The sequence below is a fragment of the Balaenoptera acutorostrata genome, chromosome 6 (assembly GCF_949987535.1).
Source record: "Balaenoptera acutorostrata chromosome 6, mBalAcu1.1, whole genome shotgun sequence".
Taxonomy (NCBI): domain Eukaryota; kingdom Metazoa; phylum Chordata; class Mammalia; order Artiodactyla; family Balaenopteridae; genus Balaenoptera; species Balaenoptera acutorostrata.
In genome coordinates, this window is record NC_080069.1 from 71649720 (window position 1) to 71782624 (window position 132905).

The 132905-nt window shown below is 41.9% G+C and overlaps 2 protein-coding genes across 6 annotated transcripts; one reads left to right on the forward strand and one right to left on the reverse strand.

Moving 5' to 3' along the window:
* Positions 1-17306: 17306 nt before the first annotated feature.
* VLDLR (very low density lipoprotein receptor) lies at positions 17307-49131 on the reverse strand. Of its 5 annotated transcripts, none has more exons than XM_057547658.1 (20): positions 48988-49131; positions 48516-48655; positions 35575-35694; positions 31919-32041; positions 30413-30535; positions 28376-28747; positions 28151-28273; positions 27939-28061; positions 27378-27497; positions 27148-27273; positions 26479-26650; positions 25657-25875; positions 23786-23904; positions 23036-23175; positions 22572-22713; positions 21578-21724; positions 20271-20354; positions 19805-19885; positions 18811-18980; positions 17307-17962 (listed from the first exon to the last, which is right to left on the reverse strand). In XM_057547658.1, the coding sequence occupies exons 2-20, from the start codon at positions 48595-48597 to the stop codon at positions 17927-17929; spliced, it is 2622 nt and encodes an 873-aa protein (XP_057403641.1). In that variant the 5' UTR covers positions 48598-48655; positions 48988-49131; the 3' UTR covers positions 17307-17926. The 5 variants fall into 5 exon arrangements, with proteins under 5 accessions (XP_057403641.1, XP_057403640.1, XP_057403644.1 ...); XM_057547657.1 differs by having other exon boundaries at positions 48828-49043; XM_057547661.1 differs by lacking the exon at positions 27939-28061 and having other exon boundaries at positions 48828-49043.
* On the forward strand, positions 48596-119682 carry LOC130708495 (uncharacterized). Its single transcript, XM_057549148.1, has 6 exons — positions 48596-48675; positions 48799-48866; positions 49016-49590; positions 83420-83577; positions 116226-116378; positions 119435-119682. Exons 1-5 carry the CDS (start codon positions 48596-48598, stop codon positions 116236-116238), a joined length of 894 nt encoding a protein of 297 aa, XP_057405131.1. The 3' UTR covers positions 116239-116378; positions 119435-119682.
* Positions 119683-132905: the final 13223 nt, after the last annotated feature.

Here is a 132905-nt window from a genome sequence, read left to right on the forward strand (position 1 = left end):
GGGAATTCAGAGTCTGACCTGTTTCTTGGATCATCTTACCTTCCTTACACCAAAGCGTAAAAGAACTTCCTCAATCCTATGGGTTGAGGCCATTGGAGCCCTTGCTTCATTCTCTCTCTTACAGTTATTTTTATTTTAAAAATTATGTAGGTATAGTTTTGAGAGTCAAAAAGTTCTACAGTGATTATGATGAAAAATAGTCTCCTCCCTCACCTCTGATCCCAGCCACTCAGAAGCAGGTGCTATTAACTATTACTGCTGTTATTGCTAATCTTGCACTCCACTTTCTAAATAAGACTTTATTGCTATACCCTGTTTTTTCCCTCAAGTTAGATATTTTCAATTGACTTCTTAGAATAAAAGATGAAGATTTTACTCACTTAAAAATCTTTCCCAATTTTCTACCTCCACTTTCTCCCTCCCTACATCTTTCCATTATACAATTTTGGATTATATTAACATTTAAAGTTTAGATTTTTAGAGTGATGTAAATCTTATTCCCAACGGTAGTATTTTTATTATTTTACTTGTACAACTTATAGTATTTTTATTATTCTTCTTCTGCAACTACTTTTAATTTCCTTGGAAATAATAATCACTTAACTTTTTATTTGTTTGGTAAATCTTTTTAAGACCTTAAATGTCTGAAAATGTTTTAACTTCACCGCCACGTTTGACTAGTAGCTCGAGTAGAGAATTCTAAATAAAACTAATCTTTCTTCAGCATGTTAAAGCCATTATTACATTTCTTCTAGTTTTGGCATTGCTGTTGAGAAGTTCAGTGACATTGTGATGGCTGATCTTTTATTTCTGACCTACTTTTTTTTCTGGAAGTAATTATGATCTTCACTTTGTCCTCAGTTTTCTGAAGTGTTGTGGTGCTATATCATGGTGGGTGTGTGTGTGTGTTTGTGTGTGTGTGTGTGTGTGTACTGTGCTGGACCTTCAATGGGCCCTTTCAACCTAGCAACTCATGTCTTTCTTTTAGTCAATACTCATAAATTATTTCTTTGATAATATTCTTTATTTCATTTTCTCCAAACTCTTTCTGAAACTCTCTCTTTGAGTGTTGGATCTCCTAAACGCATCCTCTAGTTCGCATATATTTTGTCTCCTATTTTCTCCTTTGTCTTTTGTTCTACTTTTGGGAAATATTTTTCACCTTTATCTTTGAGTCCTTCTACGGACCTTTTAATTTTGGTTCCAGTGTTTAACTTCCAAGAGCTTTTTCTTATTCTCTGAATGTTCTTTTTTACAGCATCCTGGCTTTATTTTATGCATGCAATAGCTTTTGTCTTAAAGTTATGAATTCTAGAGATATTTTTGGACAGTTTCCTCTGTTTTCTCCATTGACACTCTTTCTTCTGAAGTTCTTTTTTTCCTGTTTGTCTAATTTAGTTCATTTTTCATTGTGGGAGATTTTCCAAAAATTTTTGTGACCCTTGGTTGTTTATTCATATGTAAGAGTAAGGGGATCAAATGCTGATTAAAGCTCTGTGAGCACTAGGTAGGCTTGCTGGCTGGTGGTTTTCCCCATCCGTGACTGGGTCCAGGACCTGGCCATTTTTAGAGGGAATTCAACCATTGGCAACTAAAGATACTTTTCCTCGGTCAAATTAAAACCTTCAAATTTTTGTGGTGTGTGTGTGTGTACAGGAGTATAAATCTGCCTGAATCATTCTGGGAACTAACACAGTTGGGGCTCTTAAGATGGACAATGTTGACTCCCAACTTGATTACCCTGTTTTCATCCAGAGTCTTTCTGGTTTATTCATTCCAGAGTGTAAGCTTGCAGATTTCTATCAGGATTAGGGAGTAAGTCATCTGGGCTATGAGAAAAATCTAAGGGGTTTCTTATTTATTGTATAGGTGGGAAGTAATGGAAATACTCTTTAAAATGGCAAATTTAGAAAAACTGGATACAAAATGAATGCTCATCAACAGGGACAAGGTTAAGTAAATTGCGGCACAGCCATATCATGACATACTATATAGCCTATAAAACATGCTTTAGACAAGATATATTACATAGGAAAATTGTCATCTTGTATGGCTAAGTGAAAAAAGATGAAGGCTATAAGAGATGTGTAAAATGTGACTGTGTTTTTATTAAAACAAAACTAAAAACTGCCTTACTGTAAACTTTCTATCTCTATAAATATTTTAGTAGTAAGACAAGGGATGTGTTCATAAAATAATCCAGAGGATAGAGCTCTTTAAAAATAAGATGAAAAAGTTTCCAAAAATTTTTTGTCCCATCTGATAAATACAGCTGTAAGGAAATAGTTTTTCCAATTACTCTGGCTATTTATTTTCTACTTCTAATCTTTTCATCTCTATGGCTCACACATGCTTCTGCATGATTTTTTAGCCAAATTAGGAAGTGGGGTGCAAGCTCTCTGATACCAAGTTATCCAGGACCCTGCAGCAAACTTTTGTGGCATGAACTCAGGAAACCAAAAAACCCTGAGGCCAGGAGGCGTATAAAATGAAGAATGAAAGCGAGCAAGTTGCAAACATCTTTGGAAAAAAACAGCATTTAGGGGGAAAGCATTCAGTCTTTTATTATTAAGATGTTAGCAATAAGCATTTTGACAATGCTCTTTGTGAGGCTGAGGAAGTTCTATTCCTAGTTTGCCTAGAGTATTTATCAGGAGTAGATGTTATATTTTCTCAAATGCTATATCTGCATCTATTGAGACAATCATATTTAAAAAAAAATCTATTAATAGTGTAAGTACATTGATTTACTTTCAAATTGTAAACCAGCTCTGCATCCTTAGAATAAATCCCATGTGGTCATGATGTATTAACTTTTTAACATATTGTTGGGTTTGATTTGCTAATACTTTGCTAAGAATTTTTACATCAGTGTTCATGAGGGTTATTGATGTTTTCTTATACTGTTTGCCTGGTTTTGGTATTAGAATCTTTTGAAATGACTTGGGAAATATACCTTCCTCTTCAATTTTCTGGAAGAGATCAGGTAGAAATGGTATTTTTCTTTCTTGAACGTTTGGTTGAATTCACTAGAAAAGCCATTTAGAGGACCTTGAATGCTAGGCTCAAGAGCTTGGCCTTCGCTCTGAAACCTTCACTGGTCTCTATGGTAAAGAGATGATGTCTTAAAAGTGTGTTTTGGGAAGATGGATCTGGAAGCTGTGGGCAGGAGATATGTTGGCAGTGAGGGCCTAGACAGAAGCAGCAGGGAAAACGTTATAATTTCCAAAATTTCTGCAGATAAAGCTTTGCTCAATTTTTCACAGGCTTGAGGGAACTCCCCACATAAAAAGGAAAGTGACTCCATTTGATGAAAACTGCAAACAGGCTGGAAGGTGGCTTTTCTTCACGGAGAGGCTCTAAGGGTGGTGCAACTGTTGTCACTGAAAAATTAATCTTGGTGCCCAAAGTTTCTAGTTCAGCTAAATAAGTCCAGTCTGGCTTTACGCCTGCTTTATGAAGTCCCCAAACCAGAGTTAGATTTCAGCATTTTTAAGTGATTGAAAGTTTTTTTAAAGGAAACTGATTATTGTGGTCTGAACGCGGGTTGGAAAAGAATTTCTAGACACAAGGCAGAATGTAAAGGAGATAGAATTTATTAGAGGGAAGGGTCACTGCCAGAACAGCGAGCTGACTTCCTAGTAGTCTGGGAGAGTCGAGCCCGAACATGTGCTATTGATCAGTTTTTATAGCCAGAAAACAAAGGAATGGTCCGAGGTGAAAATTTCGTTTACTGATTGGTCGAGGCACATATACCTTCCTTCTGTAGGGTGGGAGTGGGACAGGCAAGATGCCTTTCCTTATTTGGGACAGGTCCCATGGCCCAGGTGGGCGTCGCCCAGGTGGTCTCAGGAATTTCGTAACCATCGCAACATGGTGAGTAGGGGGTGTAACGCTGAAACTTTTCAGGCAGGGTCGTCCTTTGTCCTTGAAGGACCATTGTCCTTGGAGCGCCACAATTATTTCAGATTTTCTTTTCTTTACAGGTTTAAAGAGTCATAAAGGAAACACACATCTTAAGGACTCGTTCACAACACAACTCTGTAAATTTGCTGCCTGCCCTCAACACTGGAGATTTGTCATTTTGAATAAGCACGGTCTTCTGTTCTGGGCATAATATTCTACATATTTCCTTCTACACTGTTAATTATTTTAAGAACAATATTGCAATTTGATCATCTGATTGCAGTAGCCACTCACAATGAGTTTCACTTTATTGCATCAGCTCTAGGGATAGGATAGGCCAATGCCAACCAAGGAGCTCAGTAACTCAAACTGCAAAAATAACAATATGTTATTTGTTTTAAGACTGAAGCCATCATATTTTACAAGCTCTTTTCAACTCATGAGTGAAAATACTTCCCCAAATATAAGTTTCATGAGAACATTTTTCAGCATTTTCTTCTGCACCGCAACTCAATGCCTATATATTAGTAAAGCAGGCACACCTTTCTAATATAATGCAATGCTGTTGGGAGGGAGACACAAGTGACATCAATGGAAAATTCAATGTATTAGGGAATGACTTTCATTTGGCATCAGTGTGAATGACTTGGCATTGTCAATATGGGTGGTGTTATTTTAAACACAGAACATCGTGCACAGTGATTTTCATTGTAAACAAGAAGTCCGTGATGTCAAGCTTCAGTAAAATGCCCTTCTGGGAAGTGAACCTACAAAATGTACACAAGGCGAAGGTCTTTTTTTCAAGCATCCCTGAAAAAAAAAGCTCACATTTGGATAATGCACATTTGTTAATCTCATCTGGCCCTTATAACAACTATGTGAAGTGACTTAGTCAAATTTTATCGTTGACTCATTTTTCAGATGAAAAATTGGAGGCTTGGAGGTGAAAGAGAATTTACCAGGATTATAAAGCAAGCAAGTGGCAAAACTAAGATGGGAACTCAAATCCCTTAACACTGCCTCCCTGGCGTGAAAACACGGACATGATGATGAAGCGATTCCTAGCTTGCAGAGCTCAAAATACGCACACCTGGTATGTAACAAAGGGCGAGCTAATATTACACCCCTGGTGTTGAATAGTTTGTAAGTCAACTCCCAAATGTTATAGTTCCACAGAGAAAAAACTGTTAGGTTTTTGTTATTAAATAAGATTAATTCTGTCCATTAATATACTGTTTTGATGATATCTCAGACAGCGTATGTGTAGAATCTTAGGGAAAAAGGAGACAGTCATGGAAAATGTGAATGTATTTAAATGTATAAACCGGGGTTTAAAGGACATTTTTAGAATCCATAGATAGGTACCAGGAGATACAGGGATCCCTGAAATTAAATGTACATTTTTGTATGTTTTTAAAATTTTGTTGTTTTGTTTTTTTCTGGGCAGATCCTTTGGTTTCATCAAACTTTAAAAAGGGATGTGATTATTCTTGAAGAACAATTACTCTACTAGACACAAAAACAATTCCCCCTTTCCCACACCAAGGCAACCCCCAAAGATTTCCCCATCTCCTAAGCAATCAGAGAGCTTATTGTCTGTTTGCCACGTTTATTGGGTACCCATTGAGCACAGCTTTGCCTTGTTACCTAACTGTATCTATAAATAAGAGAGAGTTCATCTTAATCATCTGTGTTTGTTTCAGAGTACCCAGAATCCTCCTGTGTGTGTAGTAGTGCTTAGTAAATCACGGATTCATGAGTGTTGACTTTCAACTCTCTGATAACTAAGTCGGATTTTATCATTGACTCATTTTACAGATGAAGAAATGGAGGCTTGGAGCTGGAAGAGAATTTACCACGATTGTAAGGCAAGTGGCAAAACTAAGATTGGAACTCAAATCTTTTTTTTTTTTTTTATAGCAGAATAACAATTCTTTACTCTTTTTTTGAAGATAAGGGATAGAAATGCTTTTCAGCTTTGTGTTTTGTGTCGCTGATTACATTTTCTACAGTTTTTTTTTTAAATTAATTTATTTATTTATTTTTGGCTGTGTTGGGTCTTCGTTTCTGTGCGAGGGCTTTCTCTAGTTGCGGCGAGTGGGGGCCACTCTTCATCGCGGTGCGCGGGCCTCTCGTTATCGCGGCCTCTCTTGTTGCGGAGCACAGGCTCCAGACGCGCGGGCTCAGTCGTTGTGGCTCACGGGCCTAGTCGCTCCGCGGCATGTGGGATCTTCCCAGACCAGGGCTCGAACCCGTGTCCCCTGCATTGGCAGGCAGATTCTCAACCACTGCGCCACCAGGGAAGCCCTGGAACTCAAATCTTGTAACACTTTTCCCGGAATACACAAAGGCGTGTGGGATCAAGCTTTTTGTAGCCATGCCATGTAAGGTACTTCATTAGCAAATTAATTCTAAACACTAAAATGAAGTAACAGTTGTGATTATCAAGTTACAGGATAACTTTTTAAATTGTCTCAGCAGTATATAGAAACCTAGATGAGTGTTACCCTAGTCAGTGTAATTCCCTTGGCTGGTTATGTGTTTATTTCAAAGATGGTGCTGTTGGCTGGAAGTATATTCTGTTAGAGTTCCTCATTAGGACGGCCAGGGAGGGTGTCAAAATGGTTTTAACCAACATGACAAATTACTATGGTCCCTGACAGAACGCTCAGTGATTTTTGCTGTTTCAGAATATTCAGTCTACCCTCAAGGATATAAGTTTTGCTATAACAATATGTGAGCAAAAGACAGCCTTGTGCCCCCTGAACCTAAGTCCACAAAAGGACCTCCAACTTGTGTGGGGTGTAGGATATGTTGGAATAGGTAAATAACCTCTCAAGGGTACTTCTTTAATGAGATTATGCTCACCTGAAGGCGTCGTGCTGGTATGCTTGTTTATAAAAATTGCTTGCATTTGTGGGGTTAAGCTTAACGAACGGTATTCGAGCATTAAAAAGTGCCCAACTTTGTGCTATACATGGGGGTGGGGAGGGTGAGGGTAGGGGGACAAAGATAACCAAGACCGAATTCTTACATTAGAGAAGCTTTTATTTCATTCAATCAAGAAGGTATACACATAAAAATAGATAATCTCTATATAACGGGGTAGATAAGAGACACGTGAGCCAAATTGGGTCAACAGGGAAGGCTGCCTGGAGGAGGTGACATGTGAACTGAGTCTTGAAAGAAGAGTGAGAGCCAAGTGAGGAGAGATGAGAAGAGCACACAAAGCAGAGGGAAGAGCATGAGCAAAGGCACAGCTTTGTCTGGGAAGCAGCAGTTTGTCGAGTGGGGTGGAGATTACAGTCAAGTGTTACCAGAGCGTGGAGTTTGGGCTGAGGAATTGCAGGATAGAGGAGAATTGAGTAGCAGGAGTCGGGTCATGGTGGTCTCGAGCCTGAGCCTAAGAATGCCGGCTTTCATTCTGTCGGCAGGCAGCAAGAAGTCATCTAAGACAGGGAATGCCACAGTCATATTTGCACTTTGGAAAGATGACTCCATGGTTTGAATTACTCCCAGCCCCTACAGGCCATTGCTATGATAAGTTCTGTACACTGACTAACTAGCAAAACACTGAGCATGCATCATCTAAAGCCACCTGACCCCACCTAATACATGTCATAATTTGTGGCATCATCTGGAGTGACTCTGTCCCTTAAGCTCCAGATAATATGGGCTTGAACTTCCATCTCACATTCTGTAGAAAGTCCATGGTCCCCGTTCTAAGCGTCCCTGGGGGGCTTCTGCTCTCTAAGCTCTTGCTACTGAGTTCAGTTCAGTTCCTGGATTGTTCTGTTAAGTCCGTTCCCCATCCTGCTACCACGTCTACCCAGATCTGGGACTGGGCTCCTTTCCAGGACGTTCATCAAAAGCCACTCACACAAGGTGTGAAGCCACACACTTTCCTGAAGGGCTGAAGAGGTGGAAGGGTTCACAGTGCAGAAAATGTCAGCGGTCCCAAATTGCCTGTTAGACGTTCCTGCTGTCCGGCAGCTGGAGCCCCAGAGGTCCGTGCACACCACGTAGCTCCACCCTCTTCTCCACCTTACTGCTTCCCAGCGCTTCCCCACCCCCCTCCTGAGGCCTCTTTTCTAGAATGCAGAGCAATTCAGCAGTCTGTCGCTCACTCCCCAAACCCAGCCCAGGACTTCCTTTGGCAACTCCAAAGATTTTTCCTTCTCTCACAGCAGTATAGAAATTTCCTTTCCCAGGACATTCCCAGCCCTCCTGCCAAGGCAAAAGGAGCTACAGTTAGTTTGGGTTTTAAATCGTCTTTTTTTTCACCTTCACGTCACTGGATTTCTAAGAGAACTAGAGATTCCGTGAAACCGGGGTGCCACTTTTGGCGAATTGGCACTATTAATGAGGTCCGTGGAAATCTTATCTGTTTCCTAGAGGAGACAGTGCGCAGGGCGCTGGGCACACAGTGCCTGCTGCAGGGGAGGGAGAAGCCGGGGGGAACGGCACGTAGCCTCTAGTCCCAGCCTCGTCCTCTCCGGAGGTGACCGGATCCTGAGATAGGAAAGGTTGCTTCTCTTGTCTGAATGGAAGCAGGTACCGGGGCTGACGTCTGGGAAGAGGCTGTTTTCTGTTTCTAAGCTGTTTGTTAATATTTGGCTTCTGTTCTGTGACACGCATGGGTGCCCTTCAGAGACTCACCTCGCTTAAAGAGCCTTTCCTCTAAAAGAGGAAAGAAAAAAAAATTCCTTTCCTCAGATTTTGGGTCCTAGGAGGCACTTGTCTTTCAAAACAATGTTCTTCTTTTTGTTTTTTTGGTGTTTTTTTTTTAATATTAAGGCTCATGAGCTCTTGTTGAATTTCTAGGCACATTAGGAGAGTAACTGTTACTCTGTGGGTCATTGTCTGATGAATGGGGTCTCCTTGCTGGGTAGATATAGGCAGACATTATCTGCTTCCCCACCTGGGACCTGTTACCAACGGTATCAGACAAGTACCTGACTCAGTGACCTTGGGATCCCTTTCAACTGAGAAATACCAGGATTCTGAGATTTGTTGGGGGAAATAGTTTCGATAATCTGCCAATGCCTTTAGAGACCAGGTGGGTAACAGGGAACATATCAATACATAGCAATTGGATAGATGGAAAATGCTGGATCCTGTCTAAAGCCATTACACTGAAAAAAATATTGTGCGACCTATAGAAAACATGCCTGTAGAGGACATTGCTCAAGAGCTAGCACAGAACTCTGTACAAAAAGGACCCTGTCAGATAGGAGGACTCCCTTTGAATGGGTGCAAAGCTTGTACTTCTGTGCACTGGGATTTAAGCTCCAGGCTCTTCTCTTCTTCTAGATGCAGACTTCCTTTGTTAGGGAGGAGAAGCATGACTTTCCCTCCAGCTACCATGCAGCCTCATTGAGTTTCTCCACCGATGCTGCGGTCATGCCTGTCATCCCTGCCCAGTCAGGGGGCAGCCAAACTGATACCCGCAGGTAGAGAGCACAGCTGAGATAGCAACCAGCTAGCTTTTCCTGGAGGAGGGGACCAACTATCACGACACACTCTACACTCCAGAGACACGGCTTGTACACGTACTGTGCCCTCACCATCCCCATGACTGCTGCATGTGGAGTAGAGATTTCTTCCATCCCCCCCAGCCCAGCCCAAGCCATGGCCATCTACCTGCCCTACTGCCATAGTCTCCTAACTTATCTCCCTGTTTCCACCCCTGCTTCCCTGCAGCCTATTCTCAGACAAAGCAGTCAGCACGATCCTTTTAAAATGAGACGTCCCTCTACTGCCCCCAAACCCTCTTAAGTTGTCCCATCACTTAAAATCCCAAATCCCAACCACAGCCCTGGAAGTCTACATCACTTGGTCTTTGCTGCTCCCTTCTCCCCTCCCTCTCGGCCTTGGTCACCTCCACCTACATGGCCACCTTGCTTTATCATAGATGAAACAAGCATGCTCCTGCCTCAGGACTTCTGCTTCTGCTGTGTCCTCAGTAGGCCACTTCCACACTTCTACCAGGTTCTCTGCCCAAGTCACCTCCTTGGAGGGCTTCCTTGACAGCTGTTTCTAAAATAGCTCATTCTATCATTCTCTGCCCTCTACTCTGTTTGTTTTTCTTTGGAGTTCTTATCACTACCTGACATATTAAATGTCTGTTCCACTCCTGACTCCCAACTAGAATGAGCACCATGAAGGATGGGGCTTTGGCCTGTTTTGTCCTCCACTGGTTCCCCAGAATCCAGAACAATGTACAGCACATAGGTGGTATTGAACAAATGCATGAAATAAGGACAAATGAAGTGTGTGTGTCTGTGTGTGTGTGTGTGTAGAGGCGGTACCTTTTGAAGGGGTTGGTTCATATATATCCTTCCTCAATTTCATTAAAAGTTCAAGAGCTTTTTGAGTTCCCTCCTAACTGATGATCAATTTAGGATATGCCAATTATAAAACTGTCCTAGAACCTTTCAGAAACTCTCACTGTAAGTCCACTGAAGCCAGAGAAGGAATGCCAGTTCTTATCTAGTTATCTAAAATCATCCTCCAGCATTTATAAGCCCTTCTCAGGAAATCACAGGGCTATTTGTTTGGGGTCAGGTAAAAAGGCAAATTTGCTTTTAGCTTTAGAGAACTAGTCCTCTAAATGGACGAATTTAAGAAAACATACATGACTATGGGTTTAAACCATACTCTCTGCCCTCAATCAACCAGTAGGCAAGAGATACCTCTAAATAAGAGACTAGAGCATTAGTTAAATGTTCAGACCCAATACTTATCATTCTTCCACATCTCTTAGGTTATGGGCCCATCACATTTGCTGAGCATGATAAATCCAAAGATCATGCTAACCTCACCTTCTGGAGTGGTACAAAGTTTAACATCTTTTCCCCCCACTGATTAAACAGACCTCTCTGTATAACCGGTGAACTTAAACCAGTCACCTGGGCTCTTTAATCAGCAGAGGGTCACACATACAAGGATTTCTGCAGAGCTCTTAGGGTACAGCACGATTAATCTTGATTTCTTGGAGTGAAAAAAGATCTCCAAATGCTAGCATTTCGAGGGGAGACCTAAGAGGGAACACTTGCAAATGGGATTGAGTATGAGTGCAGACCAAAATCAGATCTCCAAATGGACACAAGTAAAGAATTTTAACTTTAAAAAAAAATGAATTATGATTTTTTTGGCACTGGAGAAGAAATAGCAGCTGTTACTTGAGTAAAGCACTTTATAAGTGTTGCCTCTCTGTCGTAGGAGGACCCTATGCAAGTAGGTGTTATGATTTTCAGAGGACAGAAGTTTGGATGATAAGCAACCTACCCGTGGCCACAGCTCGTCAGGTGGAGGAGGGAACACCCAAACTTACATTTCTGTCACTGCAAAGCTGGTATTCACTCAACATTTCACTCATTAAGTGAATCTTAAATTCATTAAGGACTCTCTGTTGAGCTTTTTTTTTTTTTTAAGATTACTCTTTTTTTAAAAAATTATTTATTTATTTATTTATTTATTTATTTATTTATGGCTGTGTTGGGTCTTCGTTTCTGTGCGAGGGCTTTCTCTAGTTGTGGCAAGCGGGGACCTCTCTTCATCGCGGTGCGCGGGCCTCTCACCATCGCGGCCTCTCTCGTTGCGGAGCACAGGCTCCAGATGCGCGGGCTCAGTAGTTGTGGCGCACGGGCCTAGTTGCTCCGCGGCATGTGGGATCCTCCCAGACCAGGGCTCGAACCCGTGTCCCCTGCATTGGCAGGCAGACTCTCAACCACTGCGCCACCAGGGAAGCCCTCTGTTGAGCTTTTAAAGATTTTTTTTTTTTTTTTAAGATTTTTTTTTTGACAGTTTATCTTTCCCTCAATTTCCTTATTTTCTTCCCACTACTCCCTGAGCCAATTCCAAGGTTTAGCACCCCATATCACTCAAACATTTGGGAGCCATTGCTTGGAAAAAGTTTCGGATGGAATATCTATATCTAAAGGCTCACAAAAATTTAGCCTTATCATAAATGAATTTCAACACAGACCACTTAAGAGCTGATGAAGGGAAAGTATCAAAATGATTTTTCTTGCTTGTCAAGGCCTGTCTTGTCCCTTCACCCTGGGGCTTCCTACCTTTAGGGCCTGTTCTCCGTCATCCACAGGGAGGAAGGTCTGACCTAACATTCTTTGGTAATAGTGGCTTTGATTTTCGTTTCTCTCATGGGAGGGGTGGAAAGGGGGAGTTTGAGAGGGTGACACATTGGCTGTCTATGGTGAGGCACTAACTATACATCTAAGGATGGCAAGAGAAGGGACATCTCTCATTCTTCCAACTTGATGGGTCCAGATCTGGTGGTCCTGGTTGGTTCCCAGAAAGGGGTGACTGAGCCATATTCAGTTGAGAAAAGGAGAAAGATTTGGGTAAAAACTTTTGGAAAAGTTCTCTAGAAAAAGGAAAGGCTCACAACAATTCTCTCAAAAATAAACTTTATTTAGGTTAAACGTACAGTTCATTAATAAAACAATGTTTATCTACAGGTCAGCAGGATGGGATGTGTCCCAACATGTGCCTCTAGAATTCTGAAGATTCTGAGCGTGGTAACTGGTTGTACGCTCTGGACTCCTGAGGCCTTACATGCTCTTAAATCACATTTTGGTATCAAGTGACATTTTTAAAAGGGCAAGAGAGTTTTGTCCAAGCCAGTCATTTCGTTCAAAGAATTCTTTCCCCTCCTTGCGCATGTGTGAAATGTGAGCAATGCCCAGGTCTCGGGGTAGATTCCAGAATACCTAAGATCCAGTCATAGTTACAGCGTCATCACTCCGTGGACGCAAGTTCCAGTTCCTTCTGTCTTCTTGGGCATGTATCTCCTTATAATAACCTTAAAATTTAGGATTTGTGTGTTACAGCTTGTTTTCCCCAGTGTCTTCATACACAGGAATGATGTTGCATGTCTATAAATTCCTTTAGGGACTCTTTATCTTTCACTTTGCAATCCAATAATCTACTCCTGCTTCTTTGATGGCCAAGGAAAATAATTCTGGAACTTCTAGCATCTTGTAGGCATGGCACAGAACTAATACACTTATTCTGTGCCAACCTGATGTGGAGGTGCTAGCGTTCCACCCCTGCGTGCCGCCATATTGGAAGTCAGCCATTGTGGGCATCTGAGAAACTGTGGAAGCATCCTAAGGTCATTAGTAAAGGGAACTCAGCAAACATACAACGTGACATTCACCTTAACCTTTACACAGCACTGCCTCCTTTCCTGAGAGGAGATGCCAGTAAGCACGTAGGGTTTGGAATCATGTTATTTGTAGCCTCAGTTTTCACATCTATAAAATGGAGGTAATACTTACCTATTCAGTTTGTTGTGAAGATCAAATAAAATACATGAGAGCATTTATATAGCACATTATTAAACGTATGGTGAGAAGTTAAGGGAGATTCAAAGTGCTTTAGCTGCCATCCAAAGCCTGTGCAGGCCCCCAAATATTTATTTCCACGTCTTAGACAGTGAAGTCAAAAGGTTGAGGCAGAAACACACCCGCTCTGTTTCTAGGGTTCAAAGCATGTAATCCTTTAAGCCTTTTAATCTATATAAAGGTACTGTGTCTACCTGAATTTCAGACTTAGATCTCATCAGATAGGTATAGTGGAAAACAGTTGGGACAAGGTCTAATGCGTGTTACACTCAATGAGTTAAGTTACCTGTAATTCTCACTGGGCAAGTCGCTTACCAGTTTCTAGACCATGCCACCATAAATACAATTAGAGGCATACCTTTGAGAGTGACATAGAGCAGTGACGTGTGCCTTGCACCCTCTAAATGCCGGATGCAGGGCTGAGCTTTCGTGTGCCTTCTCACTGAATCCTTACCGTGTCATAGCAAGACAGTCCCCAGCACCTCTGCGTACAGAGTGGCTTAGTGACTTGCCCAAAAGTACCACATGCAAGGCTGACGCAGCAGCCAGCGCTCTTAACCTCCTTACTGCCAATCTGACTTTGCCCTTGAGCACAGTGAAGAAGAAAACTGTTTATGATGTGTCATAGGGTCGCCCGCAGAGCCTGTACCTCCACCCTCAGCCTGCCTTCCGCCTGCCTCAGTGGCTGTGGATGCAAGCAGACTGACAGCGGGGCTGTTTGTCAGTGGTCCCGCTTCGTTCCTGTCTCTCAGATGAGCCGGGCTCAAAAACACTAAATGCATTTGGGAGACAGGACAGAGAGATGGGCCACTCCTGTGGGCTGTTTCTTAGTAGCTTATCCCTGGACCCCGACATTTCACATATAGGACCTCACCACTATCTCGCATTCAGCTTTTCATGTAAAAAGAAGGCTGATCACCCTTCCCATGAAGTTATTTTGAGCTGGAAAGCTTCTATGCTTGATTTGAGAGAAATAAGTCCCCAAAATGCCATTGTTTAATCTTCAAATTCGTTCCCGCTGCATTTGGAAGTAAGATACCTTTGAAGCCTTTTTTGACTTTTATGTATTCCTGAACTTCCACAGTTTAGGTCCACGATATGGCTGAAACATGGACATACAATTCTCAATTTTCCCAAAGAGTCAGGCTGAACACTTGATTATGAAACTGAGAGCCCAAAAATCAATGATAAAGACTAGTAGGTTGTATTCTTCATTCTCAGACCTAAGTTGTCGCAGCAAAAGTGTAGATGCTTTTTGAGAGTTTCCCCACCATTAAAAGCAAGGAGTCCAGCTTCTACTGGGTTCAAAATAATAAACTGCTTCCCAAGGTAAGAATTCTAGGAAATTACTCGTTAGGCTGCACGACATGGGAGTACACCCCATCAGAATCTTCTGGTTGGGTGTGAGGATAGTTAAAAGGCAAACTTCTGTGGGGGGGAGACGCAAGAGGGAGGGGATATGGGGATATATGTATGTGTATAGCTGATTCACTTTGATATACAGCAGAAACTAACCATTGTAAAACAATTATACTCCAATAAAGAGGTTAAAAAAAAACCCAACAACTTCTATTTAGGTCTCCCGTTTCTAAGTGTTAACTGAAGAGTTAGTCCTTCAAATGCCCTATAGTTTTGCTATTGAAAGCCTGTCTTCTCATTTTTTGAGAAGGGCTATCAGACTTCCAAAGATATAAGGAACAGAAGCAAGTGCCAAAGTTGAAGTCTCCATTTTTTTGCCTTGTGTTCATCAAGAATTGAATACCATAGGTTCGGAAATGATGCCAAGGCTTTAAAATAGCTATGAGAATGTTTTAAGAGAGCTGGTTGATCAACTAGGACTATTTCTTGCCAAATAGATAGCTTGCAAAGGCCACTTAAAAATTTGGACTCTAAGACTCGACTGGATTTCTTTACCAGAGGCCACAAACCTGTTTATTCATCTCTCAATATCAGTCTTTCTAGCAGTTGGTAAAGCCTCTGGAGGACTTCCTTTCTGTGACTTGTATGACAGGCTCATTTAACTTCAAACAGCCGCCTTTAGCGTTTGCTAAGCTTCATATTTTATCTCTTAATTCATTCTCATTTCCCACATTAAACTCTAGAGACACAGCAAACTTACAGCAAAAGGTTTCACATAGGATCCTTAAAGTTCTTGTGTGAATACTGATGCACAGGCTCTAGTCTCCCATGAACTCTTACGTCATGCTGAATTGGCTAGCCATGCAACTATGCTAATTTCCATAGAAATATCTAGATACTTCATTTCTGCAAGTGAGTTTGTACCTTTTAAGTCAGAGTTTCTGTCCTTGGCTACTTCCTGTGGAGAGCAAGGTAAAAGAATGAGATGCTTTAGACTCTTTGAAGGTTGGAAATTGGGACCTAGAACCTGGAGGAACACACTAGGGACTGGAATCCAGGAGATGATGGAGAATCTGCTTGATTTTCTTCTGAAAAACTATGACTTTGGGGCGTTAGAGTTGATTAATACTGTATAATCCTTGTAATGGGGGAAAACACTGGTGTCTTTAAGCTTCCTAGGAGGGAATTCTGTATTGCTCCAAATGAATAAACCAATCAGTGTGTTTTGTACCACAGCAGGGTCAAAGTCCCAGTCAACCAAATGGCCTTTAGAGTTTACATAAGATGAATGGTCACCTACTTATCAAATAGGCACTCCAGACACCTCACATCAGCAGGCCACATCCTTTTTAGTGTTATGACTACCTGAAGATGAAGCAACAGGTGGCCACAAGAGAGTCCTACCTTCACAACTACGTCCTTTCGCTCTACATGTTTGACCTCCACATCTCCCATAAAAAAAGGTTCACGCCCATTCTTTCTTTCACTTTCATCCATTTGACCAAAATCTCAAGAGGGTATCTATTAAACAAGACGACAGAAGCACCTTCTTCATCCAGGATTACTGATCTCTTTGCCTAAGCCACAAGCCACGTGTCCACTGTCTTATTGATATTCCATATGAAGGTGGACTTTGATTCATCCACTGATCCATTTAGCTACTCAAAATATCTTCTCTTCCTCCTTTGGCTACTGCACTGATCATTCAATCCATGAAGACTGCTGCACCTTGTGCAGCGGACTCTCACCTAGAGCATCTTCCCAGGGTTAAAGCCTTGTATCTTCCCTTGCTTGTTGGCTTCCTGTGGCTTTAGAGGAAGAAATGGCCAATCTGATGGAAAACTTATGCAAGCTCTGTGCTACTTTTTCTTCTACCCAAAGTTCTTATCTACTCTTCATATTACACGTTTCAAAAACTGTCCATGGAGTCCATCCTATGCCAGCCAGCCTGACAAATTAGATCATCTTACAGATTCTCCATGAAGTCACTTTAGAACAGTGGTTTTCAAATTTTAGTTCACATCAGAATCACCTGAAGGGCTTCTGAAAACACATCCCTGGACCTTACCCTCAGAGTTTCTGATTCAGCAGGTCTGGGGTGGGGCCTGAGAATGTGCACGTTTAACAGGTTCCCAGATGATGCAGATGCTAACCTTAACCTCACTGAGAGCCACTGCTTTAGACTGTTCAAGAACGGCATTTCTGCCTGTTACCTCCTCCCTAGGAGCCTAGCTCTCTCCTCAGGGTCGACTGTCTAGGCGTGTAAAAGGAGGAAGTCCTTACCCATGCCTTGCCAGGCACTTGCCCTTGAACAATATATAATGATAGGACATGTAAAACAGAGACTTAAGTACAGAGAAGCAGAATTGACAGAAATCTTGGCATATGTTTCTGGATCAGGCAACAAATGAATGAGAATAGGAACTTTCCTCAAAGAAGAAGAATTCCAGGTGCAGGTTAAGCTAGCTTCTTTTACAAAATAAATATTTGGGGAGGCAAGTATTAAGTGGTACCTCATCCTTTTAGCACTTGATTGTAAGAGAAACAAGCCAAATTGTAGGCTTCCTTATATAATACAATATCAAGATCTATAGCTCATATATTTAGTTAGAACACCTGATACTACTCAGCTTGTTTATAGAAGTTCATCCTAGAGGAATAGGCACAAACCATGGTTAAGCTGCTTGGTTTAATTTTTTTAGCACTTGGAAAAAAAAATGTACAGTAGTTTGAATACTTAGTCTTTGCAAACCTCCATTGAGGCCAAAGATTTCATTCATACGTACAAAATTAGTTTACAAATTTTTTGGCAATTTCATCTTAGTAACCCGTTTTATCCTATTGCCATTGTCCCAACCATTGAAAAAGTTTACAATAATTTACATAGAAATATTTTCAAAGTGCTTAAGAATAGTGATTGTTCTCTGGGATATTTACAGATGGCCTATACAATGTATGTACAGGTGGTATACGCTATAGCACAAGTTTCATTGCTGGAATATGGCTTTCTAGGGAAAGTGCATATTTGGCCAGAGGTGGCAATACTGTCTAGAAATTCAAGGGTTACAGATACTTTTGGTAACCACATCCAAAGCTGAAGTAGAATGTGGACAGGAATATTTACAAAAGTAATATAAAAATGGTTAAGTATACAAGCTTGATCCACGCAAAGATATTTCGATGTTCTTCCAAACTGGAGGAAGAAAGAGGCTTCAGCTGCTGGCTCGGTTACCATTCCGAAGTGGGTTATTACTGGTTTAGACCTCAAAGGTCACGACTTGTCTCAGAAGTCAAGCTAGATCATCGTCTGTGCTTACAACGGATATCTGTAGAAGAGAAAAAGCATGGAATGTGTCTGGTGATTCCCTCACTTGTAGCAACTTCAGTCTCTAAAATGAACCTTGCTTTTGCGTTGGTCATTCAGAGACCAAAGGTGCATAGAAGGGAAGCCAGATCCCAAACAGTATTGAGTTGCATCACTAACGCATTTTAACTTGAATTCAACTCTGTCTACTTGGGAGAGAGAGAAAACAGTGTGACTAATTCTGCCTGTTCTACTTAATGATCTTAGAACCTGGAGAAAAATGTGAAAAGACACACGTGTGCCGTGAACTGACCACACTCTTGTTTCACCAGAGCTTGAGGGAGTGCTCAGCACTTGTTCTGTTCAGAGTTCTGTAAGTGAAGGCCAAATACTCCACGTGAGTTTCAACTGAAGAACAAGTGACCGACTCTACTGTTGAAAGGAAAGCTAGCTCTACGAGGTGTAATAGGTCATTTTCAAATATTTGGTCATTTTGGCTAAATGAATCTTGCTCAATACACTGACTTTAAGTCAACCCCCCTATATACGATATGCTAATTTACTTTTAAGTATCCAGCAGGCAACTGATGGAACAGTTCGGAAAGGAGATACTTGGCTCATGCTAATGTTTACATGTAGTTTCTATAACCCAAAATATCTCAAATTGTAGAGTGATGTCCTTAATTGACTCGTCATTCTGTTTGGGGCAGATACTTGTCAACTGACTTACTTAAGTTCTAACAGCCTAGACTGTCTAATCTCCAGGTAGCAGATGAAGTATTTGGCAGGCAGCCATAGCTTGAGTTGTGGTCTCCTTTCCAAAAAGTCCTACCGCGAGTCATGGTACATAAAGACACAAAGCTGACTTACTGCTGGGTACGTGTGTCCGACAGAAGCACTGTGTCTACCGATGTCTATTGACAGGTCCTCTTCAGTGGTCTTCAAGTACACAGGATTGTCAAAGTTCATGCTTTTCATGTTCTTGTGTTGCCAATTCCGCCACATCAAGTAGCCACCTACTGCTGCCATTGCTAAGAGCACTGAAAAAAAAGTTAGAAGGTGACTAAACAAGGTCCAGATTCAAAACATACAAAAATGATCATGCTAAAGAATCCATGATAATTGACATTAATCAAAGCTTCAAGTTTTAGGACGCTGGGATGACTAGAAGTTAGAATATAAATGGGCTGGGAGCTTAAAACAAGTTCAGACCAGAGGTTGTGTTATTCTATAGACTCTGGTGCTCAGCACATCCATCTGGGCAAGTGTAGAGTCCTGGGCCCCTCCCCAGGCTGACTGAATTCGAATTGCGGAAGCTTCTGGAGGGCTCTTCAAGTGGTCCTCCTGGTTTGTTAGCCAAGTTTGGAATCCCATAATTTAGGATAAAGAGGCCATTTGGCATCGTGCTTTAGAATTCACATGCCCCAGAATAGCTTTAGAGGGTTTGAAAATTCTTAACTGTTTTTAATTTACCCTCTACAAGTTCTATAACTCCTCAAGAACTCATTTTAGCATTTGTGTATCTCCTCTGTATGAAGTGTTGTACATATTTCGAAGGGGAAAAGAACAGTGCGCTTCACTGGAAAGGACTTATTATGAAAGGGGATAGAGCCAGACGAACAGCTCCGAAGTAGAAAGCAGTAAGCACCATTCATCACTGCCGGTTGCTGTGCTAAGGATACCACTGTAGAGAAGGCCGTGGACTCTGAAATCAGTGTGCCGGGCTGGTGAGGGGAGCAAGGGTAATTCAGTGTCACGAGGGCTATGACAGGGGCCATGGGAAGGGCATCTCTAGATGAACTAGAAATACCCATCGGGTATTTAAGAAGTTCCTTGGATCCAGATACATGGGGAATCTACTTACAGAGGGGAAGGATGGCCCAGGCAGCAGAAGTCCCTTTTGGGGGAACACTGACCTCCGATACTGCTGTGGTCACGTTGATCTCTACAGGGGAATAAAAGGAATCAGTTTAGAAGGATCTGCATTCAGACTTAGAAATTCAACCACCTGGTAGACAGCCTCATGCCCTTTTGCATCCATCACTGATGTTCAATATCTACTACAATCATGTACCAAGAATAACCGGTCTAGAAGTATTTGCGAGTCTCATGCTATAATAGCCATTTCATTAACAGCTGTCTCAGAGAAATCTTAATGAGTCAGGTCAGGCTAAGAGTTGCAGGTTTTAAGTCTTTGGAGTTTAAATATAGGTTACCAATTAGGGGCAGAACGAGTAGTTAAAGGCTGCATTAATGATTTAAGGAACAGGTAGGTACAAAGAGTGTGGCTGTTAGCTGAGATGAACAGTTTGCAGAACGGAACCCAATACCTCCAGGAGCTAGTCCACTAGTTGGTGACATTTCTGTTGTGTTGGTATCTTTTGTCTCACTGTAAGTCACAGTAGTTGCAGTACCTGAATTATAAAACCAAGAACCGGGTCAATGCCAAGGTTCCAGAGTGGCTAGCCGTTTAGCCCAGACAAGCCATGTGATGGGTTATTTGAACGCTGCGGGAAATGGCCAAACCACTGCCAAACCAAGTTGCAGGGTGGGTGTGCCACAACCAAGGGAAACAGCAGCAAAACCAGAGAGACACTGGGGTCTTCGGGCAGAATCGCAAGCATCTGCAATTGGACAATTCAAAAGGACCGACGGCCTCACTTAAGGACCCCTCTAAGCAAAGTCCCAGGCTCCTGGAAGCTGCAAGAAATGCTCTCAAAACCAGACCACCAGGCATACCAGTCTTCCTGCCTGTCTGATAACTGCTTTCTCAGTAAACGGAGCTAGTCCCCATAGGGACTCAGTATCACGCTAATAAAAACCTCACAATATGAGATCCTTGCTCACAACCCGCGAGTTTAATTTGCCAGTTAATCAAAAGCTAAGAACAGGAGACTAAAATGCATGTTTCATTTAAGTAGCAGTTTAAGATAATGTCACCCACTGGGGCCAGAAGGTTTCCTGTAACCACGGCCTTTTTTTTTTTTTTTTTTTTTTTTTGGCTGCGATGGGTCTTCCTGCTCTTTAGTTGCGGCGAGCGGGGGCCGCTCTTCGTTGCGGTGCGCGGGCTTCTTATTGCGGTGGCTTCTCTTGTTGCGGAGCACCGGCAGTAGGCACTCAGGCTTCAGTAGTTGCGGCATGCGGGCTCAGTACTTGTGGCTCGTGGGTTCTAGAGCCCAGGCTCAGTAGTTGTGGCGCACAGGCTTAGTTGCTCCGTGGCATGTGGGATCTTCCCGGACCAGGGATCGAACCCATGTATCCTGCGTTGGCAGGCGGATTCTTAACCACTGAGCCACCAGGGAAGTCCCCCAAGGCCTTTTTTAAGCCTAATTTCAGGCCTCTCTCTTTGGAGGACAATGTTAAGACTTTGTTTAATTATCTGCAAGTTGGCTGGCTCAGTGCTGTAATTGGTATAAATCAGCATAGTCACCTATAGACTCATCTAATGTTGAAATGAGTTAGTCCTGAAGTAGTGATGTGAACTCCTGGCATGCAACAGTAGCAGATATGTTCTCCAATCTATTCCAAGAGTGAGTTAAAACAGAATTCTTAAAATCCAGGCTAGTTTTTGTAGCTAGTGTTTTACTCTAATGCCTGTTGTATGTCCTGCTTGTGTTTGAAAAGTAAAAAGCCTTACTTTGGCACTCTCGGCCATTGTCCTCTAGATTGTATCCATTGGGACAGGAACAGGTATATTTTGGAGAGTGGTCATTAATCTGTGGGGCTGGCAGGCAGAGGTATTCACATCCTCCATTCTCCATGTCTTCTTCGCACCAATTTTTACCTGTTCAGAAAGAAAAGTCCTTTAAAATGGGTCTTCCAGTGCCTGCTATACATAAAGCTTGGTTCTAGATGCTGAAGACATGACTCCTTGTCTCCAAGGAGCCTAAACTTGTATACTCTGTCAAACCCTAAAGTTAAACCAATACCAATGAGGGATAAACTTAAGGGTACAGGCAGCATGCTCTAAGGACAGCAAAGAGCCAAAGAAACTTCTTGGAAGTAGGATAAGAGTTACGCCGTAAACAGATGGGTGGTGAGGGAAGAGGTGGGGAAAGGAGATGGGTGACCGGACCTGGCCTCACTATTGGTCCAAAGCTTACAAACTGGCTAGTCTGAGGCTCAGAGGAAGGAGAGAAGCATGCTCTGTGGCTTTGCCTCGCTCCCACAAAACGGAAGGAACCCAGCTATGGGGAGGTTTAAGGGTTTCATTTGGATAGAACCAGTCAAGTATTCTGAGCAGGAGACCATAGTGTTTGAGGAAGCACACAATTCCATACTAGACGTGCCATGGTGGGGAGGGAGGAAAAGGCTGTGGCATAAAAGCTACTTTGGAGGCCAGCGCAATAGTCCTAGCAAGGAGGAATGAATGCCAAGGAGATATGGAAGGGACTGAAATAAAAGACAGAACACTGATGGTTGGGAGGGCAGCTAAGAGATGAAGTACTCAAGCTCTTTGACTTGGGAGTCAGAATAAAATATACCCAGCACCAGGTTTGAGGGAGGGTCCAGGAGGGGAAAGTTCCATTGTAGGGCAAGCTGAGTTGCTAGGGAGCTACAGATACCCAGGGGCACTGTGTCATGCTGCTACCCTGAAAGTAGCCACGAGGGGCTCTGCTTCCCCACAATACCTGATGGCTGTACAAGTGCATGATAGATGATGATGTCTTGGGCATCGTTAAGGTTGTTAACTAGAGTGGCCAGCTCCGATCCAGTGAATTTATTGGCGCCGTAGACGGCTTCATTTTCCCCATCTATCCAGTAGACACGATCCTAAAACAGAACCCCCATATTAGTATGTACGTGTAGGATTAACACGAGTCAGTCTCTAAGGTCATTATTATTTACTGGTAATTTAATGGACCAAGTTTATTTAAAGCTGGTCTGGGACATCGGATGTAAACCTCTAAGAGAAGCATGAGTTCAGGTTTCTTAAAATGCTATGAGGAATCAGTATGTCATTTGTCCCAGGTTTTAGGTGAAAGCAGTTTCTCAAGTCATGCCCCTCTGTCCTTCCCTCCTTCCCCTGTTCTTTCTCCCCAAGGTGCTACAGTAACTCAGAGGTACACACTTAGATGTGAGACACACGTCTTACCTCAAATATTGTGAGTGCGAGGGGATGAGCTAGGAATTCCAGAGACTTTAGGACTATCCTGCGATCTTGGCCGTTCAAGTCCACACTGGATAACATGTGCAATTTGGAATCCAGCCAATAGAGACGGCCCTTTATGAGGTCTGGGTAGGGGAAGAATGGTCACTGTATAAGAAGTCAGTACTGCTCCGCTTCCATTTAAAATAGCTAAGGAATCCAATACTCTACTTTCACGGTTCCTTCTCCAGCAGGGGTTGTTAACAGGGTCCCACCAACCTTGTGAAGCAGCATTCAGAATCTGTACCCACACTCATTTGGGGGGACTCAAGGGGTACCTGAGATTGTCAAAGTAACTGACTTAAGAAGTGTTAGTGACATTATAGAAGTATTAAAAGAGGTGAGCATTTTGTTGCTCTCCCCTTAGGAGCCAGAAGAAAACCGTTATGAGCCTGCAATTCAGGAAATGCTAGGGCACCTAGGCCAGGAGTATGTAGGATGAGAGTTCACAAGGCCCAAGATTCACCTAATTCATGTCACATATTAGCTCCAAATGGATAGAAAGGCTAGTAATTATGGAGCATGTCATCTGTTAAGTCCACCATTCCACTTGTACTGTTCGGTTCCTCTCATCCTAAGTCCCTGCTAAAGAAGGCACCATGAGAGTTGTCTGCTGTAGTCCAGAATTAACTATGGAGATTAGTTAAAACTCTGCAGACACTCGAATTGTGATCAAGGAAGGAAGAACATACATACCGAGTGTAATTCCGTTAGGCCACTGAATGTCTGCTGTCACCAGCGCCCGTCTATCAAATCCATTCATTCCTGCTTTTTCGATTTTAGCTGGTTCACCCCAATCTGACCAGTAAACAAAGCTGGGAAGAATTAAATTAGAAATAAGCCTTGGTGGTTTAGAAGGAATAAAGTTGCAGCTTGAGACAGACATTTTCAAAGAGTGAGCAGAAAACTCTAGGGTACAAATTGTGCCACTTGAGGGTCTAAATTATGTTCTGGGTAAACAAAAGTTAACACTGAATCTACAAGCTCATTATTAACTATATTAAACTATATAAGTCTGATATTTAAATTTCAGCCCAAAGTCACAGGTTATATATTTCCTGTATAAAAGGCCAATTCTTTCAGTGGAGTAAAAGATGAATATCTGTTAAGTTTTATAGTAGGGGTGGGCTGACTGGGTTCTAGTGAGGTTTCATGGGGGCCAATTGTGATTACTATAGCCTTAGTCAAATACCTTTTTTTTTTTAATTATTAATTTTTATTGGAGTATAGTTGCCTTACAATGTTGTGTTAGTTTCTGCTATACTGCAAAGTGAATCAGCTCTATGTATACATATATCCCCTCTTTTTTGGATTTCCTTCCCATTTAGGTCACCACAGAGCACTGAGTAGAGTTCCCTGTGCTATTCAGTAGGTTCTCCTTAGTTATCTATTTTATACACAGTAGTGTATATATGTCAATCCCAATCTCCCAATTCATCCCACCCCCTTTTCCCCCCTTGGTAGCCATATGTTTGTTCCCTACATCTGTGTCTCTATTTCTGCTTTGCAAATAAGTTCATCTGTACCATTTTTCTAGATTCCACATATAAGCGATATTATATGATATTTGTTTTTCTCTTTCTGGCTTACTTCACTCTGTATGACAGTCTCTAGGTCCATCCACGTCTCTGCAAATGGCACTATTTCATTCCTTTTTATGGCTGAGTAATATTCCATTGTATATATGTACCACATCTTCTTTATAGTCAAATTCCTAACAGCTGCTTTTCTATATTATTTAGGGGCAATTTGGGGGAAGTCCTCAGTGAAATGTTTCTAGAGAGGTCTGTTTATTTCCATTGGACTTTCAGACAACTTGCACATTTAGATGAAAGCCTAGAGGTAATGTGGTTACCAAAATCCTTACAACTCATGCTACTACTTAGGTTGGATCATCCAGAGCTGACCTGATAAAGTGTTCAGACAAAAATTAAAAATCATTTGCATAGCGATACGAACTTATCTATGAAAGAGAAACAGACTCACAGACATAAGAGTACAGACTTGTGGTTGCCAAGGGGAAGCAGGGGTGAGGGAAAGATAGATTGGGAGTTCGGGGTTATCAGATGCAAACTATTATACATAGAATGGATAAACAACAAGGTCCTACTGTATAGCACAGGGAACTATATTCAATATCCTGTGATAAACCATAATGGAAAAGAATATGAAAAAGAATGTATATATGTATAACTGAATCACTTTGCTGTGCAGCAGAAATTAACACAACATTGTAAATCAACTATACTTCAATTTAAAAAAATCACTTGCATAGAAGCTGGGTGGGCATAAGGGTTTAGATACAGCTTTTGGTGTACCTCAAATCAGAAATGTTGTTTCACTAATGTGAACCAGCAGTCATCTGCTCAGGGAGGGCCTGTCGTATAGATGAGGCCATTCCCGGGTTGCTCAACCGTGGCACCACTGACATCTTGTACTGGATGATTCTTTGTTGTGGGGAGCTGCTAAGTCTTGGGATTTCAGTACTGCTTTAGGCATGAGGAAAGCTCCTGACCTATGCACATAGCATCCGAAAGGCTACATGATGAAAAGCACAGAATACAAACCCAGACAACGGGTCCACAGCTATGGAGGCAGGCTCTCGCAAGTCAGAGTTAAACAGGAACTTCCTCTTGGTTCCATCTAGGGTAGCTACTGAAATAGTCTTAGAAGCCGCATCAGTCCAGTAGATGGTCTTGTACACCCAATCAACAGCAATGGCTGCAGGATTATAGACATTGTCGATCATTTTAACATGTCTACCAACCTTGTCATCAATTGAGGCACTGAAACAGAATAGGTCACAAGAAATTTAAGAGTTTGACACCATCGGAGCCTGGAGAATGGACTTTCTGCTCACAAAATGGTCAACAACTTTGTTCAGAAAGAACTCTAGTAAACCCCATAGCTCAGCTCACCACTCAAATTATGTAACCATGCTGCTTACTGATTCTAAACAATACTGTAGGTTATCTCGTTGTTGGTCTGTATTCTACACGCAAGAACACCACACTTCTAAGTGAAGCTATTTGTTTCAGTAACCATCACCTGAGTCTCTATAGCTGCCATTAAGAAAAAGCTATCACTACCATTTCTATTTGTAGCAACTATGAACAGTTCTCAACTAACTGGAGAGAAAGGGGGGAAAATTGGAAAAATCAAGATGTTGTCTGTTATAATCTTATAGTTGTAGCCATCTTTTATTTTATAGGCGATTGTTACTTTCTAATGAGGAACTGACAGTAATTTAATAAAGAATCAGTGTTTAGAATTATTATTCCCAACTAGTTAGATGCTAGATTGGAGCAAGACACAAGAGAAATTCCTCCAAACCTTCCCAAAGGCCAGTGACAACGACTTAGGCGAAGACACCAAGAACTGAGAGTTACCTGAAGATGGCCTTTTGGCTTAGATCAGCCCAGAATAGTTTCTGAGCAGCAATGTCAGCATCGAGAGCCACAGTGTTTCTTAGCTGTTCAACTAGTTGGATATATTCTTTTCTCTCCAAGCCAATCTTCCTGATGTCTCGTCTATTAGTGAAGATCAGACTTGGCTCTTTGCCTGCAAGACAGGAGTCAGGTTAATTTAGTTTTGCTGTAAGAAGGCAAGGTCCTTCCAAGTCCCCTCCTCCCAACAGAGGAGCACTTAAAAAGTGAGGGCACTGCTGAACACCTCAGGAGTACTCTTGCTGAAGTCCATGCCCTGGGACCTGCAGGCACTTCAGCACTTCCTATGGTTTAAGAAGGCAGTCCTGGAGTCACAGCATTCAATAAGAGGGTGGCTGATGATAAGTTACTTATTTGAATTGCACTCAAGTTTTGGAAGCAGAGAGTAAGCAGATATTCAAGGTACCATATGCAAAAGGAACTGACCAAGGCAGGAGTCTGGGGCAACAATTTGCTATTTAACCTATGATATTGCACTGTGAGTTTAGTATCATTGCTCTTAAGTACTTTTTAAATTTTATATTTCGTTTGACTGTTGTAGTCACTGGCTGTACCTTTCATAATCACGTACTCATAAAGGTACCAGAGCAACACCAGTCCAAGTCCATTTACCTACTGCCTTGCACACGCCAGTGGCAAGATCCATTTGATAGCCACGACTACATTCACACTTGTAACCGCCTTTTAAGTTGATACAAATTTGACTGCAGATTCCCGGATTTTGGCATTCGTCAATATCTAGGAGGGAAATTAGAATTAGTCTTGCTGTTCCTAGATAACCTACGGAGATCTACTGACCTTTCCCATCACCCCCGGGTCTTGGGCTCTGTTCTTTGACTCACCTCCACAGGTTTTCCTATCTATCAGTTCAAACCCAGCTGCACAGTCACATTCGTAGCCTATAACTAGGTCTTTGCAGATATGGGAGCATCCGCCATTATTAACCAAGCATTCATTTACATCTGAAATCAAAAGGTAGTAGAGTATAACTCAACACTCAAATTGATATTTGTCCTATTAACATTTAAAATCCAGGCTGTTTGAGATAACTTATCTAGATGGTCTGGTCAAGCCCATGATTTTTCTAAGATCTAATAATCCGTCTTATAGATATGCATCTCAGCGTGTATTGGGGGAATAGTAAACCCAATCTCCTTGGCACGTTACCAGTTAGTTAAGCAGTATTTAGTCAAGTTTCTCTATTGCTGATTGGTTATCTTAAAGGGGGTGAAACTAGGAACTACTCTGTCACTACTTCTAAGTCATAAAATTTCACTTTTAAGCCCCACAATTGAACCTAGTTCATTAGTTTACCCAGGCATTAGGCAGGCTCCAAACCACATTAGCTCTGCCGGGTCTAATTAACCTTCCCGAATCTGTCCTCAAGCAACCCCTTCACTTACGACATTCTTTCAGGGGCTCATCACTCCAGTCCCTGCAGTCCTGCTCCTGGTTACACACTTTACTGACATCTATGCACTCCCCGCTTCTGCACTTGAATTTCCCAGGGCCCAAGCACTGATTGACTACAAAGAGAAACACAGAAGAGAGATTCCATTCGTGGGTCTGATCAGAGCAGTCCTTTGACTCACAACCCACAACTAGGGACCCTTACCATTTTTGCAGTTGACTTCATCAGAACCGTCGACACAGTCTCGGATGCCGTTACACTGCCTGCTGCCGTGGATGCAGCTACCATCCTCGCACTCAAACTGGTCAGGTTGGCAGGTTCGGGAAGCTACAGCGGGAGGGAACGGCAGGGGATGAGGCCAGCCAAAGCGTCCCTGGTTGATACGTGGGAGAGAACTGAACGTGCCATACTGATAGGAAAGCTACTTACGACAGTTGACCTCATCGCTGCCATCCTTGCAATCAGGATCCCCGTCACATCGCCACTTCTTGTGGATGCACTCGCCGGAGCCGCACTGGATCTCGCTGGCTGGGCACTTGGTGTGGATCACTGGCTGGCGGCCACACTGCTCGAGGGACTCATCTGACTGGTCCGAGCAGTCTGCGTCGTCATCGCACACCCAGCTGATGGGGATGCAGGAGGAGGTGCTGCACTGGAACTCGTGGGCCCCGCAGGTGGGTGGGGTGCAGTCAAGCTCGTCGCTGCCGTCGCTACAGTCATCCTGGCCATTGCACACGAAATTCCTGGAGATGCAGCGGCCGCTGGAGCAAGTGAACTCATCAGGGCTGCATGTTATGTTGCCTATGGAGAGAGAGGATGCCCCACTGAAAATGCATCCAGACCCGTCCTTTCAAGCATCTTGTCCCAAAATCTAACATGCAGATCATGGATCATGAATCCCAGCTTTCTTGCCTAACTTAAAAGCTAAAGTCAGATTATATCAATAGGCAGTTCCCAGAATACTAGGAAACAGTCTTACCATGTAAAAGATGCTAGGACATTTGAATAAGAACAGAAATGAAGGACTGAGAAAATAGTTGAAGACTAGAAATTAATTTGAGATGAGATGCATCTTAAAGGGACAGTGATTAATAACATAAACTGTCACAAGAGACTTCACTGGGGAAGGCAGACATGAGTTATCTTTAAATGGATATACTGCTCATCAGGCCAGGCCACATATCATGAGCTGAGATTATCATGCATCAGGTATATAAGCAAACATTCACTCATAATAAGCATTATGACACCATCACCAAAAAGTAGCCCCCGTGTATTATAACACCATACACGGTTCCTTCTCTTTTGGTCCTTCCAACAAGAATCAGGAATAACAGGTCTTCAATACTTTCAAGTTTTAGAAAGTCACTTCTGGGGCTAGAACCGCAATCTAGCAGCCAGGTGCACTAATAATGATAAGCTAGTCAGACTAGCCAGTTTGTACTTTGACTCAAATTCCTGCCAAATTAATTAAGGTCAAAAATTGGTGGTAATTGGGGTGGAGACCACGACTCTCTTGGGAAGCAAAGTCTGGATTTAAGAGGGAAACACATGGCAGTGCCACAGCTTACCAATCCGTAAAGCTCAGTTCTAGGATTAATGCCAAAACTCATTGGACTAGGTGCAGTGGTAATGACCTCAGGAGGTGACTTCTACGCGCAAGACTGGTGTTTCAACTACAAGTACCCTCAGCTCGCTGTACACTTATTGCATCAAGAGGCCTGTGCTTGTCAGTCTCAGGAGGCCCTATAAAAAGGGCGGTAGCTTGAAAGAACATTCAATGCAATGTTTGTTTAACCTAGAGATTTTCCCAGGGCCTCACCTTTAACATCGAGCATTTTATTACATATTTTCCAAGAGCAGAAACATGAAAGGCTAGGAAACAGAGTTAGCATTTACAGGCAGGAACTGTGATAGGAGACAAAGGTACCATCAGTTGGGTAGAGTTATCTTTGGGTATCTGCCAGCAAGATGTTAATTCCTACTTCTGTGCCAGTTTAACTTTTAGAAAGGTTAAAAGAAAAACTAGTTTGGGGGCTGAGAAATGCTTGTGTGAGACTCAAGTAGTTTATTCCACTAAGCAGATCCAATTTTCGACCTAGGGATGTGTTTGCTGCCCCTCGTCCCTTTCTAGCTTGATTGAGCCCAAGTGAGGAAGGCCCACGAGTTACTGCCCTGACTGAGACAAGAGTCCACACAATTGCAGCTTCACTGAGCTACTTCTACATGGAAGTGCCTTGGATGACTTACCTTCTTATTTCTATTTGCCTAGAAGAAACACCCAAGCAAGCCATGGTCAATTACCATGCGAACTTCTCTCAGAGTTTGAGGGCAGTTAGGAAGGACAACTAGTACAGCAGAGAGTGAAGTCATTAAAAGGCAAGTCAAGTCAACTGCACCTTCATGCCCACCCTTCTTTGAGCAAAAGGGTCTTTGGGATAAGCCACTCAACACTGATCTTCTTACCACAGTTTTCTTCATCTTCTCCACTGTCACAATCATTTTCACCATCACATCTCCAGGACACTGGGATACACTGAGTGGAACGGGCACCACAGCTGATTTCATTTATGCGGCATGTTCTCATATCTGTTGATGATATACAGTCTCAAAAGAGCCTCCAAACTCATGAGTGCAAAGCTGCTGCTCCTGTGCTGCCTGGAAGTGGTGACATCTGTAACTCAGTGGCCGGGCACACGGGTGAAATTCGACTTACTAGCTGAAGCCTGGGCAGATCCTTCGACAGCTCCATGGCTTGGGAGCCATGCCAACCTAGGCTACCTGGCAGTCCACCTGAGAGCCTTGACCGTGCTATTCCGTCAAGGTTCCGCGGTGTGCGCAGTCCTGGCTTTTGTTTTACTTGGCGTGGTTATGTTCACTGGCTGGCCTGCTCCTTGACCATTATTTATCTGTTGGGTATCAAGTGACAGACCCAGATACTGGCAACCTAATCCCAACTTCATTAAAAGCCAGATGGTCTATCACCTATGAAGTCTTCCTTTGCCTGGATTCCTTCACAGGCCTCCTTCACAACCTCCTTTCCACTGACATCTTGCAAAGTAGGGACACCCCCTAATTCTTGACTTTACGGGGTCATCCCCCACTAGGGGCTGAATCTTTATGGAACCCGTCTTCACCTATGGTAACTCACCTCCCTTGGCCAATGCTCATATAACTTCCCTTACTTCTTGCCTGGAAAACTGAAATTAACACACGTCTCTTCCTTTCTGCTTGATTCCGGACCTAAACTTTGTTCATGTTAGATTTCCACTTTTAGTGCTTTAACAGGTCTCTACTGCCTTAAAAGGAACACTGAGACTTTCTTCACCAGGACATGCAAATGATTCTAATTTAACTGTCCCAAATCATCTTCCTCTATGATCTCATAGACTTTTTCCTGAATATCAGCCTAAGGACACACACGTATGTGCATACCTATGAAGTTTCTCTTATTTAAGAACAAGCTGTAAGCTCCCTACTTTAATAACTTTACGTTACATGTTTCTTAAAAATTGCTCTATCATCCTATTTCTAGTCACCTTACCCCTTCCGTAATAGATTTTTTTTTCATAACATGAGATGCTGTGCATCTAAAAGCTTATACTTGGCCCACGGGGGGACCCTCACATCTTGACTTAGCTTCCAGGACCAGAGTACCATCCACTCAGAGTCATTATCATCAAACATTTGAAATCTATGCACCTAGTCAAGGAGTTCTTGAATCTTCTGGCTTCAGTCTTAAATGTTCAATAGTGAAGCTACCCAAGAGAACGTCAGTCTTGTTAGACTAGGAAGAACATTCTTTATGTTTTTAAAGATTGGCTGTTAATGATTTGACTGACCTTGGAGTCAACTGGCCTAACTTTAAGGGAGGCCAAGGAAAACTAACCAAGTTTTAGATTATACAATACTTAGAGCTATGAGACACGGAACAGCTTGGAAAAGTTCAAGTCCAAAGCAAGTCACACTCACGGCACTGCTCTGGGCTTTCATCAGAACCATCTTCACAGTCGGGATCCCCATCACACTGCCATCGGTTGGGAACACACTGGCCATTGTTGCACACAAAGTCAGACTCGGCACACGTCTTCTTCACTACGAAAGTTGATTTGCAGGGTTAAAGTTGAAGTCACTCACCCAAGAGCCCTACATTCCCACTGGGGATACAACTGCATTTTGATATGTTTTACTCTAAAAAATAAATCTGAGTCAGTTAGCACACAACTGCCAATATCCAGGAGAATCTTAGAAAAATCTTTTTTTTTTCCCCCCCTTTTTCCCCAGAGGAGGAAGGTGATCATTTGAGAGACTTAGAGGACACTGAGGTCAAGGGATCCCTTATAATGAACTTCTTGCCTGCTTGATAACGTTGAGATTCAGTAATAATTTTGTTCTTTTCATGCACTTCTTCCAAGTCATTCAAGTTTAACAGTCAAACGACTGGATCACAGTACAACTGTTCTAGCGGCATCTTGTAACAACACATGGGTTTAGTGCAGAGGCAGAAGACCCAGCTCCAGTACTGAATACTGTCACCCCTACAGGTCTATTGGGGCAGAGGTAAGAAATAAAGCTCAAACCTGAGTATAAGAGAGGTTGTATTTAGCATCCGAAGGGTGGGCTCACATCAACCAGCTAAAAGTCACTGAGCCTGCTATGGAAGCTGCCAGCACCCGTAACTGACTACTAGAGTTAAATAGCCTAAGACAAGGTATCAGTTCTGCTACTAATTCTTACTAGGGCAGCCTTTTCTCCTTAATTAGGGTGACCATGCAATTTGTTGTCCAAATTGACGCAATCTCAGTAGAAGGGGGACAGTGTTAATTTTCCCAGGAAGATAAGCATTGACCAGGACCGTGCTAAGCAAAGCAGGCAGCTTGGTCATCCTACCTGGGAGGAAGTCAGGGAGTCAGAAGAGTCTTGACAAGGAACCACATTGGGTATTCTAGGGTCATCCTTCTCAGATTATATTCTTCTTTGCCCGTGTGCCTATACTTTCTACTTGAATTTCCAGTTTAAAACATTCTTCTCTAACGAATATTCTGTAATGGGAAATCAGCTAAAAGCCAACAATTTGCTGAAAAGATGAAAGGGACCACCTCAAGTCAGGGGTTTAAGCCAGGTACAACACTCAGAGTTCAGAGTGTAGTAAACCAGAGAGCCGCTCTGGGTTAGCCTCAGATATTGTTAATGGGGAGACAGTGATTATAGTCAATTTCTAGAACTCAAGATGGGATGATCAATTATGATGATCTGAAAAGGATTCTTTATCTCCTAAAATTGTGTAGCCAAGGGAACATGAAAGGCCATATTACTTTTTAGATTCATACCTGCTTCTAAAATCACTGAAATACTCAAACACCAGTGTTAACAGTTTAAGTGATATCCAAGGCCCATCTTCTCCTGAGCATGCAGGAAGGTGCCAGAGGGTCTCAGAGTCAGTAATTGTAATTCACCCTGTGATACTCTTCAGAAGTTGCAAAAGAGAGAGTAGGGAATGGTTGTAAAGAGACCTCATGAATTTAAGAAGTATAAGATGTTACAGGGATAGAAAAGACTCGTTATACTGCAAAGTGAACAAGATACACAGGGTCAGCTGAATGGCTAGGGTTCCTCTCTCTCCATTCTGAGCACAGACTGGGAGGGTAAAGACAGGCTGTTTGAACTGGGCCTTGAGAGATGGATAGAAATTTAGACGTGCCACAGGGGAAGAGAACTACCAGTTCCATTCTTGGGGTATCCGAGTTACTGATGTATCAGTTCAGCCTAACACTTGTAGAAGAATGAGTTGCTAGGAGTGATAGAACATGGCTTGCAGAATCCAAGCTGAAGTTGACTAAATATGCTAGTTGACATGCTTGAAAGAAAAGGCCCTGCTGAAATTGTAACCAAGTTCAACATCAAGAGGTTGGATGGGAAAAATAGGAATTGGCTTTGGAAGTTTTAAGTAATTGTGTAGCTTTTCCCTTCCATGGAGGAACATCTTAAAATAAGCATTCGGAACTTCCACGAGCAAAGCTCCCACTTTCCTTCTCTACCTTCATATCTGAGAGGCAGAGACGAATTCTGGCCAAGAATATATTTACTTTTTCCCACTTTGCATGATCTTGATTGTAGGTACGTCTACCTCCTTACCTCTTCCAAACCTTCCTGTTACGTAGCTAGAATTGATTTATGCAGAGACCATTTTAGGAAAAGCCAGCGATGACCCCTACAATGACTCAGGTTAGTTTCTACTGAGGTAGTCAAATGGTAAAGTAAGACTTCACACCATGGAGAGAATAATTACTCTTAAAAAAAAAAAAAAAAGCGTTTTGCCAAATGTAGTTTAGCACAGAAGAAGAATGGCTACTTACACCAAGAGAACAGTGGACAAGAGTGAGGTCCTTTAGTGAGAAAATTAGGGAGAGAATTATATCACCCAGGTAACCCAGAAAGAGCACAGAACTCAATAATATCTTGTAGAATAGATTAAAATCTTAGTGTTAGAATGCAAATGATATAAATGTGTCACATTGGAGAACTATTCTTGGTCCTGAGACTGGAGATAAGCTTCTTTTCTGATATTGCAGCATGGGTTTACTCTGCTTCCAAATGAGCTGCTAATTTACATATTGGCATGCAGACATCCATGATACTGCTCTGAGAGCTCAAGCACAGGACTGTCTGCCAGTATGTTTATACTATAGCATTTTAGTAATGATGCATGAAGAAGTAGGTAAGGGCATAACAAGATGGCAGTTGATGAAATCTACATTTAGCTTCTATTTTTCTTCTGGATTTTTAGTTTGTAAAGTGGACATCTTTATGTAACGTCTTTTAAAAGGCAAATGACAATGTTATCACCGACAAGAGTTTTACAACACAGAACAAAGGGATCATAAAGCAAACTTCAGCATGTATTCAAGGTACCTAAATGCCATCTTGACAGGTAGTTCTCAGCTGTCCTGGCTTAATGAGAGGTTACATAGGTTGCAAAAACAGGCATTTCTCATAATGATCTTTTAATAGATGCTAATCGATGGGTATGATGGCGTATCCCTATTTTCTTGGGGGAGAGAATGTCTTCCATCTTGCCTAGTGCTTTAAAATCAGCATCTCTGTAGACAGGGAATTAAAAAAAGAATCCTTATCTGATCTTTGATCTGGGCTGGCTTATAGTTTCTATACCAGGAGTAAATTAATTCCTGAAACTGCAGGGGATTTCCTACCGTCCACGGCTTGCTTTTTGGGGATCGGAACCATTTGAGAATTAAAAACAGAAAGTCTGTTCTAAGCAATCTTCTGTCTGTCTCTCTTCCTGGTCCTCCCCTTCCTTCCTCTAGCTTCCTATACCAAAATTTTGTCTGATCTAAGATCAACCGGGTCTATCATTTGAAAGGAACTCCACTGTATCTTCAAAATTCCATACTCAAGTCACTAACTTCACATCAAACACTCAATCATATCCCTCCAGACCAGGAAGTATAGAATCTTTGGACTCGAGTTCAAAGCAATTCTTAGGAGTGGATTCTATTTTTCAGAGTCTTGATACATTTGTAGAAACTAAGATATAACATCATCATCTGTCAATACAATGCATAAGTCCTAGTGGGGTGGCAGGTGCGACTGTCCAGCTCTTTACTCACCACAGTTCTTTTCGTCACTGCCATCAGCACAGTCTTCGTCCCCGTCGCATTTCCACAGCAGCGTAATACAGCGGCCATTTGTGCACTGGAATTGGGAGGGTTCACATTTGGCTTTTCTTCCTAAAATCAGGAGGGAACACTTAGCTAAGCTGGGACACAAGGATGATAAGTTAGAGATGCCAGTTACCTGAAACCCATGGATAGGAGTCCTCTTGGAGGGACAGCTGCAGACTCAGAGGCTATAACACTGTAGGGGCCAGAGCTGGATGGGCCTTGGGGCAGTGACTGACAGTAACTGAGTTCTTAGCTGGGCACACACCCTCTGGATAAGACTATAGATTCCCAGCCTCTCTTGCAGGAGGCATAGCCATGGGACTAAGTTCCGGCTAATGGGATGGAAGCAGAAATGGTATATACAACTTCTGGGAAATATCCTCAAAGGCACAGGGGATCCAGTTTCCTTAATTTTATTCCTTTCTGGTTCCTGAAAACTAGGCATGGTGGCTGGAATGGTAATCTTGGGTCAATGGAGCCAGACCGAGATAGAAGGAATGTAGATTGCCCAGAGACTGCAGGTGGCAGGGCAGGGGATTCACCTGTGGACTCATTTCTCCCATTCATTTAACTCAATTGTGTCGTTATGATCATGCCACCAAATCCTAATCCTTTAATGGCATTTCTTGTCCACATTCTATACTGTTACTCATCAATGATGTTTCTATTACGAGCAAAGTAAAGGATATTTAGAAAAGGCGAGAGGTTTAATACATGGTTCCTTGTCTCAGAATTTGAGGTCTAATTGGAAAAAGACATGTTTACAAAATGACTCTAAGATAAGATAAAAAGCACGAAGAAGGTATGGTTAAGAGGTGAAGGGAGATCATTTTTTTAATTTAATTTTTATTTTATATTATAGTTGAGTTACAATGTGCTAGTTTCAGGTGTACAGCAAAGTGATTCAGCTATACATATATATATATATCTCCATTCTTTTTCAGATTCTTTTCCCGATTCTTTTCCCACATAGGTTATTACAGAATATTGAGTAGAGTTCCCTGTGCTATACAGTGGGTCCTTGTTGATTATCTATTTTATACCTAGTAGTGTGTATATGTTAATCCCAAACTCCTAATTTATCCCTCACCCGCTGCACCTTTCCCCTTTGGTAACCATAAGTTTATTTTTGAAGTCTGTGAATCTGTTTCTGTTTTGTAAATAAGTTCATTTGTATCATTTTTTTAGATTCTACATATAAGTGACATCATATGATATTTGTCTTTCTCTGTCTGGCTTACTTCACTTAGTATGATAATCTCTAGGTCCATCCATGTTGCTGCAAATGGCATTATTTCATTCATTTTATGGCAGAATAATATTCCATTGTATATTTGTACCACATCTTTTTTACTTTTTATTTATTTATTTATTTTTGGCTGTGTTGGGTCTTCGTTTCTGTGCAAGGGCTTTCTCTAGTTGCGGCGAGCGGGGGCCACTCTTCATCGCGGTGCGCGGGCCTCTCACCGTCGCGGCCTCTCTTGTTGTGGAGCACAAGCTCCAGACGCGCAGGCTCAGTAGTTGTGGCTCACGGGCCTAGCTGCTCCACGGCATGTGGGATCCTCCCAGACCAGGGCTCGAACCCGTGTCCCCTGCATTGGCAGGCAGATTCTCAACCACTGCGTCACCAGGGAAGCCCCCACATCTTTCTTATCCATTCCTCTGTCGATGGACATTTAGGTTGCCTCCGTGTCCTGGCTATTGTAAACAGTGCTGCAATGAACATTGGGGTGCATGTGTCTTTTTGAATTATGGTTTTCTCTGGTATGTGCCCAGGAGTGGGATTGCTGGATCATACGGTAGATCTATTTTTAGTTTTTTTAAGGAATCGCCATACTGTTCTCCATAGTGGCTATACCAATTTACATTCCCACCAACAGTGTAGGAGGGTTTCCTTTTCTCCACACCCAAAGGGAGATCATTTTGAACTTAGTGATGTGAGAGAAGCAAAGCAAGGTGGGAGCCACAGACCTGGATTCTATTTTTCTGAAACTCAGTTTTCCTATGCTCAATGTATGAATATAATTCACATAATGGCATGAATGAATACTTGGAAGTAGGGCACTTAGTTGTTTTTGCTTGGAATGGGACAGCTGACATTCAGGTGTTTCCTATCATTAGCAGGTCTATCCTTCTGGAGGATGTAATTTCTTCGAGATAAAAGGCAAAGATCTGGTTGCTTACAGCAAATACACCGCAAATATTCGAGAAAACCAGTGGAGCCATATAGTTCATGCAGATTCCTTAGGGAGGTCTTCCCAGCGGAAAGCCTTGCGACTTCCTGTACCTTTCAGCATCTGCAGCTGTGGCGTGTGGGCATAAGAACAGATGCTACAGTGACAAGCACAGACTGGAACTCTTGTGTCATGTACACAATGCTCTAGTTGGCATCCCTACTATCAGCTGCTCCCTACTGTCTGGGAGCATGCTATACTTTGTGGCTAATTCCCAGGGAGATGAAAATTTGGTCCTAGTTTACCATATGGGTGTGTGGTTACTTAGGTACTAAATGTACGCGTTTAAAAACTATGTGTACCACTCTGCCCGCAAGAGTGTAGTTAAGCTAGGACCCAGATACAAAGCAGGATGAATCAGTGGCACTTCCTATCTGCAGTTCATTTTTTATTTTATTTTATTTTTTAATAATTATTATTAGTTTTTTGGCCACACCACGTGGCTTGCAGGATCTTAGTTCCCCGACCAGGGATTGAACCCAGGCTCCAGCAGTGAAAGTGCTGAGTCCTAACCATTGGACCACCAGGAAAATCCACCCCTCCCCCAACCCCCGGCATTTTTAAAAATTTACCATGTTAACCATTTTTATTTATTTATTTATTTGGTCGTGCTGCGTGCCTTGAGGGATGTTCCCCAACCAGGGATTGAACCCGGGCCATGGCAGTGAAAGCCTGGAATCCTAACCACTAGGCCACCAGGGAACTCCTCTTCCTACCTGTATTTCATACTATTCATTCAATCCACAATATTTTATTGGGCACAAGAAGGGGGAACAAGGAGAAGGGTAGAGGCCGTCAGGAAGCATCGCACGCTAGTTTTTATACCGCGAAACCAAGTATGAAGTACCTGCCTGCCTCTCACCGTCCCCCTTTTATCACTGGAGTCTCGATACAGTCTTAATATTCTCAATGCTGAGGTTATCTGTTCCAGGGCCCACTGGCTGTAGTTCTTTATCCCCACGGCCTCTGACTGTTGTGGGAGTGGTAAGAATCTACTTAGAGTACTTTACTTGAAAAGTAAAAAAAGAACAATTTATAGTCAGAGAACAGAAATATACATATACTTGGAAAGAAAAGTCAGGTTGCAACTAGAATACCTTTTGAAAAGGTGTTAGTTACCAAAGCTTTTAGTTGTTTGGTCAAAATGAGACAAAAACATCGATGTTGATATCTATGCTGTCAAAAAGGTAACCATATAATCCGACTTGGACAGGGACTTAAAAGTAGGCGTCAGATGATGGTTTTCCATCTTGGGGTTAGGTAGCTGGCAGATCTCTTTAAAAATGAGCCTTGATTGTAACTACAGATTTTATAGACACTCAAGCTGGCCTGGGATTAAATATGGGCGCACAATAGCCTAAGGCTGGTGTTTAGTCCACTGTCACCTTAAGGAGGCTCTCTGAATGTAACTGTAATATACAGGCAATCAACAGCAATAAATGCTGGGTTAAAATCCCAGCAATGCTGCTTTAAGTGTCGCTGTTGAGCGGGCTCAGGACAGACACAGGCATTTTCTTAGTGTTTATTCCAATATCTCAAGACAAAAAGGAGTTTAATTTCTACCTCTTATCTCAGACGTTTCCCCTTCACCCAAGCTTCTGCCCGACGGTCATAAAGCTGTGTTTTACCATGACACACACGGCTCTCCATTAAGAAAGAACAATGGCGTTAGGAATGGAGTACGCTACTAACCTACCATCCCTGCTTCTTTAAAAGAGGAGAGGGGTGGGAGTGGGGGTGGGTGAAGCTAGCTGGCTTTATAAAGGGCTCTTTCTTTAAAGAGAAGAGATGTCCTAAGCTCTATGGCCGTGCGTCGGTTTCTTAAGTTTCCTAAGCACCTTGTTCTGAAAGATTGCTCCTGGGTAGAAAGGACTCCCTAGTTCTGTTTAATTCCCTGCATCGTGCAGAGCGGGGAGAGCTCAGACACCTGATTGCAGCGTGGTGGGTTTTCTGCCCAAGTTTCAGGAAGATTCTCCCTTTACACCTGTGGTGCCTACCTGGGAATGCTGCCGTACAGAGCTCCAAAAGAATCGAAAACACCAAACGAGTTAAGCTTTGGGTTTGCAAAGCTTTGGGGGATTACAGGATTGTGGGCCTGTAGTCTATTTCCATCCATGACAGTTAAGTCTCAAGTTCAGCATTATACTTTCATAAAGGGAACAGGGTGAGCTTGAAATTATCGACACCCAAGGTCCTTTCAATGCTTAGGCTAAGCTAAAGCCAATGATGCCTCAAAAAATAAATTACAAGTAGAAGCGCTCGGCATCCTACAACCCAGGGTCTATCTGCTCAGAAAGGTGAAAAGTCGGAGTAAATGTGATTTTTAGCGGGTTCCTCAAAGTCACGGGGTTCACAGGAATGCCTTGGCAGCATCGGGGTGGCTGCAGTCAGGGGAAAGGCTATGACAGCAGGGAACCTGGGCATTCTGCCTCTGTTTCAACCAGTATTTCTTTTCAACGTTGGAGTTTTGTGTAAGAATTTGAAAAGGGTTCCATAACTTTAAGAAATCAAACGGTTGGACTAGATCTGGGTTTCCTTTCAGCTCTAATACTTAGGATGAATATCCCTACCCCTTTGGGCCAGGGGGTTGGAAGTCACTTGTACCTAGTCGTCTACACGGTTGTTTACACTTGTAACGAATGACTGAATGCCCAGAAGAGTTGAAGATTTCCTCACTAATTCTGCGCTTACACAGTTGATATCAGACTCTGCAAACTTACTTCAAGGCGCCCATGTCCCAGGAGCCTTGCTTACCTAAATAGTTAACGTTGCTACCCAGACATGTTGGCAGTTCACTGGCTCCAAGCAACTCAGGGGTTTTAATGCATTTAGAAGTCAGCCTGCCGTTGTTGTCTAATTGTCCCTGCAAGGGTTAACATGGAAGAACAGTACGTAAGCTTCGGTAAAAAAACAAAACAAAACTGCATAGACCTTAACAGTAAATACCAAGCCTTCCAAGTGGGCTACGAAGTTCCCCGTAGGGCTCCGAGTGGCACCTTTGCAGGAGTGCTCCAAAAGGGATGCCCACAGTAAGGAGATGTTTCTGCGTGTCAGGCTCAGACTTGAACTTCAACCTGCACAGAGGGGCTGCGGCTGCCACACTGCTGGGACGAGCAAGGCCAAGTGTTCTCATCTCCCACAGCCCTCCCATTTGCTTGAGTGTACGGGTGTTATCATCTCCTGGAATTTTTCGTCAGTCCATTTGTTTTGGCACTTCTGGGGCTGCCAAGGGCATTTATTTTTAGTCCAGCTCGCTCCTACTGCTTACCACTTGAACGCCAATCTTTCTATTCATAGGCTAAAACTCCTTTTAGGACAAGCAGCTTTTCAAGTCTGCAAAGAAGTTTTCCTACAAGGGAAGAAGGTTAGTAAGAGGAACTGAGGATGAGAGACTGAGCTGTGTTCTGGCCTTACTGTCAGCCTCTGAAGCCTTGTGAGAACCAGGCGGGGGGCCAGCTAAATGCTGTGAAATACTTGGGTTAATCCTTCTGATTCACTCAATCCTATAGTTCAATTGTCAGTTTTCCCATTTACATCAGATTGAGATGATCTTGAGAATCATGGATAAATAACTTAATTTTTATTGTTAGCCAAACACTGTTCTAAGACCTCAGTCTCTTAATTGATTTAATTCTCAATCCTACACAGTCAGCGCTACTGTTCCCCTTTTACATATCAGGAAACCTGTTTGGGGAAGAGAGGACAGTACTTGCCCAAGATCACCTTGGGCAGAACTAGAATTTGAACTCAGGCAGTCTGGCTCCAGATACCATGTGATTGAGCACGCATACCAACTATAGCACCTGACTCAGGACCACTTCCTTCCAGAATATTCTGCTGACTTGTGATATGGGTAGTAGTGTCAGTTTAAATTAATCCAGAATTAGGTACTATCACTTATCAGGAAGTCACTATCCTAACACAGCCTTATTGTTGAGATAGAGCCCACCCTCCCGTCCCCATTTTGATTTTTAAAAAATGCTGCCTCAGTATCCTTAGCAGGTCTTTTCCTAGAAGGACTACAGTGCTTGGTTTTCTTGTATAGAAAGAGCTAAGGCCCTCCTGATATATTTGGGAAGTTATTAGTTTTGTGGATGGTAAAAGTCAGTGGTTCTCAAGATCAAGTTTGTTATCAGGAGCCCCTGAAGGACTTATTAAAACACAGTGCTGCCCCCTCACCAGAGATTCTGACTTTGTAGGTCTAGCATGGGGCCCAAGTTTGCATTTCCATTGACTTCCCGGAGGCTGTTGACCCTGCTGGTCCCTGACCACACTTTGAAACCACTGCGGGAAGGTTAGGAGGCTGAGATTCTACCCACAGTGCAGGTGACTACTTCATTCTCAGGGTTGGACTCTATAGTAGTCACCCCATAAGTCCTTGTGTGCGTCGCTGGATGGACATAGGTGACAACTGCCAATCTAACAACGGAGATTATGATGACGACCTTTGTGCCATTACGTAAAATCTACTTGGATATCTTAATAGGCATACACGGTAAAGAGGTTCTTCTAAAATCTGTCTTCCCATCCCCATGTGCCTGATCTTTTTTTAAAAATAATTTTATTTATTTATTTATTTATTTTATGGCTGTGTTGGGTCTTCGTTTCTGTGCGAGGGCTTTCTCTAGTTGCGGCGAGCGGGGGCCACTCTTCATTGCGGTGCGCAGGCCTCTCACTATCGTGGCCTCTCTTGTTGCGGAGCACAGGCTCCAGACGCGCAGGCTCAGTAGGTGTGGCTCACGGGCCTAGTTGCCCCGTGGCTTGTGGGATCTTCCCAGACCAGGGCTCGAACCCGTGTCCCCTGCATTGGCAGGCAGATTCTCAACCACTGCGCCACCAGGGAAGCCCCACCTGACCTTTGACTGACCCACCACTTACTCTAAATCAGTAGTCCAACAGTGAGCCCAGATTCTTCTCCCCCGACATTTTGCCATCAAGTCCTGGGCATGTCCAAGCACTCATCTCTCACTTGATCTAAATTTGTCTCTTGTTCCTCTGCCTCCAGGCTGCCATGTTCTCTATCCACATCAAGATGGTGAATCAGGCAGCCAAGAATGGCCCAGAGTGCCAGGGATGGGATCACTTGCAGGCTTCTCACGGGCTCTAGGATTGTCTAGTTTCCTACCCATTTCCCCTGGCTTCTCCCTATCGCTTACCACTCGTTCAAATGTCATCCTTGAACGAGGCCCTCAGTTGCTTTCTTGACCAATTAGGTGTGGTCTGACTGCTTTCTCACTGTCTCCTGTGCCTGTCACATAGCTGTCACATACTGCGATGTGCTCACCTACCTGCTTCCATCTCTACAAACGGAGATCCCCTATGGCAGGGCCTGGAATGTGTCTTTGTAAGTTGGGACCAGGTGCCTGACATTTAAAAATTTTTTTAGGCACTAGCGAGTATTCCCCAATGCATCCGTTGATTTGTTAGTTCGCTAATAAAGTTGGTCTGAACTACAGATTTTTTCCCCAAAGCATTCTTCCCAGGTTTTCTGAACTTGAAACCAAGTATGAGCAGTTGTTTCACTAGTTAGCATACTTTGAAAGACTCTTAGGTTACAAAGGGCACAGTTCCCAATGCCTACGAGGGTACTTTCACCTCATCTTCAGAAACTTTATCAGTTAAAAACAGAGCACTTTCCTGCACTTATATATCAGAATGAGTGTGTCAGTGTGGGTACGTTAGCCTCGTTTCCACGTGAGGAGAGAGGTTCCGGCACGCAGGGAAAGTTAGCAGTGGCTCACTGGTAAAGTTAGAAATTTCAGGGCTTTTACCTCTGACAGATTTTAGCGCTCTTTGGTAATGTTCGCAGCCATCCATTGTTGACTGAGTGCTATCACCTTTGTAGGATCGTCTGCAGAGATGGAATAGTTCCTGGCTTTGTCACATGAGAGTCTAAGTTCTCTGTGATTTTTGAGAAACCTTCATAAGCTCTAACCCACGTGGCGTGTGGGACCTCCAGCAATCTTCAGCTGCTACCTGCCTCTTTTATGATTAAGTCTTGACCACTGTGTCTGCTCGCTCCCATCCAGAGCTTCTATTCCAGGCTGTCTTTGGATCACTGATTTCCTGGTTTGACTTCCCCACTACACTAAATGCCATGAAGGAAGAGCCCAACTTCTTGGTCACTGTGTCGCCTATGCCTGGTGCTAAATGGCATGTGGTGGGCACTCAGTAAATGGAAGTCAAGTGGTTTTGAGCAGAGGTACAAAGGAGGCTGGCATCAAACTACCACCTACTTAGGGAACCTACAGATCAGTTAGTAGCTCAGACCTCGGGAAGGTATCTTAAGAAAACTAAAGATTAGAGACAGTCTATAAAAGAACCTTATTTACTCATAGTATCTGGGGGAAGAATTATGTTATAACACACGAAGTAACTTGCAAATGTTGTCTATCACCATGGGTTTTATCGCCTCCCTTGTTTGGCAAATTACAAGCCCGACCTGATAGCCCACCCCTCCCCCTCCCACAACCACGTCTAGACACATAAAGGCAACTAGGCAGCAGAGCCAACTTGGATGACCCAGGTCGGGGGCAAGGTCGACCACTCTAGCCAGTGGTCCTATCTTATAGTTTCTGCCGCCAAAGTTCTCTCTAAAATACAGGGCCATGAATGCCCTTTCCCTGCTCCGCCCACCCATGCAGCATCTTTAAAATACAAAGTGGGCAAAGGATCTCTAAGGAGATATTAAGCCACTTCTAGCAGAATCGCTGTATTTATTCTCACAGCACCTGGCAGGCATTCCCTTGTTAATTTAGAGCCCCCACAGAGCCATCAGGCCCAAACTTTTCTAGGCAACTTCACATGAAGGGAACCGTGTGCTAAATTTAAGGTTATCACCTGCCATCTCATTCAGTCCCTGCACTGCATCTAGTGTCTCTAACTAGGCAGTGTTAACAATGTTTAGAATTTTTACTGAAAACCAACAGAAAAGCTTAGCGGAGACACCAATTCGGACTGAAAAAACGCACAGAGTGAAACTGAGGTAATTGTCATTTACAAAGCCAGATTCTCCTAGAGCTAAGTCATTCCTCTGTCTTTAAGTCTTATGAAAAGCTATCGGTCTTCAGATTTCCTAGCCAACAACTCTTTAGGTGGGCCAAAAAACTGCCCCTGGACCACTTACTTCTGCTCAGCAGGTGCATCTCATCCATCTCTGCCCAAGGTATGCTTGGACCCTTTCTCTTGAAAGCAGTCTCCGTGCTGTGGCCTAAGCACAGACGGGAACAAACTAAGCAATTTTGAGTCTATCACCTAACCACCTGGAGAGCAGCCGTATTAGCCCACCCTGAGAAACGCTTCTAAGGCAGGAACTTTTATCATAAGCTTCATTATAGACTTTATCATAGTCCTTTGAGGGATTTAATTTTTTATAGACTAGTAATGTGAAGGTGGCTTTCCAAAGAAAGGTCAGTATCCAAAGTAAATTTAATTATGACTTGAAATTGTATAGATGACTGCCTAAATTGGATCACTATTCCCTCTAGAGAGGGACAACTTTACTCACATTCTGTAAGAACTAGAAAATGGTCTAAATAGCTGATATCCATTATCTGTATTTCTATGCGGTGCTCCACGTCTTCTGGTCTCTGGACCAAAACCTGAAGCCATAAGGCTGGGGGCTATCTGTTCCCTTGATCTTATGGTTGTGCTCTACTCTAGGAGTTCTTGCTAAGTCTGATCAGTTTGACATTCCTCCTGGAACAGAAGGGGCTTGTGACTATTTTTCACCTCTTCTAGAATTGTAACAAAACTACTCAAGTGAGATTGAGTTTATGGGTATCCAGTTTTATAAAAGGCAGAAGCACTTCTTTTGAGCATGGAGGCTGCTATAATTAAAATATACAGTATGGTTATATTGAAGTCCTAACGTTTGGCAGCTCTACTGAACTTGGCCTTTATACATGCTTTAGGTATCTAGGGACTCCAAACAATTCGAGCAAAGAACCAAAATGAGCCAGGGCAGGTACATAGCTAAATGTCACGTGAATCGGGCAAAGGGGCGATCTGGGGAGCATTGCTGCTTCAGACCACAGGCAGCTGTCATTGCCAGTGAAGGCCTGACTGGTGACCCTCCTTTAAAGAGTCCCTGCTCACATGCTCATTCTTTGATCTAGATGAGGATTATGATTATTGTCATATCTCCTCTTGGTGCTATCTGGATAAGTCAGGTTTATTTTCCCCCTGCCCTCTGGTCTCCTATCCCTCCAGGTACTGCCAATTTCACCAACCCACTCCCCACAAGAGGAGAAGTTCCGTTGACTCTTTTGTTGGTGGTTAGCCGTATCTGAATAGCTCTCACAAAACCCTGGTTCTTCTAGGCTCTGGCCTTAATGAATATATGGTACCCCAGATCCTAATCTTGACTACCTAGGCTGGAGGAAAATGTCCTAGAACTCCCAGGGTTTTTTTTTTTTCCATCAGGTATGCTCCACTACTGAATTTTAATTTCTCTTGTTAGCCTGACTTAAGTTCCTTGGCAGAGTCTTAAAGCACACATGCCCTGTCCTAGAGTATTTTAGACCAGCATCATGCGTGTGTATGGGCAGAGTGCAGAAGACCAGGGCCAGAAAGTCAGTCCATATGCCTTGGGGCTTTGAACTTCAGACAGGAGCCAGCCAGCCTGGGTTAGCTTAGGGTCAATACCTGCCTCAGCCAACCCCAAATCTCCTCCAGCTCAGAAAGGATGTGTCTCCTTTCCTTCGAAGAATTTAAGTCTTACATGGGCTTCTATTTTCCACTGTCCGTGGCATGTCACATATTTCACATGTGACCTAGGGGAGCAAAAGGGAGGCTGATACAAGTTGAACATATGGCTTCAACTAACTCATTTCGACAATTTAGGTGCATTCATAGCGTTCTATAGGATAAAGTTAACCTCTAATGGAAAGTTATTATACATTAAATTAAAAGAATATGAAAAGAACGCAGCAAAAACGAATCTTCTCTCCCACCTTCCTGGACAGTCATCAGTGTCTTAGTCTTTTGAAATGATATGAAAGGTGTAATGTAAGTCATGGCACTACTCTGAAAAATCGTTTAATAAGTTAGTATTGCTCAACCATTAATGATTAATGTTAGAGTCTGAAAACTTTTCAGGGCTTTTCCAATCTCTTAGCTTGGTTACACATCAGGGGCCATCTTCACTAGACACTCGCCTTTTTTCAAGGAGTCCAGGCAGGGGAAAGCATTTGAAAGAACAGTCCATTGGAGCCTGTCCGTTTTTCACGTTCCCTTAAAGATAACATTTCTCAGGCTGCTAAATTACGAGCCCGCGGAGCCACGTGACCAACCTAAACGTGATCGGGCGGCCAGCCAATCGCAGAGCGCAGAAAAGCCCGTCCCAGCTTCTCACGCTCGGGACAGTCAAAACCTAAGGGCAGGGGGCATTCGGAGACTCAACGCCCCCCACCCCAAGTATTGCTTGAGGGGCTGCTTGACCACACACTAAAGTTCGCTCTCACTTCAGGAGACACATGCCTGCAGGCAGGCGGGTCTCCCAAGCCACCGGGCGACAGGAGCTAGGGACTCTGGAGTGGGTACTTGGACGGGGGCAGTTTTCCGTCCCATTTTCCCAGAGCTGGCGAGCCAGCCCCTTGGTGTCATGTCGAGATCACTTCAGGGACCTGCCAGGATTCTCACCGAATCCTCTTAGAAGGGCTTCTTGTCGCCTGCCTGAGAAAGTTGTGCGGCCCCAAGTGAGAGAGTGGCTGAGGACAGGGCTCCCAGGCCCAGTGCGGCAGACCCTGGGGACCCGACAGTAGTCCCCACCGCCCTCCCCAACAAGCCACAGTCACACACCAGCTCTCCCAGCTCTCGTGCTACTCCCTTTGATCTACTGGTTAGAATGAAGGCTAATTACAGTCACCAGATTAGGACCCAATTCCTCTCGAGGAAATCTCACCGGGAACGAGGCTCAGCAAACTAACCTGATTAAGTCTTCGTTCCACTCCCCTCCCCCGTTCAGCTATCCTGGAGACCCGAGAGGGAGAGTCCTATTTCAAGCCTCACTCTTCCTCTAACCCGCACTACACAGAGACGGCCCGGCGCCCGGGGAGTCGCAGTCCGGGTGCGCAGGCTGCGCACTTCTAGTCGCTTGGCGGAGACTCCCGGCGGCAGCCCACCGAACGTGCGGGCTCCTCACCGCCGCGGGGAACCCCAGTCCCGGTCGGCACCCGGCGCCCTTCCTCATCCACCGCCCGCTCCCGCCCTCCGTGAAGTCCGAGGAGCGCTCCGGGGGCTGCCGCGCACGTCCCGGCCCACCCGGCCCTCTGCCTCCTTCCTAACACTCCGCCTGGCAGAGGAGACACAACCATTGTTCAACGGCTCAGAAGCCCATATTCCCCATCCCCGGCCAAGCGGAGTGAAAAACGAGGCGAAGCACAGGTTTTAGGGGAGGGAGTGTAAGGGAATGACGACTAGTTCGGGCAAGGCTTTAGGACACCCCAAATCCCACTATCCCCCCAGCCTGGCTCCCGGGAGCCGCGGTGCTGACAGCTCAGAGGCGCCACCAGGGTGGGGAGGGAGAGAAGGCGACGAGAGTGGAGAGGCGCCTCCTAGGAGGGGGGTGGGCAAAAGGAGACCCGCGCCTCGGGGCCCCCTGGCGCGCCGGCTGGGTCCGGGCAGGCCGCGGAGGGGCGCGTCCTCACTCACCCGCTCCGGTGGTGCCGCTCTCCCGGGGCGCCCAGCACAGCGCGAGCAGCAGCCAGAGCGCCCAGCGCGCGGACGTGCCCATGGTGCCCGTCTGGATGGTGCCGCCGCCGCCGCTCGCTCCGCACAACAAGTTACCAGCCCTTCGGAAAGGAGGAAGGAGGTGGGGGCGGGGAGGGAGGAGGGGGAAGGGGAGGAGGGGAAGGAGTTCGAAGGGGGGGAAAGGGAGCAGGGAAGAAGAGGCGCACCCCCTCCCCTACAACTTGCACAATCTACCCCCCACCAGCCAACCCACCCACCCACCCACCCACCTACCTCCCCGGGCTGCAGCGGTAGTGCAAGCCGAGCCCGCGGGCAGAAAATAATGCAGGCGCTGCAGAGGAGGGGAGGGAAGAGGAGGGGAGAAAGGGAGAGGGGGTGGGGAGCCGAGAGCGGAGAAGACAGAAGAGAGAGGAGCCGGCCGCGGAGCACCCACCCTGGCGGCCGCTGGAGCGCGGGGTGAGGAGCGAGGAGGGGGCAGGAGGGGGAGTGGTCAGCGGGGGGTGGGGGCGGGCGCGGCGGCTTCAGCCCTCCTTCCCCACCCTCGACGCGCTCCTCTTATAAGCTCGGGGCAGCCAGGTTCCTGCGCCGGGGGTGTGTGAGTGTGCGTGCGAGTGTGAGCGTGAGTGGCCGTGGCCGTGGCCGTGGCCGCCGCTGCCACCCGGACTGCTCCCGGGGCCCGGCTGCTCCGCGCGTCCGCCCGGGGCTCACGGGGGCCCGGGGCGGCCGCTGGTTGGCTCGCGCGCCGCCCTCGCCTCCAATCCCCGGTGCCTGCCCTAATTTCCTGATCCAGGGAACCTGCCGCCGCAGCAGCTGTGCGCTCCCTACAGTCATTACTGTACCTTCCCGGCAGCCGCCAGCAGTAGATGCAGCAGAAGCAGCAGTAGCAGTTAGCACTGATGCAACTACTGAGGCTATTGCCACCGCCTTCCCACTAACGCGGCTTACAGCCCGGGGGGGACTTGCAGTTTCCAGGGGCAACAAGCGTCTCTCTACCACCCTCTCCTGCGCCTCAAAGGAGGCCGGTCCTGTGAGGCTGGTAGGTAGCTTCTTCCTTGGGCCTCCTCTCTCTGCTTAAAAGTGCTGAAGAGGAGTGGGTCTAAACGTTTGGGCTACTTTGATGTGGGGTTGGGGATGCCTGTCTCAGTCAAACGCTGAGATGCCATTTTTGCTAAAAATTAAATGTGTCTTTAAGTGAGAGCGTGTGTGTAAGGAGAGTGCGCGCGGTTGTGGTTTGTCCTCTGTAATAGAATGGGACGAAAGTAACCCAGTCTGGGATGAGGAGGAGGAGGATATCGCTAGCGCAGCTCTGCATTCTCTCATCAACGATTATAGTTAATTGCTAATTGCACAAATGATAGTCGGAGGGCCTGTAATTAAAAGCTTAACCTTTTCTTGCTTGGGGGAGGGGAAACCCGTAGGTTTATTCTTCTTGATATAGTTTGCAACATTCAATTACAAGGCTCAAGGAAAGAAAAAAGGAAGCAAAGGCAAGATTCCTGTAAAGGATTGATTCCTGTTTTGTGTCTGGCAATACTGAGCCTGTAATTTGCTTTTGTATACTTCAGTTTTCTTGCACAATTTCCCCTGGTTGTCCCCATTTAACCAGACTGGGAGGACACACCGAGCTATTTCACCTTCTTAAATAAAGGGTTTATATATTTTTTAAAAGTTGTTTTGATCTTGAATGACTCAAACTCCACCGATTTCAATAGGACCAGCTCTGACGCTATTCTATTGATGATGTGAGAAGTAGAGGGCTCCTGCCTAGCTGTATTCCTCTTGTCTTGGTGCTCCAGGGCATTTGTCAAGGCTAACCATCAGATGGGATGTTTATTAGGAACTTACTGGATCCAGGAGATGGAGAGGAGAGGAAAATTCCAGGTCAGGATACACTTTCGTGGGGTCAGAGGATACCCAGATTGTGAATGGTCTACACGAAGGGGCTTAACTCTGTCAATATGTATTGGTGGAGACTTGCACTGTAGTTCATTTTGAACTCTATTTTGCTCGCTCTGTGGTTGCACGTTTGATATAAACTGCAGCAGCTGCACATGTGTTGCATGTGAAACTGAGTTGAACTCTGCTTTATGCCATTAGTAGTGAAGAGGCATGCAGGTGTTGCTCACCTAACAGGCATTAAGGGATGGTGGTAAAACAGGTGTGTGGCATTTTCAATATTCTTGGGGTTCTGAAAGAGAGGCTGATAATGAGCTGTGTCACTGACGGAAGAGAAAATGTGGTAGAGGGGATGAGTGGAAGCAATATGAAAAGGCACATTAATATAGTCATGTGGTTTGTTTTTAATATTTTACTCGGAGATAAATATGTATACTGTAAGCCGAACACTGATATGGTATAATAAGATTTACCTTTGACAAACACGTTATGCTTTCTGTCTCTCCAAAGGATATAAATAAACTGTTGGTGAACTTAGCTGCGGCTCTGTGTTCAATCCTGTAGCTCTCTTGTTGGATCAAAAGGAAGCATAACTTTTGGCTCCACCTCTCATTTGGCTGTGTAACTTGGGAAAATCTCAGTGCCTCTCTGTGCCTGCCTTCTGACCTACAAACTGAACACAAAACCAATTCACATAAAGTCAAAGTGCTCTGTGGCCTCCAGGACCAGCTCTCTGCAAAGTGTTGATTATTAGAAGGAAAGGTTGTAAGGAAGAGTGAATTTGATTAATATAGGAAGTAACCGAATAACCAAAATGATACATTTATCATGAGTGGAGATGGGTGTGGTTGAACTAGGCTCAGAGAGGCCGACACTGCTGCATACAGAGCCTTCAGGGAAATGCACAGGCAACCCCGCTCCCACAATCTACCACATTCGTCAATTTGTTGAAGCAACACACACTGAGCATCCCTGGGTAGCAGGCGCTGTGCTAGGCAGTAGGTATATGGAGATGCTTGTCTAAGGAAGCTCAGGATCCGGTGGGGGAGGCGGAGAAGTTGCCGATTGTGGTACCCTATGCACAGCACACGCTTAGGCTTCAAGGTGCTATAAGGTGACAGGGAGAGAGTAGCTAATCTGACTGGGGGACCAGAGGGTCAGAAAAGGCTTTCCAGAGCACTTGTCTCTGAGCTGAAGTCATCATTTTTACCAAGCAATTCCAATTCTCTTTACTGCTGGACACATGGTAGGCTTGCACTTCCTGGCTCCATTATAGTTAGGTGGGGCTGAAAGACCAGTTTTGTGAGCAGACCAGTTTTGTGAGCAGAAGTTCTAGGGTGTCACTTCTGGACTGGGGCATTTAGTGGGACTTGCATGAGACCCTCTCTTTTGGTCTGCATGGTGACTAGACATGCTCAAGTGATGGCTGCCCCATTAGCCTGGTCTGAATGACTAGACTGAGTAGTTCTCTGCTGTCTACGTGTCTCTGGCAATGATCACGTAGAGTAGAGGTCAGCAGATGGCCAGTGACCTGTTTCTGTATGACCTATGAAAAAGAGTGGTTTTTACATTTTTTAAAGAGTTATACAAAAAAGTGAAGGAGAAGAAAATGCAACAGAAATTGTATGTTGCTCACCAAGTGTGTAATATTTACCATCTGGGTCTTTAGAGAAAAAACTTACCACCTCCTGACATTGAGTGAGAAATGAACCTTTGCTGTCTTTATCTACTGAGCTTTTGTTACCTCAGCATGACCTCTCGTTAACTTGACTGATACTCTGGGTGAAGGGGGAAGGAAGACCCTGGTGAACAGAGGGAACAAAGGCAAAGAGAACATCAAGTGTTGAAGGAAATGCAGGGGCTTCAGGATGGGTCCATAATGGTGTTCCAATGGGCTGACAGCGGGAGGTAAGGCTAAGAAAGAAAGGCAGGGCCTGGATTATATGGAAATGTGTATGAAATGCCAACACTTTTTTTTTGCATTTAAAAAAAATTTGTTTTAAATTAAAGTATAGTTGATTTACAATGTTGTGTTAGTTTCAGTTGTATAGCAAAGTGATTCAGTTATACATATACATATATGTGAGAATATGTATATGTTCTTTTTCAGATGCTTTTCCATTATAGGTTATTACAAGATATTGAATATAGTTCCCTGTGCTGTATAGTAGGTCCTTGTTGTTCATTTATTTTATATATAACATTGCATATCTGTTAATCCTAGACTCCTAATTTATCTCCCACCCTTTCATGCCAACACTTCGGACTTGATCCTGTTGGCCATGGTGAGGACTTGTGATGGATTTCTACCGTGATAGATTGTGATCAGAGGCCTGACATTCAGTGTGTTTTAGAAAGTTCACTCTGATGTGAAGTGGTCTGTAGGGTGACTTCTTTGGGAAGCAGTGTAGGATAAGACTAGAGGAAGAACAGTTAGAGGCCCTGGTAGTGAGGGAAGGCACCAAGAAAGGACAGGAAGAAGCTATTATTTGCAGTCAGAAATATTCGTGTAATTCTTTCATGAGATTTTTCTCCCCAGTCCTCTGCATATAGCTTTTAGAACAGTGTTTTCCAACCATGGTCAATCCGTAAGAATCCCTTGGGGGCTTCCCTGGTGGCGCAGTGGTTAAGAATCTGCCTGCCAATGCGGGGGACACGGGTTTGAGCCCTGGTCCGGGAAGATCCCACATGCTGCAGAGCAACTAAGCCCGCGAGCCACAACTACTGAAGCCCGCATGCCTGGAGCCCATGCACTGCAACAAGAGAGACCACCGCAATGAGAGGCCCAAGCACCACAACGAAGAGTAGCCCCCGCTCGCTGCAACTAGAGAAAGCCCACGCCCAGCAACAAAGACCCAATGCAGCCAAAAATAAATAAATAAATTTATTTTAAAAAAAGAATCCCTGGAAATGTGTGTTAAAAACACAAGATTCCCAGGTCCCTCCCTTGGAGATCCTGACTCTGTGGGTCTAGTCCAGCCCAAGAGGCTAGACTTGTACCCTTACTCCAGGCGACTCTTAGGATTAGCCATGATTAAGAAAACTTCGTAGAGAATGTCTTCTTCAATGCAGTCTTAACTGCCAAGTAGCTTTACTTCTCTCAAACCTGTATGTATATATTTGTCCAATTTCCCCAGGGAGAGTGGGTTAGGGCCCACAGAGAATGGGAAGGTTAATGTTGGGCATTTCGTTTTCTTCAAGCCCTGGAAACTAATAAATATGGGCAGCAGAAGTCATCTTCAAACCATGTTGCTAGGCTGAAGCACTCATTACTGTGTTTTCTACTTCATAGCCTTACCATAGGAAGTAAGAAGTGAAATGAACTGTCCCCTTCTCGAGCCTTCTCCTTCTAAAGTATTTTGACGGTAATTTCTCAGGCCTCCACTCCACCATTTTCTAATTGTGTGGCGGCCAGTGAAATAAACGGGATTCACCCCACTCTAGGCTCTACAGGTAGGATCTGATGGTTTAAACCAGTGGCTCACGAACTTTAGCTTCCATGAGAATCACCTGCAGAACTGGTTAAAACACGGATTGCTAGGCACCATCCCAGAGTTTCTGGTTCAGCTGGTCTGGGGTGGAGCCAGAGTATTTGCATTTCTAACAAGTTCCCAGGTGATGCTGATGTAACTGGTCAGGGAACACATTTTGAAAACCATCGCTCTAAATCCATCAGCATAACTTCCCCCCTCAGCCACTGTGATCAATTCAAGGGTCTCAACCAGTCAGCCTGTGGTCTTCTGGCCACACTGATTGGATACTTCAGCCCTAAGCACATTATTCAATCAATCCAGTTATAATGAAGTTCAGGATTTTTGCTTGGTTAGAAAGGCACCCTTTGTTTTCTTTCTTTTTCTTTTTTTTCCTTTTCACTGACTTCTTATTTTTAAATTTTTTTCCAGTGTTGCTATTTTTATTTTTAATTAATTATTTAATTTAAAATTTTATTTTATATTGGATCATAGTTGATTAACAGTGTTGTGCTAGTTTCAGGTGTACAGCAAAGTGATTCAGTTATTCATATCTATGTATCCTTTTTCAAATTCGTTTCCCATTTAGGTTATTACAGAATATTGAGCAGAATTCCCTCTGCTATACAGTAGGTCCTTGTTGGTTATCTCTTTTAAATATAGTAGTGTGTACATGTCAGTCCCAAACTCCTAATCTATCCCTCCCCCTACCCTTCCCCCCGGGAACCATAAATTCAATCTCTAAATCTGTGAGTCTGTTTCTGTTTTGTAAATAAGTTCATGTGTATCGTTGTTTTTTAGATTCCTTATATAAGCAATATCATATGATATTTGTCTTTCTATGTCTGACTTACTTCACTTAGTATGGTAATCTCCAAGTCCATCCATGTTGCTGCAAATGGCCTTATTTCATTCTTTTTAATGGCTGAGTAATATTTCATTGTGTGTGTGTGTGTGTGTGCGTGTATACACACACACACACACACATATATATACATGGCATATATGTACCTCATTTTCTTTATCCATTCATTTGTCGATGGACATTTAGGTTGCTTCCATGTCTTGGCTATTGTAAACAGCACTGCAATGAACATTGGAGTGCATGTATCCTTTTGAACCATGTTTTTCTCTGGATACATGCCCAGGAGTGGGATTGTTGGATCATATAGTAGTTCTATTTTTAGTTTTGTAAGGAACCTCCATACTGTTCTCCATAGTGGCTGTACGAATTTACATTCCCATCTACAGTGTAGGAGGGTTCCCTTTTCTCCACACCTGCTCCAGCATTTACTGTTTGTAGATTTTTTGATGATGGCCATTCTGACTGGTCTGAGGTGATATCTCATTGTAGTTTTGATTTGCATTTCTCTGATAATTAGCGATGTTGAGCATCTTTTCAGGTGCCTCTTGGCCATCCGTATGTCTTCTTTGAAGAAATGTCTATTTAGGTCTTCTGCCTATTTTTTGACTGGGTTGTTTGTTTTTTTTTGATATTGAGTCACATGAGCTGTTTGTAAATTTTGGAGACTAATCCCTTGTCGGTTACATTGCTTGCAAATATTTTCTTCCATTCTGTGGGTTGTCTTTTTGTTTTGTTTGTGGTTTTCTTTGCTGTGCAAAAGTTTTTGAGCTTAATTAGGTCCCATTTGTTTATTTTTGTTTTTACTTCCATTTCTCTAGGAGACAGATCCAAAAAGATATTGCTGTGATTTATGTCAACAAAGAGTGTTCCGCCTTTGTTTTTTTTTTAAGAGTTTTTATAGTATCTTGTCTTACATTTAGGTCCTTAATCTGTTTTGAGTTTATTTTTGTGTATGGTGTTAAAGAATGTTCTAATTTCATTTTTTTACATGTAGCTGTCCAGTTTTCCCAGCACCATTTATTGAAGAGACTGTCTTTCATCCGTTGTATAGTCTTGCCTCCTTTGTCATAGATTAATTGACCATAGGGGAGTGGGTTTATTTCTGGGCTTTCTATCCTGTTCCATTGATCTATATTTCTGTTTTTGTGCCAGTACCATACTGTTTTGATGACTGTAGCTTTATGGTATAGTCTGAAGTTGGGGAGGGGTCTGATTCCTCCAGCTCTGTTTTTCTTTCTCAAGAATGCTTTGGCTATTTGAGGTCTTTTGTGTCTCCATACAAATTTTAAGATTTTTTGTTCTAGTTTTGTGAAAAATGCCCTTGGTAATTTGATAGGGATTGCGTTGAATCTGTAGATTGCCTTGGGTAGTATAGTCATTTTGACGGTATTGATTCTTCCAATCCAAGAGCATGGTGTATCTTTCCATTTGTTTGTGTCAGCTTTGATGTTTTTCATCAGCATCTTATAGTTTTCAGAGTACAGGTTTTTTTGTCTCCTTAGGTAGGTTTATCCCTAGTATTTTATTCTTTTTGATGAGATGGCAAATGGGACTGTTTCTTTAGTTTCTCCTTCTGATCTTTCATTGTTAGTGTATAGAAGTGCAACAGATTTCTGTGTATTAATTTGTATCCTGCAACTTTACTGAATTTATTGATGAGCTCTAGTAGTTTTCTGATAGCATCTTGAGGATTTTCTATGTATGGTATCACGTCATCTGCAAACAGTGACAGTTTTACTTCTTTTCCAATTCGGATTCCTTTATTTCTTTTTCTTCTTTGATTGCCATGGCTAGGACTTCCAAAACTATGTTGAGTAGAAGTGGCAAGAGTGGACATCCTTGTCTTGTTCCTGATCTCAGAGGAAATGCTTTCAGCCTTTCACCATTGAGAACGGTGTTGGCTGTGGGTTTGTCATATCCAGGCTTTATTATGTTGGGGTAGGTTCCCTCTATGGCAAGGCACTCTTTTATAAGCAATGTGGTGTATGGACTTAGGCCAGGACTTCTGTAGCCATTGTGCCACTGAGAAGGAAGCCAATCTGAAGACCACCTGGCTCATGGAGAAGAGGAAGCTGAGAGAATCAGGGAAACAGCACCCAAACTGGAGCTGGAGCCCAGGTGTGATTCTCCTGAAAGCTGCCGTTTTTAGGACTTTCACTTTTCTTAGCAAATAAATTCCCTTTGTTGCTTAAGCCCAGTTTGGATTGAGTTTTCCATTGTTAACAAGTAATTAGCTGATAGAGGTGCCCTCTTGAGGGAAGTAGCGTGTATATGGTAAAACACTGGGCAAAACTCCACCTGTGGACGTATTTACAGTGGAAATAACACGCCCACCCCTTCTGTCTCGGTTTTGGAAGAGGAATGCAGGTATCAGTAAGGACCGTCTTAAACAGTTGCTCTCTTGGGCATCCTGACCAAGTCAACTCCCACCATACCTCAGCTCTGAATCAAACACTCCATGTGGGCTTATTACAAATGAACCTTAATTGAGGGTTACAATCTAATAAGAACACTTTTTTTTGAAATCCCAAGGCCAAAGACTATTTTGCAGATGGCTTTTGAAGAATTTCAGAGAGTAAAAGTGTGGCCAAATGTGGTAAAAAAAGGGTTATGGTTAGAGAGAAACTCCAAAATGGGTTGAGTATGACGGTAGACCAGTGATTCTCAGCTGGGAACAGTTTTGCCCCCAGTGAACATTTTTAAGTTGTCATGCCTCAGGGAGAGGTACTACTGTAGTTGTTTAGGGGGTTGAGCCCAGGGCTGCTGCTGCTTATCCTACAGTGCGCAGAACAGCCCCCTCAACAAAGAATTATCTGTATCAATGTTGCCACAGTTGAGATATCCTGGGCTAGACTAGGTAAAGTCAGATGATTCTGAAGTGTATGAGCTTTTTACCTTGAACAGGGTAGGGGAACATTATTTGGAACTTGGATGGCCCATTAGAAAGATGTTCTCCCTTTGAACAACAAAAGCACAGATTGGGTTTTGTCCAGTCGATGACAGCTGTGAATGCAGTATCAAAGGGCAGTGTGTAGATTTACAGACCTGGAAGATATAAAGCAAACAAGTAGATTACATTCAAATTGAGGTAGACCAATGTAGGCTATCTACATTCTGGCTGCATTGTGAATTCATAGTGCCCTTTAGTTTGCAAGGGTTTTGTTTTGTTTTTCAAGGCAGGGATGAAGTGCTTGACCACTTCTACTTTAATTCTGATAGTTAATTCCTCTGATCCTGGTCCCAAATTTGATTGCTTTCATTTGTCATAAATGCAATTTACAAGAGGTTTTAGAATGTAGTGCTATAGCATTTAAAACACTCTTACAACTGGAGTGTTTTTGGAAGTAGGGGCTTTGTGGTCCCTACTGTGCTAGCTAAGTATAGATGCTTATTAGAACGTAAGAATTTTAATCTGCAAGTTATGAGTAATGCAGTGAGCTGTAAAGCCTGTACCATTTCACCAGGATAATTCCATTTTCAAACTTTTAGGAGTTTTGTGGAAATGGATAGTTGATATATCTAATGTTGTTTTACTTGGCTATGTGTGTAGTTTAAATTCGTATGACATTGCTGCTTGCACTCCTTGAAGGGCTGAGTGTCTAAATGGATATGCTTCTGTCCCACCTGGCTCTTTGAGAAGGTTTTGTCCTAGCATCTCTAAATCCTTTAGAAACACATTTACGAGGAGTTCAAATGCTGATGACTGTGTCTGGAGTGTGGAGGGAAGCCTGGGTTTTCCAGCCTGCTTTTTATGGTTGTTTGAAGGAGGTGCAAGTAATTCTGAACTGTTGAAGGGTAGAGTCGCTTAAGGTGGGAGTAGATAACAGAGGGGTAGCCAAGTACAGTTGAGGAAGTTATCTGTGTATCGTTTGGATCTGTATCCCATAAGCAGTTAGTAAACCATTGAAGGTTTTGGATCAAGAAATGATGGGATCCAGATATATGTCTTCAGAAATATGATTATTTGAGAAGGTGATTATGGCTGTATAGGATCCAGAGGTCACCCTATGTGGTCCCTGAAAGCCTTTGTGCCTTGAGTGAATGCAGGGGGGCAATGCAGGTTAACAATTATGAGAGAAGGTGCTGGAGCCAGTCTTCCTGGGTTCAAAGCTTGGCTCAATCACTTACTGGCTGTGAAATTTTGGGCAAGTTATTTAACCTCTCGATATGCCTCAGTTTTTTCACCTGAAAAATGGAGATAACAAGTATACCCACTTCTTATAAGAATTCAGTGCACTCATATTGATACAAGTAAAGCAGTTAGAAATATGCCTGGCATATAATAAATGCTCGGGAATTGTTAGCTACTCTTGTTAATAGTAATGACATTTATTGTTATTGTTGTTGTTTTTATTATTATCAGCAGCTCTCGTGTAAAAGAGAGGCAAAGGGATTACAGGTGTGGGCCCAGGATTGGAACTTTGGAAGGCAGTGGTACTGGACCCCGTCTGCACATTAAAATCCCCCGGAGAGCTTTTTAAGACTATCAACCCTGGAGTCCTACTCAAGATCAATTCAATAACAGTGTCTGGAAACAGGGCCTGGATGTGAGCATTTTTAAGCTTCCCAAGTGATTTGCATTCTAATTATGACTCACTTGGTGTCAGGCCTGATGCCCCCTGGCCCAGAGGAGACAGGGAAAGCTGGGTGGTAACACTTGAATGAACTTCACCCCGAGGGCGACAGCGATGCCATGGAGGCTGCTGCAGAGGAAACACGAGCAAATCCCCCGTCTGTGTTCCAGAACAGCCTCCCTGTCCTCGCTCTGTGTGTCCTGCTCCTGGCATCCCACATCCAGCTAGATTTGTCGGCTGTAAGAGAGCCAAGGACCATGGGAAGTCAGAAGCTCTGCACCACCGGACTGCTAGGAACCCAGCTGGTGTCTACCCATCAGGGATAGGTTATGTATCGCCAGTCTCATGCCTTTGCACATCAATCCCCCAGCAAGGACTTGCTGAGCACTTTCTGGGGCCCAGCCGCCTGCCAGGTGACTGGAGGGCAACAACCAGATAGCGTTTTGGCTGCCACTGAGGAGAGAGTTGTTATTGTTTTGTTTGCCTTTTCTACAGGAGCCAAAATTCAGGCTTGTTAAGTGGTAATTGACAGTCCTTTCTTCTAAGGAAGTTTCTCTTGGATTTGCTGCCAATAGGAAGTGTATTATTCCTCCTAGCACTATAGCATTCATTTATCGAGTGCCCACTCAATTATGAAGCATGACAGAGTTTGCCATCTAAGAGAGGAAAGACCACTTAATGATTCCTAGAGTCAGAAGTCTGGAATAAATGGATAGACAGATCAAAGAGTTAAGGGGATTCCGTTGTACTTGGAGAGGCACTTTGAGCAAGAGCTGGGTCTTCCACTGAAGTCTTAAAGGAGCCTTTGAATAAGTTGTGTGGGAGAGAAAGTATGTTTTTGAACATTAAGGAATAGTGATTTCAGCTGATCATCTCATAGGATAACAACGTGCAAGTTGTGGTTGTTTTCTAAACCGTGGTGGGAGCACATGTAAGACCTGGTAGAAATTGAAATTCTATTTTGAGATCTTAACAATTATTTCCCCTACCCCAGGAGAAATTGAACTCTCTCAGAGAGTATGTTTACCACAATAATTTTCTGGGTCTGATTGTTTTTCTGGATGGACAATTCTTACATGTGAGGGAAATAAAAAAGCTTCACCCTTTGGGAGGGGTTTCCTTCTAGAGTTGAAGAAAGGTTCATGGTTACTGATCCAAACTGAAGGACAATTGATGGTTAATGACCCAAATCAGACCTTGTTCCTTGGATTTGACTTGGGAAGAAGATAACATGGACTTCCCTGGTGGCGCAGTGGTTAATAATCCGCCTGCCAATGCAGGGGACACGCGTTCGGTCCCTGGTCCGGGAAGATCCCACGTGCCGCGGAGCAGCTAAGCCTGCGCGCCACAACTACTGAAGCCCGTGTGCTCTAGAGCCCGCGTGCCACAGCTACTGAGCCCGCTGCTGCAACCACTGAAGCCCATGTGCCTAGAGCCCATACTCCGCAACGAAGAGTAGCCCCCGCTCACCGCAACTAGAGAGAGCCCATGTGCAGCAATGAAGACCCAACATAGCCAAAAATAAATAAAATTAAAATAAATAAATTAATTAAATAAACACATGTGGACCTTTAAAAAAAAAGAAGATAACAGAAGGCCACTTGGAAGCACAGATCAGAGGTCTTATGTAGATAGAGATGGAGTTGGGAGGGTACTGGGATTGGGATGAGGGAGCTTGGGAAATGAGACATAGCTGAGACTTCTACTGAATCTTGCCTTTCACCTTCTTAACCGCAACACCCCAATATCACCAGTATTCTTCTTTGCAATCAAAACTTACTCCTTTCCTGATGTAAATAGTAAGCAAAAATTATGGTTTAAATATTTGCCATGTTTGTGAAATTGAATTGGAATATATGAACAGGTCTTTTAATCAGGTTCTCTTGGTGAACTCCAGAAAGGCATCTTTCTGTGAATAAGTGGCTGAAAGGAAGATGGGTCATTGCTGAGGTTTCTCTCTTGACATTCCTTTACCCCTCTCTTCCGTTTGCCAGAGACTCCAACAAAGAACAAAGAGATGAGGGAGAAAGGGCAGGCTGGCTGGCACAAACAGTATGCAGAACACTCAACAGAAAATCTCTGAAGGTCATGGAAGATCTTCTCTTCCTTTTATAGTGATTCCATAGCGCTTGCCTGGCTAATGGGGCTGTTTTCTAAATGTGAAACAACAACAAAAAATGATGGTTATGTCTTACATAGTGTGAGAAGAATGTCTTGAATTTGTGCACTGCCTTTCTTCTGAGAATGTTCAAAGTACTCTACAAACATGACATCATTACTCCCTGGGAGGAGACTGTGGACAGACTTTAAGGGGAATAATCCCTCTTCAGCAGTTTGGAAGGAGCTCAAGCAGAGATCAGTGTCCAGACTCAGCTTAAGCAAGTGTCCCAGATTGGTTGAGTTCTAAATCTCACATAGAGAAAGATGGGTGTTAATACTAAACATGGCCAGATAAAGTTTACATTTGCAGTCTCTTGGTGAACTCTATGTCTCATGCTTTAAGAAGGCACACTATGTTTTTCTTGTTTCTTATTCTTTTTCCCAAATGGCCATGCTTAACTCTAGTCTCCATCCATTTTGTTTGTTTGTTTGTTTTTTGGAGCAAGGCAAAAATAAAATGACAGAACAAAACAAGAGACACCGAGAAGTATTTGTATTATCATGACAACACCAAATTGACTCACCTCAGCAAAACCTGGAGTCTTAGAGAAGATTCCTTGAAGAGAGAAATGGAAACGTCATACCTCCCTCTGTTGTTCTGATTAGGATCTTGTGGCAAAGTAGGGTAATTAGAAATTCTGTTAACTTGAAGGAAAGAACAAATGCGGTAGTTATTTCTTTTTCTGCCTTTGCAAGGGAAATGTAATCACATCCAATAAATTTGCTTATTTTTCTTTTCTTTATTCCACTTCCCAGTCCCTGCCCTGCCTTCTGCCTGGCTCTCTTAAGAAATCTCAGGAGGTCCTGCCCATGGCAGAAAATTCACAGGATATGAAGAGGAATGGAAGGGTGCCTTGTAGATCTTATATCATTTCCTCAAATCAAGGTCCACTTCAGGGGAAGATTCACTGGAGAAATTACTGGAAATATTGCAACAAGGGTTATTTAGAAATTGAAGGTGAAAACAGGAACTGTTTAGCAGTATAGGTCAAATTCTCTTCCCATTTCCTTTGACGCTGATATGAACTGGCTTCAGTTTTTTTTCCACTGACAGGTGTGATACTCTGTCAGATAAAGTAGCTGTTCCATTAGAATCTTTATTTTCTTAATCACCAAAGTATCTCTGGAAGGAAATGGTGCTGGTCATTTAAATCATGCTATAAATACTTGTCCTGTATCTAGACATGACAGTGTACTTCTTAGGTTTACAATCACAGCAGCAAGCTCTGTGCCTTATTGTGTACTTACCAGGATTTTTGGTGGACTCTTTGTGTTTCTCTCCCCAAATACTCCCTTGTTAATTAAAAAAAACAAAACCAAAAAAACTTCTTGTGGGTATAGTGGGAGTCTTTGATTGATTGAATTGGATTGAAAAAGAGACTTGATGGTTTGTGGCATTTATTTATACAGTTGACCCTTGAACAACTCAGGGGTTAGGGGTGCCAACCCCCCATCCCCATGCAGTCAAAAATCTGCATATAACTTTTTTATTTTTAATTTTTATTTATTCATTTATTTATTTATTCATTCATTTATGGCTGTGTTGGGTCTTCGTTTCTGTGCGAGGGCTTTCTCTAGTTGCGGCAAGTGGGGGCCACTCTTCATCGCGGTGCGCGGGCCTCTCACTGTAGCGGCCTCTCTTGTTGCGGAGCACAGGCTCCAGACGCGCAGGCTCAGCAATTGTGGCGCACGGGCCTAGTCGCTCCGCGGCATGTGGGATCCTCCCAGACCAGGGCTCGAACCCGTGTCCCCTGCATTGGCAGGCAGATTCTCAACCACTGCGTCACCAGGAAAGCCCTGCATATAACTTTTGATTCCCCCAAAACTTAGCTACAAATAGTCTACTGTTGACCAGAAGCCTTACTGATAACATAGTCGATTAACACATATTTTGTGTATGTATTATATACTGCGTTCTCACAATAAAGTAAACTAGGAAAAAGAAAATTTAAGAAAATCATAAGAGAAAATACATTTACATCACTGTACTGTTTTTATCCATACTGTAAGTTTACTTTGTTTACAAGATGCCTTATCTGTTAATACCTGCATGAGTAACGTCTTATATGATATAAAACACTGTAGATGTTATACTAACACTAGCATCAAAAGTAAAAAGATAACGTACAAAGAAATTCATATTTATTTACAGGTATAATGTTTCATGCGTTGATAACAAAGAAGCAGCAATATGATTGCTCTGTGGTAGCCTAGTGTCATCAATATGATTGCTTCACAGTAGCCTAACCTATACACTAAATGAATCGTTATAAAATTTTTATGACATACAGTATTACAGTGATATTCATATTGGATATTGTATTGGAAACATTGTTACATTAAAAAACCCACCTACCTGTGATGATAGGCTGATATGCAGTTTCTCCAGTTACCAGAGTGAGGCATATTGTATGGTAATGTAATTCTTTGAAAGCAAAGTTATAAAACAGTAAGGAAACTAATATGTGATTAATTTTATATGCAATATCATTTACCTTTATGCCTGTGTAAGGATAGACTAGTATCTGCATATATTTTATGCATTCATGACATAACTAACTTTTTCTTAATTTTTTTGGTATATCTAGGCTATGTAGTTCGCTTGCATGTTTTTTAAATTATCACAGATCTCCAAAAAATTTTCCAATATATTTATTGAAAAAACCCCATATATAAGTGGACTCATGCAGTTCATACGCACGTGTTCAAGGGTCATGTGTAGATGGACTGCCAAATTCATCTTCTCAGCTTTTCCTACTGTACACATTACTCTTGCTGAGAAATTTCCAGTGTCTTTCCTTCCAAAGGCTAACCCCCTTATTATGGACACTTGGAGCCTTCTACCCCGACCTGTCTCTGTGAGTGCATCACCCTCTCTTCCCGCCCAGAACCCCCTGCTATGGTCTTGTGTTTTCTCGTGGCTTATTCTGGTCTTTGGTTGCTAGTGTCATGTGAGATGGGGTCTATGAAATTTTGGCCATTATATACATGTTGTCATATTCAGTAAGGTTGGGGATCACAAAACATTACTCTTTGTTTGCTGTGTAACTTCGCCCTCCTTTTGTTATTTTTAACCTTTTAAGGCTCTGTCCAGTCTCTTCAACTGTGTTGACATCCCTGTAATGTTTGGGACCACAACCGTGGAGCCCACACTGGGAGGCTTCAGTACATACACACATGAGGAATGTCTGTCCCCAACCTGTACTGACTGTACCTTCTGTAACCTACTGAAATTCCTACTGGAATCAGAACTGAGACCCCAAATGTTGAAGCCTTCATAAAGTTCTGTCCTTTGGAGCATGTAACGTGGACCTCTCATAGATGTGACACTCTGTACCAGAATCCTTGTGTAACTTGGCAGCTTAAGTCTGGGACTGGACACAAGAAACATTTACTTTGTGCTAAAGTTGCTTTGTGGAGAGAAGTTAACAGTGGGGTTCCACTGTGTGTAATTTGAACCACTGAATGTGATCTGTGGTACTTGTTCATTGATAGAGATTATGCAGAACAAGTGCCATTCCTTAAGGGATGAACTCTGATGGGTGGGCACTAGGGGTGCACATCTGTCCCATGCATACAGCCTGGAGGTGCTCCCGTTGCTGGTAGCAAGCACTGGTTTCCAGATCCCAGAAGCCCACAGCCCTTCTCACTCACAGAGCTGCATGCTGCTCGCAGATCTAGGTTAGTTCTGAGAGGCAAGTGGGAGGGCTCTTCCATCAGCTCCTGGCGTGCTGTCCCGGAGTGCAGGGGCACCCACTGAGGAGAAATGGTGAGGTGCCCATGTTTGGTAAGGGAAAGGAAGAATAGCTTCTGTCAAAGCGATATGGAATTTCAGAGCAGAAAGCAGCCTTAGCTCTCCTGCTGTGATGAGGAACACACACGAAAAAGAGGCATTCTCGAAACTTCTTGCTCTTTCCCAGGCTCTGCAGGACCTTTGAGTTCAGGAACGCAGGGGATAATAAGCAGTGGTGTTTGATAATTCCAAGAAGAAGTTTGCAGCCTCTAGATAAAATTCTAAATTGCTTGGGCATTTTCCATTAATAAGCAGCTGAGTAAGTAACAGGTGGGAGTTTGTGTGTGTGTGTGTGTGTTAAAAGAATTTCTGGCTCCTGTTGGTGACCAAATACTGTCCAAATTGTAAGTCCTATCCTCTCTACTTGTCTAGGGGGGTGACTCTGGTTACCTTGTTTAAGAAAGAATGAATACATTTTACAGCATGTTGCAGAAGGGGCTTGTTTGACTCTGAGATGGCTTTGCAACATTTTCCATTTTCATCACTTTGATGTGATATGACCTGTGCTGGCATTTGGATTCAAAAACTGGGGTTGGAGTCTAGACTCTGCTGCTGATGAGCTCTGTGTCTTTGAGTAAGCTCCTGAACTCCTCCTGGTCCTCACTTTCTTCAACTGGGGAAAGGAGATAGTTCCTGCCCTACTTATCTCTTACAGCATTTCATCTGGCTCCAAAGAGAGAAAGTGCATATGAAGGGGTAGGTAGGGGTAAGTAAATTTGCATAAGGACTTTGATAACCTTCCTGGGAAGGAAGGGACCAAAATCTCAACCCTCTTTCCTAGTAATTTCAGGCTATAGAAACCTTCGGGGTGGGCTGAGTGATCTAGTACCATAGGAGTATAAAAAGGCCTCTGTAAAAGCACTCAGGGTGGAAAGATGTGTTGGATGTGAGCAGAGATGCTGGATGTTGCCTTGTTCCCAAAAGCAAAGGGTTTGGCCTTGAGCAAATGTCTTGGGTGGGTGAATCTAAAGAGACGGTAGTTGGGAGCCCAAGTCACATTTGGCATGTGGCACCCACAGCTGAGATAACTCTGAGTAGGGAACCCTCCTTCTTTCTACCTGAAGATCCATGTTGCCTAGACAGGATTTGGCACTCTGTTTGGTGGGAGAGTAGAGTGGTTCTCAACGCTATCAGTTTACCCCTTTAATAAGAAATATCTTAAAATGCTCCTTTTCTATCTTGAAATGTAAGTTATAGATAATAGCACATATACACATATATGATCTACAAAAAATAATCAACCTAATGTCCTAAGTATAATATAAAGAAAAAATGAATGGAAACCAATTTGTAATAAAGCAATATGGCCCAACTATACCAGAAGACACAATACAAAGTCAGATATTACACATGTAGAATCTCTGTGAGCACAATGACCACGTATGCCAACTGATACAGGTATAGTGGGTTGAAGACTGTCGTATTACAAGCAGCTTAGCTGTTAGTGATACAATTTTCTGAAATGGTGAGCCACAACTGGTGCTGTTCCAAACAAAAAAACCCAATAATTTTCCCTTTAGTGAACGTGGTAGCTGCATTCCTGGAAATTTCAGCATATGTTAAAACCTTGCCAAGGTCTTTTGTGCTTATATGTAAAACAGAATCAGGATCTAGGCTCAGATAATTATAAACAGGGGATAAAACTTTAATGCTTGGTGGAGTATTTTTGGACGGTTGAGTCATGTAGGTCATTGTTCTTGATGAGTAAGATGTATCACCTGCTTTGCAGGATGTCTAGAATCCCTGGCTCTGCCCACTAAAAGCCAATAACACACCTTCCGTCATTGTGACGAGCAAAATGTGCCCTTCTAATTTTAAAACGCCCTCTGGAGGTCATGTCATTCTCATTGAGAAGCACAAGGGTAGAGGTCCAGCTCACCTCCATTGCTCTGGAGACAGTTGGAAGTGGCCAGGCCTTCTAGTGAAGGCATTGATAGCCAATGGAAGACCTTATTGAACTTCATGGGACCCCAGCTGTATTAGCTTGAACTGCTGTAACAAAATACCCCAAACTGGGTGGCCTAAACACCAGGAATTTATTTCTCAAAGTTCTGGAAGCTGGGAAGGCTAAGATCAAGGTGCCAGCTGATTTGGTTCCTCTTTTGCTGGCTTAATGGTGGTTGCCTTCTCTCTGTGTCCTCGCGTAGCAGAGAGAGAGCTCTGGTCTGTCTTCCTCTTCTTATAAGGACACAAATGCCATCATGGAGGCCCCACCCTCATGACCTCATCTAAACCTGATTGTCTCCCAAAGACCTTACCTCCAGGGCTTCAACGTATGAAGTTTGGGGTGATGCAAACTGTAAGTCCATAGCACCAGGTTTCTGGTCTTTGTTTTCTAAAGCAACCATCTTCTGTCGGGAGCTACTATGGTCTTCTGGGATCAAAGGAGACATCTGAGTTCTGGTTCTAGGGGCTACCTAGGAGCAAGAAGGATGAAGAAGCCCCTTGTTTATGAGGAAGTGCCTGGGGAGTTCTTAGATCTGTTGGGGTGGGCAGGTGCTGGAAAGGGAATGTAGACTTTCTGCTCTTCTGGACAAATGGAGTCCCAATCAAGTCATGTTTAAGAGTGTGTACTTGGGAGTTAGACAGATCTGGGTTTGAATCCTGTTTCAGTCATCTGGTAACTGTGTGACCCTGGAAAAGGTACTGAGCAGCCTGAGCCTCAGTGTGAAAATGGGCACAGACCTACCTGGAAGGTTGGTGGTGAGGAGTAATGAGATCTTTAATAAAAAGCTTTGCAGAGTTTCAGGCACGTGGTTAGAACTCACTCCATTAATTTGTGTTGTTGCTTATGGTAAAACAGTCATCCTTTGAGGAGTCATTTTTGTGGGGAAGAGCATTCGTCACAACTGAGGCTGCCTAGAACAACCCCGTGACAAGGTACAGCTCCATTTCTGCAAAAAGTGATGGGAGTTTTTCTAGAAAGTAATTTAGGGGGAAAACAAGCCAACTCTGGATCATATTGCATGGAATGTTTTAAATATGAAAGCAGACATCTTCCCTCTGACCCTTAATACTTAAGGGAATTTCTTCTTAATACTTCATACTCAGTCCCAAGGGACCTCTGAGTAGCCACGGCGTAATGACCATCATACAATAACCTTTATACAATTGGAGGTGTATGGAGTGGCTGCTTTGGAATTACAGGTTTGCCGTGTCATGCTGACTTATCTCTAGCTAAGCAGAGTTAGAACCTATTACTATTCTGTTTGGAAAGGACCTGGAACAGAAGTTCATGGGAGTCTTCCTTATCTATACTATTTCCCCCCAAAGCGAATATAATGTGTGCTTCTGTTGATGCAAAACAAGCAACCAGGTCCTCTGATGTGCACACATTTCCCTGGGACAAACCACAGAGAAAAACTGTTTGGATGGATTTAATGAAAACATTTTGCTAGCTCAGAACTTCTTAAAGAGATCCAGCTTTCTTATGGAAAACAGCCCAGGATTCTTAGAGAAAATATTGAAGGTTGGAGAAGTATTCTTTTCCTTTATCAGTGTTGTTTTGCCAAAGAAGATGCTGGCTGTCTTTTTCACTGAAGAGTGAAAGGAAGTTCTGATCATATGCTTCCATCAGTCCATGGACACTTTTTCAAACTTGTTTTTCTTTATAACATTAAGGCAAGTGCTTTTCTTGTAACTATCTTTTTCATAAAGACTAAGACAATTAAAAAATAAGAATATAAAATATAACGAGGACTAAGGACAAAGAGAAATAAGGCAAAGTTGGGGGTAGAAAATGTGTGCTTGTGGGATGAAAATTTGGCAACCAGGGCAAGGAGGAAAATCTCATTTGATTACATGATTTTTAAAAATAAAGTTTCTTAGAAGGAGCTCAATTGTCCCTGGCACTGAGAGCAGAATTACATTTTCTCACAGGTACAAATAAAGAGGATATTTTGAGCTCTGAGGATCAATTTTCTCAAATGCCCCACAGTGACTGCCACTGAATTATATAGGACTGCTTTATAGAATGTCCCTCATTGCTGGCATTTTGCCAAAGTGTGATTCTATAAAGGAAAAGAGCGAGCCTTCAGGCAATTCTCCATTTATACTATGTATTTTCAAATGAACTTGTGCAAAAAATTGAGCAGCAAAGAGTTGGCGGTCATCTCGGATAAGTAACTGGAAGGCAGTTCTTTGTAGATGGGTAAGTGCAGAGACAGACTTGAAACAGTTCGATAAGCTGGGGCAGAGATGACATTCCTTTATAAATGTGAAAAGGAAGCGCAGGGCTTCCCTGGTGGCGCAGTGGTTGAGAATCTGCCTGCTAATGCAGGGGACACGGGTTCGAGCCCTGGTCTGGGAAGATCCCACATGCCGCGCAGCAACTAGGCCCGTGAGCCACAACTACTGAGCCTGCGCGTCTGGAGCCTGTGCTCCGCAACAAGAGAGGCCGCGATAGTGAGAGACCCGCGCACCGCGATGAAGAGTGGCCCCCGCTTGCCACAACTAGAGAAAGCCCTCGCACAGAAACGAAGACCCAACACAAACAAAAAATAAATAAATTAATTAAATCCATGGGAAAAAAAAAGGAAACGCAAAGGTATGGGAGGCGAAGAGAAGGCCGTCTACTTCTGCATGTTGAAGGGCAAGTGCATCAGAGAAGATGTAGATAATTTGAGGGAAGGGGAAGAAAAAAGTTAATGATAATTTTATTACCTTAAGATAACTGCTATTCGCACTTTTGTATGTTTCCTCCCCATGCCCGCCATCCACCATGGGTAATGTTAACAAAATTAGAATTTGCATACAATTTTATATTATTTTTCATTTAACTAAGCTGCATAAAGTAAGTGATTGTATTTTCTATTATTGGGGCATGTAGGGTGCTGTGATATAATTCCTACCATGGCTTTAGGCCTTCCATGAAGTGTTATATACCCACACGCTGTGAGAAAACAACGCTTTGGGAAAATTAGGAAAAGAGGCTGTTTAAATGGATTGGTGATCAGTAAAGAGACCAGAGTGGTACTATTTGGCAGGTCTTTTCCTCTTTTAAAGTAGCTTTCCCAGGAGTCCCTTTTTTCATGGTCAAGAATTTTTCATTTTTTGGGGTGGTGTGGGCAAAAATTTGTTACCGATTATAGTTAGACACTGGTGTTTACATTTAAACTAGTCCCCATATACAAGACTTCCCAATAATCTATTGCTCATTTCCTTCAATTTTGTGTTTCTCCCTCCTAGAAATAAAACATTTCTGATGCTTAAATACAACCTCAAATGCACTGGACTCATGTCTTGAATGACCTCTAGGTTCAGATATTTCTTTGCTGACCTTGTATAGATTATCTCCTTACTGTATGGCTTTGAAATGTGTCACTTTTTTCTCTGTGACTCTGAATTACCTTCTGTTCCAGGAAGGTATATATAAATGCATTTTCTTAAATTGAGGTAGTTTTCTGCTAGCCAGATGCCGTGGTCAGATTTTACCTTCTCCTGGGACTGAAGTGTGACTGTCCAGTGAAGAGGCTAAGTGTTTTTCTTCCTATCATATGTGGCTTGTAGAAATCAGACCCAGTGTTATGGTTGCTTTGTTCTCTGACAGCCTTAAAAAGTAGGGGGCAGGAAATCTGTCAGCAGATTGTCTCAGACAATCCCTTTTGCACTAAAAGATGATTTCTTCTGAGGAAATTTAACCAAATGTGACTTGAACCTTCTAAATTCTTCCTTTCCCAATAAATGAATTTAAGTATCTGAAAAGACATAATAAAATTAGAACCTTTCATTTGGTTTAATTAAGCAGCTGGGATTAATGAGAGGATGTCTTTTGCCTGCACTTATGAATCCTCCTCTGTTACTAGTATTCAGTTAATGAAAGGAAACAATCTGTACATGTTTGGGATTTTTTCTTCTCTCCAACATTGAAAATTTTATAAGCTGCTAGTTTTGGATATTTAAAGTCTTATAAGAGAAAAAACTCCAGTTTTCTTTCTTATCGCAAGAGGGAATGGATTTTTGTGCTTCTAGCATGAGAGGTAGGCTGTCCCTAGGTGGTATGTTTACTGCTCATACTTCTATTTCAGAAATGTAAATGTAGCATAGGTATTCCATCATAGAAAAGGTCAATTTCCTGACAAATTGGTTCAGAATTTAACTGCAAAGTGAATCCTCTTTTCTCATGAGCTTCTATTCTAAAGCAGAGAAACTGCCTTGCTAGACTAGACAAATGACTTCAAAAACGTGTGATGATTGGTTCAGAGGGTTACTGGGTCCCTGAAATTCTGGGAACATCAATGGATTTCACCTGTAATTCTCTTCTCTCCTTTGGAGGCTCGGGTCACACCATTCCTGGGAGGAGGACTCCGGGTCTATCTGTGGATTCTAAGAATGTTTGTCTTGATGTTCATGGCTTCTAAAACTTCTTCATTCTCCCTTTAGTTTAGATACTTGTGTGGAGCTGGGTTTCAGTGTCTGTTGACCCCTAGGTTCTCTAGTAGCCTCACAGAGCCTTTCCACATGAATGTTTCCTCTTTTCCTCTCACTCCCATCCAGCTCCCCCGTTTCCTGTTATTTCCCCCTCTAGTCCTCCCCCTCCCCCTCCCATCCCCCAATCCTCCTTTCCTCTCTCTCATAATTTTTTTTGGTTTCTTTCTTTTTATTTCGATTCATTAGAAAAAAATATTGGAAAGCACTGAGCATAATATGGCAATTTATTTCCACCATGTAAAATTTATAATTAACATTTCAAACTCCAAATTTTTTTAATAAGATAAAACATTATAGATAAAATTAAAGCCCTTTCTGATGCCTTGGTCCCATATTCTTCCTTGCCCTTCCTAGAGATAACCCTTACCAAGTATGTATCCCATTAGGCCAAAGACTCATCTGATGGCCTTCTTTGTCTGGACGGTCATGTCAACTGGAGCTTCACAGAAGGCTGTCCTCTTGCTTTGTGGGTCATTAGTTTATTACATGTAGTGAGGGCTGTGGGTATCCCAGAAGCAAATTTAATAAACATCCACTTTTAAACAAGCAGATTGAGTGGCCCCTGGGGTAAATTCATGGAGGAATCAAGTCTAGGAGACTTGAGCAGATGCAGCAGGCCCTTTGAAGCCACAGGAGATGTTCTTGTTGGAGTTCCATCTCCCTAGTCTCCCATCTGTATGAGCAGCCAGATCCTTAGTGACTGTCCCTGATTTTCCTTTTCTTCCCAGGAAACCTGACTTGGGTCTTCATCACTCCTGACCTCATTCTTCATTGTTCTCTTGGCTTCTTATGGGTTCTAATGTCCACATTTCTAACCCTGGCCTCATGGCCTTTTCCTGATTCCCTGGTCATGTGATGGTTTGGCTTTGATATTCTTAAATATATCCCCAAGCTCTGCTTAATTTAGTTGAAGGAACTCAGCAATGGGCTCCGATATAGTCTCCTCATGCTAACCCACCAGAGCATGCTAGAAGATAGGTAGTTGCTGGTAATCCACCTGGCTAAGACTTGACTTTATCCCTAGATCTGCACACCTTTCTTCCATTACTGCCAACTCTCAAGTCCTTGGAGAAAGCAGGGACCCAGGAAGCAAGGCACCCAAACCTAGCAGTGTCAGGGAGCCTGAAGTCTAAGCTGTCAGCACTGACTCTAACGGGCAGCCTTCAGCCTACCGAGACAGATCTTAGAGGGAGTGAGCTGATGCTGCAAGTGGCCATAGTTTCAAAGTTCTCTTCTGGGTCTCCTCTTGGTGGTGAGTCTAGGATCTGAAGCTTCTGCTTTCTGGGGCTCCAGGAATTGCTGACAGTCATGTGGAGACAGACTGACAACACTGGGCTGGTGCTGCGTGGATGGAGGGTGCTTTCTCGCTCACTCCGCCACCTTCATTATATGTGTACTGGTCACTTCACAGGCTTTTTTATGAGCTTGTTGTTGTGCTTCTCTAATCCTTCACCTTCCTCCAGCTTCTTTCCATTAATTTTTCCCTTCTCTTTTTGCCTTGACATATGGGTCTGCTTGGCCTGCTCTCTCCTGCTGTATCCAGTTAACTTGTCCTCTCGGCTGGTGAATTGTAGAAGCACATAATGAGAAATGGAAAATATTGATCAGCCTTGTATAAAGCATGCCAAAATGTTCATCAACCTTTCTCACTTTCATCAGATACCAGGGAAATAATATGGTGTGTAATGGACACCAACAGGCATCTGCGATTCAGGTCTCATGCTGTAGATCGTATTTATTGTGGGGAAATTATTTTTATTTGGAGTCTATAAAAAGATAATAGTACTAAAGAACAACCCTCTTTTACATATACTATTTTTAGTGTTCTTTGGTCTTACAACCCCCTAGTGATTAAACTTGCGGTTCATGAGGAAGAGTGATCGATCAACTTTTTCTCTGTGCTTTTGCACCATCTCTATTTAAGGTGGAGTTACAGTGTTGGAGGACCCTCTTAACTGCCCCCTTTTCATGCTTTTTAAGAAAAACAAACCAAATAAAATAAAACATCAAACAACACAAAACGAAACTTTCCTTATCCTCCTAGAGATTAGAATATGCTCAAGATTCAAATTACCAGCCAGACGTCTCAGTGAGTTCCTCTTCCTGGTAGCAACAAGAATATTGGGTCCAAAAACACTTGGGCATCTGGCTATCTGGATTCTAATGCTAGTTCCAGCATTTACCAGTTGGGAGGACCAGAGAAAAATCATCTAACCCCTTTGAACCTCAGTTTTCTTATGTGCAAAATAGAAGTTGATGAAACAAGCCTATCTTAGGATGTTGTAATAAGCAGAAGTGGGTGAAAGACGCTTAGCAAAGAGGTTGGCGTACAGTCAGCGCTCAGGTATGGCTGACTCACCTCTGCTTCCTCTCCTCTCCCCTCGTCCCCCTCCTATAGTGAGTGGTTCAAATCAAGGCTCTGTCATGGGGTTGCCTGGGGTTGATCTTGGATCCACCCATTCTTGCTATGTCACCTGGGATAAAACCTTCCACTTTTCTGAGGTTGTTTTTGTATCTGGGAATCGACGGTGGAGATGATGAGGGTGACATACTCAAGTTCACGTTTTAATACAGTGCCTGAAGCATAGTACATGTTCACTAGTTGTTATTATAACATGATTATTAATATTCTTTCAGGGATGGCAGTCTTAGATCCCTGCTGTAGTTCTGGGGTGCTGGTGGAGTTGAGAGGGGGATGGGGTAAAATGTATATGAAGTTTAGAAGAATAATCAGTGACTTTTCAGAGAAGACATGCTATCTTGATTTGTTCATTTAAATTTAAGTGAGTCTCAAGTGATCCCTAAGGTCCTTTTAGTTCTATTACAGTCTCCGTCCTCATTACACTCAATCCCTAGAAGATGACAGAGAAATGGAGCTGCCTTAGATCCCTTCGCAGAAGCTGCTGTTGAGGGCTTGGGAGGAGGGGAGCTGCTGGTCCTGCCGGGTGTTTTTCCTGGATTTCTGCACGTCCCTTCTCCTCTCTGTCTAAAATGTAAATAGACGCAAGGAGGGTCACCCCTTGGGATGTTGTCAGCCAGCCCTGCCTTTGCCGTTTTCGAGTTAGTGGGAATTAACTGACAATTGTGTGAAAGTAAAGGCAGGACCTGGGTGGGCCCTGGGGAGCCGCTCAGCACCTAGTGTTGAGTGGGTGGAAAGTACCCACATCAAACTGCCTGTTTTATAGGTTTTCCTGAGCTCATTTACACTCATCTCCTTTGCTGGGCCTCCCTAGGTTGCAGTCTACAGCCCATTGTCTTTGCCTTTAGCAAATGGAGACTCTCTAACCACACCCGCTCTTAGTCCGGCTTCTTTCATGCAGTATTGGCTGAGCCTAGTTCAAATAAGCTATAATATTCCTCTGTGTGTCCAGAGGTAACTACGTGTTCTTTCCCTCTAGCGAATTCGAGCCTTGTGACCTGAACAGTAGCTCACGTCTGACTCACCCAAACCATTAAGAAAGAACCCTTTTCCTTACCCATGACGTCTAAGCAAATAGCCAGTGGTTCTCACCCCATAGTGCTAACAGCGTGGCCGGGTTCTCTTTCTCCCTTCTCAGCCAGTGTGGCAACAGTCATCCTCCTCTGTAACATAGTGACTCAGACTGGACTCTTGTCCATACCCAACAGAGCTTGTGCACATTTTCTGAAGTGGTTTCAATTAGGGGCTTATGCAAGTCATTACCCCAAGTCATCAAAACAGCAATTAACTCAATAACCATGACATTAAGCTAGCTGTTTTTTTCTGGGGAATGTGAAATTGGAAACCAGTGCTGCAGTGTGCTTGGCTCAGCTGTGAGTTTCCATGAAGCAAAACTAAATATTGCAATTGTAAATATTGTAAATACTTGAGTTCAGAGGGACAGTAGACTACCTCTCTTTTTTGGGGAAAGGATCATGGGGACAAAATGAGAAGTACAGAATAAGGAGAGAAAAAGATGAAGTGTCCAGTTCTGGGGGAACACCTTTATAAATGAATATCCACAGCTTTTCTGTGTTGTTTACTGTATCATGCATTATCTGGTATATTTAACATATTCAAAAACAGTTCTGGTTCAACTTCTCCTAGGCGAATAGTATCTCTGGCAACAATGCTAAAGAAAATTTGGGCTAATTTCATTATACATAATGACTGTATATAGTTATATTCCTTTAAAATTATATTTTGAAGATTAAATTATACTTTTCATGAAATAGAAGAGCTAATTTTATAAAGAAGCTATGAAAGCTTTCCCTAAAAAGTATTTTGAGTATTTCTCTACAGCTTATTTGACCTGATCATTTAATGATGAAAACCTAAGTTTTTCTTCAAACTAAAAGCTAAAAGCCTGATACTCAGTAAATATGGCAGTAATCAGACTTTTCCAGCCAAAAGAAGATCCCAGAAATACTACAACCAAAGGCTTTGGAAAGAAACGTTTTGTGTTTTATTCCTGATTGTAAAATTAACATGTGTACATAGATCATTTGAAAAAGTACATAAAACTATAAAGAAATGAATGTTAGTAATGTAATCCCATTTTGAGACCATTGTTAGCAATTTTGAAGTTTTTCTTTGAAAACGTTGTAACGCAGATGTGTCAGGCTATTTAATTGTACCCATTATTAGATATTGTTAATGACTAATGTTGCAGTGAACATTTCAGTGTATTAATCTTTGATTTTCTGCCCATTTCTTTAGGATATATTCTTAGAAAGGGAATCAATTTGTTTAGGCATCTGACATATTGTTAAATTGCATTTCAGACAGATGATACTGATTTTCACTCATTAGTGTTTCTGTGTGTTCTGACTTCACTGTACCCTCAATGCCACTGAGTATTATTTTTTTGATCCAGTTTTTCTCAACTCTGGCTTTCACTTTGGAATCAATGCAAGAGTTTTAAACAAACAAAAAACAAACACAAACAAACAAAACAAGCCTATGCCTGAGCTCTACCGTAAACCAATGAAATCAGAATTTCTGGGGAGTTGGAGGGCCAAGGCATCTGTAAGTTTAAAAGCTCCCAAATGCATCTAGTGGATAGAAAGGACTCAGAACCACTTTGCTAACTGAGTAAATGAAAAATACTTCAAAGCCCTTTGCTAACATAGCACATTAGAATCTAAGTGGTATATGTTTGCCTTATTAGCTTGAAAAACATACTGTGCAATTAGGGTCTGGCCAAAATATTTTGCCCCAAGTGGATTTTCACATGCTTGAAAAAAAATAAGGTCATGTCTGCATCAAAATAGCTCCCCCCATTCCTTACCATCTTACCAATTAGTTTTTAGAAAAGTTTTGCAGGGCCTTTTCTACTTTTTCCTATTTCGTCTCTAAACTTTCTATCCCTGAGGCTCCTTCAGAAGTAGTACATTTTAATTGTCTTGGCTTTCTCATCGCTATTCAGTTGTTTATCAAGTATTTCATTTATTTTGGCATTTTCTGCACCAGGCCATGCATTGTCCATGCAAGAGTCTTTCTGTATCTCAGTGTAACATCATTTCCCCATCTTATTTGTTGTTTGGTAGATAAAAATACTAAAGAAGGCTCTAAATAGCCTGATAGAAATACTAAAGAAGGCTCTAAATAGCCTGATAGAAATACTAAAGAAGGCTCTAAATAGCCTGATAGAAATACTAAAGAAGGCGTGTAAGTAGTTTGACCTGTCAGGTTTGGTGATGCTCCAGGCGTGTTCTGGGTCCTTCTGGTTGTTAGTCCAGGGAAACCTTTGACGCTCACCCTATTAGGGTAAGTTGGTGTGAAATAGTCTGCTCTTTGGTGAGATATTTTCCTGTGCATGAGAAATAGGGAAGGGAATGTTTCCTACGCACTTCTAGTGATCTTACCTGAAACTCTGATGCCAGATCATTACTTAATCTCCTTAAAGGCTTTTATTTCCTCATTTCTATCTTGCCCCTAGCGCCACACCTCACTCTTACCCAAGAAGGAGGAGAAGTCCCTTTCCCACATCCCCAATACTCTCTTATAGCCAAGAGTGACCATATGGTAACAGTTTTGTCCAATTACATGTAAACAAAATTCTGCTGGAAGATTTGGGAAAGAGTTTCGTTTTCCAAATAAAAGTGCTAATGGAGTGATAATGGAACCCCTTTCCCTTACTTCTAGCCTTGAATTTAGATGTGATGCCTAGAGTCTGATGGCCATCTTGCAACCATGAGGTAACAGACCCGAGGGAAAGACCAAGAGAATAGCAAACACGGCTCTGCTATCTTTGAGCTGGTGGACCAACACTAACCATTGCCTGCATCCAGACTTTTTTTGGGAAGTAAACATGCTGTTATTTGAGTCAATGTTAGATGGATTTTCTTTTACACTCAGCTGAGAGCATTCCTGGTTCACGCAAATATTAGTATCACATTTAGCCATTGAACGTAGCTTGTTATTTCCTATTTCTTCTGTATAAGAGCTGAATTTTAAAGTCCAAGACCATTCCTAAATGGGGCAAGGCCAAGCTATCTCGTTATCTCCCTTTTATTCTCTTCTCCCTTGGGCAGTGGTCAGATTTGGGCCAGTTCTTGGGCTAAGAACTGGGGAAAGTCACTGCTTCTTATTGTCTGTCTCTGATTATGTCTCTGCCTATGCTGGTAGGTCAGCTTGCTTTAGTCTAAAGTTATTTCGGCTTAATTCAAATAGAAAAAAATGGGACGTTATTGTCTATACCAACTTCTCCAAGCTTTTCACTGTTGATTTTGGGCCCACAGACACACATAATAGTAGTTGTTTGCTTCCTTTTTGCTCTTGTTTCTTGCGGATTTCTGTCTTTTACAATCCTGGCAAGGTGGGGAAGCTGATATCTAAGCAGGATATTGGTACCTGTTGCTCTAAGTCCATCTGTATTACTCTAATTTGACACAATTTCCCTCATCTTTAATGACTGACACAGTTGTGGGAATGAATGTCATTTGAGGTTACATCTATTTGTTCTGTGCTACCAAATGTTATGCCAGTGCCTTAACTGGTTTTGTGAGAGTGAGCTTGAAGCCACGGGTATATAAAGCAATTAAAATGTTTTGGCATTTTTCGTCAGTCACTGAAGCATCATAAATTTTTGATTGGCTATGTGATGGACATAGTTACTGAGCACAAGTAGATGTGTGATTTATATGAGTTCAACTAGAGGATGGCAAAGAAAATGCAAATATGTTTGAGGTTAAAGAGAAATGTATCAAACATCCAGTCATTGCTACAGTAGCTAAGTGTTGAATCAAGAGGGAAAATAAAGGTAAATTTAACCTTTTCCTCCATATAATCATCACTAGCTTTACCTATTTCAAATTTTTAGCTAAGTGATTTTTAGATTGGCTTTGTGTTGTTTTCTAGCTGTTCACTGTTTGTTTCTATTAAATGTGTAGGAATTTATAGAACTGGTCCGTATTTTGCCCTTATACTTGTCATCTTAAGTCTGTGGAAGTATCATGTAAAAACAGGTATTTACAATTCTCGGCTTGAAGTAAACTGCTGAAACAAAGACCTGGTTTATTTGGAACCAAGAATCACCCAGTTCATCTTCTTTTTCAGATGTAACATGTACTGGACCGTGAAAACAGCTATGACAAAGAGCTTTCTTTGGAGCCTAAGTCATATTACTTGCTCACTGGTGCATCCCCTTTACATAGCCTGTCACCATGATTCTAGCTCCATCTGATTGGAACAGAGATTGATCATGGAAAGAAGCGAGCCTATGTAGAATGTTACTTCCTAGCAGAGTGCCCAGAAAAAGGGTGCCAAGGAAAACCCAGGCAGGTCCTTTGCAGATGGACACATGAGATCATGTAGTGACCTCCTCCCAGAGAAGGCTCTTACTAATAAGAATCTTTCCTTTTTACTTATTCACTTTCAGCTTCCTTTGGGGCTTGATAACCGGGTGCAAGCTTCACCTTGACACCTTGATTTTAAATATATTAAAGGGATTTTTGTGGTCTACCCTGTACCCCAGGATCATTGGTATATTCTCTGCATGTTTCAGGTGAGAACTAGGTCAGTTCCCTGTGAGATCAGCGTGTGAGTGGAGGAGACTATGTCCCTTTCTTGACTCTCCATGTCCTTCTAGAGATGTTCTGACTCCTTATCATTCAGAGGTGGAACCAAAGAAATCAGATTTTATTCTAGAAACCAGCTGCCAAACCTTGAAGTCCCCCAACCTCAGGCTGGGTGGCAGTGATGGTCAACTGCAAAGGGGCAGTGTTCTTCCCTGACAATACTGAAGTCATTGCTGAGTCTTCTCCACATTCTTAGGAAGTAGACAAGTTAGTAAGTAGTTACCTTACTTCTTTACCGACAGAGGAACTGGCAAGAGAATTAAACCTCTCAGTTTCTGGGGCTCTCGTTTAGACCCCACCCTGTGTTGTCATTCAGGCTCCTGGCCTTTGCTCTGTTCCTGGCTCATCCCGGAGGAAACTGGCCAGACTCCCTCACCTGGTTGGCCTGTGAATTCTCCCGCTCTTTCCCAGTCTCTCCTTGTTAATTATCAGCACAGACAACCCCCCTGTGGTAAGACTCCATAAAATCCTCACAGGCCTCAAGCAATGAGGATAAGAACTAAAAAAATATCTCTGCGGTGGAAGCTAATTGTGTATTTTTAATTAATTGTTCCAATTAGTCCCACTCTTTTCAGTTATGTTACTCTATAACAATGTCAGCTGGGATGCTTCTGGAAGTAGAAATTTCTGTAATGGTCAGGTACTCGTCAATTAAAACTCTTACTCTATGCAATTAGCTTCTCTTTGTGTTTTCATGTTTTCCTAAGCAGCATGGATGCAGCTTACTCTAGAATGAATGGCATCGATCCATTTCTATCCTATAATTTTGACAGCGTTCATAGTTTATTATAGAGAAAAGTCAGTTATCAAAGATAGTACAATTAATGATGAAATAATTGTAAAAGACCTAGTCTTGCCCCTTCATTTATTAAATTTTGTAATGTAAAATTTAACAAACAAATAACAATAGCAGCAGATGGTGTATAGTTAAGGGTTTGGAGGCAAATGGCTTTCAAAGATTTCAACTAAGCACTTTGAAAGCGTATTTAACATATTATTGTTATGGCTATTTGTGATTAGCATATTTATTTGGTCATTAGAATCAGGCTTCTTCAGGGTCACAAATAAGAAAGAAGAGGATAGGCTGGTTTTAGTTACCTACGTGGGCCTCATAAAACTTTTTTATCTCAAATATTCAGGATTTTCCTTCTGTAGCCTAAAATTTTATTGTACAATAAAGTTTGCTTTCAAATAGAGCTAAGCACAGCATGACAGTTATTGCATGATTATTTAATAATTAGAATTCTTTTTACCACAATCTGTTTTTTAAACATATTATGAACTATTACAAACATACAGAAAAGTACACAAAACATAAATATATAGCTCAATGGTTATTCATGAAGTAAATATCCGTGTAAGCACACCAAGGTCAAGAAGTAAAATATTGAGAGCAGCCCTTAAGTCCTCCTCATGTCTCTTCCCAGTCACTCCTTGTTCCTCTCAAAAAGCAACTACTTTGAAGAAATTTCATTCGGCATTCATCTTCATGTTTTGAGAAGATGGCTGTTGGTCTCCTTGCTTCTTTAAAAGCAATTTTCTTTGTATGCTAACCGCATTTAAATTTTCTCTTTGTTTTTGGTTTTCCACAGTTTTACTGTGATTTGCCTAGTAAAGTCTTAGGCGAGGACTTCGTTATTTATCCTATTTGGAGTTCACAGGACTTCTTGAATCCACAATTTATTGTTTTTCATCATTTTGGAAAATTCTCAGCCACTATTTCTTAAAGTGTTATTTTGGACTCATTTTTTTCTTTCCTTTCTCTCTAGGATTCTGGAAGTATGTTGGAGCTTCTCACTATTTTTTCTACCCTCTTTAAAAAATATTTTCCAACTTTTTGTCTCTAAAGTATGTTTTTCTTACTTTATTCACTAATTTTAGTTCATTAAGTCTCTTTTCAATTCTGTATAAATTGCTCTAAAGTGATCCATTGAGGTCTTAATTTTGGTTATTGTATTTTTTGATTCTAGAATTTCTACTTAGTTCTTTTTCAATTTGAAATGTCCTTTAAAAATAAATTCTATTCTGTGCTGAATTCATAATCTGGTCTTTTAACTCCTTGAAAGAGTAAGCATAGTTTTGTTTTTATGCTTTCTATATTTCATTGCTATTCATGACATACCATACTTTGATGAATGTCAGAAAGATGATGTGATGTTTCCCTAGACAATGGTATTCAGTGTGTTATTGATGTGGTGATATCAAAAGAGCCAACTAAGATTCTCTTTGGATTGATTCATAGACCTTTTTCTTTTTGTCATGAAAAATTCACAATCTATACTGAAGTAGAGGAAAATGTATGAGAACCCACAAGAATCCATTACCCAGTTTCAACAATTATCAACATTTAGCAACCATAGTTATCTTAAAGTTCATGCCGATAAATCTAATATCTGGATCCACTGTGGGTCTATTTCCATTGTCTGTTGGCCCTATGTCTCTTTTTCTTGTCTTCTTGCTATTATTTCTTTGGGTTTCAGAAACTGTATTGAAAAATTATTTGTAGAAATAATTTGATGTGTAGGATAATTTCTTTCTGTAGGGAAGATATATGTTTTCTTCTACTACATGCCTGGCAGCTCTTGAATCTGGAATCATCTTAATCCAATTTCAGGGACGAAGATGATTCGAAGCTGAGCTGAAACTGCTGCAAGAACCAGTCTCCTTTGGGTCACTCTGTTAGGGTGACCTAGGCTCTCTTACCAAGTCCAAGACTACAACATTTGTGATTTTATCTCCATGAAACTGCTAAAAGTGCTGCATAGCCCTTTGGCTGCCTCTTCCTGAATTGATAAATTCCGTCAGAGGAAAAACCCAAACATTAGATCTTTACTATCTCATTAACTGTCCAGTGCTTTCAAGCAGAATAAATATATGTATATTATGAATGTGTGTGTGTGTGTGTGTGTGTGTGTACATTAGTTATCCTCAGAAAGAAGATTGGTCCAGATCTCCTGGTCTTCCATTACTAGAAGCAAAAGCCTATTCTACACATCTTAAACAATCTCTCATCCTACAGTCTTTTTTACTAATCATTTTTAAAGGGAAACTTGAATTGTAATATACAATGTTTGCTTATGGATTAATTGATTTCTATATCTACCAGTAAGAATTTATTAATCGCTGTTTCTGTAAGCTGTTTGTTTACTCTCGGGTCCTTTTCTCATTCTGATTTTTGTCACAATACAGGCTCTCTGACTCTTTGGCTTCCAAGTAGGTGTACCCAAAGAAGGCCCTGGTAGAAAACTGGAGGGTGAGAGTAGGGCAGAGATGTCAGGGTATTCTTACCTCTATTTTTGCTTCCTTTGGTGTCTCTGGCAGTAGCTGGGTCTCCTTCATGGTCTAGCTCTTACTGAAAGGCTCTGGCTTTTGGGTTGTGGTAACATACCTCCTCCCATTGTTTCCCCCACCCCTAAAAACGATAGAGTATTCCTACAGTTGCTAACCTGTGGGTTGCCTTACTCTTTTTGGCTTCTCAACCCTTCTATCACTGTGTAATCAGTGATACCTCTAAATTTACCTCCAATTTCCCACCATATAATAATACCCCCGATTTTAAAGACCTAGTGCAGTTACTTTATCTGTCTATAGGGTTTTGTTACAGTACGAAATGTGTAATACGCAGTACTTATCCTCAGGAAAGGTACAGTCTTGACAAGGAACAAAAGACGTCTGTATATGAAGAAATGACAGATGACCACGTGTTAAGTGTCAGCCTTGATGGATTTATACAAGAAGACCAAAGCAACTCAAGGAAGGGAGAGACCCCTGGAATCCTCAGGACCTTTTGGTGGAGGTAAGTCAGGTTGTGTGGTAGAATAGAATAGAAAACTCTCCAGGTGGAGCTGAAATAAGAAGTTTCTGGAAAACAAAACTCTAGATCAAAATCTGCAGGGAAAAGTAGCTTTTGAAATTATTTTCCATTCAAACTAATGACATATATGAGTAACTTGGTGATTCTTGTGCATGCTTTAAAAAATCTTTAAACTTTGAAAAACCTTTAAAACCAATGTGACGGCATTTTCTTTTTTTTTTAAGATTTAATTTTATTTATTTTTGGCTGCGTCAGGTCTTCGTTGCTGTGCATGGGCTTTCTCTAGTTGCAGCGAGCGGGGGCTACTCTTCATTGTGGTGCGCGGGCTTCTCATTGCGGTGGCTTCTCTTGTTGTGGAGCACGGGCTCTAGGCGCGCAGGCTTCAGGAGTTGTGGCTCGCGGGCTCTAGAGCTCAGGCTCGGTAGTTGTGGCACACGGACTTAGTTGCTCTGTGGCATGTGGGATCTTCCTGGACCAGGGATCGAACCTGTGTCCCCTTCATTGGCAGGTGGATTCTTATCCACTGCGTCACCAGGGAAGTCCCTGTGATGGCATTTTCAATCTCACTTTACACATTTGGTCTTACTAGTTCATAAACTTGAGCTTCACTGGAAATGACCCTGTCATTCACTGCAAACAAGTTCTGTCATTTCAGATGCTACCAACAGAAAACCGATTGAAAACTGAACGATGAGTGGTAGTCAAAGACCTCTTGAGCAAATATGTAGTTTTCCAGTGAATAAGGGTTCATGATGGGTGCATGATGAAATGCTCTTTCTAAGCCAGGATGTGACTCTACTTTTGGGTGGACTGAGGCATTTGAAGTAAGTTGGGAGATAGAAGGTGTTGTGTGAAACCAATTATTTTTATGTGGATTGTTATTCTGGAGCTCATTTTTATCATGTTGCCAGGCTGTGGTCAAGCCCAGTGCTGGGGGATGAACATTCCTCTAGTTTGGTGTATATTGTTTCTGGGCAGTCAGTGGAAAGAGCATTGAATTTGGAGTCAGATCTAACTTGGAGACCCCTCTTGGATCTTCCTTGGCTATTTGATCTTGGAGAAAGCATTTAACTTCTTGAGTTTCGCCTTCCTTATCTACAAATTATTAAGAGTATTGCAATCTCGTAGGAGACTGTTGTAATAATTTAGGTGAAAGTGCTTAGTAAACTCTTACAATTGTAGCTATTTCTTGCACAAACATTTGAGCTGCCCCACTATGTCTAAGCTATTGTGCTTGGCCAGGTTAGAAAATTTGCTGGGGGAGAGATCGTAGGCACCTAATGGTACTTCTACGTAGGACCTTGTGCTTATAAAACAGGCAAGGGAGAATCACATAATTTTCTTTGCTTTTTTAATTTTTAATTTTTCAATTGCCACTCCTAAAACTGACTTATAGAATATTTGTATTCATTGTACATATTGCTCACAAGATGCGCTTGGCTCTGCTCCAAAGGTGGAAGTTGAAATAAGTAAGTGTTCCCATTATAACTAAACTCTATCTCCTTCCCTCTCTTATATCCTGGAGTCCTCATAATATATACACAGCATAAAATGTACATGAAATAACAAGTCATTATTTGCAAAGTACAGTTTTTTTCCTCTCTGGGGCCTTATTAGCAATTGACAATCTTAAAATTTTATCTCCCAAGCAGGGTCCTCATCAGGTATTCCTTGACCCCATTCTGTTAAGCATCTTCACCAATCATTATTAAGCCACCTACTAAAAATCAGAAAAAAAAAAAACCAGCCCAAGGGAGCCTCCCCTGACCCCTACTGCAAGCTAATAGCTTCCCCTATCCAGAACAAATGCTAAAACTGGTCAGAAGTCACATTATTTACTCTCAGAATAATAGTCTTTTGCAGTTTACGCTTATCTTGTCACCCAACCACAGTAATAATATGTTTGACATGAACTGCATACTAATTACTTTTATTATTCCAGAAGTTTCATTAGCAACAGTCCTCCCTTGCCCCCAATACTCCCAAACTCCCGAATGTCTAAAAATACCATCTTAACTATATCCCCAAGGACAAAATAAATTCTAGCATACACATTTTATATTTGCTCCTCCACCTCACTCCCACCCTTGCTGAATCTTTCAACCATCACACCAAAAATGCTAAAAGTCAGAAAGAATATCATCATGATTTCTCAAAAAGAACGCTTACTCTGAACTTAAGAGGACTTTAAGAATCTTCTCTTGACTCAGACCTGAGAGACAATTGGACACTTTCTCCCTTCCTTAAAACAAACAAACAAATTATGGTCTGTACAGATTTTAATTTTATTAATCAGTTTTCAGCTATTAGAAGCCTAGAAAATAAATGTAAATACCGAACTTCTGAATGCCAAGATTTAACTTGGAATTTGAAAGTAGATAATGAAGACACTTGAGGCAGTCAAAATAAATGAAATAGCCTCCATGGATCACATTCAAACTTCTGTTCTAAGCAAAATTTGGGCAAGTGGTTCATAGTAGATTAGAAGTAGTGACTTGGAAATGGAAACGTGGTTGCCCTGTGTTGTAGTCAGTTCGAACTGCCATAATAAAATACCATAGATGGGGTGGCTTAAACAAGACACTTATTTCTCCCAGTTCTGGAAGCTTGGAAGAACAAGATCAAGGTGCAGTCCTATTTTTCCTAGTCCTCTTCCTGGCTTGCAGACAGTCAGCTTCTCACGTGGCCTTTCCTCAGAGCACATGTGTGAGGAGAGAGAGAGAGCAAACTCCCTGGTGTCTTTTCTTTTAAGGGCACTAATCCCATCATGAGGGTCCCATTCTCATGACCTCATCTAAACCTACCTACCTCTCAAAGGTCCCATGTTCAAACACCATCACATTGTGGGTTAGGATTTCAACATGTGAATTTTAGGGGGACAAAATTCAGTCCATAGCACTCTGCAAGAGTCAGATATACCAGCAGCAGCCAAAAGAGAAAGTAATCCCTTGATAGGGAGGGATCAAAGAAAAACTACTGTAACATTTTATTTTTAAAAGGGACCATTTAGTTCAGGAACATGTTGCTCTGTGGAGGTGAGTGGTTCCTGAGGGCATCATGATTACTCATGTTCATAATAATGAGTCTGATTCATTAAAAAAAGGATGAAATATCTTCAATGCCCTCTGTTTAAGAGGGCACTGAAAAGAATGTAATCTATTTTAGAATTATTGTTGTCAACGTACTTAAAATATTGGTGTGTCTACGGGTTGCAATCAATCCTGTGAAACATCCATTTATGTGGAATGGTTGGTTTTCCGAAACCTGATAAATCTCATGCATTAATAAACAATAAGTAATTTTTAGGGTCAGTCAGTGGGATACCATTTCCAAAGAACAATTTTCTTTTAAACTGAATTATGCAAGAGCTAACAAAATTTAGTGTTGATATTTCAGCTGTTGAAAACAATCCATCAGGTTCTTCACTACTTAGCACCAAGGTAGAAAAAATTTATCACAGTGCTCTTTTATCCAGGCGTGTCTATGCATGACCAATCTCATTGCCCTTTAATTTAAAGATGGTAATAGAGATCAAGGGTACAATAGAAGAGAAAACTTATGTTTGACCACAATTCTTCCACCTGGGCCAAGGAACAATGATTTCCTGACTTGTCTGCCTTTTGTCTTAGTGCCTTCTCTCCTGTTAATAGCCTTTTTTCTGGACCCTATTGTGATTGCAATGGTCAGATTTCCCTTTTTGCTGCCTGCCATACTTACCAACCAATCAGCATCCATCTCCTCAATGAGGCTTATCTTGCCAAAAGTTGAGGATACTCAAAGACCATTGGCTGCAATTCCCTATATCAATCCCTACACTAGAGATGGCCTTGCCAGTGGGACCGTAATAATTGACATTGCTTGGCAAAGCCTCCCCATACTCTGGATGATGTTTGGAAAGGTATAGTTGGCTTCTGCCTCTATAATTCTCTTTTTATATATGTTTTCATCTATAAAAACCCCCATTTGGCTGATACATCCCTCTTTAGCTATATTAAAATCTTTGAGGACTGGTCTTATCTTGCTGGCAGTGGTACTGGGCTGTCTTGTTAAGGTGACACTGCAGATCTTGGTTATGAGCCATTATGTCCTGATTTGAGAGTTTATGCCTGGGTATGATCTTATTCTTTTAGATCTGTGTTCTTGAGGAGGATGCCTCAGTGTAGTACCCCCGAATCAACAGGTACTGAATGACACTATGTACCAAGTGCTTTATCTGCTACCCACATCTAATCTATTAGCAAAACCTAGTGGCTCCACGTAAAAAATATATCCTGATTCTACTTCTCCCGCTTCCACTGCTGTCAGTCTAGCCCAGGCCTCTCACTCTTATTCACCTAGACACTGCCATGGTCTCCTAACCAGTCTCCCTTCTTCCAGTCTTGTCTGTTGGGCTTTTTCAACACAGCAGCCACATACAGATAGACTCATATCACTCTTCTGCTCAAATCATCCAACTGCTTCCTATGAGAGAATAAAATCCAAATGTTCATTGACTGGATACAAGGCCCTACCTGGTATAAGGGCACCTTCTTGACCTCATCTTCTAACATCTCCCCCTTGCTCACCCTCTTCACTTACGCTGGCCCCCAAATGCTACTTTTGACATGCTAAGCGTGGTCCTGCTTCGAGCCTTCTGCCCTCACTGTACCCTTGTGGGGGGGGGGGGAGGGGGCGTGCGGGGGTAGGCCTGTGTTTTCCCCTGATTTGTGCATGTCTAGGTCCCTCACTTCATTCAGAGTGCTGTGCATTTGTCCTGTCATTGGAGAAGCCCGCCCAGACCACCCTATCTAAAATAAGAGCCTCCCACCCTATGCTGTATTACTCTGTGTCTGTCCTTGCCCTGCGCATTTATTTGCTCATTGATTTTTTGGTTCAACTCCTTCCACTAAAACATAATCCCCACTAGAGTTGGTTCACAGCTATATCCCCAGTTCCTAGAGCAGTGTCTGGCAACTAGTGTGCCTTCAGTAAATATTTGTTGGCTAATTGACAGAATGATTCCTTATCTAATTGAATCCTCACAGCACTTCGTTTAGGGGTTAGGTGCCTGTAATCTTGTAATCTTAGGTGCCTGTAATTTTGTAAAGAAACTGAAAAAGCAGGCCTACTAACTTGCTTAGAGAATGTAGATACTACAGAGCTGAGTCTTGAATTTTGGTCCTCATGACCTGGTGTTCAGTATCCAGTGCAGCACACTTTCTTTTTTTGAGCATTTATTGTTCATTTATTTCTTTTTTTTTTCCACATCTTTATTGGAGTATAATTGCTTTACAATGTTGTGTAAGTTTCTACTGTACAACAAAGTGAATCAACTATATGTATACATATGTTCCCATATCCCCTCCCTCTTGAGCCTCCCTCCCACCCTCCCTATCCCATCCCTCTAGGTGGTCACAGAGCATTGAGTAGATCTCCCTGTGCAGCACACTTTTAACCCCCATCTAGTGATGTGGAGCTATAGGGCAATGTCAGTGAGTGCTGGGAGGTGGCCTTCCAGGACCTGGCCATTGGTGTTCAGTGGCAGCACAGAATCATTAGGTTATTGCTGATTTTACAGCTGATGATGAAATTTCTCAAGAAGCTAAATTGTGGCCCATCCACATATCTATCAATCAGGACTCCTCAGTCTCAACATGGAGCATGTGGAGTTTAGTTTTCTGTTTTCTTGACATTCAGTTCTGAATTAACAGGTCAGAAACTTAATGATTGGGCATTGTGTTGTGGTAGTTATTACTTACTTCCTCACCCTTTCCCAGTTAGATAACAATAACAGAACCTAGAGTATATACAGACTGAATCCAGAGCCAGAAGACAGGAGGTTAACCAGATCAGAATCGTTCATTCAGGGATCAGAGTCACATAACCAGCTACAGGTCCAAGATACAGAATGTTAGATGTGACATTTCCAGGATTTTCAGCAATCGGGTCTTCTTTATCGATGGACTACTGCCCCATTGTAGGAATGTCTGGTGTTAGACAAGGAGGACTCTAGAGACTAACCAAGTGCCCACACTTGCCTCTTGATGCCGCCTCGTGGGCCAGGGCAAAGGCAAGGTCAGGAGCACCTGTCGACCACATTACCCCAGCAATTGGAAGCCAAATGGGCTCCACGGCTGGCTGCTGGTCTGTGTGTCAGTGGGGTTCATCTCTGAATGCACAATGCTGACTGTCTCATAGGTTGATGCCATTTGGTTTTTGTTTATGTGTAGATAAAATTCTAAAGTCTTCTAGCCCCTCTTTTAACTTGAACAGCTGCCAACACAAGTCTGCTGAAACTATGGGAAATAAGTGACTCTACATAAATATGTTTTTTAAAAAGTAAGATGCAATGGGCTCAGCATGAGTCAGCATGTGGGAATACTGCTTAGGGGGCAAATGTGACTCTGGAACTTGAAAACAGGAACCTGGCAAGAGGTCCTTTTTCCTACAAACATCATTTTAACCATATATTTTTAGAACACCTATTATACCCTAGGTAGTGTGTTATATGCTGTGACACACAGGCACAAGGCCAGACAGTTCTCAGGAAGCTCAGGATCTAGTGACTTCATTGTGGGTCACTTCGAGACTCTTGTGTTCCTATTTCCTTCAGCTTTCAAGAATTATAAAAGGGGACATAAAAATTGAGATAAATGAAAAAGAAACTGATTAGTCTGAAGGTTTAATGATTTAATGATCAATTAGAGGAAAGATACAGAGCATACGATGCAGTTCATCTCCCTTCACACTTAATGAGGTGTCTGTGCAATGAGAGAGATGATACTAAGATATAATGGATGGAGAGACCCTTCCTTCCTGACCTTAAAGCAGTGAAAATATTTGCATATATATTATGTATATCTTGTGTGTTTGCATATGTGTGTACACATATATACAGGCATACCTTGCTTTGTTGCACTTGGCAGATACTGCATTTTTACAAATTGAAGGTTTGTGGCAACCCTGTGATGATTACGTTTGTAAACACCATTTTTCCAACAGCATTTGCTCACTTCATGTCTCTGTGTCACATTCTGGTAATTCTTGCAATATTTCAAACTGTTTCATTATTATTATATTTGTTATGATGATCTGTGATCAGTGACCTTAAATGTTGTAGTTGTAATTGTTTTGGGGTGCCATGAGCCGTGTTGATCTAAGACAGGGAATTAAGCTGATAAATATTGTGAGTGTTCTGACTGTTCCATCGACTGGTATTCTCCCATCTCTCCTCTCTCCTCATGCCTCCCTATTCTCAGAGACACAACAATGTTGAAATTAAGCCAAGTAATAACACTACAATGGCCTGTAAGTGTTCAAGTGTAAGAAAGAGTCTCATGTCTCTCACTTTAAGTCGAAAGTTAGAGATGATTAAGCTTAGTGAGAAAAGCATGTGGAAAGTTGAGACAGGCCGAAGTCTAGACCTCTTGTGCCAAAAAGTTAGCCAAGCTGTGAAGGCAAAGGAAAAGTTCTTGAAGGAAATTAAAAGTGCTACTCCAGTGAAGACATAAATGATTAAAAAAAAGAAAAGTGAAACAGCCTTGTTGCTGATATGGAGACAACTTCAGTGATCTGAATAGAAGATCAAACCAGTTTAAGGAAAGAAGCCGTTTCCATAACATAAAAGTGCCAGGTGAAGCAGTAAGTGCTGATGTCTTAGAAGCTGCCGGAAGTCATCCAGAAGATCTAGCTAAGATAATTCATGAAGGTGACTACACTAAACAATAGATTTTCTAGATGAAACAGCCTTACATTGGAAGAAGATGCTGTCTAGGACTTTCATAGCTAGAGAGGAGAAGTCAATGCCTGGCTTCAAAGCTTCAAGGACAGACTGACTCTCTTGTTAGGGGCTAATGCAGCTGGTGACTTGAAGTTGAAGCCAGTGCTCATTTATCATTCAAAAAATCCTATGACCCTTAAAAATTATGCTGAATCTACTCTGCTTGTGCCCTATAAATGGAACAACAAAGCCTGGTAGACAGCACCTCTGTTTACAACATGGTTTAAGCCCACTCTTGAGACCTACTGCTCAGAAAAAAAAGATTCCTTTCAAAATATTACTGCTCATTGACAGTGCACCTGCTCACCCAAGAGCTCTGATGGAGATATACAACAAGATTAGTGTTGTTTCCATGCCTGCTAACACAGCATTTATTCTGCAGCCTAATCATCGAGGAGTCATTTAGACTTTCAAGTCTTCTTATTTAAGAAATATATTTCGTAAGGCTATGGTTGACATAGATAGTGATTCCTCTGATGGATCTGGGCAAACTCAACTGAAAACCTTCTGGAAAGGATACAGCATTCTAGATACCATTAAGAACATTTGTGATTCATGGGAAGAGGTCCAAATATCAACATTAACAGGAGTTTGGGAGAAGTCGATTTGAACCTTCCTGGATGACTTGGAGGGGTTCGAGACTTCAGTGGAGGAAGTAGCTACAGATAGGGTGGAAACAGCAAGAGAACTAGAAGTGGAGCCTGAAGATGTGGCTGAATTGCTGCAATCTCATGGTAAAACTTTAATGGATGAAGAATTGCTTCTTAAGGATGAACAAAAAAGTGGTTTCTTGAGATGGAATCTACTCCTGGTGAAGATGTTATGAAGATTGTTGTAATGACAACAAAGGATTTATTTATTTATTTATCCTTAACATCTTTATTGGAGTATAATTGCTTTACAATGTTGTGTTAGCTTCTTCTGTATAACAAAGTGAATCAGCTATACATATACCTATATCCCCATATCCTCTTGTGTCTCCCTCCCACCCTCCCTATCTCACCCCTCTAGGTGGTCACAAAGCATGGAGCTGATCTCCCTGTGCTATGCAGCTGCTTCCCACTAGCTATCTATTTTACATTTGGTAGTGTGTATATGTCCATGCCACTCTCTCACTTCTTCCCAGCTTACAACAAAGGATTTAGAATAGTACATAAACTTAGTTGATAAAGCAGTGGCAAGTGTTGAGAGGACTGACTCCAGTTTTGAAAGAAGTTCTACTGTGGGTAAAATGCTGTCAAACAGCCTTGCATGCTGCAGAGAGACCTTTCATGAAAGAATGAGTCAGTCCATGTGGCAAACTTCATTGTTGTCTTATTTTAAGAAATGGCCACAGCCGTCCCAGCCTTCAGCAACCATCACCCTGACCAGTCAGCAGCCGTCAACATCGAGGCAAGACCCTCCACCAGCAAAAAGATTAGGACTCGCTGAAGGCTCATATGATGGTTAGCATTTTTTAGCAAGAAAATATTTTTTAATTAAGATAAGTACATTACAGTTTTTAGACATAATGCTATTATTGCACACTGAATATACTATAGTGTAAACATAACTTTTATAAGCACTGGAAAACCAAAAAATTCGTGTGACCCACTTTGTTGGGATATTCGCTTCATTGTTGTGGTCTGGAACCAAACCCACACTATCTCTGAGGTAAGCCTGTATTTGTGTCCCCCCCCCCAAATTCATATGTTGAAGTCCTAACCCCCAGTACCTCAGAATGTAACTGTATTTGGAGATAGGGTCTTTAAAGAGGTAATTAAGTTAAATTTGGTCATTGGGTTGGGCCCTAAACCAACATGACTGGTATTCTTATAAGAAGAGAAGATTAGGAAGCAGGCAGGCACAGAGGAAAAACCATGTGAAGACACAGGGAGAAGACAGCCATTTCTCTTGTAAGCCTGAGAGGCCTCAGAAGAAATCAACCCTGCCAACACCTTGATCTCAGACTTTTAGCCTCCGGGACTGTGAGGAAATACATCTCTGTTGATTAAGTTACCTGGTCTGTAGTGCTTTGTGAGGGCACCCCTAGCAAAATGACACAATACACAAAGTAAAAGGACTCTAGCCCTAGAGATTTTAAGTACTCAACAACTGCACATATGTATCAGGGCTAGCTTAGAAAGAAATATTCTCAGGTGCGGGATCGTGCTGGGCTGCTAAGCACAGTGGTGGAATGAGAAATAGTCCTGGATACTCTAGCTCTGTGGATGGAAGTGCTTTATGTCTCTACTAGCTCATTCACTCAGTGAGTATTTTTTAAGTTCCTGCTGTGCACCAGGAAGTGAACTAGGTACAGGAAATACAAGATGGTTTGGCACAAGGATTTGTCCTCAAGGAGCAGTTATGGCTGGCTCTTGCTACAGTGTGGGAAGTCTTATGATGCATATTTGAACAGGGCACCTAACCTCACAGGGTGGTTGTTCCAGCTCTGTGTCCCCACAGTCACTGGACTACACTTGGTCTCTTTCTTACTTATTTCTCCTATTTTAAAGTCCTCTCTTTTACTGACCTTCTCCAGTTCTTTTCTTTCTTTTTCTAAATGACTAAGTGTTAGATATCAACCCAGGATTTGCAGTAGTTCAGTTAGGCTCCCAGGAAGTCATTCAGAGAACATGATGCAGTAAATCAGACTTTGTGTTAACTCTGACTTGGAGTGTTATCATCTGTCTGACTCAATTCCAGAAGAGAGAACCACCTCCTGTGACCTCTTCCCCTGTATTTCAGGCCATAAATAGGTGCTGGGGCCCTGCCGAGTTGGGTCACTGTGGCTCAAAAGGGACTGTCAGTTCCTCACAAACACTACACAGCTGCAAAATGACTATGCCACCCAAGGTGACTCATAAAATCTGCCCCTATAAAAAGGGAATATTAGAAATGTCACCTCCTGGCTATCACTATAATGCAATTATGAGTCCAGTTCTCAGCTGACTACCCAGAAGAGTCCTCAGAAGAACCAAGAGAGAAATCTGGGAAACCTAACACTTTGATTTGCCCAAGGCAAGTATTAGGAAGCAGTCAGAGTAGAACTTTTAGAGGCTATTTTTTAATCTAGGATTGTGATAAAATATAAATGATGTTTGATATCTGCTTGTATTTAGTCAGGGTTCTCCAAAGAAACAGAAGGGGAGAGAGAGAGAGACAAAGATAAGAGGAGAGAGAGAAAAGAGAGGAGAGAGAGAAAAGAGATTGATTGATTCTAAGGCGTTGGTTCGTGTGATTATGGGGCTTGCAAATCCAAAATCAGCAGGGCAGACCAGCAGGCTGGAAACTCAGACAGGGTTTCTATGTTGCAGTCTTGAAGCAGAATTCCTCTTTTATAGGAAACTTCAGTCTTTGCTCTTAAGGCCCTCCACTGATTGAATGAGACCCACTCACCTGACGGAGAGTAATCTGCTTTACTTAAAGACTGCTTATTGTAGATGTTAATCACATCTGCAAAATACCTTCTCAGCAACACCTAGGCCAGTGTTTGACCAAACAACTAGGCATCATAGCCTAGCCAAGTTGACACATAAAATTAACTATCTTACTACTTTTAACTAAAAGAAGTAATCTGAATTTTTTAGCATGTTATTGAATAAGAATCTTAACGAAGGTAACTAGTAGTCACAAAAATTTACTAAACCTCGTTTGCCTCTGTTTGAATGCTTTCAGTCCTGGGGTTTTGAGCCACTGCTTCATAAGGCAGGCAAGTCCATCTTTGGATAACTCTTATGGTTGACAAGCCCTTGCTTGAATTTATTTAGTTCCCATCCTGCTCCATGTAACTGTCGTGCCTTAAGTGCAGTTCTACCCTCTGAAACAACACTGAAGCAAGACAAAGACCAATTCGTGTTAAATCATATCCTGAGTGTGTTTTATGGGATATTCATTTTGTATGATGCTCAGCGTGGGGATGGGGGACAGGGGAAGTTCTTTGGTCAAGTAAGTTTGGGAAACATTGCTTATAAGCTCTTCCTTTGGAAGATTTATCATGACTCATATGAAAGGCTTTGCAATTCTGCAGCAAAGAAACCAGCTGAACTAAACCTTAACTTAGCATTTCCCAGAAACCTGACCTTGGAAAACCCCCTTTCTTCTTTTTAGTACCATCCTACAGAATATAAATGGAAAAGTTCTGCAAGATTCTCTGGCACCATCAATGCCCCGCCTTTAGTTTAGATGCTCTGTCCCCCTGATTGCTGGTGCAATGCAGCTGCGTTGTGGAACACACCACTCCAGTCCTTAGTGCTTAATGTAATAGCCATTTATTATTTCCCCCATGTCTACAGTTCACTGGGTGATTCTGATGATCTGGGCTGGTCATGATTGATCTTGGCTGGGCTTACTTATGCATCTGCAGTGATGAGTAGGCTGGGGGATGGCAGGTCTAGCCTAGCCTTGGCTGGGATGACTCAGCTTTAGTCCATGTGCTTCTCATATCCTTCCAGCAGGCTAGCCTAGGATATTTTCATTGTGGTGACAGGAGTTGAAGAGAAGAAAGAAACATGCAAGCAAACACTTTTCCATACATTAAGTTGCTAAAACGCTTGCATCAAGTTTGCTAAGATTCTGTTGGTCAGAACAAGTCACTTGGGCAAGCTCAGAGTGACAGCGTATTGCAAAGTTATAGGGCAAAGGGCAAGGATATGGGTGGCCATTAATTGAGGCTATTGGTTCTATTTATTTAATGCAGCTGTTGAATGCAAATCTGAGAAATGGTGCCAAGGTAGCTGCAGCAGAATTGCCAGGGGGAGGATAGTAAACTTGAGGTCCTCAGATCCCCACCCCTCAGAGATGCTCAGGGTGGGGTTGGGTACCCATAGTTTTAAAATCTCTTTGGGTAATACTGATGATGAGCTAGGTTTGGAAACCCTTGGTCTAGACCCTTCTTCTGTTTAACAATATTAATTAAGGTCTTACAATGATAAATGCCACAAGGGATAGAGAAAGAGATGTAAGATGAAGATGTTGTAGTGTCTCATTGAGCTTCAGGCAAATAACACTGATGTGATAAGTTACATGGCAACAGGTCAGCTTTCAATCCCATTGCTGCCACGATTCTTCCCTGGCCTAAAATCTGACCTGGCTCTTGGGATCCCTGCAACTAGATCATTTTCTCAAACTGTAACTGACACAGGTCACTCTGTGTGTGCCGTGCCCTCAGTCAGAGGACCTGTGAGGGAGGGAGACTGAGCCAAGGGTAGTGCAAATTTAGCCAGACTTAAAAGGGTCTGGGAACTGGTGATTCCTACCGAAAAGACCAAAGATGCCAGGGGGTCAACGGGCTTACTGATTGTAGAGGGTTGACTATGAAAACGTATCTGCAGACTGAATACAATAATATCTCCCAAATGTATATACAACTTTTTTCCCAAAGACTTTTATATACTGTTATGATTAGTAACAGGCACTACTGAACTCATCATATCAAATTGTGTGTATATATGTATTTATATATAACCTCAGTCAACAGATAGTGAATACTCAACCAATTAATACCTTGCAGAAGTTAATATGATTTTTTTACATTATAAAGTTGGGAACTATATTAGTCTGCTTGGGCCGCCATAATGAAAAACCGCAGACCGGGTGGCTTAAACAATGAACACTTCTTTTCTCACAGTTCTGGAGGCTGGAAATCCATGATCAAGGTGCCAGCAGGATTGTTTTCTGATGAGAGCCCTCTTCCTGACTTGTAGACAGCTGCCTCCTCACTGTGTGTGGCCTTTTCTTTTCTTTTTTTTTTTTTTTTTTAAAGGATTTTCTTATTTATTTATTTATTTATTTATTTATTTTTGGCTGTGTTGGGTCTTCGGTTCGTGCGAGGGCTTTCTCCAGTTGCGGCAAGCGGGGGCCACTCTTCATCGCGGTGCGGGGACCGCTCTTCATCGCGGTGCGCGGGCCTTTCTCTATCGCGGCCCCTCCCGTCGCGGGGCACAGGCTCCAGACGCGCAGGCTCAGCAATTGTGGCTCACGGGCCCAGCTGCTCCGTGGCATGTGGGATCTTCCCAGACCAGGGCTCGAACCCGTGTCCCCTGCATTAGCAGGTAGATTCTCAACCACTGCGCCACCAGGGAAGCCCTGGCCTTTTCTTTGTCACGTGCAGAGAGGGCGAAATCTGGTGACTCTTCTTCTTATAAGGACACCAGGCCTATCAGATTAGTGCCCCACCTTTATGACCTCACTTAACTTTACTACCTCCTTAAAGGCTCTCTCTCCAAATATAGTCACATTGTAGCGTATGAATTGGGGGGGACACAGTTGAGTTCAGTGGTTCATGGGACCGCTGAGTTAGACTGCTGCTGAATGGAACGAAGTGCCCTCATGCCTCACTGTTCCCATTTGGGATCTCCTCCCAGACGTGTTCGGGGCTCAGAAGCTTCCCTAGCTCAGTCCTTTAGAGTGATGACTCTCAAACATTTTTGGGCTGTAGCCATTATAGGTAGCTCAAAAGATCCTTTGGCCTCCCTACTTCATGTACTCCAACTAGAATATATAAAGCAATTGGGTTCAATATATGTGGATCATATGTTTACTTTAAAATCGAATGATAAGCTTATGTATAGATTTTTATGTCATAGATCATTACAACCTAGACCATGGACTTAATCAAATAATCTTATTATGCTCATCTTGATCATATGTTGCAATTAAAAAAAAAGCCAATAAAATTTTCTCACATCTCCAATGAATGTACAAGCATATATCTTACATCTTTATCAATAAGGGCATGAATGATTAATATTTGAATTGCAATGTCTCTGAGTGTGTCAGTACAGCTATTAGAATATTTTAGTCTCCTAATCTCATATGTGCTTCTGTGGAAGCTCAGAAGGCATATGTTAATGGTATAGTGGTTAACAGTGAGGGCTCTAAAGCAAGGGTCAACAAACTATGGCCTGTAGGCCAAATCCTGCATGCCACCTGTTATTATAAATAAAGTTTTATTGCAACACAGCCATGCCCATTTGTTTACCTAGTGTCTGTGGCTGCCTTGGGGCTACAATAGCACAGCTCAGTAGAGACCACATGGCCTACAAACCCTAAGATACTTACCAACTGACCCTTTACAGAAAAAGTTTGCTGGCCCCCAATCTAGAGTACAGATCCTTGAGTTCAAATTCTGGCTCTGTGATGTCAGGCAAGTTGTCTAACCTCTCTGTGCCTTAGTTTCATCATTTGTAAAATGAATACAATACTATTACCTGCCTCAAAGGGGTCTTAAGAGCAATAAATGAGTATGTAAAGTCTCAGCATAGGGCCTGGACTAAAAAAAACACTCAAACAGTAGTTGTATTATTAATCAAACAACCCACAACAAACTAAATTTATAATGAAGATGCTAAACTAAGAGCATTTATAATTAAAAAGGAAAATTAACAGTAATTAAAAACCTGACCAGCTCAAATCTACAGTGGTGAGGGTCCTCCCTAAATATCCTTTCTAAAAATGTACAGAAATTCTGTTTCTTTGTGGGGTATGCCTAGTGGGAGGTTTTGTTTTGTTTTGTTTTGTTTTTTTTAACATTGGTAAGTGTTGCCTGGCACTAAGCCATCCTAAGAGAATGTAGAATAAATCCATAGTAAATTCTGGCAATATACTAAGTTTAGTTTATTAATAACACACTTAGCAACCCTTAGTAATTCACTTAGTAATTTACCAGTAAGTAGCCTCTAGCCATTTATAATAAGTTGGTGGAATTATCCTTTGTCTCACCCTAACCCATACCCTTTCTGTGTGATGGGCAGCCGTCTAGTTCATAGAGTCAGTGAAACCAAGTCATGATTCAATCCCTAGTTTCATTGTCATTCTTCTATAATGATTTTTTTTAATAATTCTTTATTTATTTTTTAAATTTTTGGCTGTGTTGGGTCTTCGTTTCTGTGCAAGGGCTTTATCCAGTTGCGGCAAGTGGGGGCCACTCTTCATCGCGGTGCGCGGGCCTCTCACTATTGCGGCCTCTCTTGTTGCTGAGCTCAGGCTCCAGACGCGCAGGCTCAGTAGTGGCTCACGGGCCTAGCTGCTCCGCGGCATGTGGGATCCTCCCAGACCAGGGCTCGAACCCGTGCCCCCTGCATTGGCAGGCAGACTCTCAACCACTGCTCCACCAGGGAAGCCCTCATTGTCATTCTTGATTCTCTCCTGTGGCCACAGGCTGAACCTTTCACCAGGGGCAGATTGGTCCCTGGGGAAGATTGAGTAGTAGCATGTATGGTTGGGTAAACATAAATATCTTAGTCTCACTGGAAAATACATCCCAGTGATGAGTGGTAGGTCAGTAGCATCATGTTTTGTTAAAGGAAATACATAACCCAAGATAAGGCAGTGGAGGTTACTTTCTAGTCTACCTTGCTACTCTGGTCACACCTAGTTACGTGAGGTCATTGCCAGTTTGTACCACAAGGAGTGAGTTTTGCAGTTGTATAGGTCATACACTGGGAATAGCAGTCATGAAGAATAAACTGGACGTTTAATTAGGAGTAGAAAGGGCAAATAGAAAGCTCCTTGTCTAATCTGTTGGTTGTTTGGATCCTTATCACTGTCAGAAGTTTCTTCACAAAATTTTGAAATGAAATACAAATAATCATTAACCTGTGAGCATGATTGGAAAAGAGCCATCGAGAATGGTTACTCAGTGTCATGGCAAGGTTCATTCACCGCAGTAGACTCTAATTTTCTTTTTTAGATATACAATAGATTAAAAAAAAAAACTTCCTATGGACGGTTCTTGCATAAGATTCTCCACACTAAATATCTGGTCTTTTCTTTCTTCTGACTTTCTGTTGGCAGCCTCTCTGATCTGTGAGAATCTGGGCAGTGTTTCCTCTCTTAGTGTGTCCTCTCCTGTATCTATTTCTTCAAGTTCTGTGCTACCTGGAGCTCTCCACCTTCCCCCATCGATTTTTATCATTTCATTCCGTTCTTGAAGACTCCTTATATCCCAGCCTAACTTTGATCAAGTGGAAGTGAGCTGTCTATACCCTACTTTGTTTGTTCCTGGGTCAGAAATGACTAGATAATGTATTATTGATAAGAAAGAAGGACATAAGGGAAAGTATATGTGAATTTACAGTTCTTGTTCACCTTATTTGGTTTTTTTTTAAAATTTATTTTTAATATTTATTTTTGGCTGTGTTGGATCTTCGTTTCTATGCGAGGGCTTTCTCTAGTTGCGGCAAGTGGGGGCCACTCTTCATCTCGGTGCGCGGGCCTCTCACTGTCGCGGCCTCTCTTGTTGCGGAGCACAGGCTCCAGACATGCAGGCTCAGTAGTTGTGGCTCACGGGCCTAGTTGCTCCACGGCATGGGGGATCCTCCCAGACCAGGGCTCGAACCCGTGTCTCCTGCATTGGCAGGCAGATTCTCAACCACTGCGCCACCAGGGAAGCCCCTTATTTGGTTTTTAAAACAACATGCATTTCCTGATTATAGAAGAAATACTTGTCCACTGTAGGAAGTTTGGCAAAATAACACTAATACAGCAAAATATAATCACCCATAATCTTACCACACAGGATAACCACTGTTAATACTTTGCTGTATTTCTTTACTGTCTCCTTCATCTATATGCTAATTATACAGATACCTGCATACAATTTCTCTGCTAAAAAGTTACATTATAATAATAGCTTATATTTATACTGTGTACTAGCTCTATGCCAAGCATTTTATGTACATTATTACATTTAATCTTCATTATAACCCTATGAAGTATGACCTATTGTTCTCATGTTAAATGAGGAAATAAGGCTCAGAGAATGAAATTATTTGACCAAAGTAAGTAAGGATGAAAACTCAAGCAGAGAGGAGCCCACATTATTAATGATACACTATTCTGGTCACCATTCTACTTCATTAATATTAGATTTCATTATTTTAATTAAATTTATTAGTGATTAGAGGATTAATTTTTTTAAAAGTTATTATCTTTGAGAAAAATATTTAATGTGTACTAATGATGGTTAAAAATACATAAATTTCTTAACACAGTCCTCCATAAAATGGGTCAGGGAATTATTACCCATACGAGATGCCATAAACTGAACTTGTCATTTTCTTCATTTCTCATTTCTTCTTTAACTGTCCTAAGTGAACTGATGAATTTGTCAGGAGGAGAAATCATCTCATTAACCCACAAAGGATTCACATTCACCTACTCCCCTCACTCACTTCTTCTGTTGCCCTGGAAGAGTGACCATTACATACTCATGAATATCAAATCCATTGCTTCCTTCTCATTCCAGTCTCCTAATATTTCCCCAATGGTATTAATTATGAAATGGCCAGGAAATCTAAGTTCTCAGCCAACTTGGCAACATCTGACAAAATTATGATTTCCCTTATAATAGAGAGTGGATTAGATGTATATAAATATTTTATTGTTCCAAATGTTATGCTTTATCAGTATATAATGTGTATTTCCTTCTGTCCGTGATTTATGTCTTCTAAAATAATACTCTTCCAGACTATAATTAGAAGTTCTACCTTATCTCCATCTAAAAATATTTGTGTTGGAAAATATCTGAAATCATTATACACATTTATGATCTGCTTTTCCATGTAATGGTTTAGTGACTTACACATTTTAGAGGGCTGCATAATTCTTGATTCTTTAGATACATTTATATTGTTTGTGAGTATGTAAACTATATCCATTTTATAAATGAGCTTCAGGGGGCACTGCTGCAGAATTTCTTCAAACTATTGCCATTTGATTCCTGGATTTCCTGTGAGATGTCACTACTACTGCTTATTACTAAGAAAGTAGAATAAATAAGCATCCTAAAAGGATATTCTTACAGTACATGATTTCAAATGCTGAATAACAAGGTTAATTTAGAATAATAAGAGTTCATTAGGGGCTTCCCTGGTGGCGCAGTGGTTGAGAATCTGCCTGCTAATGCAGGAGACACGGGTTCGAGCCCTGGTCTGGGAGGATCCCACATGCCGCGGAGCGGCTGGGCCCGTGAGCCACGGCTGCTGAGCCTGCGCTTCTGGAGCCTGTGCCCCGCGACGGGAGGGGCCGCGATAGTGAAAGGCCCGCGCACCGCGATGAAGAGCGGTCCCCGCACCGCGATGAAGAGTGGCCCCCACTTGCCGCAACTGGAGAAAGCCCTCGCATGAACCAAAGACCCAGCACAGCCAAAAATAAATAAATAAATAAATAAATAAATAAATAAAAATTAAAAAAAAAAAAAAAAAGAGTTCATTATATGACAGATATAAGGTAAGATTATTCATTTTAGCCCTTTTATTTTATGGATAAAGGAACTATGTGTATGGTTTGCCCAAGGTCAACAGCTAGAAGTGAAGTCTCCTGTCTTGGAACAACCAAATCTTCTATAATATCTGAAAGTAGAAAGTATTTATTTTCTCCAGTATTCCCTAAAGGTTTTTGAATGTAGAAAGACTCTCTGGAAAATTGAGCACTTTCCTGTATCTACAGTCTCTGAAATGAAGTTGCCCCCAACTCTCCAACTTGTGCACCCAGGGGTATGCAAGACCATCCAATGGTCAACTTTCAAATTACTTTCAGACTTACAGAAAAATTGTAAGAATAGTACTGAGAATTTCTATAGGTCCCTGTCTCAGCATACCCCAATGTTAGCATCTTACATACTGTAGTATAATTATCGTAACCAGGAAATTAACATTGGCATAGTACCATGAACTAAAGACTGCATTTGAACTTCACTTTGAAGTGTCCAACTAATATCTTTTTGCTGTTGTGGTTGTTCCCAAGATCTGATTTAAGATTCCACACTGCATTTAGTTATTTTTGTCTGGTCTCCTGTACTCTACAACAGTTCCTCAGTCTTTCCTTGTCTTTTGTGACCTGGACACCCCCCAAAGAGTATTGATCATATTGCTGCATGCCGCTCGATTCAGGCCTGTCTGGAGTTTTCTCATGATTGGACTGAAGTCCCCATCAAAAACACTGCAGAAATGGTTCCTCATCCTTATCAGTACATCAAATCACAGCATTTATGATGCTGATATGTATTACTGTTGGTGCTGTTGATCTTGATTGCCTGGCCAAGAGAGTCACTACTAGACTTTTTCACTCTAAAGTTACTTTCCCAAAATGGCTAAGGATGGAACATTTTGAGCAATAAAATAGATAATGATAGTGCCAGATTGTAACCTATAAGATAATATACATATCCACGAGTTCATAGTGATATAAATAAGTAACTGTTAAAATAGATACAGTCAAATCTCGTTATTCGCGGTAGTTATGTTCTATAAAGTCCCTGTGAATATTGAACTGTTGCTCCTGGGGGAAATACAGGGTTAGGTTCCTGTAATTCTCTGGTCAAAACCTTTTCATCAATTGATCAATATATAACCTGGTTTTATTTGTGTTTCTGCTTAAAGACACCTTAGTTTTGTATTTTGTTGATTCATTAACATTGAACTCATAGACAACAGCACTATAACTCATGCCTGAATGAAGTGTATCTAACATACCTATGTTCTCTGTAAGACACACCTCAGCCTTCTTGAATTTAGGAATAGCACTTCAGCACTATGCTTGGGGGACATTTTAAACAGTGAAGTTATCAACAAAAAGCACCAAAATGTGAAAAATGTGGCACTAAATATAACGAGAAAAGGACTCTTGTTCACAGTATGAGGGCTGAAACAAGGAGGCAGAACAATGCCTTCTTCAGCCTCAGCTGAGAATGTGTGCTTTGGATGACTTAAATTTTTCACTGTTCTGCACATGTCCATGGATGACCAAGAAAGTGCCATAAGTATTGATTTAAGCATTACAAATACATTTTAACAAGTAGGCAAATTCTCAAATATCAATACATAATCTGTGAATAATGAGGATGGACTGTATATGGAGAAATGACAGCTCTTCTTTGCAGTAGAATTCCAATTAATAAATGTAAAAAGAATGAAGGATCTAGAAAATTACCACTAGGTAACCCCCACAGGAATCATTGTTATAGATGGATCCACTGATGGATGCTGGAACCTTGGGCAAAGGTTTGAGGAACAGAAGGATTTGCAGAGTCTCAAAGTATCTCCCCCAAGACATTTGTTGACTATAGGGGAAAATATAGCGAATTTATATTTACTTGAGACCCTGAAGTGCCAAAGCAATCTTGAGGAAAAGGAACAAAGGTGGAGGTATCACATTCCCCGACTATGCTACTTCAGACTATACTGCAAAACTACAGTAATCAAAGCAGCATAGTACTGGCACAAAAACAGACACATAGGTCAATGGAACAGAATAGAGAGCCCAGAAATAAACCCATAAACTTATGGTCAATTAATCTATGACAAAGGAGGCAAGAATTTACAAGGGACAAAAGACAGTCTTTTTAATAAGTGGTAACGGGAAAACAGAATAGCTACATGTGAAAGAATGAAATAAGATCATTCTCTAACACCATACACAAAAATAAAGTCAAAGTGTATTAAAGACCTAAATGTAAGACCTGAAATCGTAAAACTCCTAGAAGAAAACATAGGCAGAACACTGACAAAATTGTAGCAATATTTTTTTGGGTCTGTTTCCTAAGGCAAAAGCAACAAAAGCAAAAATAAACAAATGGGACCTAATTAAACTTAAAAAGCTTCTGCACAGCAAAGGAAACCATCAACAAAACAAAAAGACAACCTACTGAATGGGAGAAAATATTTGCAAATGATATGCGTGATAAGGGGTTAATATCCAAAATATATAAACAGTTCATACAACTCAATATTAAAAAAATGAAAAAACCTGATTAAAAAATGGGTAGAAGACCAGAATAGACATTTTTTCAAAGAGGACATACAGATGGCCAACAGACCATGAAAGGATGAACATGAAAAGATGCTGAACAACAATAATTATCAGAGAGATGTAAATCAAAATCACAATGCGATATCATCTCACCTGTCAGAATGGCTATATATTGTCAAAAAGTCTACAAATAACAAATGTTGGTGTGGATGTGGAGAAAGGGAACTCTAGTACACTGTTGGTGGGAATGTAAATTGGTGCAGCTACTGTGGAAAACAGTATGGAGGTTCCTAAAAAAACTAAAAATAGAACTACCATATGATCCAGCAACTCCATTCCTGGGCATATATCCTAAGAAAATGAAAAAAATTACTTTGAAAAGATACATGCACCCCAATGTTCATTGCAACATTATTTGCAATAGCCAAGATATGGAAGCAACTTAAGTGTCCATCAACAGGTGAATGGGTAAAGAAGATATGAAATATTACTCAGTCATAAAAGAGAATGAAATTCTGCCATTTGAAACAATGTGGATGGACCTAGAGGGTATTGTGCTTAATGAAATAAGTCAAACAGAGAAAGATAAATACTGTATATTTTCACTTATATATGGAATCTAAAAAACAGAATTAATGAATATAACAAAACAAAAACTGACTCACAGATACAGAGAACAAACTAGTGGTTACCAGTGGGGAGAAGGAAGGGAGGATGGGCAAGATAGGAGAATGGGATAAAGAGATACAAACTGCTATGTATAAAATAAATAAGCAACAAGGATATATTGTACAGCATGGGGAAATATAGCCATTATTTTGTAATAACTTTAAATGGAGTATAATCTATACAAATATTGCATCACCATGTGCTACACCTGAAACTAATATAATATTATAAATTAACTATACTTCAGTAAAAATGGTTTTTAATATTTATTTTAAAGTTAACATTGCATCATTATGTTTCTAATATTTATATAGCATTAGCAGATGTTAACTACCAATACATAGAAATAGGTGGCAAGTGTTCAAATTCTTGATGATGAGGGTTGGGTCTCCAAATTTTTTTTACTGTACTTTCATATCTGGATAATTAGCTAGTGTTCAGTTAAAGCTGTCAGTTTATATATAATTGGAGGAAAGTCAAAGAAGCTGCCACTTCAAGGCGGGGACTTGGGACACTTATGGAGCACTTCCTGTGGGAAATCATCCCAGGTAGTGGTAATCACTGTTTTTCTGTGTTGTCACTATGCCCTGTTTGAATAGACTAGAAATATCTATTTCACACTGTAGGACTGATTGTGTACACAATTGTCTCCTGAACAGGGTATTTCCTGCAGACAGTGGCTGCCTCCTTCATCTTCATGTCCCTAGTGACAAGCACAGTGACTCACACACAGTAGGTGCTCAATAAGCCTTAATCAGAAATGGGATGGTGTGGGATGGGACAGGGTAGGATCCAAGTTAAATACTCTGGGTCTGCTGGGCAACCATTGTCTGTATTTTCTCACAGACAAGTTTTTGTTCTTGCCATATTTCTGGATGTTAATGTTTATCTCCTGCCCATGGGGAAAACAAGCATGCTCTTTGTAGTATTTAAAGGTACATGAAAATGAAGACAGGCTTTTTAAAGCACATTTAGTTCAAAGGAGTTTTCTTATTCCACAAGGCTTATTTCAGGTGTGACCTTAGGTGTTTTATTCACATACCTATCTTTATCCTAAAAATAGTGGTACTATTGTCTCTAGAGGCAAAACAGAGGCAAGTGTTAGTTAGGGATTTTATGAAGCAGCTTATCTGAAAAAGACTCCAGTGTCATGGTTGGTTTTGAGCATTGGGATGGTTGGTTTCAGGTTTAGTCAAATGTATTAGTCAGGGTAGCTAATGTAACAAAGAGCCCCCAAATCCCAGTGACCTAATAGAAGACATTTTTTCTTCCTCATGAACTGTGCAAGCATTGTTCCTGGTTGGGTAGTTTTCCTCCAGGCAGTGTTTCAGGGATTCAGGCTGCTTGCAGCTAGTGGCTCTACCTACTTCCAGGTCCTCAAAATCCTCTCTCCTCAGCTGATGGGTTTTATGGGCCAGGTCTAGAAATGGTTTCCTGCCTTCTTCCCACATTCCCTTGGATGTAAATCAATTGTATTTCTACCTCTAAATGCAAGGTATGCTGGTAAATGTCTAACTTTGTGTGTCCTGAAAAAAAAAAAAGAGAGAAATTATTTGGTGAACAACTAGCCAGACTATCTCACCAACTCAGCCTGGAGTCTCTCCTCTGAATTCTTATGCCATTTGCTTTCCTTATTCTTCTTAAGATTCTTTCTTCATTGTATTCATTCATTAATAATTAAGCCCATTAATACCATAAAGGGTTTGTACAACATGCCAGTTGATGGGGGTTGTAAAGGAAAATCAGGGGCAGAGCCCACCCTGGAAATCAATCTAGTTCAACCTTATTTAGATGTTAGAGTATTTGGAAGTCATGAAATACTCATATTTAATTTTATCATCAAAATAGGAAATAATATAATTGCATGACTACCTAGTCCACAAAATAAGTACTTTAAGCTACTCAAGTGTCCAAATTTTGCCCCAGACATTTATTTGCTACTTATTCATATTTTCATACTTGTTCATGTTTTGCCTTTTTGTAGTTTTTTCAGGAACAAGAAGAGGCAGATATCTTAAGACTTAAGGAAAATGTAAAAGTAAAAAACTTTAAATTCTCTTTTTAAATTTAATATACTTGAAAATTTGGAAAAGGTGATTATTCAGTCTTATTAGAGAATTACAGTTTTGAGAACCACTGGTCTAATCTCCAGTTATCGGTGGACATGGTATTCCTCTTCTGCTAGCCTGTAAGCAGTTTGAATTTAGGGACCTTGTGTAACAACACTGTTGGTGGCAATGTAAACTGGCAAAGCCACTGTGGAAAACAATACGGAGGTTGCTCAAAAAACTAAAATAAAACTGCCATATGACCCAGCAATTCCGCTCCTGGGTGTATATCTGGAAAAAAAAAAAAAGAAAACACTAATTCAAAAAGATACATGCATCCCAATGTTTATAGCAGTACTATTTACGGTAGCCAAGATATGGAAACAACCCAAGTGTCCATCAACAGATGAATGGATAAAGAAGATGTGGTATATGTGTGTGTATGTGTGTGTGTGTGTGTGTGTGTGTGTATGAACACATATATACACACACATAAATGTATAAATGGAATATCACTCAGCCATAAAAAAGAATGAAATAATGCCATTTACAGCAACCTCTGGGTTTAAATTCAAAGTCAACATTATAATCATAATCATGATGTAGATTATTTTGCATGGACTAAATAGTTATATTTGGGTCAATAGTTTAAGCACTTCTTTGTGATATAGTGCAACACCAGTATCTACATATCCTAGCTTCACAGTTTACTGACTGCAGTCCTTCCAACTGGTATCCTTGTTTGTAAAATGGGCACGATGGATGCTACTATCTACCCCATAGGGTTGATGGGAGGATTAAATGAGTCAATACATATAAAATGCCTGGTATGTTGGTAAATGCTCCATAACTCTTAGCTCTCATGACATTATATACAAATTTAAAAATAGTAAATGGTAGTCTCTCTTTATAAGTAGGCTTTAAATCAGTGATTCTCAAGCAGGAGTGATTTCCCCACCCTGTTCCCCAGGGGACATTTGGCAGTATCTAGAGATGTTTTGTTTGTCCTCACTGGTGGAGGTGGTGGTGGAGGGGATGTTACTGAATAGAGGCCAGGGATGCTGTTCAACATCCTACATTACAGAGGAAAGCCCCCTGCAATAAAGGATTATCCTGCCCCAAAACATCAATAGTGCTGAGGTTGAGGAGCCCTGCTTTAAAGAAATGTACATGCTGTACTGTCATAGATGGAGGGGGGCATTGGCCATCACACTTTTACAATTAGGAAGTAAGCTCTCTGATCATCAATTTACATGTCTGGAAAAGAGGTTAATAGTACCCAATTCACCTGGTTTTTGTGGAGATTAAATGGAAGACTTTAATGCCTTTATAAACTGATGTACTATGCAAGTATAGGTTAGTTCTAAATTGTTTTCCTCAACCTTTAAAATTTTTTTCATTATTTCCCTACTACGGTGCCTCTGTAGACACTTTTGTCCCCTAATTGCTTTCTCCCACCATAAAATTTTAATACGACAAGTGTGCTGTATGTCTATTGATCTAGTTAGATAGGTTCAAGGTTTGGAGGGCCACAAACCACTGTGATATCTAAGATGAGTTTTTGCCCCACATGAACCAATTTTCATCCCCTTGGAGCAATATCACCATCACTGAGAAGGCATGTTCTCAATAAAAGAGGAATGAATTCTAAAAGTAAAAAATATTTTTTATGATGTTTTAATTACTTATTAAACTAAAAGTAGTTTAATATCACTTGTTCTGCATTTGGGATCGTATGAGATAGCAATAGAAAACTCAAAAACAATTCTGCTGATTTAAAGTGCCTATAGGCTGTATAAGGATCAAATGTCTATAGCACTTTAAATGGACGGCAAAGCTCATGCAAATGAATGGAGATTTAGTGAAGTCTGAAAAGGCAAAACTAAAATCTGATAGAGGGCAAAAATACGAGAAATTGAAGAGAAGATGAAAGCTTTCTAGAGAGGCAGCTAATTTGAATTTAAGCTTCTCATGAAAAGGAAACATAAAAGAAAGGTTTGAGAGGCAATAGGATGGAAGGGAAATTGGGCTGGATAAGGAAGCTGAAGGAAATAATATTAACATTTCTTTTTGTAGGTGAAAGTTGCTAATTAACTAGGTAGCTTCCCCCCCCCCCCCCCCCCCCCGCTTTGTTTGAAAAGGAAAGACTAAGCACAACTAAATCTGCAAAGAGAGGGGCATGTCACACGTCGGGGAAAATTGGAAGCTTAGGGCCTATAGGTTAGCTCTCTGGTCATCAGGCCATGGGTCTGGAAGGCATCTTTATGTGGCCTGGCCCATTTTTATCTATTCCCTTAGTTCCTCACTCCTCAGCAGAAGGGTCCTGTCGGAGGTTTCAGCCTACGTCATACCACAGCATCTCTACACACCCTCTTTTCTCCTCAGGTCAGCCTCCCAACCTCCCAGTAGTTCTTGTGGGTTCCCACTTCCTTACTTCTGTTTGTAGCTGATACTTCTATTTGGATTGCCTTCTCAGTGCTTCATTTTCTACTTTCTTACTCTTCCTTTTAGTTCTTACATCTGCATGCTGACATTGTTAGGGAGGTAAGAGCCTCACTTTACAGGTAAAACTGTACAGGGTTTATGGCCCTCTGGGGTCACACAGCTAGTATAATGAGACTTCAGGTCTTCTGGCTCAGAATCTTATGTGCTCTCTACTCTTGTGTCTGGGCCTATCTAGCAACTTGACTGACATGTTGTAGATCTTCAATTAGCATTTTTTTTTTCTACTGGTGAACGTATAGACATATACCTTTTCCCCTTGAAGATGTATGAATGATGGTAAATAGAAATACCAGTTATCTGCATTATAAATTTTATATTTTATTCTGCTCATTTGTTAGCATCTGACAGCAACTGGAAATAAAACTTTAACTGTTTGTTTTCTGTCTGCAAATGTTTTGTTCTTGTCCAAGATGAGAGCTAAACATTGACTCCACAGAATGACTCTCTTGCATGTTGGGTCTATATATAGTACACTGAGGTTTTAAGTATTTGCTATAGGTTTGTGACCATATGTGGAGGCCAGGGTGTTCATAGGAAGTGTGGGGTGTTACACTCCTTGAAGGTGGAATTTGCTGCACTTATTTTTGTGTCCATGAGCCTAGCCTGGCCCTGGTACATGATTGGTGCTTAACACATGTTTACTGAAGTAAAGGAGCTATTGTTTCCCTCCTTCTCCATATGGGGTGTCCGCCAAGTTCATGACAATTCTCCCTTCTCTGGGAACTCAGAATTGGTGTTGGCTATTTCTTCCCTGAACTCCTGCACCCACTCACATCCAGTCATAGTCAACTGACCAGGGTTGATAACCTGACTACATCAGGGCCAAATTCCCCTCCTTGAAATTTGGAATAGAGACACTGAGGGGCTGAGGGTCAGCCTCTGTGGATAAACCCAGAGCATAAAAATACAGGAGCTGTAACAGAGCCATATTATAGATTGAATGTTGGAGAAAGCTAGACTTCTAAGGTAAGAGGCTGAAACCAGCATATAGAGAGGAGCAGACAGGATACTGAGTGAAATTCCCAAGGGATTCTAGCCCATTCTGGAATGGGCAGTCTTGGTTGCACTTCTGCATTTGATCCATGAGACACCCTCATGTTCTTTTAATAAAGTCTCTTTTGTATTTGAGTTGGTTCAAGTTTGGTTCCCATTATTTGTAACTAAAAATCTTCTACCACTATATCAAAATTCAATTTTCTCATTTCAGTGAAGGAAATTATACTAAACATAAAAAATATGTAAGGGGGAAAGACTAAACTTAGTTTAAAAATTATAACAGAAATCAATTGGGAATTATATGTATTAAAATTGATTTGGGGGATTGGTAGAATAATGCTGAAGGACCCTATACACTGTTAATTTTGAAGTAATAGGAATTTTTTCCTTCAAGATGAAGTAAGAGTGTGAAGAAAGAAAAATAATAAGTCTAAAAACCATAGAGGGTAGTCAATGATTAAGCAAAGGACCAAATAGTTAAAATGGGATACCTAAGAAACCTACGAGTCATTCCTTGATGCTTTCTGAACATCGGCCATCATATCCAACCCATCTCTAAATGTAGTAGGTATATGAGCTTATCAATAGCTAAAATATAATTAATGTTAGTAAGATGCCTACGATAGCTCATAAAGGCCTGTTGAACCCATAGTGTCTCTAAAGCAGTAACTGAAATTTTTTAAATTATTTTTTATTGGTTTATAACATTATATAACTTTCATGTTTACAATTTTGACTTCTGTGTACACTACAGCGTGCTCACCACCAAAAGTTTAGTTTCCATTTGTCACCATGCTATAGACCCCCTTTACCCATTTTGCCCTCCCCCTAATTCCCTTCCCCTCTGGTAGCCACTACTCTGTTCTCTGTATCTATGTGTTTGTTTTTGTTTTGTTTTATTTGTTTATTTTATATTTCACATATGAGTGAAATCATACAGTACAGTATTTGCCTTTCTCCGTCTGACTTGTTTCACTTAGCATAAAACCCTCAAGGTCCGTTCATGTTGTTGCAAATGGCAAGATTTCATCTTTTTTATGACTGCCTTGTTTTCCATTGTGTGTGTGTGTGTGTGTGTGTGTGTGTGTGTGTGTGTGTATCACATCTTTTTTTAAAATTTATTTATTTATTTTTGGCTGCATTGGTTCTTTGTTGCTGCGCGCAGGCTTTCTCTAGTTGCGGCGAGCGGGGGCTACTCTTCGTTGCAGTGCGTGGGCTTCTCATTGCAGTGGCTTCTCTTGTTGTGGAGCATGGGCTCTAGGCACATGGGCTTCAGTAGTTGTGGCACACCGGCTCAGTGGTTGTGGCTCCCGGGCTCTAGAGCGCAGGCTCAGTAATTGTGGCACACGGGCTTAGCTGCTCTGCAGCATGTGAGATCTTCCCGGACCAGGGCTCAAACCCATGTCCCCTGCATTGGCAGGCAGGTTCATAACCACTGCGCCACCAGGGAAGCCCCTATATTGCATTTTCTTTATCCTTTAATTTGTTGATAGGCATTTAGGTTGTTTCCATATCATTGCTATTGTAATAATTCTGCCGTGAACATGGTGGTGCATATATCTTTTTGATTAGTGTTTTCATATTCTTTGGATAAATACCCAGAAGTGAAATAGCTAGATTATATGGTAGATCCTGAATAGCCAAAGCAGTCCTGAGAAAAAAGAACAAATCTTGAAGGTATCAAACTCCCTGATTTCAAATTATATTACAAAGCTATGGTAATCAAAATAGCGTGGTATGGGCAGAAAAAACAGACACATAAGTCAATGGAACAGAACTGAGAGCCCAGAAATAAAACCACACATAAATGGACAATTAATTTATTACAGAGGTGCAATGAACGGACAATGGAGAAAAGACAGTCTCTTTAATAAATGGTGTTGGGAAAACTAGACACCACATGCACAAGAATGAAACTAGACCACTACTTCACCCATAAAAATCTACTTGAAATGAATTAAGGACTTGAATTTAAGACCTGAAACCATAAAATTCCTGGAAGAAAACCTAGGCAGTACACACCTTGACATTGGTCTTAGCAATACGTTTCTGGATCTGTCTCCTCAAGCAAGGGGAAAAAAAGTAAAAATAAACAAATGGGACTACATCAACTAAAAAGCTTCTGCACAGCAAAGGAAGCCATCAACAAAATGAAAAGACAACCTACTGAATGGGAGAAGATAATTGCAAATCATATATCTGATAAGGGGTTAATATCCAAAATATATAAAGAACTCATACAACCCAACAACAAAAAACAAACAACCTGATTAAAAAAATGGGCAGAGGAACTGAATAGACATTTTTCCAAAGAAGACATACAGATAGCCAACAGGCACATGAAAAAATGTTCAACATCACTAATTATTAGAGAATGCAAATAAGAACCACAATGAGATAGCACCTCATGCCTGTTAGGATGGATATTATCAAAAAGCCAAGAAATAACAACTGTTGGAGAGAATGTGGAGAAAGGGGACCCCTCATACAACATTGGTGGGAATGTAAATTGGTGCAGCCACTGTGGAAAACAGTATGGAGATTCCTCAAAATATTAAGAATAGAACTAAAACCATAGTTTCAAGCCTTGAAATCTACTAAGACCCTGTGGGCCTTGAGAAGGACTTAGGGGATGTGGAGAGAAAGAGGACTCCAATTACTAGAAACTCCCAGAACTCCATAGGGGAAGGCTGCTCTGACAGGTGTGTCCTGAGGTCTGCCATTCTAGTAGTGAGCATGGGACTGGGCAGATGGCATTGGAGAGGAGCCTTGGGGACCATTCAAGGGAACAATAACCTTGTAAGCCAGCTGATAGGACTGGCTAGCATAAGTCCCTTTTCCTTTATTCTGTGTATGTCCCTTTTGAAAGTGTGTGAATTTAAGTAGAAGATACAGCTGCTCCTCTAGAGGAAGACCTTTCTTGCATCTAGACTATACAAATAACTGTACTTTGAGCTAGAATTTCTGTATAAATATTCCACTCTAAGAGGAAGAAGAGGAAAGGCGTTTCCAAAGTTAGAAAGATTGGTATAGAAGCCCTCTGAACAGGGGAGCAAAGTCAACTTATGGAGGTGATGATAGACATTGCTGGAGAGAAGAGTGAAAGGCACTCACGGAATGAAAAGAAAGAGAGAAAAAACACAGGCTACTTGCCTGGGAACGAGGGACATGAACTTTGTGCGAGTTCAATGACCAGATTTTCTGACAAATATTCCCAGAGCCCATAGCTCAGTAGAAGGGCCTGTAACTTTTCTAGAAAATGTTTTGTTTTCGAAAGAATAATACAGTTGCAAAGTTAAGAAAAACCTGAAATCCTGAAGATATCAAATTATTTAAACAATTACTTGGCAGTGAGTTGTTTTCACGAAATTAGACAGTACACAGTGCTCTGAGAAAAGCATTTTTGTTAAAATTCCAACAAAGAGGATTGCCTGAAAGTAAACCCCAGTGTACTTTCCAAAGATTTTTACAAACACCATCCGTGTAGTATGACACACAGGAATTCTGATGAGAACATGTTTTTCAGGAATTCATCACCCCCTTCCCTTTCACTCGGGAGGTGGCCTTTTATCCCGGGCTGTTGGATGTAACCAGTGAACCGAAACACTTGAAACCAATTTGCTGGTTTGAGAAGAGGTTATTGATTCTCACAGCATGTATCTCCTGGGAGAATGTTATTGTTTAACTCTACATGCGGATGATTCTAGCCTCACGCTACTTTAAGTCAGGCAGACTGGGTGAAGTATGTGGATTCTGCTTCTTTAGCGAAGTTTTCAGGGGCTTTGAAAAATGTTTCACAGGTCTGAGTGCTGCCTTGGGTTTAAAACACCATCGTATGAGCTTCTCAGAAAATGTCTGGTTAGGTGAGAGAGATTTTTTGTAAGCATGTGCTTTATTTTTGAGGCGGGGGTGGGTGGGTGGGGGGCGGGGGGCGGGTATGTTGGGAGAGAAATTGCCTGTGCATTTCTCCCAGTGCCAAGAAGACAATGGAAGTGATTGATGAAACACCAAATTAAACAAATATATTTCAGGGTCTTGGTTAAATGATCACTGCTTGAGCTGTTGGTGATTTACTGTCTTCAGAATTGCAAAGCCCAATCAATGTTTTATTCATATCTTCTAGCATTATTGGTCACATGTCTTAAATTTCTGTTCTTGAAGTGAAAAGCTTCTTTCATCCCTGGTAGAAAGGAGGAACAGAGGGCGTATGGTATCAGCCGTACGTACAACATACTCCCTGAATGATCTTGTGCATTTGTATTATTTTTCACTAGATAATAAAAGTTCAGTTGAATAGTTAATGTTCAACTCTGAGTGGGTGAAAAAACTCAGCATATCTGAGGTCGATATCTCCTCTGGGTGTTGTTTAAGAACAGATGTAAGGTGGTGAAGCCACAAGCTGCTGAATGTTTCCTTTCAGATCCAGCACGTGTGTCTCTCACCCTACTGCAGCCACCATCCTCTCCACTTTTTCCCTAGAAATATTATTGGCCCAGAGAAGGTTCATTCCAGCAGGAAGTCTGCCATTTTGAACCAGATCGAGCAGCCTTTGGAACAGGGAATGATTTATTGTTCCCAGCTGTCTTTCATAAGGTGACCATTATGAGCAAGTCTGCTGATAAATCCATGGCCACAAGGGAGGATTTAATTTGTGACAAGGAAAATTTCTTTCTGCTGAATGGGGAGGGGCATCTCTGACTTTTTTCTGTGTGGGTTTATGGTGGGAGACAGACCCTATGGGTATTTATTAACTTGAACTGAGGGGTCTTTCTAATATATAGTTATGTTTCAGAACTAAAACTCCCTAGGTCCTCATTTGGGGTGTGCAACTGGTGAAGAAAAGCATCAAGTTAATCTTTTTCTCAAACATCTGCATTTTTGACCTTGATTTTTTTTAAACTGACAAGTTACTTCTCTTTCAGGCCCCATAGGTGATGCAAAAGACTGTCATATGAACCTGAAAGGGTAACTGAAACCGAAGAAAGGACCCTAGTGTCTAGCCAGACATGCCACAAGGAGTGAGAAGGAGCCGACGTCTCAGCGAACAGGGCACGAGACCAGCTGTGCGTGGCCAGGTAGGAGGATGAGAAATATTTAACTTGCTGTGGTGGCACAGAAAGCTCGGGAAGCACATCGCCCCAACTTAAGGATCTTGTGTTATAATAATTTTTCAAAGACTGTATAGCAGGCACACCAGCCATACAACTCAGATAGTTATATTTCGAGTCGATGACACACCTTGGTGATGAGCAGCTTGGGGACCTGTCTGCTGAATTTCTTGAGAAAACCTCCAGAGAGTCAGAAGTTACTCTAAGACTGAGGCCGCTTTCGAGGTGTGAGATGCCTCATTTTTAGGTCTTAGGCTTCCCTTGGGATTCAATCTGCAGCCAGTCTAGAGCAGGTCACCTGGAACTGAAATGCTTCTGAGACACAAGAACAGGGAAGAGTAATTATTATCAGGCAGGATGCACGGTGCACTTTGCCCTCTGCTCAAGGGATGAACCAAATTTAAAGCGTGGTGAGGACACTGGCAGAGTGATATTTTTAATATATGAACAGATTTCCCCCTCTGGCAGCTCCTGTTGCCTTGACCTCTCCCCCTAACCTCATTCAGGCCTCATTTATTGTATCAGGGAAAAAAGGAGTTTTACCAAAGCACAGGAAAAAAAAAAGCTCTTGATTTTCAAAAGTCAAGACTCTAAAGGCACTTGGCATAGAAATTATAAGATGAGTTGGACCAAGGCTTCTTACCTCTGAGAGAACATGCAGTTTTCCAGGTGTGCTGGTGAGGAGGGGAGGAGGAGGGAAGGGTAGGTGGAAGGGGAGAGGGGAGCAGAGAGAGCTCCCAGAAGCTGGTGGCCCCTCGCCCTTCCGAGAAAGAGGCTTTGGCCCTGCTTCTCAGGGGGAAAGGTGGTAAATGCAGAAACCCCGCATGGCTTGGGGTGTCATGACTTCCCAAGTAGAGCCCAAGGAGACTGCAAAACCTCAGGATAGAAATGGCTGAGTGGTGTCTAAGGTACAGAGAGTCTGAGCCAGCTCCATGGAGTTGAGTGCACACAGCACACGGCCCTGAGTCCTCTGTGTTCAGAAGTGCCACCAGAGTTATGACAAAGGACCCACAACCTTCGACTGGCATCTAAACTGGGGACAGGGACTTCCCTGGTGGGGCAGTGGTTAAGGATCTGCCTGCCAATGCAGGGGACACGGGTTCGAGCCCTGGTCCGGGAACATCCCACATGCCGTGGAGCAACTAAACCCATGCACCACAACTACTGAGCCCGCATGCCACAACTACTGAAGCCCACACACCTAGAGCCTGTGCTCCACAACAAAAGAAGCCACCGCAATGAGAAGCCCGCGCGCCGCAACGAAGAGTAGCCCCCACTCGCCACAACTAGAGAAAGCCCGTGTGCAGCAACGGAGACCCAACGCAGCCAAAAATAGATAAATAAGTAAACTGGGGACAGTCTTGGGGGGACTGAGCCCTTCCTTAACTTGTGAGATCTGACTCTGCCTCCAGCAGGTAGTGTCAAAATTGAATTGCATCGTAGGACACTCAGGTGGTATCGGAGGATTGGTCGGTGTGGGGAAAAAACCCACGTGTCTGGGTTAGAAGTGTTTTGAGTAAAAACAGTTCGGACCTTTTGACGTCTTCCCTATTTTCCAAGGCACAATTCACATTTCACCTGTTCCCAGGCATCTTCCCAGACCTGTCAGTTATTATTTTATCTGTCCTCATGTTTCTGTAGCTCTTCACCCATTCATTACAGCCCTTTATCAAAGTCAGCCTCGTACTGCAGGTTAAGTTAGGGTGAGCTGCTGGGTTTGAACCCCAGAAGCGTTCTGTCGTGTGTCCTTACAGCACCTGCCATGAATTTAGCATCCTAGGCTGGCAGGTGTTTTGGTGCCTGGTACACAATAAAGCCGCAATACATAGTTGTCAAACTAAGTTGAATTTAAAATGCTAAAATACATAGTGAAACATGAGTCAGTTCCTAGAAAGAATGTTTCATTGGCTATATCTTTTTAAAATTTATTTATTTTTGGCTGTGTTGGGTCTTCGTTTCTGTGCGAGGGCTTTCTCTAGTTGTGGCAAGCGGGGGCCACTCTTCATCGCGGTGCGCGGGCCTCTCACTATCGCGGCCTCTCATGTTGCGGAGCACAGGCTCCAGACGCGCAGGCTCAGTAGTTGTGGCTCACGGGCCTAGTTGCTCCGCGGCATGTGGGATCCTCCCAGACCAGGGCTCGAACCCGTGTCCCCTGCATTGGCAGGCAGATTCTCAACCACTGCGCCACCAGGGAAGCCCCTCATTGGCTATATCTTTGATTCCCTCACTCCCTTTCTTTCTTTTCCCCAACACTTGATTTCAAAGTTTTTCCAACATACAAAACTTTTTTTTTAACATCTTTATTGGAGTATAATTGCTTTACAATGGTGTGTTAGTTTCTGCTGTATAACAAAGTGAATCAGCTATACATATACATATATCCCCATATCCCCTCCCTCTTGCGTCTCCCTCCCACCCTCCCTCTCCCACCCCTCTAGGTGGTCACAAAGCACCGAGCTGATCTCCCTGTGCTATGCAGCTGCTTCCCACTAGCTAGCTGTTTTACATTTGGTAGTGTATATATGTCAATGCTACTCTTTCACTTCAAAGAATCTTTCAGAGAACACCCATATAACTACCACCTAGCTTCTATAATGTATGTTCTATTATATGTATGTATCTATATATTTATGTAGTATTACTTGTTTATCTGTCCATCTAGCATCCCTCCATCAATCCAAATTAGGTTTTCCTCACTGCTTTTCACATACAACCGATGTTTGACAGACCTTCGACTCGGGAATCAGATCCGGGATTCATTCCTGGATTCGGCCCTTACTCATTGCATGGCTTTGGGGGTGTTGCTTAGCCTGCATCTGCTTCCCGCTCTGTAGAACAGGAGGCCACTGAAACCTATTTCACAGGTTTTGGTGAGGAGTAAAGGAGATAATGTAGATAAAGGGCCAGGCACAGACTGTGTGTTCACTACATAGTAGCAAGAGACAAAGTACAATGTAAATATTTATTTCAGCCATCTGCAGTGGATTTGCAATGATTTGTGCTTCTTGTGTTCTTTCTTGCAGCCTCTGCTTTAGGCCCAAAAGGAAAAGAAATTCACAGGAGACAGTGAATCTCAGACTCTTCCTTGGTTATGAGCAGGAGGTCCCTGGATCCAAGAGGTAAGCAAGAGGAATCTGGGCTTTGGTGTGGAAACTGCATTCTGAATTCCCCGGCACAATTAAAAGGCCAACAGTAGAATCACCAATTATCTACTTTCACCCACACAAGGTGGGGGATCTTCATGCTTGCCTGAAATTCAGAAGAACCTTTTCTAAAAATGGAGATGATTAGTAGAGAATATCGGGACTCTCCTGCAGCCCTAAACACCACTTCCTGAGCCCTTTGGTGCAGGGATTTGTATATTTCCTGAGTGTAGGCCCTCACTAGTACAGCCTTCCACTCTCAGATGATAGAAGATCCTCAGATCAGGGAATCAGAATTATGCCCAGATCATTTTGTTCCTGAAATGGCCCTGGAAAGCTGTAGCAAGAGTGTGGAGGATGAGATTTCCTTCCCCATGGCCTCAGACCAGTCAACATTGGGGATTGTTGCAAGACTGGAAAAAGGAAATCTCATTCTTTGTTTCCAGCATGTGCTCTCACCATGCCCATTCCCATGCCCAATCATTACAATTGCCTTCATACCCCTTAATTTAAACACGTTGAAAACAGGATGGTATGAATATTATGGTTTGAATGAATAAAATTGTGGCCTGTCCATATGAATTGTTTTTTTGCTGCACACATAGAGTTGGGGCTCTTGGTTTCAAATTTGTGTTGGTGTTTGCCAGTAGAATTATCCCTGCATGAACGGGAAAATGCCTAATGTCCTCCTAATGGTTTACAACATAGATGACGTACCACGTTACTCTTAAAAAATACAAGTGCCTGCTTCCCCCCGATTCCACTCCCAACCCTGAGAGTCTGAGTTTCTCCTCTGAATCCCCTCCAATCTGCCTATATCCCTTATAACTAGGTAACATTGGTCCCAGTTTGTCCAGGAGTCTTAGTTTATGCCTGTTTTCCAGGCTAAATTATCACCTGCAAACCCTTTTATTCTAAAAACTGTCCTGATTAGAATATTATCATATGTGGTCAACCTACTTACAGCCGACTGCACTATCTAAGGGTGGGCTGAGAAGTAAAAATGAGAGCAGGGCTTTCACTGTCCTCCGTCTCGGTAGTTGACACGTGCAGTCAAGCAGAGGCATTAGTGACTTGGGTCATACATCCCGCCGTTGCCTCATGTGGAGCTTGTGGCTGATGGCACCCCTCAGAGCCATGCCCTCCCTGTACGGTACTGGTTCTGGTGGTTCTATGGCATTTGTTTCTACAAAATTTCACGGTGTTTGAGTTCAGCCCGTTGTCCAGTCTGTCAAGAACTTTGTCATCCAGAATGCTGTCTTATTCCTTCCAACGTGCAGCTACTGGAAGATGTAGTCATGCTTTTCTGTGTCATTATCTAGGTTCTGGATTAAAAATATCGCATAGGATAATCTTGGGTGCATCACCTCTTTCCAGTTTGACCTCTATTCACATCCTAGGGTCATTTGACATCACAGACTCACTGAACTGTAGTGTCATGCAGGCCATGTATTTCTTCCATTTGCATGATAATATTTCGGGAAACCTTAGCGAATGCGAATATCTATTTTATATTAGACTTCAGATGTCTAATATAAAATGTCTTTTCTAACTATGCATGTCTAATATAAAAACGTCTTTTCTAATCTATGCATCTAGGTCTTGGACCAGAAAATGGGAAAACAAAAACAGAGTTAAATCTAAGGTGACTTCTCAGTGAGTGCCCTTCTTTTTAGCCCCCATGGGACCTTGGATATGTTGACTGACACATAGACGAGGTCAGTGCTCCATGAATATTTGTTGATCCAGGCACAATTTTTCATTGAGAAATAAGCAGAAGATCCTGTTCATGGCTCTTGCTGTGAAAAAAAAAAGCCTATTTCTTTACACCTGTCAAGGACATCTGCTTTGGGAAGTCCCACACACAGCTTAAGTCCACACCAGAGTATGAATTGACTATTTGCTAATCATGTAAATATTATTGCTGAAATGAAAACATGATTGAGGCTGGAAGTGTGACCCGAATGCAGAAAGTGCCAGCTCTTTAATGTAAGCAATTAATTAAGCATCAGCTTTAAGTCTGGTGATAGGTCCCAGGGTGTTAATCAAATCAAATATCACCAGCTGCTGAGAGAACAGGCTTTCAGGAAGCATTTCCTATACCAAGGGGGAGAGGGAGGTGGCACTGAAATGGATTTTCTGAGGCTCCAATAGCTAAGGACACCTATAGAGGGATGGTGGTAAACTGCTTTGTGGGTACATCTGTAACACAAGATCACACAAGCACTGTGTTGAGTCAGCTGAAATGGTGGAAACAGCCCAGATTTGGAAGCCAGATAGGGCTGGGTTCAACTCTTGGTTCTGCTTCTTTTTTTAGCCTTGGAGAAATCACATGATCTATCTCAGCCGTAGTTTCTTCAGCTTTTAAAATGGAGCTGACAACACCTATCCTGTAGGACTTTTGTATGGGTAAGAAAGATGGCAATGCCCAGCTCGCAGGGAGGATTCTCTATGGTGCTTGTCAACGACTAAATGATTTCTGGTCCCCGCTCTGCTGCTGAGGTCTCCACTTTGACCTTGGACATACCCTCAGCTTCTTAGAGCTTGCTCTCCTCCAGCTCTGAAGAGGTAGAAGTGGACTAGACAGTGTTCCAAGGATAAAAGCCCATCTTTCTGTGACAGGGATGGAAATTAGGGCAATTTTGTGACAAGTAGAGTGAGCCATGGGGAAAGTGCACTGATACATGGGAGTGTGGTCTGGTCACCAAGGGTGACGTCCCACGGGGCCTTCATGTTCCCAACTCCGATCACCTCCTTCCCCCCAGAGCAGGCTGGAGGCCACTTGAAATGAGCTGTCATCTCATCTCGGGTCCTTAGCGCCACACCTGCCTGGCTGGAGCTCACGGTAGAGCATGTCTGTGCAGGGCAGAGAGACACTCAGCCATGACAAGGGCACCTTGAAGGAACAAGTGATTTTATAAAGTGGGGAAGGGCTGTCTTGAACTACGGGGGTATTTCAAATAACATTTCTTTTTCCTTTTTTTTTCTTATTGCAAATAAGAAAACCAGTACATGGTTGATGCTGAAAACTATGAACATACAGTAGTTTAAAACAACTACCATTAACATTCTATGTATGTCCTTCTAGTCATTTATATACAAGACACAAATGACCGCACAGTATCACCCTGTCTTTTTTTTCTTTTTTTTCTAAATTTATTTATTTATTTATTTATTTTTGGCTGTGTTGGGTCTTCGTTGCTGTGTGGGCTTTCTATAGTTGGGGCGAGCAGGGGCTACTCTTCGTTGTGGTGCACGGGCTTCTCATTGCAGTGGCTTCTCTTTGTTGTAGAGCACAGGCTCCAGGCACACAGGCCTCAGTAGTTGCGGCGCATGGGCTCAGTAGTTGTGGCTCGTGGGCTCTAGAGCGCAGACTCAGTAGCTGTGGCGCACGGGCCCAGCTACTCCGCGACATGTGGGATCTTCCTGGACCAGGGCTCGAACCCATGTCCCCTGCATTGGCAGGCGGATTCGCAACCACTGCTGCCACCAGGGAAGCCTACCCTGTCTTATAGTATGCTTTTCTGGATATATTTCCCCCTTCCTCATCACTGCTGTTTTAAGTTTTGCTGATTTCTGTTAATATAATAGTGCCTTGGTTGTTTAGCAGAGGTCTCCAAAATGGGATGCTTGCCCCCTGGGCACATGCAAGATAATCTATCAGGAAGCAGGAAGAAAATTTTAGAATTCCTGTTTATACTTTCACCTCTCCTTTTAAAAATTGTGTGGGTGTGTGTGTGTGTTTGTGTGTATTTCATAACATGTAAAAATGTGTCTGGAGGTAGATAATCGAGAGCTGGGATGGTGGCTCAAGGATGCCACCAGGGACTGAAGCTCTTTCCAACTTTCTGCCCTTCTACCTTACATACAGGCCTTCACCGTCAGGCTGGCGGCCTCATGTTTGCAAGATGGCTGCTGCACATCTAACCTTTATATCCACATTCCAGACAGGAATAACGGGAAAAAGTAAAGGGAAAAGGATTTTCTCCTAGTGAAGCTTTGCTTTTTATTCAGAAAGGCATGTTTTCCTTCTCATTGGTCAAATGAGAAAAGTTGAGAAATTGAAATTTTTAGCTTTTTGGCCTCTTTGACAAAGGAAGTCAAGGGCATAGGAAATGGTGAATTGTGCGGGGGTAAACGGTCCATAGGGTCTGCCACAGTCCTCTTCCCAGAAAAATGCACGCACATGTACACGCTCATCCAACTTCGCCAGGCAGTTCCAGGGGGTTTCTCTAAGTGGGGGTGGGAGGGGAGACCCTCTATAGGGCCAAACTAAGAGAGAGCCGCTCAAATGGATTCTCAGCTCAGCCCAAAGCCAGGGAGCACGAGAGAAGCAATAGGGGGAGAAGACAGAAGTCAAAAGAGAAAGTGAAAATGTATGAGTGGGAGGAGAAGGAAGAGAGGACAGAGTGGCCATGAAGGTTGTAAGTAGCAGATATGATACTAACAGTAAAAAAAAAAAAAAATACGGTGGTGAAGAGAGGGGGGGAAAAGGATAAAGCAATACCACAGTGGGGAAAAGAGAAAGTCTTTTAGGTTTAAGGGAAGATGCTACTCTAAAGGATGGGAAGTCGCTCTCCAGCGGGGTCTGCGGGCGGCAAAGGCGGTGATGCAGGGTGCCAGTTAGTGAAAAGTTGGACCAAGTGCTGTTAATTTCTGTGGAGTCACAGGACATTCATTAGAAGTTCAAGGGTGCTCTCCAGAAGGGTCTGGCGACTTGGAGATTTGAAGTCTGATAGGGAACAGTCCAGCAAGATAAGGTCAGCTCTGGAGAATGCTGAAACATGGTGTTAAATCAGGTTTTGTAAATAATTTCTGGTGCAGTTTATGATGGCAGCTTGCAGTCAGTTCCCTGATCGTAATCTTTGAGATTATACACGTTGCCAATAGCATACACACAAGCAGCAAAATAATTAGCAGTGTCCCCTAAACCATCGTACAGGACCTATGACAAACTTTCTCCAGCTGGAAAAAGTATAGATCCCTCCAGCATCTTTGGACCACTGTAAATTGCAGAAGCAAAAGGTTTTTAAGAACAACACAGGTGTCGGAGCCATGTGTATTTTCTCTAGGGGGTCTTGATGAATCAAGAGGAGGATATCACGTTGGAAAATAAGTTAAAAAAAAAAAAAAAGGAAATCATGTAGCTGAAAAAGAATTCACTGACTTTTCCAGGGGAAGAAATACCTGATTTCTGAACACAGTCTATACCCTGAACAGTTTCCTAGAAATGACAGAACTGATTAATTTTTATAAAGCACTCCAAGTGTCACACAGCAAGTTTTGATGCTTCCAAGTGCCCAAAGAGGTAAGCAATTTAAAGGAGTTTAAGATTTTTACCTGTATCTAACTTGGAGGCCCACCTAGTGAAACTGCAAATTTTGGGTTCAGGGTAAAGAGTGGTTTTAAAGACTGAGCTCTGGAGTCAGACCATGCAGTTTGGGATCCCAACTTCATCATTTGTCAGTTGTGTGATTTGGGAGCAAGTTGCTTCACTTCTCTGCCTGCACTTCCTCATCCATAAAGTGGGGATAACCACTTCATAGGATGGTTTAGAGGATTAAATGAGATAATCTACGTGAAGCTCAACACAGGGCATGGCATATCCCGGACACTCCAGAAACACATGGATGGATAAACAACATTTTTTTTCTGATTAGTTCCATGATTTTTTCCTTTTAATTTTTACATCAGTACCATGAGTTTACCTAAAGATAAGAGACCATTTTTATTGTCAGCTCATTGTGAAAAATAGCGTTAATTCCTATTAAGGTCTTCACCATCTTTTTTTCAGGCCTCAAAATGATGTAATATTTAAAAGTGATCACACTTCTGGGTTTGAATCCCCACTTCTCGGCTCCAAGACTTTGAAAAGTTGCTTAACCTCTTTGGGCCTCCGTGGCCTTACTTGTAAAAACGGGATTCTGTGTAGTTTGAGTTAATAAATACAAAGTGCTCACATCAGTGCCAAGTACATAAAAGTGCTCAAGGCTGCTATTAACCAAGCATTTTCCAGAAAAGAAAATGGAGTTGAGAGGTGATACCCCCAAATGGTTTTCTTCAACTTGTAAGTAACATACTGAACTTCCCGCCTCATAATATTCAAGATGAAATTTTGAAGGATGCCTACATCAGGAATTTTTTCATAGCCAAACATTAAAAACAAAGTGAAGGTCTACACAGACAGAGATGGCAAACATATGGCCTACCCCACCTGACACCCAGGGCCATGACAGACATTACTAATCCGTTACGGCACTTTTACCTACTGAGTTCGTATTCACCTTTGCATTTTTCTCAGTGGGACACTCTGCACAACCATTGTCAAATTGATTGGTGTTATGTGAAGTCAAACTTGTTTTCCATCCTTGTTCTGGTATTATGTCTTCAGAACTGTTATTTTTCCCCAGAGGACGAAGAATTGATAAGTTTTCAAGCAAACTCCTTCCACTGAAATTCCATTCAAATTCTTAAATGATGAGAGATAATCCTCCTTCAAACCCTTGAGTAAGCAGGGTGAGTTATATAAAAGAGAGCTGGCAGTACCCATGATCTATTGTTTGTGCTGTGTTGGAAGATGCTGCTAGGACAAATGATACTGATACCTGCAATTAAAAAAAAAGATTTGCTGGGGTCTGAGGAAATCATTTGGAATATGGCTACTTTTGCCCTTGACTTGGTAATTAATTTTCCGGAAAGACAGCCAGGTATAGCACACAGCTGGGCATCTTTCATCTTATCTTAAGAGGAAGATGCAAATGACGAAATGTAAAGATGTTTCCTATATGTTGATTGGTGTATTTGTCTGCTAGGGCTGCCATAACAAAATACCACAGACTGGGTGGCTTAGATAACAGAACTTTATTTTCTTTCAGTTCTGGAAGCTAGAAGTCTGAGATCAAGGTGTTGTCAGGTTTGGTTTCTCCCGAGGCCTCTCTCCTCAGTGTGCAAATGGCTGCCTTCTTGCTGTGTCCTCACATGGCCTTTTTCTGTGTGTGCCCCACCTGCTTGGTGTCTCTCTCTCAATTTATAGGGTCACAAGCCACATTGGAGTAGGACCCCCATACACTTGTGACCTCATTTAACTTTAATTATCTTCTTAAAGGCCACAGCTCCAAATATAGTCACATGGGAGGTTAGGGCTTCAGCATATGCATTTGGGGGGGGGCATGATTCAATCCATAACAATTGGTGTGTACCCAAATAACTCTAGATTCTATAGCATCTTATAACCCCAGCATTGTTACTTATGCTCATCATCATGTGACTCTAATTCTGCCAGAAAAGATAGTCATGCTCCTTACACACTACGGAGACAAAGAAGTGTGTGCTCACTTTAGAAAAATTTCTGTCTGTTGCAAATCAACAAAACAGATACATCAATGGAAAATGGGCAAAGATAGAGTCAAAATGCACAGAAAGAAAAAATACAAAAAGCTAAGAATATGAAGAAATGCTCAAACTCATTAGTTGACAGAAAAATACAAGATAAATTGAGATATCACTTTGCATGTACTAGACTGGCAAGATTAGGATAATGCCAAGTGTTGGCAGGGATGTGCGACCACGGGAACCCTTATGCACTGCTGATGGGAAGGCCAACTGGTGTAGAAGTTCTGCAGAGGATTCTGGTGGTAATAGCCAATTAGGTCTAGGTCTACTTCTTGACCCAGCAAATCCACCCCTGGGTACATATCCGGAAGGAATTCTCACAGTTTATTAAGGTCCTGTATGAGTAAGGTGACAAGGCATTTTAGCTTGTCTGGGACAGTTATAGTGTACATATGCTGTCTCGGTGGAATTATGAATAGCACCCTTTTGTTTCTCAAAAGTGCTCACCCTGTGTGTAAGGGTTGTCTTCACAGTGTTTCTGTGGTGGTAGGGGATTGGAGGCCCTTTGGGGAGTGGGGAGGCAGAATGTGTTGGGTTCATGCTATTCAGCAGAAAGAAGTAACAGACTAGATATACCCATAGTAAAATATATGGGTCTTTAAAACATAGTGCTGGATGAAGAAAGAAGAGAGATTCAGGTTTACAACAACAATATTTACACACTGTTAAGATCCATGCATATAAAACTATATGTTTTATAAGAACACATATTAACAAAAGGGCTTGCGTTGAGCACATTGAAATGGTTGCCTTGGGCTAGGTGAGGAATAGCAGTGGGATATAGGGGAAAAAAAGAAAAAAAAATGTGAGGGGTCTTAAGCCAAAGATGATAATGAACCATTGAGAAGATGATTAACTTAGCCGTAGTATCTGAAATTGAAAAGGGAGTGTTCTGTCAAAATAGATGAAATTGAAGAATTTTTTAAAGTGTTTAAAATATTATACATTTCTTGAGAAATTGGCACTTATTTGTTTGTTTGCTTGTTTATTCTCTGAAGCTCTGAAGGGCATTTAAGTCTGTTTATGTAAGTATCTTAAGTAGGACCAAAAAAATAAAAAATAAAAGTAATTGAATGAGGGAAGCAGAATAGAGAGTATAAAGAACTAGAAAAGATAAGGCAAGGTCAGGTGTGAGGTTAATATCTAAAATTCACACCCAAAGTCCTATAGATTTACTAGAAATGGGTCTCAGATTAGGCGCTACACCAAGGAGATGCCCTCATATGCATGATCTACATTATCTGTAGTAACAACCACCACAAAACCACTCCAAGTACTAAGAAGCAGCCCAACTATTTCCCATTCTGAGATCAGAGAGAAATTTCTCCCTTGGGCTCTCCTAAGGAGGGCACCGTGTAATGGAATAGCGGCCTAGAAAACTAATTTCGACTGAAAGACTCATCCCAAAGCCGTGTCGAATACATAAATGCTAATTTACTCTCACAGGGTTTGAGCTCCTTGAATTTCTGCAAAATAACTTGGTTTCAGTTCCGGTAGAGCTGAGGAAATGTCCCTGTGTATGCAGGAAACCTGTGGTCCACAGATGTTTGGGCTCTTCCACTGAATTATGAACCATAGGGCCAGAAATTCCCAGTCGTTACAGCAATAGCTAATGATAGCAAAAAGAAAAGGATTCTCCTTCCAGATTCCGGAGTGCTGGTGCCTTGATACCCCTGAGGAGGGGGTGGGAGATGAAGAATGTTTTCCTCTATCTTTTCCTGCATCAACTTTAGCAGCAATTAAATTTTTATTGACTGAAAGCCTAAAATAGTAATTATTGTAGAGACTACAGAAAGTAAATCTATTATGTGAAAACAGGTGTCACCAGAAGAGTGAAACCAACAAAGAACAGTGCAGAATGGAAGGGTTTAGTGGCAGGCATCTGCAGAAAGAGTCCAGTCTGAGAGATAATCTCCAAGTAGACATTTGGGGTGTGTGGGTGTGGCAGGAGAGGGAAAGGGACAATCTGGCGTTTCGGTAGATTTTGGGTTTGAAGCAAGTATAGTTGATCAAGTTCTTTTGAAGCTTGGTTGAAATAACCCCGGAGCACTATCCAGCTAGATTTGATTTTGTATTTATCAAGTGACCTCTGCTTATTAATTCAGATTCTAAGAACCTGAGAAAGGGAGGTATGGAAGATTGGTGCTAAAATAGCTGTAATGATTTCCTTTCCTATATCATGTATGTGACTTTGTGACTCACCCCATTAATAGGCAGAGACTATTTCTTCACCCCTTGAATCTAGGCTGGCTTTATGGCTTGTTTCGGCCAGTACAATTTGGTGGAAGCGATGGTGTGCCAGTTCTAAGCCTAGGTCTCCTGAGGTCTTGAATACCCCTCCGCATCTCTGAACCTTGCACAGCCATCACGGGAACACGCCCAGGCCAACTTGCTCAGTGATGAGAAACAAGGCCCATTCACGCATATTGCAATGGCTGATTGCCACGTAACACTAGACATGTGTGTGAGGCCATCTTAGATCAGCCGCCTATGGCCCAACCACCAGCTGACCGCAAGTGCCTGTGTGAGACCAGGAGAGATGAGCTGAGCCTGGCCCAGAACTGCGCTGCTGAATTTAGATGTGTGAGAAAAAACAAAACAAATGCTTGTTGTTTTACGTCTCTAAGTTTTGACATGGTTGTTATACAGCGGTAGCTAGCTGGTACAAGAGGGTTCCCTGATATTAGTATTATAACTAATATAAATTTTGTCCACTATTTTTAATTTAAAAAATACAAACAAAAATATTATAAGTGACAAAAACCCTCACACCTTTGGCATTCTGTTTTGTGTTTCAGGATCTTATAAGTCAGTGAGCATGAAAGTCCCTGAGAACCTGAGTAGCACTGAATATGTGGACAAAATTGAATTTCTGGACTTGCAAAATGGAAGATCAGACCCTAGACAAGTGGCTTTCAAAACACTCCCACCTGAGATTCTCAGCATGAGTGTGGGGAGACAGCCCTATTTCTCTCTTGGGAATAAAATCTCTAAAATTTAACAGTTACCGTTTCCCCATCTCAGCCTAGTTGACCTGACAGAGGGTTGTTTTCTCTTAGAGTATCTTTAATTACTCCTAATTAATTTGCTTTGCACCCACTACTGTAAATTCTCCAAGTTCCTTTCTTAGAGCAGTGTTTCCTACTCTTGGTTTATATTTCACCACCTCTCCTTGGGGAAACGAGAGGGGAAAGTACACACAAATACCTGTCACAGGGAAGCTGGAAAATCCCCACTTTTAATTGGGTTCTACAGTGGTTTCTGTGACCACTTCTGACCCCCTGACATTTTCCCTTCTGTGAGTTTCATCATCAGTTTTACTGTGAAGAATTTGGTTGGGCTTAATATTTGCAACAAGAGGGAGAGACATCGCTAGACCTGGCCCCTCTCTCCCGTGAGTCACTGGCGTCTGTTACGCCATGGCCAGGTCTCATTAGTGCCACTACTGCTGGGCTGGCAGATCTTTTGAAAGCAGGAATGGAGGGCTCTGGGATTCACTAATGACTACTGGGGAGATGCAAGAGGAGGGTTGCTGTCTTAGGGAGGTCATTGTGAAAATGCACCTGTCTGTATCTTACAAGAAATGAAATGTGATTTCTTTCCTTTCAGAACTGCTATCCGTACAAGAAAATAAGCAGAATTTAGGATTGAGTTTATAAAATATCTAGGAACGTTGGCAGTATTTTTGGGAAATTAAAAACTTTTCCACGCTCTTTCCCCTTTTCAGAAATTAAAGAGCTAGAGCATTATGGTACAATGATTTTGAGATGGGACTAGACGGCTTGGATTTGAGGCACACTTGGCTTCCTGTCTCTGCCATGTGAACCATATGTGGCAAGTTACTTAGGTTTTCTGAGTCCTCAGTTCTCATCTATAAAGTAAGAATCGTATAAATATGTCATGAGGATTAAATAATTTAAACGTGTGTAATTCCTAGCATGCCTGGAGCATAAAGACCTGATAAATGCAGTTCTTTTATTTTTCCCTCTTTTCACCTTTTCTGGCTTTTAGTTCTGTTGTCGCTTGCTTGCTTGCCTGCGTATGTATTTTTTACTGTGAAGAATGAAGGATGGATTTTTGGAAAACAAGATTTATACCAAAATCTTTAAACTGATTATGATTTGTACCTAATAATCTCACTTATGTAAAAGTGTAGTGAAACAAGGGTCCAGAAATTTAAAAGTACAATGGTGTCATCATAAAAAGATCCATTGTTGCTTCAAAAAAAAGTTCTTCCTGGTCATTTTCCTGTTTGCCTTGTTAAAAAAAAAAAAAAGAACACATCACTTTTTTCACCCCCCCTTTTTTTTTTATCATAGGTGCTATTTGCTACTTATTGTTTCCATGAAGTTAGTAAATTCTCATCCCTTCCCCTAATAGTTAAAAAATAGACCAGTATTAACTTCCTGTGGATTCAACATGAATCACTCCCTTCTAAAAAAGATTCTCAAATAGGCTTACTTCTTTATTCTAGGTAGCCAGTTTCCAAGAGAAGCAAAACTCTAGATTATAACCCATCTTGCATGTTTATGCATCTATTGGGAGATATTTCATAATAATAACTATGCCAGTCCTTCATAATGTTTGGAATAAAATGGTCAGAGTATACCATGAAAACAGTCAAGAAAGCATTTAAAATGGAGAAAAGGGAACTCATTTTGATTGGTCAATTGTTACATGCTCATCCCTATGCTGGGGTATTCCAAACTGTTGCTTTTACCAAAACCCTGCCAGTAAGTTTTTAATTTTACTTTATTTTATTTTTTATTGAGGTATAGTTGATTTACAGTATTATATTAGTTTCAGGTATACAACATAGTGATTCAAAATTTTTATAGGTTATACTCTATTTATAGTTATTATAAGATGTTGACTATATTCCCTGCGCTATATATCCTTGTAGCTTATTTAATTTATACACAGTTGTACCTCTTAATCCCATACCCCTGTATTGCCCCTCCCCCACTCTCTGCACTGGTAACCACTAGTTCTCTATATCTGTGAGTCTGTTTCTTTTTTGTTATATTCACTAGTTCATTTTATTTTTTAGATTCCACATATAAGTGATAACACACAATATTTGTCTTTCTCTGTCTGACTTTTTTCACTTAGCATGACACCATCTAGGTCCATCCCTGTTGTTGCAAATGACAAAATTTATTCTTTTTTATGGCTGAGTAGTATTCCATTGTTTTTATATACACTACATCTTCTTTATCCATTCATCCGTTGATGGATACTTAGAGAGCTTCCATATCTTGGCTATTGTAAATAATGGTGCTATGAACGTTGCGGTGCATGTATCTTTTCAAATTAGTGTTTTCATTTTCTTCAGATATATATCCAGGAGTGGAATTGCTGGATCATATGGCAACTCTGTTTTTAGTTTTTTGTGGAACCTTCATGTTGTTTTCCACAGTGGCTGCACCAATTTACATTCCCACCAATAGTTTACTAGGGTTCCCTTTTCTCCACATCCTCACCAGTATTTGTTACTTGTGGTTTTCTGTATGTCTTCTTTGGAAAAATGTCTATTCAGGTCTTCTGCCCATTTTGTAATCAGGTTGTTTTTTGATATGGAGTTGTATGAGCTGTTTATATATTTTGGATACTAACCCCTCATTGGTCATATCATTTGCAAATATTTTCTCCCATTCAGTAAGCTGTCTTTTTGTTTTGTTGATGGTTTCCTTTGCTGTGCAAAAGCTTTTTAATTAGGTCCCATTTGTTTATTTTTGCTTTTGTTTCCTTTGCCTTAGGTGACAGATAAAAAAAATACTGCTACTATTTATGTCAAAGAGTGTTCTGCCTATGTTTTATGTTTTCTTCTAGGAGTTTTATGGTTTTGGGTCTTATATTTAGGGCTTTAATCCATTTTGAGTTTATTTTTATTCATGGTGTGAGAAAATGTTCTAATTTCCTTTACATGTAGCTGTCCAGTTTTCCCAGCACCATTTAT

Bases quoted from the DNA above. Each gene is read 5' to 3' on its own strand.
- LOC130708495 (XM_057549148.1), top strand. From the start codon at position 48,596: ATGGTGCCCGTCTGGATGGTGCCGCCGCCGCCGCTCGCTCCGCACAAC. The intron at 48,867-49,015 runs GCAGAAAATAAT...GCGCGGGGTGAG, and splicing joins AGTGCAAGCCGAGCCCGCGG to GAGCGAGGAGGGGGCAGGAG. The intron at 49,591-83,419 runs GTAGGTAGCTTC...ACTTATCCTCAG, and splicing joins AGGCCGGTCCTGTGAGGCTG to GAAAGGTACAGTCTTGACAA.
- VLDLR (XM_057547658.1), bottom strand. From the start codon at position 48,597: ATGGGCACGTCCGCGCGCTGGGCGCTCTGGCTGCTGCTCGCGCTGTGC. The intron at 25,876-26,478 runs GTAACTCTCAGT...ATTCTGTTTCAG, and splicing joins AGCCAAAAGGCCATCTTCAG to TGCCTCAATTGATGACAAGG. The intron at 22,714-23,035 runs GTAAGACGTGTG...GTTCTGTTTTAG, and splicing joins TCGCACTCACAATATTTGAG to GATCGTGTCTACTGGATAGA.